Below are 144179 nucleotides of genomic sequence, written 5' to 3' on the forward strand. Positions count from 1 at the left end.
TGGGAGGGGCAGGGTGGGGTGGATGGGCCAACTGGTCAGTTAAAATACTGGTTCAGCGAACCAGATGTAACTTTAACATCTGGTTTGCCCAAACTGGTCTGAACCGGTAGAATCTCACCCCTGCTGGAGGTCTGCTGTATTATTTACTGCTCTATACTTATCTATTTTATGGTGACCAGATGATCAATCTTGAAAGCCTGGAGGATAATTAATGGACTTTTGTATAATGGAACTAACTAGCAAATTAAACAGTGGATCTAAGAATTATTGGGAAAATACCCTGGCTTGTATAAATGGAATGCATTGACTATGTGATATAAAGAACTATTGTATTCCCTGATGGACAGTACTAAGATTAAGTAATCTGCTGGTTTTGGGAAGTCAAAAAGAATAGACTGGAGCAGTGACAGATTACTGACAGAACATTGAATACTACTTGGACTTTTTAAAAAAGGGCAAGATGGCCTATCAGGAAGAATTGGAGACACAAAGAAAAATTATGATGTTATGACATGATGATGAGGAATTCCAGGGAGATAAAGGACTTATTGCATGATATAACTGGAAAGACTGAAAATGAGCAACATTTTGTAAGTGCTTAGGGAATTGCTCTGCTTCTTTTTAAGTACTGTACTATACTTTGCAAACTACAGTATTGAGTTTGTAAGTACAGTTCTTTGCAAAGATAAAGATTGTTTCAGTGGTGGGATTCAAATAATTTAACAATCAGTTGTCTGCCCTAATGACCAGCTGAGTAGGCATGGCTGGGTGGGCATGGCCAATTCGACATCACTCATGTTGAGGGGTGCTTCACCTTGCCACAGCCATCATGGAAACCGGTCTGTCTGAATACCTTCCTTTTCATCAGCAATACCTGCAACCTGGAATTACAAATCAGGCAGGGTGCCAGAGTACCTTGAGGAATTAAAATAGTTAAAATGCAATGATAACTATCAGCAGCCAACTCTTGCTCATAAAGTGAAACCCTTTAGTAGAGAGGTCATTTAAGCTCTCTGGAAAGTGGGTGGGCATATTTGGGCTACAAAATGCTGAGTTAAAGAGACAAATTAGCAAATAATATAGGGGATGCAGATTCAAGCTTCCCAAGCTTGTCAGGATCACAATAAAATTAGTACATGCCACATGCCAACTTCAAGCCTGGTGCCATGTTACTAAACCTTATTATCATGAGAGAAAACTAAAATGAACTGAAGGATCCACACCCCTACCTCCTTTTTTTAAAAAAAATCTTACTATCAGTGAGCAATCATGTGCTTTGACCATTCCGAAGCTATGCAAGAGGCTCCTGTCCTAAGGGTGCTTTTTCAGGAGGCAACTGGACTTTCCAGAAACCAAGAAAGTCCAGTTGCTTTTTGTAGAAAGTTAGCAGCCCCCCAAGAACAAAATATTTTGAGAAACATTAAAAAGGTAGAAAATTATATTTCCCTAAATGAGAAATAGAGAAACATGCTTTTAAAAAGCAGGAAACAGATTACAACAAGCAGAACTAAGAAGTGACTGGATAACGCATTTATCAGAAATACTCTTGTGAGAGCAGTGGGTTGGACTAGATGACCTCAAGGTCCATTCCATCTCTGTTACTATTGCAAGCCAAGAGTTTTATAAAATCCCTCTCCGTGTCCTACTGGTTGGCTGGCTGGAGACTGTTAAGCTAAGTGGCAAGTGGTTTTTTTAAAAAGCAACTGCAATCAGAATTCTGTAAATTACCACCCCATCTCCCTTCTGGACAGCTGTCTGAAGACACTTGAGCTGATCAACAGCAAATTGTTTTAAAAAAAACTTGAAATGGAGCTACTTGGAAGCAATTTAGTTCCTCCTTCAGCTGTACTGGAAACAGCTGATCAGTGGAGGTGGAAGCAGCTGATTGGCTGTGGGGTGAAAGTAAGTCAGATCTTCATTCATTTAAGGAGCCGTTTGATTCAATTAATGAATTTGATTTTAAGAATTTGTAAAGTTGAGTTTGATTCATTTGATGAACTTTTTGACTTACGGACCTAAGAGGCAGGCTCCATTAGGTTTGTACCTTCAGGACTACCTCTATTCTGCCTTTTTAAATATTTCTCAAAATATTTCATTCTTCTGGTGAGGGGGGGTTTCCCACATTGTAATACCTACACATCTAAAGAAGTCTTTCTACTCTCAATTCTCTATTTTCTTGTATAATTTTAATTTGGATGGTACTGCTCATTTTTTTTTTAAACAAATTTTATTAATTTTTAAAGACAAACAAAACATAAACCTTGTACACATTAAACCTCTTTCCCTTGTAAATTTTTACAAGGCAGATAATACAATATTTTATACAGTGTGATTTTAATATATCCCATTTCTACTTAAGTATCTTTTAACACTCTCATTTCTTCTCATTAAATTTAATCATCATATTCATATTTCCCTCTGTCTTGTTTGCAATTATTCTCCTCCCGCTTTCCTCCAAGGTTTTACTAAATCTCACATAGACATAGACACACAAAACACATAAAGTAAAACTTCTTTTTCAAAAAGTAGCTTGGCCCCGGATTACCACTCTTTGTATGGACTTCAATTAAATTCATATTCATCTTATATGCCATTACCTATCTTAATTACCATTCTGTAATTTCTTTATAACTTCTCCCGCTTTCCTCTCTTCTTAATTCTATTTTGTTTATTAACTTAATTTAAATCATTATATTTCTATCCTTTGTCCATTGTTTTCCAATTGTCTATATATTTCATTCCCCATAGTAAAATAAAAGAATTTCTCCTGAAATCACAAATCAAAGTATGATGCCTTTCCATCGCACCTCTAAATTAACATTTAAGGTAACTCCAAATTCCCCATCTGATTCTGCTTAGTACATACTACTTACAAAAGAAAATAGTGAATCCATAACATGATTAAATATATCATTAAACATTAAATCTCATAACATTCCAATTATCTATTTCAAAAGCAAGTATTACAATAATATATTCATACTAACATCCACACAATAATCAATTAAAATCTATATTTAGTCTAAATATTTTAGACCTTCCTTTTAATATTTTATTAAATCTTAAATTCTACCATTATTAAACCTTTAATATTTTAGTCTTTACTCAAATCTTATAAAATTATAATTTTCTATTTCTAATACAGATACTACAATACTATCATATGTACCTTGCAGAATCCTTTTAAAACCAAATTATATTACCCTTTATCCCTAAAAAACCATTTCTTTTTCACATCTTGTTTGATACCCTCGTGGCCTTTTCCCCCTTCTTCCTCCCTGTCTTATCCCATTTGGTCTTTTTACCCCCTTAACTTCCCCTCTCTGTTGTATTTCTCTTTCCTTTTGCTTTCTAGCCTTATATTGATTTTGCATCTTATTTTTCTCTTTCTTAGATATTTTTTTAAGTCTTATATCCTTTTTTCCCCCTTTCTTTCTTCTTCCTTTCTTAAGCACCTCTATGGGTTCATTAAAGATGGCTTCTTCTTCTTCTTCTTCTTCTTCTTCCATCAATTGTTGTATTTGCTGATAAGTAGCAAGCGCCATTTCTAAAAAGCAAAAATTTCTCTCACATCGTCTTTCTTTATTTTGCCATATTCCTCTCTCAGTTCATCAGCAGATAAAGTCATTGTAAATCCTCTTCTTCTTCTTCTTAAAACAGCCAAAGATATTTCCAAGCTTAAAGCAAATCCCAAAGTCCCAAAGTCACCAAACAATCCAAACAAAGCACAAAGTTCTTCCCTTCTTCCTGGGTTAAAATCAGTTGCAAAGGGAGAAAAGAAAACCAGTCTGTATTTTAAGTTCTTATTACAGTAACTTCCAATCTCTAAAATCTTCCAGGCATCTCCTTCAACAAAATCTTAGTATAAATTTTCCTTTTGTCCTCTCCCTTCCCATTTATAACAAGAAGCTTTAAATTTTTACCTTTTATAGAATAGTAGTATTTTCAGCATTCATTTGTTAATTCCATGTGGAAGGAGAGTAAACTTTCACTTGAAAACACTTTCACTGCCGCTTGCCAATCTCTTCTGGAAACAAAGTATCTTTCAAACAAAAAACCAAATCTTAGATTTCAGGGTATTAAATATATCTTCTAATCCCAGTTCAGCCAAAAAACTTTCGCTTCAAAAATTTCTCCTTCTTCCTCCAGCACGATCTTGTCCGGTTGCTGGCTTCTTCGTGGCGGCCATTGCTGACCACCGCTGGACCGACTTGAGAAAGGAGGTTATGCCGGGTGGGGAAGGGTCTGCGAACACCCCAACCCCTTGTCCGGATCCTCCTGTCTTCGGTTGCCTCTACGGGGCAACCTTATCCTCGGACCTGTCTGGGTCGGAGGAACCAAGCGCGGCTAGCGCGGCGGATCGCAGAGATCGCGAAACCCCGCCGCCTCCGAGCCCGACAAACCGGAAGTCCGGTACTGCTCATTTTTGTACAGAGTGTTTGGGAAGGACTTGCTTTTATTGATCTTTCCTAGTGTCTCCCTCCCATGCCTCCCCCCCTTTAAGAGATGCATTTGGAAGTATTTTGTTCTGAAATTGAGTCAATTTGATGGAAAGGTTTAATCTGTCTTCTGTGAAAGCACAATAAATAAGATAGTTGCCATTTTCTTGCCCAAGAAAGAGAAAAATGGCTTTATTACAATTCCCAGTTCGAGAATTAGAGAGATAAGAATTAAAGCTAGAAGAACTCTATTCTTCAATATGTCTGGTCCAGAATGGAGCCTCAGAAGTTGCTTCAACTGGAGCAAGATAGTTTTTTTTAATGAACATCTCTGAAAGGTTAAAGAGGTTGCTACCTACCTCATTTCTCATGTTGACATGTATCTATAAGAAAGACAAGATGCATGACTCAGTGAAAGAGAGTTGCAGTTATAGATCTAGCTGAAACAGACTTGTTGAAAATCCCAATATACAGTTAAAAAGTGGTTTGCTCTTTTAAAATGTGTTTATTGTACTCAAGCAAATTTGTTCTTAAACCCAAAAGATACATTTAGGTAGAATCAGAAATATAGAGTAGCCCAAGATGGAGTAACTAAAATGAAAGCAGCTTTTTAAAAAATAAAATCACACATTCTACATTCTACTTCCTCTAAAATAAATTGCTGGAGATTTATATTTTTTAAAAAGTGGAGAGATTTCCTTCTCTAAGTCTTTACTTTGGCCCATTGTGCCTAATGGTGTGTATGTTCTTATTTAAAATGCTTCCTGTTGTCTGATTAATTTAATTATTGTTCAGAATGTCAACATTTAAAGCATACTCCATAAAAAAGCTGAAAATTCAAAATAGTTACCCAAAGCAGAGCTGTGCTTTTTCACAGTCTTCCATTGAATCCTGGAAAGCAGAGTGAAGTCATCCTTGCTAGGCTCATGCCCAGAATTGTATGCCAGACATCATTTGAAATGTACACCCCAAGTGTGAAAACCAGTAATCTCTTTGTACAAATATTCCTAATCATAAGGAAGATAAATAAGAGGCAAGTGGGTGTGTGACGCTGGGATGGGAGAGTAGATAACTATTGGCAAATTTCTTTGATCAGTGACATGAGGCCCCTCCCAGGAAAGATCTTTTTTATTCTTCACTTTTACAGTTTAAGGCATTGGAATTACTTGATGCAATTTTCTGGATACATAGTAGAACAGACATGTCAAATACAATGCCTGTGGACCAAATCCAGCCTGTGATGTGGTGGCAACCCCATGGGGCTGCCCTAGAAGCAGTGAAGGATCTGGCCCATGTTGACTGGGCGCTGATCGTCAATGTAGAGGTGGCCATCTGGGCCAAAACAGGGCCAGCCTTAGGTCTGACTTGTGGGGCCACCCTGGAGCCAGCGAGGGGCTGCCCCTGCCCCGTCTCCTGGGCATGAGCAAAGGAGGCAGCAAGTGCATGGGGCCTGGTGTCCCTAGTGTCCCTGTCTTGCCACACAGGCTGACTGTTCTGAGCACTTCCCTTTCACCCAGGATGCCAGTGCTCACCGCCTCTTGTGCGTGAATCCAGGGGTGGGGCATCCCCTTGCTGGCTCCAGGGCGGCTGTGCAAGTCAGATCTAAGACTGACCATGTTCTGGCCCAGATGGCCATCATCATAATGTAAATCAACACCACACCTGCCATCAGGGCATCCATGCCCCCTTGCTGGCCTGGCCTTGCAGCATACGAGGCTTCCCTTTCACTGGGACCACCCCTGCCCCAAAAGGGAAAAGTCATGGCTGCCAGCGGCACAGCCACTGGCAGCACTGCCAATCTCTCCCCCTCCCCTTGTCCTTTCCTGAGTGTGGAGGAAAGGAGATGGGAATGAGAAGCAGGGAGGGAGAAAGGGATGGAGGGATGAAGGGAGTGTTGAATATTCTAATGAGGAGGAAACCAAGGAATCAAGGTTTCCCTCCAGTCTGCCTTTCCGGTGGGAAAATACTAGTTTAAAGCTATTGGTCTGCCTGTTCAGTGGGAAGATGGGTTTAATGTCATTGATTGAGCTGTCCGACAGCTCCCTTTAACAGGGAGAGCTGTCGGACAAGTAAGACACTTCGTTATACCGATCTACTAATAAAGAGTGGTTGTCACTATCTTGTGAATCCTGCCTCTTCAATCAGCCCTAAAATAACATTGGCGATGAAGGTGGGATACTGAAGAGAACAAAAGACGAACTGAGACTGGGCATCCACATGGCATCATCAGCCATCATTGCAGCAAGTACAGGTCGACACCCCCACACACCTTCCAGCTGGCGAGCCCCAGCAGCTGCCAGAGAATCTGGGCAGGGGATGAGATGCAGGCTGGCAGGGAGCCAGGCTGGCTTGCCTTTCCCTCTCCACCAGCCATGGGAGGAAGGTAAGGCTTCAGGCAGTCAGGAAAGCCAAACCCAAACTGCCTAGCCTAGAGCTGCCACTGGAGGGGCAAGGCTGCAGCACACGCCTTGCTTGAATTTCCCAGCTCTCTCCTTTCCCCAAAAGCAGGAGAGGAGGTAGTCCCACCCGTGGCCCCTTTGTTGGACCTGGAAGCCTTGACTACCGGCTTTTCTGGGCAACGCAGGACGGGAGACTGGCCAGGAAGAACCCTTGTAATGAGCGATGCTGCTGGGCACTTAGAAGCATGTGCGTGTGTGTTTGTTTCAGGTGGGCACTTGGAAGTGTGTGTGTGTGTGTTTGTTTGTTTCAGATGAGTCTCCTAGCTTTAGAAGAAGAGGGGGAAGGAGGAAGGGAAGTGATAGAAAGAGAGAGGGAAAGAGAGAAAAACAGAGAGAGAGAGAGGAAGAGAGGGAAAGAGAGAGGGAAAGAGAGAGGGAAAGAGAGAGGGGAAAAAAGAGAGCGACAGAGAGAGAGAGGGAAAGAGAAGGAGAGGGAGGCAGGAGAAAGTGAATGAGATATATGGATGAATGGATGGATAGATAGATACATGGAGGGAGGGAGGGAGAGAGAAAAAAAGGAGAGGAAGGAAGGACACAAACCCTGGCTTCAGAAGACTCTTTGAGACAGCATAGCAATCTAGGGCTGGAAGGGATCTTGGAGGTCATCTTCTAGTCCAAGGGTCTTCAAACTTGGCAAGTTTAAGACTTGTGGACTTCAACTCCCAGAATTCCTGAGCTAACATGACTGGAGGAGGAATTCTGGGATTTGAAGTCCACAAGTCTTAAAGCTGTCAAGTTTGAAGACCCTTGTTCTAGTCCAACCCCCTGCTCCAACAGGAGACCTTATATCATCTGGAATCTGGATTATTTTGGTGCCTCTAACAGAGAGGAAAATTGGCAGAGGAGTTTACTAGGACAAGGCTGCCATGCAGAGTAAGGCAGAGATAGTCCTTTACTTAAGACCACAATTGAGCCCAAAATTTTGGTTGCTAAACAAGTGCGTTGTTAAGTGAGTTTCACCACATTTTACTCAATCCATGACGTCTCCTGGGTCTAACGGTCATGTGCAGGCTAGGAAAGTAAATATGAAGGTGTGTGCAACATTCTAATGTACCGAAGTTATAGTTAAATGTGTGGCAGATAATGGACTATGGGTGTGCTTTTCCAAATGCACTGAGGTTGAATGTGTATAGTTTTAGAAGAGCTGTGTGTGTGTGTATGTGTGTGTCTACACACACATACAGTATATATAGTAGATAATGTATCTTTTTGTGTGCCTATACACACACTATACTATGTAATATGTATGTACACATATGGCATATATGTACATAGGATTAAATAGTGTATTTTGGATGTTCAGTAGTAGTAAATGAATAGAGAGGGAAATTGTATCTCTTTGAGGCAAAGAAAGGCCAGGCAAGGCACCCCTTGACATGCGTGAGGTCAAGTTGACCGTGCCCACCCAATCACATGACCACCCAGCATACCCAACCAGTCACATGACCACCAAGCCACGCCTACCCAGTCACATGACTACTCACTAAGCACGCCCACCCAGTCACACGACCAACAAGCACACCCACCCAGTCACATGACCACCAATCCATTCCCACCAAATAAGCCACGCCCACAGAACTGGTGTAATTTTTTTTGAATCCCAGCACTGGAAGGGGGTACAGTTTCCATACTCTCTGTGTTAAGATTTCTATAGTCTACACAAAGACGTAGAGTGCCATCTTTTTTCTCACAAAACAGTACTGGGGCAGCAATTTTTGATTGGGTTGGTTCGATGAAACCCCTTGCTAGGTTCTTATTGATGAAAGCCCTCAGCTCCTTTAGTTCCTTGGGGGACATACTATACATTTTTGGCTTCAGGAGTTTAGCCCCAGGTAGGATTTTGATGGTGTGGTGGAGAGGTGTGTGTGGGGATCTCGGAGCCTTCTTCACTGAAAACTTCAGCCAAGTCTCTGTACTTTCTAGATATGCCCTGGGTTGGCACAGTCCAGCCAGGCATTGCTGTTTCTTTGATTGTACCCCCTTGGTTTTCTCCTTTGGTTGTCTGCGAAGGTTATGCACCATTGAAATCTCCCTTGCTTCCAATTTACTTTGGGGTTCCACTTTCTCAACCATGTAAGTCCCAGGATTAACAGCCACTCCATCTTGGGTGCCACTATAAACCTGAGTGTTTCATCATGGTTCGCCATGTTTATTTGTAGGGGTTCTGTGGCAAAGATGGCTGGTTCCCCACCACCACTGAACCACCTAACTGATCAAATGTGATGAAGTTTTTTTAGCTTCCTTAGGTGAATCCCCAGTTTTCCCACCAGGGTTGGGCTAATTAAACATAGGGTGCACCCTGAGTCCAGTAATGCTGAGATGTTTATTTTTTTCCCCTGGCTGGGGATGAACAGTCTTAAGGGAAGGGTAAGTGGTTCAATTGGGTCACTTACCAGTGGGTCATCCTGAGGGTTGCTTTTGGACAGGCTTGGTTCTTCATGTTGGGGCACTGGAGTTCCTCTGGGGTTGTGAGGTGTGTGAAACTCCACAGCTTCTCTTCATTAATTTCATGGGCTTCCCACCCGACAGGCACTTGGGCTTTCTGGTGGGAGATTTTGAATGACACTCCGCTGCATGGTGCCCCTCCTTTCCACATTTAAGGAGGCAGATGGTCTCGCCATGAGAGCAGTTTGTGGCTTGAATGGGTCTCACTTCCCCTGGGGTGGGGATCTTCTCCAAAATCGCCCTGCTCAGTACTGGTTCCTGGTCATGTCAATCTCTGCCTCTTCTGCTATAAGGTACCACTTGTGTAAATGGTTTGGGGCACCTCAGGCCAGGCAGGTGGTGTAGAGGTCATCGTTCAGCCCGTCTTTAAACCAGCTCACCAGGATGTCCTCTGGCCAATCTACACAGCAGGTAAGGTCTTGGAATTCCTTGGTGTATTCTGCCACTGGCTGGCATCCTTGCTTCATGACCCTGATGCAATTGCAAGCTTTGCAGTTGGTGAGTGGGTCTTCAAAACAACGTCATAGGGCCATCATGAAACGGTCAAAATTCCGCAGCTCAGGGCATTGGTGTTATGAAGGGTCACCATCCACTGGGCAACTGCCCCTTCCAAGGCTAGGGTAACAATTTGGACCCGTGCCCCCTGGGACTGGAAATCCCACCCATATTCCTGCATGTAGGTGAGTATGTATGCCAGGAAAAACCCCAACTGTTGTGGATCTTAGTTGTACTTTACTCCAAGGAGGGGGTTCCTCTCCAAATGTGGGGCTCTGGGCTGACTGGGGATGTTCACCAGTGTCTGCGCTGCAGGTGGGTTCACTGCTCCTGCAGCAGCATTGGCTTGATCGGCTGCTCCCGGGCCCAGAATGGTGGCTCTAGCTTCGTGAGTGGCTGCTGCCGGTTTGGCTCCCCTCTAGCGATGGTCTGGTTCTCCTCAGATGCTCAGGATCTTTAGAGCAGGGTCCCCAACCACCGGTCCACGGACGTGCACCGGTCCGTGGAACAAATCCTACCGGGCAGCTGGTTTTACTGGCGCCGCCATCTTGTTTTGATGAAAAAGTGCTTCCGGTGAGCTTTTCGGGTGCTCACCGGAAGCACTTCATCAAAACAGATAAGCGGCAGCGCCAGTGAGCTTTTCCGGGTAGAAAGCCATTTCTATCCGGAAAAGCTCACCGAGCTAGCGCCCATCTTGTTTTGATGAAAAGTGCTTCTGGTGAGCTCACCGGAAGCACTTTTCATCAAAACAAGATGTGACATACCAGTTGATGCCGGTACCAGGCCGCGGCATAAAAGGTTGGGGATCACTGCTTTAGAGTTTCCATCACAAATCATGTGATGTGCCTTTTTAGTTGGTCTTCCCTCAGTGGTTCCTTGACCAGTTCTTCCTGATTGGATAGGGCTTCCAACTCCAGTTTTCACCCCAATTTCCAGCTGCCACGGGTGAGGGTAACTCTAGCTTTTAATTGCTGTAAATCATCCTAAGTCCATAAATTCTCAATCAAGTGGCTAAATTGATAGGGATGTTAGCCATTGTTAGCCCATGTGTAAAAGGACCTGAAAATATTTGCCTGATTGTGTTACACAACAGACTTCTTTAACAGTCCACAATTACTTCTCATGGGCCATACACTTGCTAAAAAGATGAATGGGAAGGCTGTGTTTGACATCGGGGTTCAAATCCTCTATTAATGTTGCCCAAGTGTATTTGGGGACAGAGCTGCCATCTTCCCTCTTTGAGGGAGATGGACAGTTCAAAAATGTAAAGACATAATTAAATAACATTATTGTTGAAGTGGGTCCAAATCTGTAAATTTCAAAAGTTGTTTGTATCATTGAAAGCTCTGTTATTTTGTTTTTCTTTTAAGACAAAAGATGTTAATGTGCGAGTTGTCTTTTCTAAAACTTCAGTAATCAGGTTAAATTGCTGTCTGTGTTGGTACTTTGTGATAAATAAGTGCATTTGGGGTTGCAGTTTGGGCAATCGGTCTCTAAAAGGTTCACCATCACTGGTTTAGGAAGCCAAAATTTTGTTGACAACACCATTTTTTAAGCCAGTGGTTTGCTTCTAAAATCCTTTGCTCCTTTGTTGGATGTTGGTCTTTTGTTGGAAGTATAGATGAAAACACCTCTTGTGTTCCCAATTCTTTAATTTTCTTCTCTAGCTGTTCATCTCTTTCATTATTTTCAGATTCATTGTTGTGTCATTGGTCCCCACATGTAGTAAAAGAAAGAGGTACTAACTTGTGGGGTTGATTATTTTAGTGGCATTGTATAACTCCTCTTCTGTTGAAAGATGGCTGCTCTATCTAAATGCAGATGGCCTCTTTGAGGTCATTGTCTTCAAGTAAAACAAAGAAAGTCCTGTTGCCTTTTGAAAAAGTACCTTTGGGACAACCATGACCTGGATGACTGAGAATCTACATAGACCATGGGTCTGCAACCTTAAACACTCAAAGAGCCATTTGGACCTGTTTCCCACAGAAAACACCGGGAGCCACAAAACCTGGGTGGGAATGACTTGATGTCATTCCCTCCCACCCAATCACATGACACACACCCCCCAGCCATGCCTACCCAGATTTTGTGGATTCCAGTATTTTCTTTTCTCTGGGAAACTGGTATCTCTCTGTGTGTGTCTCTTTCTCTTTCTTTCTCTCTCATCTTTCTTTCTCTTTGTCTGTCTCTTTCATCTCTCTCTTTCTCCCTCTCATCTCTCTTTCTCTCTCTTTCTCCTTCTCTCTCTCTCTCTCTCATATCTCTCTTTCTCCCTCTCTCTCATCTCTCCCTCTCTCTCTCAGGGTGGAGAAAAGTCACGCATCTCCCCCAGCTGCTGAGGTGCACACAGCACCAACAAGGGCTGGAGAAAGAGGCAAGTAGAGGGGCCTTGCTCTCATCCTGGAATACAGAATGAGTCTCCATCTGCTGCCATTGCCCTTCTCTTCTCAGGGCAGGCAAGGAGTGAATGGGAGGGGAGGGCAAGGGGTGGGGCCAGCCAAAGGTGGGATCATCCAACAGGGAGCTGCAGGAGAGGGCCCAAAGAGCCGCATGTGGCTCTAGAGCCGCACATTGCCGACCCCCACCATAGACAATGATTATAAGACATTAACTATGCTTTTAGCTGAAAGGATGAAACATGCCTTGTAAGATTTTATACATAAAGATCAATGTAGCTTTTGCCTAAAAGACAATTGAGACAACATTAAAAATATTCTTAACATATTAATATATTTGGAACATCATAATGAAAAACAAGCTGTATTGATAATTCCTAATATGGAGAAAACATTTCATAACTTAAACTGGAATTTCCTGTTTAAAATTTGGGAAAATATGAAATTTGGAGAAAAAATATTAAATGGGTGAAAACAATGTATACTTTACAAACAGCAAAAAAATATAGTTAAGGGTAAATTGACAGAACCCTGTGAAATACAGAAAGGGACATGACAAGGATACCTGCTTTCACCATTGCTGATCATTCTGGCTTTTGAACTTTTTAATATGAGACAAATTGAGAAAATAGCTGGGGTGAAGATAAAAAAAGAATTATTTAAATTAAAGGCATTTATATATGATTTGGTTTTAATTTTGGAAAGTCCTATGGAAGGAGCATATATATTAATGGAAAACAAAAGTAACAGAAAGCAAATTGACTCCTTTCTATATCATACCTGTTTTTAATTTTGATTTTTTCCTTTCAGCTAAGAGAAGTCTTTCCTATGTAATGGCTGATTTCTTTGAGCTCTGATTGCATTCCTCATCAGTCACATAAGCTTGCAATCTCTGATCTCTTCTCACCCTTATAACAGCCATGAGAATATAGACTAACAGAATAACAGAGTTGGAAGGGACCTTGGAGGTTTTCTAGTCCAAGGGTCCCCAACCCCCGGGCTGCGGCCTACTACTGGGCAGTTATCCATTTGGAACCAGGCCACAGAAGCAGCGAGTGAGCGTGTGCATCCCCATTTGTGTAAGGAGTGGGAGAGTACATACTCTTCATTTGTGTAAGCTGCAGGCGTGCTTGCCTAGCACTCATGCAAATGAAGGGCTGTCTTAACGCATAGGCCTGATGGTCACTTGCCCCTGGGCCCACAAGTATAGGGGCCCCATAGTAATCTGTGTATGTTAACTCTTCAATGCACCTTGTATCATATAAATATAGCAACTGTATGGCTTATTGAGTATTATTGTGTTTTTCAAGCCTCTTGTATTGTTCAAATGTTTATCATATTAATTAGTTGTTGCTGCATAGCATGTTTTTAATGTTTCAACACCGATTTTGTTGGAAGTGCCAATAAAATAAATATGTGTTTAATTTTATTGATCATTTACATTTTTATTCCTGCGAGTTGTCATAGGGGCCCCAATACACTGCCTTGCCTGGGGTCCATAATGCTGTTAAGATAGCCCTGTGCAAATAGAACTGTGCACGCACATGCGCTTGCCTGCCACTCCCTTCCCCCTCCCCCTGTTGGTCCATAAAGCCAGACAGGTTGGGGAACTCTGTTCTAATCCAACCCTCTGCCTAAGCTGGAAACCCTATACCATTTCACACAAATAATTGTCCAATCTCTTTCTGAAGGCAAGTTATTCCTTTGACCAATTGTTCTAATTGCCAGGAAATTTCTCCTTAATTCAAGGTTGCTTCTCTCCATTGATTTTTGTCCTACCTTCAGGTGCTTTTGGAGAATAGGTGGACCTCCTTTTCTGTGTGGCAGCCCCTTACATATTGGAACACTGCTGTCATGTCACCTTAGTTCTTCTTTTCATTAAACTGGACATATCCAATTCCATCAACCATTCTTCGTATGTTTTAGCCTTCAATCCCCTAATCATCTTTGTTGCTCTTCTCTGCACTCTTTCTAGAGTTTCATCATCTTTTTTATATTATGGTGACAAAAATTGGATGCAATATTCCAAGTGTGGTTTTAGCCAAGGCGTCATAAAGTGGTATTAACACTTTACATGATCTTGATTTTATCCCTCTGTTAATGCAGCCTAGGACTGTGTTGCCTTTTTTGGAAGCTGCAGCACACTGCTGGCTCATATTTAAATGATTGTCCCCTAGGACTCCAAGATCCCTCTCACAGGTACTACACTGGCTGATTGAAGATACCACTATTGTTGCATCAGTCTGCTAAATAAGAAGAAAGAAAATGAATAGTGAATGATTTTATAATTCAGAATTGCACCTGGTAGAACACTCTGACTGTATTTATATCTACTAAATCCCATTTGAAATCCAAAATAATTACTTTTTAGAGTATAATGATACTGTCTTTTTTTTTTTTTTTTGGCCTTACCTTTTGCTTTTGCTTCTTCCAAAATCCTTGTCTGTCAGACTTGAAAACTGAGATTGTCCCAAAATATATAATTTGTGCTTTAGTTCGTCAGAAACATAGCGGAGGTTAACATATGCTAGTAATTTTTATGGTTATGCTGTTTGTTATAAAATGCATGACATACTTTATAAAATGAAGCCATTGGTATCCTAGAGTTGCTCCAGCAAATGAATTTGAAAGAAACAATATTTTTGTACCTTAAGTTGACCATTGACTATGGCAGTCTGTTCTGCTACTCAATTTGCTGTGCAGTTCTCAAATATCCTTCATTCCAGAGACCGTTTTAATAAAACACAGCATGTTTATCAGAAACACGATTATCATTTGATTTTTGACAGTGCAGAAATCATAGGTAGGAGGTTAAGCAGCTGCAAAATGCATTAACCTCATGCAGATCTCATCCTACCAATCAAGAAAGGATGGAAGAGATGACTGTGCTACAGGAAGGTTTCTGAGCAAATCTTAATATTCTCCCTCAAACCATTTTCTACCTGCAGAGTATTTTTTATAAACTCACAAGGAAATAATTTACTTGAAATAAACAAGTTGCCCTTTGTTTTTTGTTTGATTCAAGAAGCTAGATCATATATTGATATAAAAAATAGATTTAATATCGAACAGATGGATTGAAGTAAAATGAAAAGACTGAAAGAAAAATTCATTCCACAACGCATATGGTCAAATAATACCTTTGCCCCAAGCCTCTTTGCTCAAATACATTTTTCAATTCTGTATCTGAACTCTGTGGCAGTGCTTTCTCAGAGTTGTCAAATGCTGTTGTTTATTAGCAAAAAACAATAACCTCCCAAATCTTGTAAACAAATGCTAGAAAACAGAGGCCATGTGAGTGAAACTGAGTGGTTTTTTGATTGTTTTAGTCCACTTTTATTATTTTTATAAATAATTCAAGGTGGCAAACATGTCTAATATCCCTTCTATTTTCCCCACAAAAAAGAAATCCTGCAAGATGAATTGGGCTGCGAGAGAATGATTGTCCCAGTCACTCAGCTGGCCTTCATGCGTAAAGTTAGACTAGAATTAACAATCTCCTGGTTTCTAGCCTGTGCTTTAATCACTAGACCAAGCTGACTCTAAAACTACAGTTTAATCTGCTGGATTTGAGAACTACCTGTTTTCAATTTATACTCTTCTTCTGACTTTATAACAAAAGTTGTTTGGGGTTGCTGAACAGGATTATTGGTTTAGCTTAATGTATTTCTCTTCTTCCTAATCTTATAATTCAAATTATGGTGTTATAAAGCAGATAATTTGACTGGATCTAGATTAATTAGTAGCTATTTTTTTGAAATGCTTGTGTGTAGGGCCAGGCCAGTTAATAACCATTCTATTTACTTCTAGGAACAACTGGAGCTGATTGAGCAGAATGCTGGTTGGTTGGTTGGAAAAAGTAAGCCTCCTGTCTCCTACCTGCAGGGGTGGGATTCTACTGGTTTGGACCGGATCTATAGAACTGGTTGTTATGAGTCTGTGCTGTTTGGAGAACTAGCAAATCGCACCACTGGCTGGCCCCGTGCCTTCCTGCCCGTCCACTCACCCTGCCCAGTCATTCCTCATTTCGCCTGCCATTGCTAACCTGCCTTTGCCTGACATTGCTGCCTGCCTTCCACCGTGGCACTGATCTCCCTGGGTAAGTGAGCCTACAAGCTAGCCCTGGTCAAGTCAACTCCTGGGCCAGCCTAGGCCACTGTGCTGCCTCCCCCCCTCCCCCAGCGTACCTGGCTTCCTTCACTGCGACCTAGCTAGATGGCTGCCCCCCCCCACTGCATGGCCATGTCTGTGCTGGCTGGGGGAGAAGGGAACGGTCTCCTCCTCCCCCTGGCCAGGAAGAAGCTGCCACGGGGCTGTGGCCATGCTGGCTGGGGAGGAGAGAATGGTCTCCTCCTCTCCCTGGCCAGGAAGAAGTTGCCACAGGGCCGTGTCTGTGCTGGCTGGGGGAGGAGGGAACAGTCTCCTCCTCCCCTGACCAGGAAGAAGCTGCTGCGGGGACATGTCTCTGCTGGCTGGGGGAGGAGGGAACGGCCTCCTCCTCCCCCTGGCCAAGAAAAAGCCACCACGGGGCTGTGTCCATGCTGGCTGGGGGAGGAGGAAACGGTCTCCTCCCCTTGGTCAGGAAGAAGCCACCACGGGGCTGTGTCTGTGCTGGCTGGGGGAGAAGGGAACGTTCTCCTTCTCCTTTTGGTGCTGCCATGGCTGGATTCGGCCGGGAGAACACCCCCCCGGGGGAACACCCCACCATTGTCGCCCTGGTGTGCTCTTGTGCTGCTGAAGCGGCCCAATGAGATTCTCCACCACCGGTGCAGTTCCAGGACACACTGCCACCCCTGCTGCTCGCCTTCCCCCCAGCTCACCTTTTGCCTTTTGCCACTGCAGCTGCTGCTACCAAAACCACCCAAGAAAACTCCCCACTGCCAGGAAGTTCTGGGACTCGCCACCTCCACTTGCCTTCTCAGCAAGGGCCTTCCCATCAGTGAGAGAGGCTCTGTAGCCCCTCTTGCTGATGAAAACAACTGGAGCATGCCACCGCCACCCCCCCAGGTATGGAGAGCTCCAGATCGGAACTCGGCACACAAGGCATTGCTGGAACTGTGGGGGCTGGCCTTCCCCTCTGCCACTAGCTGCAGAAGGAGGAAGGTTGGGCAAGGTAAAGCCAAACCCCTGCCCAGGCAAGAGCTGCCAGCGGGGATGGGTGAGCCTGCAGGGTGAACCTGGCTGGAAGTTGTTTGTAAATCTTCCCAAAAGAGGGAGGGAGGAAGTTCCACAGCTGTCCAGGATGATTTTATAATAAGAGAAGACCTGGTATGTTTTTATTAGACAGCCTTTCCTAACAAGTCTGATTTTTGGTCTGTTGGTCTCAATGAGCAACTCATCTGCCTTTTGGTGCTATGCAGTTAATCATGCATTGCTTAAATAGTTAAGTCCTGATCTTTTCTGAGAGCAAGATAATTATGTTTATGAATTGCTAATATCACCCTCTTGAGTAATTCCCTTTGGAGCACTTTCCATTTTGACAACTTAGGAAAGAAGTATTGTCTTTTGGATTTACCTGAATTAAATGTAGGTATAGGCATCAGGGGAGGGTTAATTTGAAAAGAGCAGTAAAAGAGAAGCACATTTCTGTACATAACAAAAAGGAAAGGAAAACATTGAGAAGTGTTGAGGAACTGAGGGGTGTGAGTGTGAGTCAAGGAATTCCAGACCAGAAAGATTGTTTTGTATTCCAGTTATATTAGAAATGGTTCTTTGTGAACGATCTGTGAAAATTTTGGAATATTGCAATAAGGCCAAAGAAAAAAAATATATAAAGCAGAAAGATTTAATTAAAGGAGAAGAGGAAGAATGGTAAGACATCCACTAACTGACTGCTTTGAAAATACCTTTCAAATGTGTTTTCAATTGTAGGATTGGAAATATTTGCTTGATTATATGCTCTAATGTTCAAAAAGAATAATCTTTATCAGTATAAGCAGAGATGTATTCTTCAAGCTTTAATTCATTTTGCAAAAATAATTGTAGTAAACGTTGTATACCACTATAGAACAATTTAAATATTTAATGGAGAGTAAAGTAAGATTTTACATAGGCAAGAAAAAATGTATAGAATAGGTGGTGCCTGGTTCAACTGGAAGTAACTATGAGATGGAAACTGATCAAACAGATCCAACCTAGAGATAAGAAGAAATTTCCTGACAGTGAGAACAATTAATCAGAGACATGGGATGCCTTCAGAAATTGTGGGTATACCATCACTGAAGGTTTTTAAGAAGAAATTTGTCCATAATAGTATAGGGTCTCATGCTTCAGCAGGTTTGGACTAGAAAACCACCAAGATCTCTTCCAACTCTGTTATTCTTTATAAATCTCTCCACTCAGTCTTTCCAAGAGAATGGTGATAAACAATATTTGAAAATTTCCATCAGGTCTTCTGATAGCAAAATCTCATCTTATTGGCTAGTATCAAGGGGAAGATAACTTTGAAAAAGCTTCCTCTCTCACCATAACATGACAGATGAAGTGAGGACTGGGTGGGAGGGGAGGAATGAGAAGCTAGGCGAGGTGCCCCTCCATGTGAGTGACTTCGAGTTGGTCATGCCCACCCAGTCACATGTCCACCAAGCTACGCCCAACCGGTCATGTGGCCACCAAACCACACCCAGCCAGTCACATGACCACCAAGCCATGCCCATAAATTAGGCCACGCCCACAGAACAGGTTAAGAAATTTGAATCCCACCCCTGCCTACCTGGCTGTGGTTAAAAGTGATTGGCTGGCTATTCTGCAGTGTCTTGGCCTCTCCTCTTAATACTTTCTCCAAAGTTAAAATCAAAATAAGCACGTGCGCACATATATCCCCACCCAAAACAATTAAATATCTTGGGAGAATAGCCCAACTCTATATGGAAAAAATAATAAAAATAAAAATTTCAGTCTGGACTCAGAAAAGTACATGTATTTAAATGAGAATTTAGAGTAAGGAAGGTTCTACTTTTAAATGAAAATAAATTTATTTGGATTCTACACTTATTTGTAACATAAGAATAGTCCTTGTACAAGAAGTCTAGGCGCATCTAGCCACCAGTGATCTACCAGATGCATCCAAGAGACTACAAATAGGGGATCAAGGTAGTCCTCCTCTTTTACTGTTTTTCCTGTGTACCTAGTGTGCGGAGGTAGACTGCCTCTATGCCAGGAAAGAGTGCCTAATCTTCAAGGCTAATAACCATGAATAGAGTTGCCCTCTAGGAATATGTCTTCTGAAGCCATCTCAACTAGCAACCATCTTTTGGAATTATATACCACAGGTTGATTACATACCGAATGAAAAAAAATCCTATCAATTTTAAATGTACTAGTCAATATCATTGGGGAGAAGGGCTTCTACTTCTAGTATTAACACTGTTCATATATTGCAACTCTTGCAACTCTACAGTTCTACTCTAAAACCAAAACTTCTTTCATATGTAAATACAACAAGCAGTCATCCATGTTTTAAAAGTAATGTCAATCTTGAAATTGAGTAGTTGATTTAAAGGCTTAACAGTAGAAATATATCAATATATGGATATATAAATATACTTTAAATGTGTGCTTTATTTTTTAAACCTGTATAAATAAATACAAAATGACAAAGAAGTTTATGTTTACTAAACATTGCATTTGATTGTATGACATTACACAGTGTCTGTCACAATAGGTTGACTGAAAATTGTGTCCTTTCTGCTGTTGGTGCATAATTATAGAAGTTTGTTGAATTCAATTAGTCCTGAAGCTGCATCCAGCCACCCTTTTCAGTGACCCCTGAGTACTTACAATTGCAAAAGAGTGTTGGGGAGCCATTAAACCACAGTGGCTGAATTCTTGAAATTTTGCAAGAAAAATGAAATAAGATAAGTTCTCTGTCAATATATAAAACAAATGGCAGACTTGCAAACATTCTGGTTTCTTAGAATAGTATTTTTCCCCCAGTGGCTGAAAAGAACCTACAAAATGGTCTGAAATAATAATAATAATAATAATAATAATAATAATAATAATAATAATAATAATAATAATAATAATAATAATAATAATAATAATAATAATAATAATAATAATTCATTTCATTACATTACTTAATCACCTGAGATTCCTTTACTCTCATGTTCACTGAAAGCTTGACAATGTTAATAACCATACATTACACATGATTTTTTTCATTGCTTAAATCTTCATCCATGGATCTACCTAACATAATAGAGTCCTAGCCAGTTTTATGGTGGATCTGAGTTCAGCAATTGTGCAGGATGGGAGTAGTTAGATTTCATTCTGGACTTTGTAGAGAAAAAGTAACTTTGCCAATAACAACCATCTTCATTACTGTATCCAAAACTGGCTATTGTACTCCATGTTAGGAAAATCCATATCTGAAGATGAATTGCATATGGTGATCCACTAGGGTTATGCTTTTCACAGAGCATGAGGAGGAGATCGATGATCAGCCTCTAAAAGGAGCCTTTGGATTTCCAAACACCTCAACATTCTTACCCATGGAAGGTCAACTGCCATAGTTTGAATAGTGTACTTTTGTTAATAGTTATAATTAAAACGCATTGCCTAGTTTAGACATTTTAGAAATAGTTTGTTTTCTAGGAAAGATTCTTTGCATGGTAGATAATTTCATGGAGATAATTTGCTGAAATTGATTTGAGAAAAGCCCACCACTTTTCAGTTCTCTTTCTGAACCTCATGAAGCAATGACAGTTGCAAACAGTAAATAAAGCAAACCTAGATGTCACTGAATATCTAAAATAGCCAATAGCCAATCTGTTTGTGTCTGTTGTAATTGGGTATGAATTTAATGTTGATGGTATAAGTTTTGTAAATCAAAGATTTCTTCAACTCTGTTAAAGTGAAGACCATTATTCTATTTCTCCTCTTCTTTCCACATATTCTTCTATTGCAATTGATTATATGGAAGTTGAAGGGGAGATTAACGAAAAGGATATGATATTAAAACCAGCTTTCTCCACCCCAGTATATTTACATTGTATATCACAATCAATTAATATACAGTATTATTGGGATGAAGGAAAGAAGCAGCATTGCTAGATTAGAAATTAAGCATTGCTACAATGCTTGCACACTCCAGTCTTTAAAATAGTAGTAAAAATAGATTCATCATGGTTCTATTCACAATTGCTCTTTAGTATAGCTAGTTCATGAGTGGACTGGAGAGAGGCATCTCACATAAAATGTCGTAAGTGCACAGACCAAGGGAAAAAGACCTGAAATGAAAAGCAGTGCAACTTCCCACAATTTGAATGTACATTAAGCCTATCATTTAAAAATCACTCATGTAGCTTGTAAAAGTGCCTGAAGTAAATTCTAAAGCAAACTTCCCCAATCTGAGGAACTCCAGATGTGTTGATAACATAATTCTCATCTGTATGGCAAAATAATGCCCCAGACTGGAGAAAACAGTCCAACAATCCAAGGCAGGATTTAATTAATGAGAAGTTCTTAAATAAATGAAAAGTAAGACTCCAAGCAAGAGTCATGGTCTGTCTGTATAATGATTACAGTATGTCTGAGACATACATTGGCATTTATAAATGTTAATACAAATTAGGTATCTTCCTTGCTAAGTGACTATTGTTTTCGGTATGAACAAATACTAGGGCAGTGATAGCGAACCTTTTTGGCACCAAGTGCCCAAATTGGAATGCGTGTGCATGTGCGTGCATGTGTGTGTGCCAGAGCACCAGAAACTCAAAGACCAGCTGGCCAGTGTGCGCATGCCTGTTTTTTGGCCATTTTCAGGCTGTTTTTAGGCCATTTTTGGGCTGTTTTCAGGACATGTTTGGCCTGAAAATGGTCCCCAAAAGGCTGGAAAACAGCCTAAAATGGCCCCAAAATGGCCTGGAAAATGGTCCAGGAAACAGCCAGATGGCTGGAAAACAGTCCAAAAATGGTGAGAAAACAACCTGAAAAATGGCCTGAAAATGGGCCTAAAAAGGCCGAAAAGCAGTCTGAAAAATGGTCTGTTTTTTTGGCCGTTTTTCGTGCCATTTTCAGCGCTCTGGTGCCCACAAAGACCAGCTGGCTGGCTAACCCTAACCCTAATTAGAAGAGGAGCTGGTGATGGCATGCCCACCCACAGAGAGGGCTCTGTGTGCCACCTTTGGCACACGTGCCATAGGTTTGTCATCATGGTACTAGGATAATTGAAGTGAAAATAGAGGAAAATACAGAATATGTATGTTAATAATGATATCCATTACAACTGAGCAACAAAGATGACTTTTGTGTTTGGGGTTTTATTTCTGTAAGCAGCTCAGAGTTATTGGGAGACCATATAAAATTTTATAAATAAATAAATAGTGAGGAAGCAGAATTCCTGCTCAGTTGATTTTTGTCAATCCAGTTCTTACATATTGGAAAATTGATAAATACAAAGCACATTGGGATGGTACAAAAAAGTTGACAAGGTTTGTAACAATAAAGACAGTAATTTTGGCAAAATATGGAGCAGCCAAAGTTTAGAAATAAAAAGCAGCTTCCTTTGTTTTGAAGAAGGCAACACATTTGATCCATTGGCTCAACAAATGTTATATTCAACCTTCTTGTCATGTTTGCATTTTATTACCGTTATTCTAATTCTACTCCTCCCAAATAGATATAATTGGTTCCTACAAAAATATTTTTCCTTTGCATGTTGAAATAAAATATGCAGAAATGTTACCCAGTAGAAAAATACAATACTCATCTTATTTAGATCTTGGCTACAAAAATCTTGATGACAACATAGTGTGGCAAAGAGCATTCTGCATCTCTTTAAGGATACTTTTTTGCTAATTTACAGACACAGGAAAAGCAAAAGTAGCTGCTAGTACTAACAAAGCAAATTCCCCAAACTAACAGAAGGCAAGCAGTGAATTCCTGATGTTAGCTGCTAAGAGCAGCAGTAGGGAGCTGTGAAGAGATGGTGCAAGCAATGAGCGACTTCTCATGTTATATTTCCTAATGGACATTACTGCTTGCTCACTTGGACAGGTAAATTAGTTGCAAACTGATTTTCTCTGGATAGCAATTGCTGCTGCTATCATCCATAGGATCTACTGCTGCTAACCAACTTTATAAGCAATTACCACTGTTTTAAATGAGGTGAAGTAGACGGAATATTAATTGCATGGAAAATGAAAGTAGGGTTGGGAAGTGGAAGGCATCTTCTCCTACATCCCTAGCACAATGAAGTGAAAGGTAAGGAACAAATAGCCAGACTCAAAAATGGGGCTAATTACTGACCATCTAAGGCAGGGGTGTCAAACTCATGGTCCGTGGGCTGGATGCGTCACATACTGGCTATGCCCACCTGGTTTAGTGAAGGGGGGGAAAGTAGCAATACGTCATGTGACATGTCGTCGCGAGTTTGACACCCCTGATTTAAGGCAAGTAACAGTTTCTTGATTGTTGACTTTGTTCTCAGAGTACAATAATTGGAGATAGCTACACTTTTATCCAAATTCATTATATCAAAGTAAACTATCAGTCAAGCAGTTTGTGTAGATCACTTAGATCACGACTGGACAATGTGCAATCTACCAGAAGTTTTCGTCTCTACTTCCAACCATCTCATCTCAATGGCAAATGATGAGAATTACAATTCATTGACATCTGGAGGACTATGTTTTGTCCTCTATCTAGATTAAAAAATATATTTTAGAGGTGATAAAGACAAGTCCTAGGAGCAAGCATAGTTACAATTATCCTTTAATGCCCATCTTTAAAGAAAGTACATCATTTTTATACTTTCATTTATCTGACAGGTGCATTGATATTTTATACAAACTTTTCCTAGTTTAGTGCCCTCTTGTGTGCCCTATCAAGAGAGCTTTAGAAATGGAAATTTTAGTTCTTCATATCTGAAAATGTATCCTTTTTTATAATTTTGCTCCTCCTCCTTGCTTGCTTTAAGGATTATGTTTTTTAATTTTATTTTATTGTTCTTATAATTTATTGACTTCATTGGTTCAAATTAAGTTGCATGAAATGTTATTCATATAACTTTTGTAGTTCAGTCAATATTGTAATTCACTACTTTAACCTTTAGTTTCAGCTATATCTATCTAAATCTTTCCATCATATTGTCTTCCTTGTTTTGGGGCACTTTTCCCTTATCTTTTGTTATGATGCCACCACTAACTCTCTTTTCTGGCTTAAAAATTGTTTAAGTCTCTAAAATTATGGAATTGAGCAGAACACAGGGGAGACAGATGATAACACATACACTTGGTTAACATAAAAACAAAAAAAAATAGCTTTTATGTAACAACTAAAATGGATTTCAAATATATTCACTTATTTCTATAAGGTATCTATAACACCAGTTCTAATCTACCCTGGCATCAAAAGTAGAAGTAACTGAGTCCATGAGACAGAGTATCCACAATGGAGTTCAGAAATTAAGATGGCAGCCAATCAAAACAAAACAATATTTTCCCAGGCTATGACAGTGGTCTTCTACCAGACCTATTCTCCCACCTATATATCCCAAACCCTTCTTCTCCTCTCAAGTTCCTGCCTCCTGTTGGAATAAAAACATCCTTTGTGTTGCCATGTTTTGATTGGGAGTTCTCCCCCTGCCCCCACATTATCACCTTTCCCAACTATATTCATCCTTTAATATTGCCAGTGAATCAGCTCATGAAGATTTGCTTCATGCAAGAAACAGTTAACTTCATGTTGTAACTAAAATTGTAAAAACATACAGTTTCCTCCATAATATTGTTAGACACAGCTTGAAAGTTCTTGGGGACTCTCAATTATCTGGGCTGGAGCTCTGTGAGACTCAGTAGCTGAGACTATATATTGAGCTAAACCATGTTTTGCCTACAGTTTATTGAATAAACCACATATTGCAGGGTTTGCACAATACATTAAGCTTTACATTTGATTTAATAAATTACAACAGTTGGAAATTGGTAAGATGCTAAGTGAAAAATCATTACAGTTAATGCAACATTTGAACCCTATTTGAGTCTGCACCCTCAAGACTTATGTCTAGAATTATGGTAATGATGGTAGAGGAAATTATTGAAAAAAATTCAAGATCTTTGCCTCAACTTTTTTGTTCCTAAACAACCAGACCAATGGGAGGATGAGTGAGTCCAGTAGGAGTCATACTCTTAGTAACTGTGAGGATGATGTACCACGCACACTTGGAAATGACACCTCGCCACTGCCAACTCACAATGGCCAACTTGCTGTGGGACAATTTGCCATGGGACAATTTGCCATGGGACAATTCAACAATTCAATTTAATTATTTAAAATAATTTTAAAAATATTTCAATTTTTGTCATTCACATTTCATTTTGCTCTTCCTTTTCCATCATTTAATGATTCTATTCCACAATTTCTTTGATATTAGTGTAACTTTTGTCCTGTGGTGAGTTGTCCCATAGTGAGTTAGCCATAGTGAATTGTCCCATGGTGAGTTGGCCATGGCGAGTTGGCTGTGGCAACTTGTCCTAGACCCAATTCCAGACAGCAAAACATCAGCATTTCTATTTAACAGCTGTAGACTAGACTCTCTATTTTATCTTACTTTGCTACTGGGAACAGGAACACATCTTCCCTTTCACCCATAGACATAGCTAGCTAGAAGGATCAGGGCAGTTTGTGAAGCATGTTTTGTTCTTTCTTCCATCTCCATCATTTTAGGGTTTGTTGCATTAAGTTGCTTCCTTACTTTGATCAATGACAGGGCTGGTTTTGACTACCCTTTTTACAGTATTTAGAAAGATATTCGATTTTTTAAAAAAGTGTTTAAGGAATATGTTATTGATATCTATTGCAGAGGCTCAAAAGGTACCCTGACATCAAAGAATATTTGTGGTTTCAATCCTTTGATTGTGTGAAGAAATCAGATAGTTAATTATCGAATGAAAAATCAGTTTAGCCAGATTGTAAGCTGCATCACATTGATGCGACCAAAACCTAAGTAACACAGCTATACTCTAACATTCTCATATGGTATTTTTGGCAGTTACTTTTCCATATCAAAGCAACAATCTGCATGACCTTTAAACACTCATTAATAGATGCATGGAGCATTTCCACAGTAGCAGATCCTTATGATAAACATCTAGCTACAGAAAGCGGTTTTTAAAAATGAAAGTGAATATCTTATGACTTTTAAGATATAGCCTACAAAATAGCTCTTGGTTTTCTCTTTTGTTATTTGGAGATGTGTGTTCACAGCAAATGGTAACATTTTCAAATATTCCAGATAAAGTAATATAGTTTTGCTAGTGTTTTCTGATGTACCATTACTTGATTGACTGGAGCATGGAGTCATCCTTAGCAAGTGAATAAATATAGACCTTGCAGAAGAATAATCCAGTGGCACTAAAAATAGTTTTGCCTTGTGGAGCTTCCCAGGATACAAATAGTATTTGGCACATTTCACTGTAACATTAGCCTCTTTGCAATATAGTTAACCTTTTATAGGTCTTATTTCATTTAGTAAAATAGTTGGGATTTGGGGGAAAAAACATCCATTTGTTTTTGCCAGAGAGCTTTTCTTCTAGCTTTGGTGTTTTTCTAATTTCTACTGCTTAAAAAATGCTGGGCATGTATTGTAGATATGGCTCATTTATAGCGAAATTGTTCTAGTTACTTCAGTTATTTTTCCTCCATTTCATTCTAAGGAATATCCAAGACAGACTTGTATGAATTAACTCGCTGGACAGAGAAAAATAGGTTTCTTTTTTCTCTTCCAGAGTAAAAACATATTGTTCTGATCAGTGAGTTATTTAGATAAATGAATTAAAGATAAAAGTACTGTAAATACCTTGACTTTGGCTTCAGTGAGTGTAATGAAAAATGTAATATTCCACATGTATATAGTCCTTGACTTACAAACACACCCAAAATTTCCATTGCTAAGCAAGGCAGTTGTTAATTTGAGTTGCACCTCATTTTATGACCTTTATTGTCACTGTTGTTAAGCAAATCACTGCAATTTTTAAGTGAATCATATGGTCATTAAGAGAATCTAAGTTCCCACATTGTCTTTGCTTGCTGGAAGCCGCCTGGGAAGGTTACAAGTAATCACATGACCCCAGGATAGTGCAACAGTCATAATTGGCAAATGCTCGAATGTTGATTATGTGTCCATGGGAAATGCTGCAATGCTTATGTGAAAACCAGTCATAAGTCACTTTTTAAAGTTCCGTTGTAACTTGGAATGGACACTAAATGAATGGTTGTAAGTCATATTACCTTTTTATCCTGTGTTCACCTAAACTCTTTGGACATACTACAGCAGCGTTATAAGAGTCTCATTCAATAAGGAGTTCAATTATGCATTTTTATACATATGACAGTCAAATTTAAAGTACTTTTATCATCCAGTTTAGGAATAATATATAACCAAGAACATGTCTGAAAAATATAACTGGACATTTTTTAAAAAAAATAATTCATATAAGCTTACAAATTTGTGGGCATATAGTAAAATTTTACCAGAGCCTGATATGTGGTAAGATAAGAAAAAAAAACATTATACACAGGGGTGGGATTCAAATTTGTTAACAACTGGTTCTGTGGGCATGGCTTAGTCAGTGGGTGTGGTTTGGTGGTCATGTGACTGGGTGGACGTGGCTTGGTGGTCATGCTATTGGCTGGGCGTGGCCAACTCAATTTCACTCACATTGAGGCATGCATCTCCTCACCTGGCCTCTCATGACTGTGGAGATGCTGCAACAGTCGTAAGCGTGAAAAATGGTCATAAGTCACTTTTTTCAGTGCCATTGTAACTTTGAATGGTCACTCCACAAAAGCAAAGTACCAGCAAAGGAGGGGAAAAAAAATCTCCAGAGAAGTTCCTGAGACAGGAAGTTAGTCCTGCCAAAAATGTAATAAGGGTTAACGGAGAGGCAGTTTCTGTAAGCAACACCAGAATGTTTCCTTCCTGCCTTCCTTACAGGATTAGGCCAGTAATTTCTTCTAACAACAGTTTCTCTGAACTGCTTTAGAATGTTAACAGGTTCTAGTGAATAAGTGCGAACTGGTAGAATCCCACCCCTGATTATACATGAAGCTGTTATGCATTAATTTAAATTTTTTATAAAAGAAGACAAAGTCATGGATATCATTGGGCCTTCATTTAACAATTGGGAGCAAAGAACTAAATTCCTTCAGCTAGTTTGTACACTCAAAAGCACATTTAGTTTTGGCAATTGTGAATTTCAAGAATTTTCCCAAAACAATTTATATGGCAGTAGCTACTGCATATTTTACAGATATTTTATGCATGTAGCAGCTTGCCAACCTGAATGCTGGGAGAGGAAGAATGCTGTGGTGTTTTTCATATTGGAAAGAAAAAGGGTTTGGCAGGAATAAAATTGTCCCCTTTTGAAGAAAATTATTTGATAATGAAACAAAACATTTTAACTTACTACATAGCAGATATTTCAGAGGCTAATAACAATAGAAGAAGCTGTTTATTATAACAATGCTAGAATATCTATCTGAAAATGAACAAAACAAATTCACTGTGCACTATTTTTTTCCGGCAAATGATTCGGTGTATGTATCCTCGCTATTTGTCCAATCACTTGCTGGAAAAGTCTGTGATATAGAAAAGTTCAAATATGTTTGAATTACAAGCTTGTCATGTTCTTGATATACCTTTTGTAAGTTATTTGAATAGAGTACTTATAGTAGTGGAGCACAAAAGCTCACTCCAGTTTTTTTCTTCTACTGCCCCCATCCCATTGGTATCCGAGGCACCTTTGAAGGCACTTCCAGGTTGAAAGAATTAGCCACAGTTGCCCAGGGGATGCCCTTGGCTCTGTTTATGTTCCCATCAAGGAGCTTGAGTGAATGCTGGGAACTCACCCTGCCATGCAGCAGCAATGACAATACTACTGGAAAGTAATCTCTAGGGACTGACCAGTTTAGGTCCTCATCTGCTACATCAACATGCCAATCTTATTATCTGCAATGGTATGGAGGATTTGGCATAAAAGGACAATATAAAGTTAAAAATCATGTAATTTGGTGATTACTGCTGCACAATTCTAATTCAACTTTGCCAGTTTGTTCAGGGCAAATAATAAGAGAAAGGAGAACTCTGGGAGGCCAAAGGTACCAGATCTAGAGAACTGACTAGTATCACCAGGGTTATGTTACTTAAGAAGGAACTTTGAGAAATAGAAATAGTCTGTTCTGTTCCATCTGCTCAGTACAGATTTTACCTACTATGACTCTAATAGCATGCCCAGCACTAAAGCTACAAGTAGGTAGTGTCAACTGCAATTTTCCAGAATTTGTGAGTTGTCAGTATGATAAGCAAATTTGATATTTTTCTGTATCATAGAGGGCAACATTATTTTTAGCAAATATCAGGGATATACCAAGTAGATACACCAAAGATGATGTGAATGTGTTTTGTGGATTCCTCTGGCCTAGTTCATTGCAGAACTGTAAATTGTTTGATTCCTTTTTCTCTTCTGGCACCACATCTTATATATTTCAAGAGGGCAGGGATAACTATTTACTATGTTTTATTATATTAGAACAGTTCCTTTAAACATTACCTCATGAAAGACTGCAGCATTAAGAATTCAAAACCACTTTTCTGGAGAGTTCAACTGATTTCTTTGATTTATAGTTTATAGTAGAGACTTCAGAGACAGAAATTCTAGTTGAAAATTGTGACTTATGTTACATAGTATGTATGTATGTATGTATTGAGCCTCTTTTTGTGTACTAATAGTGTACAGCTTGGAACAATGGCTGATAGTTTAAGACATTCTACAACATACACATTTGTGAGACAAAATTTAGGCATCTGAGGCTTGTTTCATGGATTTTGGTAGGATTTGCTAAACATATTCCTTTCCCAACTTGCCATTAGATCTCCTAACATATCAGAGAATGCTATCAAATCTAGCATAGGGTTTCCTATAATAATAATAATAATAAAAAACAACTCTATTGAATAACAATAAACCCTACTGAAAAAGTGATGCTGTAACAGATAACTTGAATGTGTTTTTATGTATTATTAATTTTGTTTTTTTCTTTAAAAATGCTAGAAAATTATGTGATATTAAATATATATAGGGGATTAATTCCACTTTAAAATATTTATTAATTCAGAAAAGAAGGCAACTGCGAAATGACCCTAGATTAACAGTGATAGCTCTATTTAGCCTTATGTTAATTTGAATTTCTTGGCCATTGTTGGTTTGCTTTGTTTAACAGCTTGCATATATGTTTCTATTCAGAAAAAGAAAAAAAAAGAAGCAATAGAAATAAAAGTTAGATGTAATGGCTAAGATCCATAATAGCTGACTCATGGAACTGAGTTATTGCTGTACTGAAAGTTTTATATAGCCTCTGTGTCCAAAATGTACACTTACTGCTTCTTCAGCCTTGACAGTTGACCTTTCAATGTGTGGGCACACACTGCCCCAGGGGCAGCAGCATTGGCAGGGCAGACACGGCAGTATACTATTTAGTAACCCATCTATATTGTCTTTATCTCAGGTAGCAACCCAAGTTGACACTCTCATTGTATTGGGTGAATGTAAATGTCACTATACTTTATATGTGAAGGCCAACCCACAAACAGTCACATTTCCCCCTTCACATGGTGCTCTGGATGCTCCTGGTTTTAATTTGAAAACAGACATCCAAATCCCATTGTTATAATCAATATGATTTTTTCTCTTGTCAATATTTAGGGGCGGTGGTTATTTTTTTTAAAAAAAAACCAAGACAAACCAACTAGTCAGACTGTTGTAATTTGGTCAACCACACGGGTACTATCCATATCCACCATTTCAACACATTCTATTTCCTCCCGATTCTCAGGAGTTTTCTTCTCTTTCCTTTTTTTCTTTGATGGTGGCAGAAAAGTTAGTATCACAGGTAAAATGGCAAAGCAATGAAAGAAGGTGACTAATGCTATCAAAAACAAGCACCTGAACAGTGTACGGGTCAGATTTGAAGGCACAGTTGCGAGAGGAATCAGACCAACAATGTAGCAGAGGTAGCTCTGTAAAATCGCTACCCCGTGCACTTCCAGGGCATTCTTTACCCATTTAGTTCTTGTGAAATCTTTGCCCAGGACAAATGTTGACAAGAGAGGTGCACAGTTGTCAACTGTATAATTAATTCCATAAATTAAACACAACACAGAAATACAGTCCAGCTCAACTTTCCACAGAGTCATAAAACCTATAACTCCAAATTCAACTGAGGCAACGGTGAGTGTGAGCCATACATTGATGAGAGAATCTGCCACTAGGAATGCAGAGAAGAAGAGCAGGAATAAAGCACTAATACAGGAGTTCTGCAAAGGGCCACCCACATAGGAGGCATAACGATCCATGTAGACAAAGGATGGGTTGAAAACAATGAACTTCACTTTAGATTTGAGAGAGAGCTTTCGTAAGGTTTCCAGGAGGTGATAGAGCTCTTTTCGTTTGGTATCCATGGTCTTAGCTACCAAGAACATTCGAGAGGCCACCACTTCAACTTCATTATTGTATTTTTTGGAAAAAATGATATCCTCTGAAAAATGGGCAAATTGGGGAGCTTTCAGAAAGGAGTTCCTCAGCATATTGGTAAAATTCTTTTTAGATAATCCAGTAGATATGTTGAGTTTTCTCAGATAATTCAAATAGCTCTCAAACCAAGATATCCGTACAAACCCCTTAGTATACTCTAGCATGTCATCTTGAACGGTCACGTTCCAATATTCTATTGATTCATAAATATAAAACCCAATGACAGGGCTGTAATTGCTGAAGTACTTCTGCTGAGCAGCAGTGTACTCCATGGTTTGTGTCGCAGTTGCTACAATGTTACTGAGATCTGATTCTTCGCTGACCTGCAAGTAGCCCATTAAGGCAAAGGAAATATAAATAAGGTAAAAGAGAACTACAAAAGGCTTGACATACGTGTTTGTTATCCAGTCACAGTAATAACGCTTGAGGAAATACACCAAAAGGTGGCTTTCGTAACTGTTTGTTTCCTCTGGTTCTGCTGTATCCTCACTAAATTTGGCTGTCAGAAGAAACCTATACCAAGCAGGCTTCTCTTGCAATGCCTCTGGTTTTGGTACCTTTCGGCAGAAGATACTATGCTGGTAGTTGTTTTCTATGTAGCCAGTAAACACAAGGCTGGAACCATAAAAGGAGAGTATATAGAGGTAGTTGAAGAAAATTGCAATACAAGAATTGCAGCAGAAGATCCTGGCTGCTTCAATGTTGGTGAAAGGGCTTGCACCAATTCCAAAAGTCACCAGATACATGGCAGTGGTGAGAGAAAAGGAGAGCATGGAGTCTGCGAACACAGCTGCAGTTCTCTCTTTTACATGTTGGTCTTCTCTAGTTTTCCTCCAAGAGGATAACATTTCAAAAGTTCCATATAATCCGTGCCCTGGAATGAAGAAAAGAGCAACTGTAATGTTATACAATTAGAAAGTCAGGTGACTCCTCCAAATGAGGATATAGCTAATTGTGCATTGCATGACCTGGGTAATTTAGGAAGAAATTGTCTGGTATAAGCAAATGTTCATATACACTGACATGAAAGTTGTTTTTAAAAATGGAACTACAATAATTATTGCTGGTAATAATCTGTGCAAGGAAATTTTTAGCCAAGAAAAATTATGCTAACAAATTATCCAATTAAATTAAATTATGCATTTTTCATGCCATGGCTTTACTTTGTGATGATTTAAGAGTAACCAAAGGTAAAGAAACTTCAGTAATATATTATTGATACTGCAGTTAAACAAAAAACTTAAACATGAAGTCTATGTTATGTAGGATGCAATGAAGATTAATTTAAGCCATGGCACAAATAATTTTTTCTCATTTGTTTTCCTTAATACATATGCTCAGAAAAAGCTTTGTGGATGCTGTCAAAATGTACAGATGGGTGTTTTCACACAATGAAAATGCTTGTTTTTAAAAAGAGCATATTTTGGGATTAATGTTTGAAAATGGATACACCTTCATATGATTTGGATAACTATGATATCTCAATATTTATTTTCAAAAATGGATCAAGGTGCTACATTCTGCATCAGTCACAATGCTGTGTGAAACACAAAGGCAAGAGTTATTTCTAAGTCAGAAAGGTAAGTTAGATTGATTATTCATAGAATTCATAATTCTGTGCAAAATTCTATATGCATGGAACCAAGAGGCTGCCTGGCCTAGACAATAATTGATAGACATGAATGAACTGAAATATTATTATACTTTTTGCCATGAATAAAGCTATGGAAGAAATATACTGTATATTGATCACTATATTTAAACTTTTAAGATATAAAACACTTTAGGTATCTGTTTCACTAGACTATTACATGTATATTATTTTGATTCTATAAGTAACTAATCAATACTAAATCCAATTGATTTTTCTAGGTAAATTCAGTGGGATTAGTGGTGTCATGGCTGACTCGCCACATACCCCTGCTCTCAACCAGAAAAAAGGGAGGGTGGAGGGAAAGGATTGGAATGCAAAGGAGGGCTTGGGAGGGAGTTGAGGAATTCAAGTGAGCCAATGCAGACCGGGAGTCAGAATGGTCCTAACACCCCCCAAAATGGGGAAATTCAAGAGTTGTTCCAAATGTTTCCTAAATAAAATGAATACAATTGATTGGTGGACAATGAAAACTTTAGAACTGGCTTTGCTACCTCTGTGCCTATGTGGAATTATCAGTAAAGTTATACTCTTGGTAAAATAATGTCCAGGAGTTTCTTTTGCTGCATTTACCAACAAGGTGGTTGACAGGTGGTTATGGGAGTCCAGTCTAAATGACTGATTTAACATCATAGCAAAAATTAGAGTTTTACTTCTCTATAAAATTTTGTCTATTAAGGATACCCAATATACAGTTATTTTAACAATGGAAGATATACACATATGTACCACATGTACAGCGCTGGCTCAATGGCTTTGAAATGGAGCTGAGCACCATCCCTTATAGTTGGTTATGTCTGGTGGAGTGAAAAACTAGACAAGGGACTCCTTTACCTACCATATGTACATAACGTCAAATGCTGGGATAATTAAGAAATCCAGGTAGTTCAAATGAGTATAAATATTTATTGCAAGCTTAAGTTCTCTACAAGAATCTGAACTACCAATGGTCAAAGCAAATTGGTGGTAGATAAGAATCAAAGATATTCATGATGGGCTGGACTTAGATCTTTTGTGGGCATGAAGGGACATCATGACTGATGTGTTTGATGTCTCCCTCAGTTTCAGCCTGGTCATTTCCTATACATTACCCTTTTTATGAATTTTTGCAACATATTATGTCATCTTTGTAAATCAGCTTTCAGTGTCCCAATGTCCTCCAAAACTACCACTGTTCTATTTACATAGCAAATTATACAGCACTTTGAAAAAAAAGATACTAAAAGAGGATTGGATAAGCCCCTACTTGTTCTCAGCCATAAAATGATTTTTGCCTCAGAAAAAGTTGGACAGACTTTAATCACCTGACAATTGCTGAGAAATCTGGGTGTTAATGTCAACAGAACTCAAATCTCAGACAAGCAAAGTTAATGGGGAAGCCATATCCACTTAACAACCATGTTACTGATTAAGAACAACTTAACAAGTGATTCATTTAAGAACTGTGGCAAGAAACATCGTAAAATGGGTCAAAATTCATTTGAAAACTGTCTTAGCAATGGAAATTTTGGACTCAATTGTGGTTGTAAGTTGAGGACTACTTGTACTTCTAGATTGTCTTCATTGATACATATCTGTGCATTAGGGGAATTCTGCTGATTATACTGTGACCTACAGATTGTCACAGGGCAAGTGTTTGATCTCCAGTGTTCTCCTCTTTAATATTCACCATCTCTTCACCCACTTTTTTGTACTGAGTCTTGGACCATGTTTATTTAGTTTGAGGGAAAATTTATGATGGATTATGTTAAATGCTTTTTGTTTATATAATTGTATGTAATTGCACTGCTTTCTATTTTGATATTTGATATGCTTTGTTTTCATGCAGTGCAATCCTATAAGTATTTATTTAAATTACTGTTACATTATAATACCATCAAAACCAATCTTTGAAAGCTGAACTTATTCAGAAAATCAGAACATTTCTTTTGGGCTGTTGCACATTTAAACACACATTTCTGCATTTTCTTTGCTTAACCTTCAGAATGTTATCTCTGCAACCAGGATAGCTAAAATTTCCCTCTAAAATGATCAAGAGAGGTTATTGCAGGGATTCTGATCAATACTTCCTGCAAGCCATTTCTCTTGTCCTATCATTGTTATACTTACCATTTTTGCCAAGTTTTTAGTGCTGAACTGATTAATCACAGCCTCCTAATTGGTACAGATAGCCCATTTTAGATGCTTGGGTACATTCCTGTGGTAAACAAGAATCAGTACAGAGGTCCTGCTTTGGTGACATTTATTGCAGTTAAAAGGATAACATTATTCATGCATTCTTTGAAAGGGCAACTGAAAATAAGATTGAGCAGTTACCACAAGTGTTGGGGTTTGTGTGCTACTGTAACAAATTCAACATTAATGCCTGAAGAAAGTGGGATTTGTCGGGTAGGTCTGTTTTCATAGAATTAATCTGGAACCATGGCAAAAGATTACAAATATCTTTCTGGGTTCATGCTGAATGCCCAAGCCTTCCTAGACTGCCATCTGGTGTACACATTGATAAATTAGTTGGCCTCTGATTAATATGTTCAGTTTATTTCTAGAGGGCTTGATTGAGCTAATGAGAATGCAAGTACCGAGCCTGCCAATATTATAAGCCTTTAGGTAAAAATACTTCTAATCAGAATAGCAATGCCATTTTAAAAGATAAGATACTTTAATTCTATCTGCCTTCATGTGCTATTTTAAAAATAAATTAAAAAGCCAATTATGTAAAGATCACCACAAATGTCAAGTTAATTCTTAAATATTGTATCTACAAAGTTTTATAAGTTTACCTGTATTCCTCAACTTACAAACATTTGTTTAGTGACTGTTCTAAACAAATGGTTTTTTTATTATAAATTTTTATTGAATAAAACATTAAAAGGAATGAAGGTAGTATGATTGTCCTGACAAGCCTGTTTGTCATGAATATCTATCATATGTAACATATAATACATATTTACATAACATATACATTTGCACATTTCAACAAATTTCCATATTTCTAGTCTTCTATCCAACCTTGTCTTATTTTATTTCTGAGAATTTCCTTTCCCCCCATTGGTAGAATTTATCCCATACTTTGTAATATTCAGTCTCATCCTTATTTTTTATTTCTAAAGTTAATTTGTCCATTTCAGTGCATATCCATATCTTTTTAATTACTTTGCTTTCATCGGGAATTTCTTTATCTTTCCACTTTTGAGCATAAGCTAAGCTTGCTGCCGTAATCACATGTATTATTAGATATGTCAGTTCCTTATTGGATCTCTCTGTAATGATTCCCAGCAGGAAAAATTCTGGTTTATACTTGACTTTAAGCTCACCGATCTCTTCTAACCATTTTACGCCAAAATTCCTGGGCTTTCTTACATGACCACCATGTGTAGTAATATGATCCATATTCCTGGATGCATTTCCAACAAACAGGTGAAACATTTTGATTCATCTTAGCTAATTTTGTTGGTGGGAGATGCCACCTATAAAATATTTTGTATAAATTTTCTTTATATGATGTAGCTAATGTTATTTTTTTATTTCTCTCCCATAGGGTTTGCTACTTGTCCAAATTGATACCATATGCAATATTTTTCGCCCAAGCCAACATCGTTTTTTACTTGTTCCTTGTCTAATTTATAATTCAATAAAAGTCTATACATTTTCCTTATCAACTTGTCATCGGCTCCCAGTAATATTTCATCTAATTTTGTTTTCTGTCTGCTAATTCCCCTTTCTTTCATAACTTTCTGTATTGTGATTGAACTTCCAAGTAAGCCCACCATTCCAGGTCCACCCCTTGTTCTTTTAATTCCTGCCTTGATTTCAAATGTCCTGCCTCATTTAAAATGTTTTTGTATGTAATAATTTTCCCTCGGCCAAGCAGGTTTGGATATACTAAAGCTTCAAGAGTAGATAACAATATTGGTGCTCCTATATATATTTGTTGTTTTGTTTTATTCCATGTCGATGTCTGCCTGATCAGGGCATAAGCCTTTGAAAATATTGGTTGGCCTCTTGTCTACCTTGCCATAAAAAGGCATGCCATTCTGCCTGTAAATTGTGGCCTTCTAGTGCTAACATCTTTCTATTGTTGAGAGTTATCCAGTCCTTCACCCAAGTAAGCATAGCAGCTTGATGATAAATTTCCCAATCGGGCAAGCCAAACCCCCCTCTTCCTTTAGCATCCTGCAACAATTTTAATTTAATCCTGGGTTTTTTCCCTTGCCATATAAATTTCAATGATAATTTGTTCAAATCACTGAAGAATTTTTTATCTAATTTTATGGGAATATTTTGAAAGAGAAAAAGTAATTTTGGAATTACATTCATCTTTATAACCGCTATTCTGCCCATAAAAGATAATCTTAAATTTCCCCACTGTTCCAAATCTTCTGTTACACATTTCAGTAATACAGAATATCTTCCTTGATTGTTGTACATCTTGCCGATATCGTAATCCCCAAATATTTTATCTTATTAACTATCTGGATGCCCATTGTCTTAGTGTTTCTTTTTGTTTGTTCATCATATTCTTAGTGATTATTTTAATTTTTTCCTTATTAATTTCAACCCCACAACCTCTCCATATTCTTCTACTGTTTCTATACGTTTTAGTCCTGATTTTTGTGGTTCTTCTAGGATGAAAACTAGGTCATCCACAAATGCTTGTAACTTAAAAACTTCTTTATTTCTAAGCCCTTTATTTTGTTTCTTTTCTAATTATCCTAGTTAATACTTCTAGTGTTAGAATAAACAGAAGTGGCGATAATGGACATCCCTGCCTCGTTCCCTTTTGGATTTTAATTTTTTTTGTCATTTCCTCATTGATTAATATTTTGCTTCCTGGTTGCTATGTATAGCCAACATTGTATTTAAAAATTTCTGCCCAAAGTCCATGTATCTAAGTTATTGTAAGATAAAATTCCGTTTAACGTTGTCAAATGCCTTTTGGGCATCCAGAAATAGTAGTGCCACTTGGTCTCCACTATGTTCTTCATAATATTCTAGAGCATCTAGGATTATCCTTAGGTTGTTTTTAAGTGGAAGAAAACCATTTTGATCAGCATGTATAAATTCATTCAAATTTTTTAAAAATCTGTCAGCTATTATTGATACAAAGATCTTATAATCCACATTTAACAGAGATATTGGTCTATAGTTTTTAATGTCTGTCTGGTCTGTGTTTCCTTTAGGGATTATTGTAATGGTCACTTCTCTCCATGTTTGTGGTATTTTCGCCTCTTCCAAGACCGCATTAAATATTTTAAGTAGCCTATTGCCTAAAATTTCTTCTTATTTTACATAACTCTGCTGGAAGTCCATCTGGTCCTGGTGCCTTATTGTTTTTTTGTTTGTTTATCGCCACAATAACTTCTTCTAGTCTGATCTCTTCATTTAGCATGCTAAACAAATGTTTGTAAGCTGAGGATTACCTGTTACAGGTAAACTGTTGTGAAACTTTATAGATACAATATTACAGTACTGAAAAAAGTGACTTATGGCCATTTTTCACACTCATGATTGCTGCAACATCACCTTGATCATGTGATCAAAATCTGGATGCTTGGCAACTGGTTCATATTTATGACAGTTGCAGTGTCCAAGGTCATGTGATCACCTTTTGTAATCTTCTGACAAACAAATCTTCTCACTTAACAACTGTGTTACCAATTTTCACAACTACAGTGGTTCACTTAACTAAGGCAAGAAAGGTCATAAAATAGGGCAAAACTCACTTAGCAACTCTCTTGTTTAGCAACAGAAAATTTTGTTCAACTCTGTAAATCGAGGACTACCTATATACCCTTTCCTTTCTAAACTATTTTCCCCCGATAGCTGCTTTTTAAAGTGTTAGGCTAAGCTGTTTTAGGTTTCTGGAAGCTGCAACCAAACACCTCTGGAGAGAAGGTTGGAAAGCTGGCTTTAAGCCATACCATTTCACATTTAAATTTGATTTCACAATCTGTGGTAAGATCTTTAGGGGAGCAAGCAAATTTGGTTGCTTATGCTTAAATTCTTAGTTTTTAACTTGCTTCCAGTTATTGCATACATTTCTGTAAATTAAACAAACAACAACTTCAAAAACTCAAACCTTCACATGAGGTTATTCACAAATCATATTTACCCATAAGGCAAATAGGATTAATATTTTTTTAAAATGTCAAAGGACCTTGTAGTTTTTCACAAGAGATCCATAAATGTCTCTTCTGCAGCAATAAAATATAATAAGTAGTATCATATTAATCCATGAGCAACTGGATTGGTAGAAGCAGAATTCCCTTGCTATGTATACTACGAAAGCCTTTTGACTATAGGTCTTGGTGTTGGATATGGGTGGAGGGAGAAAGAATCTCCAAATAATTAAGAACAATCAACCAATGGAACAGCTTGCCTTCAGAAGTTGTGGGAGCTTCACCACTGGGGGCTTTCAAAAAGAGATTGGACTGCCATTTGTCAGAAATGGTGTAGGATCTCATGCTTGGGCAGGGGGTTGGACCTACAAGATCCCTTCCAACTCTGTTAATTTGTAAATCTGATTGGGGACACCTTATTTACATTTAAATTTTTGACATTAAATGTTGATAACTCTTATAGATTTTAGTTTAATCATTAATACATAGCTTTGCGAAATTAGTCATGGCATATTAGAACTTAAGCAGAATATTAAGAGTGTACATATATGGGAGACAGCCAATTTTAAAACAACCAATGTTAAAAGGGAATAGATCTCAAAACCATCTCCTTTTTATGAGATTATTTTATAGTTACAACAATTTCCTCTACTCAAAGGTCATCAGGCAGGGCAAAGAAACAAGAAGAACGTGAAGATCATTTCAGCAACCTTCCGTATAATCACCTGATAAGTATGAGAACAAGACCTCTAACTTTATTTTTGAGCATTTTGAATGCAATGGGACATCATTCATAATCCTATCATACAAAACTAGAATACACGCATACAGAATATTTGGCATCTATTTGTGGTGAGATGTCTGCTGTTTATTTTTGTTCTCCAAATAGTTTTATGGTTGCTTCCGGTCATGATTGTCAATTTGATTAGTACAGTGCCCCCATTAAAACTAATTGGGAACAGTGAAACTCTCCAGGCATAAAAACCAGCAAAAAAGTACAACCACTAACTGACATCCTATTGTTAATTATGTCTTAAATAGTTGTGGTCTATTCTCAACGGAGAAAACAATTAAGCCTACTTTCACTGCCTCCATAAAGGCAAAATGACCTTTTTTAAAAAAAGAAAAGAATGAAAAAAAAGAAAAGAAAAACAGATTGCTTGCCAATATAGAAACCTACAAATTTTATAGTTCCTCTAAATACTGTAGACAAAGTTGCCTTAAACTTTTTATTCAGCTAACTGTTCTAAAATAAAATCCTAGCAATTTTATACAATGACAACCCAGCAATAAGAACCAATCCTAAAGGATTTAGGATTCTTTTACTATTTGATAGATCTTAGTATATGTGGTACAGTAGCATTCAGTGTCCACCAATTTTTTTAAAAAAACTGGGTTTTACCAGTATAAACAATTGGATTTTCATTTTGCTCTGAGCCTTCCCTCTACTATGTCTTTGTCTTTGACAATCAGATTATACCACTTCTCTGGGGTAATAATCCTGCCATATGATCAAGTGGGCCATAATCCAGAGAAAAATATGTCATAGCTTTTCATTTTCTCACCTGCAAGAAATCATGTTGGAATCAAGCTTAGAAGAGATTTCTCACATTGAACATGAAAAGAATTGAAGTTTTTCTCAGCACCTCAAAAAGAGGCTGATCTACCTTTGCTTCTGTAGTAGCTATCGGGAGAGAATGGATTTGGGATCAGAGCAACGCAACTAATGTTAACTTTGATTCCCTGGTCTAAAGCAGAATTCTTAGATTGCTTCCTTAGCTAAAGATTATGGGATACAGTTGGGCTCAGATACAATATTACATGCTTATATGTGTGTTACATTATTCATGTCTAGCTGGTGTACCTCATATAGCATTTTTCATATATCACTGGAGACTTCTGGTCAGTATGTTGTAAATATTTCCTTCATAAACCCTTATGCAGTGCCTCAGTTCTTATAAGAATATATATACAATGACCTGTCTGAAAAAGATGGCATCAGAGAAGTAGAAATATGATGTTAATGGGATGGACATTTTGTGATGAGCATGTGCTAATAAAAAACAAGAGAAGAGGAATCAGCAGCTTTTGGATAAAATTTTTGGAAATCTGACACACTTGGTTTCCTTGTGGGTCTTGTCTTCAATTGTGTCTTTTTTCCCCTCAAACATAAATAATTTAGGTATAACCGAACAACAGTTGAACAGTAACCAGTACAACAGAGAACAGGACAGCATTATTGAGACGTTTAGGGATTTTTAAAAGAATGACTTTCATACAAGTAGGGGTGGGGGAGAGAAGGAAAAATATCTGAAGGGTACGGTACCCGTGCTTCAGTATGAAACTATGTGATCGGGCAAGTTTTTGGGGTGGAAAATAAGGGGAAAAAATTGTGCCTCTGCCTACCAGCATACATCGGTATTCATTTGGCTAGCGTCCTGTCAGTGTGAGAGAGAGTTGAGGGCTGTTTGGAAACTGAAACAGTATTTGCTGTGTGAGCAAGAAGGGGACAGCAAGGAGCCTGGGTGTGGCTTAGCTCAACTGCAGTTGGCACAAATTTCTTTTCAGGTGGGGAGTGAGAGAGTTGGGGGCTGTTTGGAAACTGAAACAGTATTTTCTGTGTGGGCAAGAAGTTGGCACAAGAACTTCACTAACAAAGGATTTTTCAAAATGACCACCAGAGCATTAGTATTTTCTATATTATTATTAACATGCTCTGATGCTAAGGAGTTCTACTTCCCCTCCCCACCTGAAAAGACATTTGTTCCAACTGCAGTTGAGCTAAGTCATGCCCAGGCTCTTTGCTGTCTCCTTCTTGCTCACACAGTAAATACTGTTTCAGTTTCCAAACAGCCCTGAACTTTCTCACACACTGACAGGACAGTAGCCAGATGAATACCAATGTATGCTGGTAGGCAGAGGCACAATTTCCCCCCTTATTTTCCTCCCCAAAAACTTGCCCAATCACAGTTTCATAGCGAAGCACAGGTACCCTGCTAGTATGTGTATATATACAGGAAAGAAAAGAAAAAGATTCAAATATAAACGTTCAAATAGCTGTCTTATATTTTACTCCTTATCTAGTCACAAACCAGTGTTCAACATACATTTACTACTATTACTGGCTTCTGACAATTCTCTTGAATAAACTGTTGTACACAAAGGTCACTCTGGCATGAAGTCTGTGCTAGCTCAAGGGCCAGATGCCTATAGGTAGAAACATAGTCATGGAGCAACTTGCCAATGTAATACAATGACATAGGTTTTAATGATCCAAGGTGAACAGGGTGTTCTGCAGCAGCTACTCATTGTAGGATCGTTGTCTTTTGTTGTATGCTATATTTTTGCATATGTTTAGATAGCTACTTTGTTCCCTGAGGTTTGGGAAGAAGAAAGATTAGACATGTAAATATATTTTAGTTAGCAAACATACTCATCCTGTATGATTCCTGATAGTCTTACTTGTATTGAATTAATTTATACCAGAAATAATAGACTGAGGGCTCAGACAGACTCTTCAAATGTAGCCCGTTCCAAGCATCTTTAATGTATTTATTTGCCTAAAGTTTCTCTGAAAGTCTTTCCTAGAGTTATAATTGTGGGCATTTGTGGGAAGGGCAAAGGAGACAATGTTGATTTGCAAATGTGACATAGTTGTTTCAGGAAACAAGTATAGAATGGTGGCATTAGCTTGATGATGTCACTACATATGAAACATTATTTTGATATTTGCAGTTTGCTGCGGCCACTTGCTTGAATATCTAATCCCTGGAGTATAATTTCCTAGTGTATCTGAGAATTATTATCTAGTTTTGAAAGATGCCTCTAATTTTGTCCTTTTCATAACATTGTAAAATCTGATTGATATTATTGTTTCTTTAAACTGTCAGTAAATCAGAGACAGAACTAGTTAAGGGAATATACTAAGTGAGGAATTAATAGCAGTGTTACCATAAGTAAGATTCCTGGCATTTTTAGATCCCATTGTGGTAAACCTGAAAAAAATACTATTTTTCATACAGATTATTCATAATAATCAGATCAATTATTTCTATTCATACAGAAATACTTGATCTTAGTTAAATGGCTTAGAAGCAGAGTAAGAGTGAGATGAGGATTATAATCCCCAGAAAAAAGTAGGTGGAAATATCTGTGCATCTTATATAGTGAATATGGGCCCATTTTTAGCCTTCCAAAGCCTCTGTGCATCCCGTTTTTGCCCTCCCCGGTGTCCAGAGGCATTTTGCAGGCCAAAAATGGGTGTGTTTTTGGCCTCCGGAGCAGAGGTAGTATTCAGCAGGTTCTGACTGGTTCTGGAGAATCAGAAATTTTGAAACGGAAATTTTGAATAGTTTGGAGAACCAGGACATATCACCTTTGACTGGCCCTGCCCCCATCTAGTCTCTGCCTCCCGAGTCCCAGCTGATCGGCTAGGTCTTCTTTTGTTGCCCTGCACAGGAGAATGGAGCTGGAAAGCAGGTTAGTGGGGTGGGGATGGAATGGGATTTTGCAGTAATCTTCCCCCAGGAGTGGGATGGGAATGGAGATTTTGCAATATCCTTCCCCTGCCATACCCACCAAGCCATGCCACGCCCACCAAGCCACCGAACCGGTAGTAAAAATTTTTGAATCCCACCACTGCTCTGGAGGCCTCCGTGTGTCCCATTTTTGCCTTCCCCGGCACCCAGAGCACTCTGCAGGCCCAAAACAGGCGCATTTTGGGCCTACGGAGGCTCCATGGATCCTGTTTTTGCCTTCCCTGGCATCCAGAGGCACTCTGCAGGCCAAAAATGAGTGGGTTTTGGCCTCCAGGGGTCCTCTTTTTGCCCTCCCCAGCGAGGAGGACTCCAGAGGCCAAAAATGGGCATGTTTTTGGCCTGCAGAGTACCTCTGGATGCTAGGGAGGGCAAAAATAGGACACACAGAGGCCTCTGGAGTCCAAAAATGGGTGTGTTTTTGGCCTGCAGTGTGCCACTGGACGTCAAGGAGGGCAAAAACGGGATGCACGGAGGCAAAATATTTTTTTCTTATTTTCCTCCTCTAAACCAAGGTGAATCTTATAGTCTGGTGCATCTTATACTCTGAAAAATACAGTGCGTCTTATGGTACATAATGAAATAGAGAGTGATGGAAAGGATGGAAATCTCAGTTACAAAGTAGGAGATATAAAAAACATACACAAGACCAATAATAAAGAACTCAAATGCCTGTACACTGACACTGGCTCCGGTGGCTGTGGAAGAAAGAGGGGAAGGGCACAGTATGGCTTGGCATTCAGAGGAAGACCCAGGGCCACCTAGGGCTTCATCCTAGGGCACGCAGGGAGGAACGGAGAAGGGAGCAACATGGCTTACAGGAGAGAAAAGGGCCCTGATCCCTTTCATTAGTTGCAGCTGGGAGAACAGAATATAAGAAGGGGTTTGCACACAGCACTTTGCTGGAAGCAAAGCGTGCATTATCTTTGTTGAGGCTTATCTGGGTTTTGGCATCCTCCCAACTTTGTGTGCTTCATTATCTTTTGGAAGTCTGCAATTTATTATCTGTTAATTTAATGTTAATTTACTTCAGCGCGGTTTGTATTGGTTTTTTTATTTCTAATTTATCTGTACTTTGAGTTCGGACTGCATTTCTTCCCTTTGTAGACTGTTTTTGGAAGAGTCTGATATTCAGCCGAGGATAACTGGACATTGGAGGCACTACTTTTATAGAAACAACTATTTTAGTAAGAAAATCTGTACAAAATTTTGTATGTGAGCCAACCACAATTTCTGTAGTGAAATATCTATTTTTCTCTATCATATCTTTCTTGGGTATTGTTTACATTGTTCATAGTTGTGGAGAAAAATTATGCTATGGACCAGCTTAGTTTCTATTCCTTATAACTTACTAAATAAAGACTCCCTTGAAGCCTCACGGTGACCATATAGAATCATAAAAGTGGAAGCCAACCCTCTTCAACAGAAACAACATGTCATAAATGATAATAGAGTGTACACTGAATTAAACTATCTATCCTGAGCAAAATGTGGCAATTTGGAATGAATTTCAATTTTCTTGGCAAAAGACAAGGGTCTGAATATAATTGCCATTGTTAATTCTGGGTTTCCACAAAACTCCAATCACACTCTGTGGTCAGAGTGACATTTAAACAATACAAACTGCTGTGGAGGAACAGTCCTAAAATGAAGCAAAGGACAAAATCAATTTTCCTGCTATTTATATAAATCAGAAGTGGGCAAAATTTTCACCACAGTGCTCTGGAAAATACAAGAATAAGAAGTATAAAGCACCTTTAAAATGTTAAAGCAGTTGTTTCTTTTTGCTAAGAGACTAGACAACAGAACTAAGGTTTTAAATTATTTCAAAGTATCGATATATCAGGGGAGAAGGCAGATCAGCATAGTACTAGCAATTTGGGCCTCAAAAACCAGGTTCTGCTACTAACAATAGAGGCAACAAGTCCAGAAGAGATAACATAATGGGAGAGGAGAGACAACAGCCCCTTCTTCTCATCATTTTCTTTTCCCCATCTTGAATAAGCTGAACCTTGAACAGGGAAATGTCTGCATCCCATTTAGCTTGCTTATAAAAAATAAAACAAACTACAGCATTTGTGTTCTTTTCATATTATACTTTCAATCTCTGGTTTTTCAAACTTAATTCTGGGTTTTAAAGTGAGCTGGAGAATTTTTAGAGTGGCATGGATTAGACCAGTGGTGGCTAACCTTTTTGGGCTCCTGTGCCAAAATCGTGCATGCGCTTGCACGCTCGCACTCGTGTGCCAGCACCCAGAAGGCAATGCATGCCCCTCCACATGCGTGCATAATCCCCACCCCCCCACCGCCTCCTTACCTGCACTGCGCCTCACAGCTGATTTTCGGCCTCCCAAAGGCTTCTGCAGGCTTCCGCAGGCCGAAAACTAGCCCCATTTTGTCACTTCCGGTATTTTTGGAAGAACAGGAAATGATGAATTGAGGCTAGTTTTCGGCCTGCAGAAGCCTTCCTCAAACCTTTGGGAGGCCAAAAAAGGCCTCAAACCAGCTGAAAATCAGCTATGAGGCGCGTGCATGCGTAGTGAGGTAAGTTTGCCTGCAGCTTGTGTGCCAGCACAAATGGCTCTGCATGCCACCTGTGACATGCGTGCCATAGGTTCGCCATCACGGGATTAGACATATCTCTTGCTTGAACTTAATTAGACTGGATGGTGATATATCTATTCCCCCCCCTTTAAACTCCTTGTATTTTGACTAATGTTGAATATGCCATAGCAAAGTAAACAAAGATACTGATAGACAACAATTTCTGAAGATTTATTGACTACAAAATAAGCATAAATAAGGCATCCTTATTCTGAATGATTGCTAATGATTAAACAAAATGAGAGGGCTAGCAAATTGTTAGAGTACTTCATAATGCCCTCTTTTGTTTTCATCATAATAGAGTAGATCAAAAAATATTGCAGATAAATCCACAGTAATAACAGAATGAGATATAGTTACCTAACACGATGAAGGGAATTCCCAGGAAGGTAGAATTATATTTCCCACCAGTCAGATTAATGATTCCAGCTGCAGTGAGAGTGGCCAGAGTCACAGTTAACAAGCCAAGGAGGCCAAGCCAAGGTTTGCTGCGGACACAGTCTTGCATTGAACAACAGAGCATTGCCAAGGTCACCACAAGGACCAGGCTTGTGGTTAGGTAATGTTCTGATATCCTACTTGTCTTCTGGAAGTCTTTTTGAAGGGATGATGAAGTGAAAGGATACATTGTGACATTCCGGTTGGATTTCTGGAAAAGTTCTACTGTGTCACAGAAGTTGGATTCCCACTTTTCTGCTACAATGTCATTTAAGGAATTGATTGCCTGCAAGTAATAGGTAAGCTGAATAGCTTCAGCAGACTTTACCCGATCTTTGCTGTGCACAGTGACTCCACCAAGCTGATGCCCATTGTATACTTCCCTGCCATCCTTTAAGTGTGTGATTGGATATGTGATAGCAAAATTAGTTTGATTAGACAAGCGAGCAGCCTTCAGTTCCTTCAGGATATGTACAATATCATCCACTATGCAGGACTTGTCATTATTTAGGATGCAGATATGAGCAAATGTGTAATTGAAACCAGGTCTTTGTACTTGGATCCTGGTCACAGCAGAATGCAACTACAAGGGAGAGAGGAGAAAAAAACACACATATTATTTATCATTGATAATCTTGCATTATAGCAACAGAACAGCAGTGGCAACTAGAACAACTTAATGTTTTTTCTTATCTGCCCAAGCAAGCAGGATTTGATAACCAAAACAGTAATAAGTACCCTCTGAAAATTAAAAAAAAAATGCATTAAAGTATTGTTAACATTCCCCAACACTATTTTGCACAACTTAATTTAACTTCTGGCAAAAGAAACATCCTGGGTTCGTTGCTTCTGTCTTTTCATACATCCAAATAGACTCTCCCCACCTTTAAGAAAGCAAACAAGTTTCAGTTCAGAAGTTCTCTCTCTATTAGGAGCAAAAAAGAACTTTGCTGCAATCAGATCAAAACTCCTTCCTTATCTAAAAAAAATGAAACAAATCAATAATGGTCCCATACCATTAACTACAATTGTGTTCAGAGGTGGTATTCAGCAGGTTCTGACCAGTTCTGGAGAACCGATAGTAGAAATTTTGAGTAGTTCAGAGAACCGGCAAATATCACCTCTGACTGTAGATTTTAAAATATCCTTTCCCTGCCACGCCCACCAAGCCATGCCCACAGAACCGGTAGTAAAAAAAATTGAATTCCACCACTGATTGTGTTTGAATTGAGTAGATCCCTGCATGGTCATATCCATGTACTTTTTTTGGCAACAGCATACCAATTTGTCCAAGATGTTTTCTAACTCTCCAGCCTAGTCTATAGTCCTGATACTCTCTGGTAAGTTTTTTTTTTTTTTAAATTTCCCAACTGGAGTTCTTGTTTTCCTGTCTCAAGCTAAGTGAATAGCCAGCACATGTTTATATGGTCTACATTCTTCCTCCAAATCTCTATTGATTTCCCTTTAATTAATTTGAACAGATTGAACAGAGCTTTCACATTTTCTGATGGAATGGTTATATTACTATGTGAATTCAAATGTGAATACAAAGAACTGGAAGCATTTTGAAAATGAATCATTGCATCTGGTGTGTTTAACACATTTTATAGACTTCTTAATTATTATTTTATTTCTGGATTATGCAGATAACAAACAGAGGATATTGTTGAAATAGATAACCCAGACTTATTTACTGCGGCAGCAATTATTTCTATTTTGTTTTACATCATAGTTGTGGAAAACTAATGTACAAAAATCAGAAATGGTAAATATTCACTTCCGGGAAGATGGCTAACTGAACACATGTCTGGGGAGAGATATCCAAAGGATTTTTCCCTGGGGTATAGCTCTTCTGCCTTCTAACTGAAGGGACTGGCATCCCATCAGGTTTTTTTTATTTTTTATTTTTTCTTGTTTTTTTACAAACATATCATTGTGTGACCAGTGCGGCACTAGAGTGTCTTACATTTCAGAACAAATATGACAATATTCTTCATATTTTATACAGTTGACAATCTTAATATTGATATACATATTTTGTTAAATTGTAATCTTTCATTCTTTGATTATTCAAAATTTCAATATCAAATTTTTGTGTCTATCTCCATATTCTGAATATCTCTCTTTTAACTACAAATAAAATATTATTTATCATATTTGTGGTGTTTAACAGGCATATAATTCTAATAAAAATTCACATTGGGTTATAATCTTCCATTATTTATCCCCTTTCTGATTTTTAACTATACCACTATTATATTTAAAAATATCCCCTTTCTAATTCACATTGTACAATTTATTTGTTGCAAATAAAATAGTATTCATCATATTTACATTTGACAAGTTATATAATTCTAATAATGGTACAATTGTTTTATTAAGTTATAATCTTTCATTATTATCTTATTTCAATATATTATTTTTATTATTTTTATATCAACCAAATTCTAGATGTCATTCCTTTTCCTTCAAATAAAATGTTAATATTCATATTTATTACAACAATCTTATATACATTGATTAATTATACACATATTTGTTAGATTGTATCCTTTAATTATTTAATTATTCGATATAACATGTTCAAAATTACTCTCATTGAAATTCTAAATTCCCTTGTTATTAATTCATCTTATAATGTAAAAATTCTATTCCCTTAATCCCCCTTTCTCTAATTTCTAGCCATTTTTTATTATCCATCATCTCATTTGTAATAAGGCTTGGATTATTTGTTTCTTAGCTTGTCTCCCGTATTCCTCTCTTGGATCTTTACCTCTAAATTGGGTGTCGGCAACCTGTGGCTCCGGAGCCGCATGCAACTCCTTGGGCCCTGTGCTGTGGTTCCCTGTCCCATCACTGGCTGGCCCCGCCCCTCATCCTCCCTTGTCTGGCCTGAGAAGGTAAGGACGATGGCGGGGGATGGTGAAGTGGCTGGGGCTGATTCTCTGGCACCTCACTCTTGCTGCTTGTTGGTGCTGGGCATGCCTTCCGGCCCTTGTTGGTGCTGGGCATGCCTTGCAACTGACGCCGGCCTCACTAACATGAGAGCTGTCAGGGTGGGAATGGGATCTGGGAGGAGGGGATGACGGAAAGGGTGATGGACCCGCAGCACCCAGCCATGGATTTAAGAAACTCAGGGCAGCAGGAAAAGGGTGTTGTGGTTCGCTGGCAGCCAGTGCAGACGGCAGAGGTATTGGACAGGGAGGATGAAAGGGAACCAGTCAGGGAGTCTGAGAGGACTTGGACGAGGGTCCTGCGTCCGATGCAGGGATGGGGCCAGGACCATCTGAGAGTGGGGTTCTGCGTTCGGAGCCTTCGGAGTCTGGCAGCAGTGAAGCAGAGGACCTAGGGGAGCCTGTTCCCAGTGCACGTGTGCGCAGAGGTGCTAGAAGGCAAGAGCAGCTGAAGCAGAAGGGGCGACTTGGGACTAAGGCTGGGAGGTGATTGCCCCTCCTATAAGGGATAAAAGATGAATGATGAAAAGCTTTGCAGAAAGCAAAGCAGTTCAGTAATTTCCAAGTCTTTTGTGAAGCTCTATACTCTGGTTGGTTTTTTTCTGGGTTTTGGGGTTGGTTTATGTTAGCCTTAATTGGACTTCTGGTTTTTTGGCAGCATTCTACAGCACTGAAAAGTGTGCTCTTATCCGGAGGAACTGTGTATAATTAGTTTTGGCTGGGAATTCAAGTAATTCCCAGCGTCGCATTAAAATAGATTTTACTTTTAAATTCAGTTTATGTTTTATTAAGTTTGATGAAGCCTGGGTCAGAGCAAAGGGGGCTGGCCCTGCCTAACCTAACACCCCACCCCAAGGTTCAGGCTTGAAGAAAGATGGAGCGCCCTCGCCAAAAATGCTCGCCTGTGAGTCGGTTTCCCCTCTCTCTCTTTGTCCCTCTCTCTGTATGTGTGTATCTTTCTCCCGGTCTCAGTCTCTGCATCTCTTCTCTCTAGGAAAGCCATGGCTGGGACAAGCCAGCAAGCTCTCTTTGGGGCTCTTGGCTATTCCTTTTATTTCTTCTTTCTGGAAATCTGGGCTGGCTTAGGAATGATAGCCAGCTGCAGCAGAGGCTTCCCTTCGGGCGACCCTCCCCCCCTCCTTCTCCTCTTGTGACTGGGGGCTGTGGTGGCGCTGGGAGGGTGCACACACATAGGGAGACCCTCCTTAAGTGAGCACCAAAGCGTAGCAAAGGTGTTAGGGATATACACCCTAGCAGAACGTGCAACGGCAGTCTAGCAGACAGGCAGATATGTGAGATAAAAACGTTGTAGTAGCTTACACTCAGTAAGACAGATACACTGTGCAAGTTAGTTTTTATTCCAGCAAGAGTTATAGCATAGTCAAACGGTCCATATGTCATACACTAAGTTCAGTCAGTCCGGGGGTTATTCAGTTTGCAAAGTCCAGTGTAGAAAAAGAGTTCATTAAACTTACAATCAATCAGTCCAGTGATATATCTCTTTTGCAATCAGAGATATGAAGAAAAATCAAACCCCTTTTCTTCTCTCAGCAAACACGCAGTTATCACCATCAATCCATCATTGTCAACATTCCAGTAAAAGCCGGCAAACAGTGAGCTCTCTTGCTCCTTCTTATGGTGATTTTACAACCGCACCCAAAATACTTGGTTTACAGTTTAAAGTGATACATACACTTAAACACACTAACATAGTTTATATATATTATTTTACCCAAACCAAGTTAGGTAACCAATGTTATCCCTAACATTCTCCCCCTTTGGTAATATAATAATATATATATCTATTTACAATTTCAACCCATAGTTTTCACAATTTTCCTTGTGCTTTACTGCACCTTGGGCTTTTGTAAATCCATCTGCAAAATTTTCTTCAGTCATGCAATAGACCAATCTTATCAGACCATTTTTCACAGATTGTCTAACATTCAAATATCTAAGGTCAGTGTGCTTAGATCTAGTCTTTACAGCAATATTTGTAGCCAACTGTATGGCTGCTTGATTGTCTTCATACACTACAATGGCATCATTAACAGTTACTCCCATATCTAACAACAACTGTTTATACAGAATTAAATCAGTACATAATAATGATAAACATGAAAATTCTGCTTCCATTGTAGACATACTTATATGCTGCTGTCTAATTGACTTCCAACCAATCAGTGTTTTACCTAGTAGTATAGCCATGCCTGAAGTTGATTTCCTAGTTTTTATATCTGTTGTAAAACTTGCATCAGCATATGCACTTAAAATCAAATCATCTTTTGGCTCTAAATACAATGCATAATGCATTGTCCTTTTAAGATACCTTAATATACGCTTTAGCGCTTGCCAGTGACGTTCATTTGGTTCAGCATTAAATCTCGCCAATTGATTAATGCCATAAGCAATATCTGGCCTTGACCAATTACTTATATATGATAAAACTACCTATTAATGATTGATAAATAGTCTTATCAAATTTTGAACTTTGAGCATCAGTACGACAAAATTCCTGACTCATTGGAGTTTTTGCCGGTTTACAAAGTTCCATTTTATACATTTTTAGCAATTGGTATATTTTATCTTCTTGTGATATCTTAAAGCCACTATTTGGTTTTGTTTATTGTTAATCCTAAATACTGTCTTATTTCTCCTAAATGCTTTAATTTTATCCTCTTACTTAATAATGATATTATCTCAGTAGCTTCATTATTAGTCTTCGTTATTAAATCAATATCATCTGTAAACAACAATAATAATGATACTATTCCATTTGTCTCTCTCTTGAATAAACATGGATCAGCTAAACCTGCTTTAAACCCAATATTGTTTAACTCTTTTATAATATATTGGTTCCATTCATAACCAGATTGTTTCAATCCATAGAGACTCTTTTTCAGTTTCCAACAGTCATTATTATTTTTATTATCCTTAATACCTACTGGTTTTCTTAAATATATAGTGTGCTGCAATGGTGCATGCAGATAGGCAGTTTCTACATCTAAATGATTTATGATATAATTCTTTTTAGCTGCCCACACTAAAGCTGCTCTCAAGGTTATTGCCTTTAAATTTGGTGCAAATACTTCATCATAATCACATGCAGTTTGATTAAATCCTTGAGCTACCAACCTAGCCTTATGGGTAACAGTCCCATTTTTACCAGTTTTTAACTTAAATATCAATTTGCAGCCAATGGACTTTTCACCTGGAGGTAATTTGGCATTTTCATAAACTTTCATTTCCTTTAATGAATTTAATTCTTTTTCCATTGCCCTTTGCCAATTCTCTTGATCCTTTGCAGGATACATCCTAAGTTCTTCAACAGTAGTTGGAACTTTACTAACTTGGCAAACTACACTTGCTTGATACCTATCAGGTGGTCTGGTTACACGTGTAGAACGTCTAGGTATTACAGGGCTTACAGGTGGACTTACATATTCTACCTGTTCCTGATTATCTATTTCTTCCTGTTCTGGTATTTCTTCCTGTTCTGGTCCTATATGCTCTTCCTGAACTTCCTCTTTAATTGTACTCTTCTTATTACTGATTTGTTCTGGTCTTTTGTAGGGTTCTATAATTATTTCCTTACTTGAATCTTGCTCCAGTTTTTCCCATCCTACATGTTCTAGGAATTGTGCACTAGCACTACAGTAAACTCTAGATGTACCCCCTTTCCCAGAATCTGTATGATTTGTGATTAGATTCATAACCTACAAAAAAATAACCTTTTAGCCCTATGTTGCCCTTTCTTTCTCAGTTGTGTAGGGATATGCACCCATGCTGGTGCTCCAAATGTGTGCATGTAGCTTAGGTCAGGTTTTCTGCCATGCCACCGTGTGAATGGTAATTCACCAGTTGTTGAGTTAACAACATTATTCAATATATGATTACCACACATTATTGCTTCTCCCCACAAAGTTTCAGGCAATCCTGAATCTGACAGCATAGTACGAGCCATTGCTTGTAATGTTTGGCCTCGTCTTTCAATAAAGGCATTATGTTGTGGCCTATATGGTGCAGACTTTTTATGTTCAACACCTTCCATCTTCAGTTTATTTTGGAATTTATTGTTTATAAATTCCGTACCATTATCAGTGATAAGAATTACTAATTTCCTTTTAGTTTTTCTTTCTGCGAATTTAAGCCAATTAAAGAAATTTTGATATGTTTCCGTTTTGCTTTTCATTAGATAACAGAAACCATATCTGGAATAATGGTCCATTATACTTAGTATATAACGAGCACCTCCTACGCTTGGTTTTTTAGGACCTATAATATCAGCAAATACTACCTCTAGAGTCTCCTTTGTTTTAAATCCATTAACTCTATTTGCTGGTATCACCTTGCTTTTCTCTTGACTACAAGAATTGCAGTGCAAATACTTACTGCAAGGTTTCAGTTTTATACCCTTAGATAGTTCTACCATTTGTTTAAGCATTTTAAAATTTATATGCCCTAAACATCTGTGTAACAAATGTATGCACTCATTATGAGGTTTAACATTATTATAAACTGTGTTAGCTACCTCTAAATTATCATTTAACACATACAATTCACCTTTTAAAGTTGCAGTGCACTTTTTTACCTTCTTTTTCAATTATGCAATTGTCTCCCCTAAAGGTAATTACATAACCTAGTTTAACCAAAACTCTAACCGAAAGCAAATTAAACTTAAGTTGTGGTACATATAACATTTTTACATTTTCTCTTATGCAAGAACAATATGCTATACCTTCACTTTTAGCCTTAAGTTTCCAGCCATTAGCTAACGATATCTGCTGTGAACTCGTGGACATCTTAACAAATCTTTTCTTATCTTTCGTTATGCAGTGCGATGCTCCACTATCTACCACCCATAAATTATTATTCACAGTTTCGTTGCTATACATGGCTAACTCTATGCATTCTTTATCCTTTTGATGCATTTTAGCATTCTGGCTGGCTTTTTGGCTTTTTGCTTTCTTGCAGAATCTAGCCAAATGTCCTTTTCCTCCACAATTAAAACATTTTCTAATTGTATACGCTGACAAAGATATTTTCTCTTCTTCACATTGTGGTTGTTCCCTTCTGAGTTGATCCCTTTCAAGCCTTCTCCTGGCTTCTTCAATTAATCTGCCAGTAATGTCAGTTAATGTAAGGTTATCTTTTGGCAGAACTTCAAGTGAAGTTACGTAGTCATCGTAGCTCTCATCCAAAGAAGACAAAATTATATAAACCTGGTGTAATTCAGTGAAGATAAGTTCTTTTTCATGCAGTTCTTGAAAAATTCTCTTCATTGAGTTTATATGATTCAGCATGTCTCCATTCTTTTGAAGATGTGTTCTAAACAGCTTCCGTGTAAGATTTATATGTGCTCCTACGCTGTCTCGAACATAAATCTTCTTTAAATTCTCCCAACATTTTGCAGCTGTTTCTTCTCCATGAATATGGACAAGCTGTTGGTCAGAGAGTGTCAGTCCTATTATACAGAGAGCTTGCTCATTCTTCAATTGATATTCTTGTATTTTTCTGGGCATCATCCTCATCCTCCGGATCCCATGCATCTACTTCTGGTGGGTTTTGTATTATACTCCACAAACCTCTTCGTAGAAGTAGGCTGCATTTCATAGACCATGAAACATAGTTTGTTCCATCCAGTTTGGATATTAGAGACAAACTTTGTAAATTGACTTGTGCCATCTTTCTGGATATTAAACTATAATTAATAAAACACAGCTGTCTGTTTACAGTATTGTGTTGCTACACAAACTCTCACTTTAATATAAGCCTGTTATATCCTGGTTAGTCTGACTGTGCACCTGGGCCCATAACCAGTGTTAGGGATATACACCCTAGCAGAACGTGCAACGGCAGTCTAGCAGACAGGCAGATATGTGAGATAAAAATGTTGTAGTAGCTTACACTCAGTAAGACAGATACACTGTGCAAGTTAAATAGTTTTTATTCCAGCAAGAGTTATAGCATAGTCAAACGGTCCATATGTCATACACTAAGTTCAGTCAGTCCAGGGGTTATTCAGTTTGCAAAGTCCAGTGTAGAAAAAGAGTTCATTAAACTTACAATCAATCAGTCCAGTGATATATCTCTTTTGCAGTCAGAGATATGAAGAAAAATCAAACCCCTTTTCTTCTCTCAGCAAACACGCAGTTATCACCATCAATCCATCATTGTCAACATTCCAGTAAAAGCCGGCAAACAGTGAGCTCTCTTGCTCCCTCTTATGGTGATTTTACAACCGCACCCAAAATACTTGGTTTACAGTTTAAAGTGATACATACACTTAAACTCACTAATATAGTTTATATATATTATTTTACCCAAACCAAGTTAGGTAACCAATGTTATCCCTAACAAAAGGCGCGCACGGAGAGGGTAGCTGCTTGCTTAAGGAGAGTCTTAACAGGATGCAGCTTCTCTCCTGCACTAAGGCTCCGGCCATCACTGTGCCATGTCGTCATTTCCCCCGGTGAGAAAGGGAGAGACAGATACAGAGAGGAGAGACAGATATGGGGGGAGAGAGAGATATACAGAAAGAGGGGGAAGAGAGGAGGAGAGAGATAGAGGAGGGAAGATAGGGAGTGGGGGAGAAAGAAAGGGGAGAGAGAGATACAGAGAGAGGGGGAGAGAAGGAGAGGGGCAGAGAGATATAGAGAGACATAGAGCGAGAGAGAAGGATTTTGTGGCTGAGTAGGCATAGCTATGGGGGGGTCATGTGACTGTGTGGGAGTGAGTGAGATCAAGTTGGCCACGCCCACCCAGGTTTTGTAGCACCCAGTGGTTAAATTTTGGGTCCAAACAGTCCAAATGGCTTTTTGAGTGTTTAAGGTTGCAGACCCCTGCTCTAAATGCTACCACTTTTTGGCCCATCCTCTTGGACATTTCTCCCTTCTCTACCAAGTTCAATTGTCTCATTTTCAAGTTATCTACTTTTAACCCTGTCTCTCTCCCAAAGGAAGCTCCCTGCAATTCCAATTCCTGTTTAACTTCACTTAAAATATACTTCCCTTGGTTATATCCTCAATCATTATTGTTTTTATTTTTATCTCCATCTTATCATTTGGGTTTTTTATTTGTTGTTTTGTTTGTTGTAGTTTTCCAACTGCTCTTTCGGTTAACTTCTCCTCTTCCTGGACAGCCTGTTTTCTCTTTGTCATTTGTGTCCTAATTTCCAGTTCTACAACCATGCTTTGTATTTTATTCAAGATCTCCTCACATCTTCTAGTCAAAGTATCCTTCATATCCTGAATTTCTAATGTGATTTCTTCCCAAATTCCACTTATCTTTGTTTGTTTCTTTTATTTCTTTTTGTCCAATAATCCAACAATATTTTATTCAAGCCAAAGTCACTTCTCAAACAAAGAGTTCAATGTCCAATGCCCAGGAGTCTTTGTATCCCCAAGTTGGTCAATCTGTTCTTCTCGATAATCCAAAAGTAAAATCAGTCAATATTGAAGCCTTCAGGGGTCTTTTTAATGGTAAACTTTTCCTTATTCTCCCCTTTGAGTCTTCCAATGCCAGGCCTTTATCAGAATTTTGGGAATATATTGTGCCTTCCTGTCAGATCCGTGTATCTGCCATTCTTCAATGGAAGAAGAAGGGGGAGGGGAGTTGGTACAAGTAATCCTTTTTGATGTAACCTGAATATATTAAATCTTGTATTGAATCTCTATAACCTACACATGATATACAACTGGAGGATTGGAGCCAGATGTCCAGAAATTTGTCACCTCTTGAAGAGATAGCAAGCGGAGAAGGGACCATACGTATTCCAGCTCCGGAAGATACTCCCTGGGAACTCTTCAAAAGATACGTTCTCAGAGAAGGGGAGGGGGGAATTAACATGTTGGTTCTTTGTTTGACAAAATACACATCTAAATAAGGGGAGAGGTCCTAACTATTACTGCATGCCTGGGAGTATTTAGACTCTGCTTTTACTAGTGCTGGGATCACTCCCTTTCAATAAAGAATTCCTTTTGAAATGCTTATTTCCAGAAGTTGATTCTTTTCGGTTGAAGGGAAAAAGTCCAGTGATTACACTTCCTTTGACAGCAGGTGGTGCTCTTGTATCAGTTTTCACTTTATCTTTCTCATTTCTTATTCAATTTTACTCATTTTCTCCAAAATGAAAATATAATATCAACTTTTTATATAGGTGGTTCCAGCAATTTACAATGCCTATCCACAGTCAACATTTGTCCAATTAAAAAGTCCAATTTTCTGTATTTTTACAAATTTTCTTTTTTCCTCCTTTTCCTTCCGTTTTAAAAATCTAGAAATTTTACTCACTTCTTTGGCTTCACTGCCCCTGCAGGGCAGTTTTGGCTCCTTCTGGAGCCCACAATCACGAAGAAGCCAGCACAGGGATGGAGAGCTCAGTTCCCTTGTGACTGATATCACCGCGACGTCACTTCCAGTCCCATCTCATCAGTTTTTATTACCCACCTGGCCAGGGTGTGTTGAACAACTTCCCCTCTGAACCCTCCAATACAGTTGTAAGCCAGCAAATGGCTTCTGGAATTGAACTGCAAAGCTATCTGCATGCCAAAAGCTGGGAGGGGAGGGGCTGCAATCTGTTTGGAGTTCAAGAAGCTGCCATTTTGAAATTCACCTTTCAAATGGACAGTAACTTATGCCTTTCTCTTCATAATCACCTTCAATCACTTTTAATCTTGTTAAAGTCAACTTAAAAAGAGGCTCTTTCTAGCTACAGCCAGCTATATCTTCTTGAAGACTTGCACCATTTTAGGGATTTCTTTTTGTCTCAAAGAACAAGGAAGATGGCTGCTAAGGCAAGCCAAATATGGAAGTGTGATGAGAAAAAACCGCTGACAGAGAAAGATAAAGATTGAAAGCTGTGATTTTAGTTTACTATTTCAGTAACTGGTAGCTTTATCTTCTTAGCTGTGGGTAGCTAAAATCTTATTCTGATTAAAAGAGGAAGCCAAGATGGTGGAACAAAGTATTAGAGATATATTATGTGGTGGTCTCTCATGAATGAAGACACTGAGGCAGTCGTCTTGAAGCCAAATCGGGATGAGAGCACAGGGCAGGCTCTGACACCCTCTTTTATTAGAAGCAATCTTTGTTAACGTTTGCAATTTTTTGTTAGTGTGTTGTTACAAACTCATTACATCACACAAAATACCATATGAGAATACAAAGCTGTAAAGTTTAAGTTTGCTACAATTCTGGGTAAGAAGTGGCAACATTTCGACCTTGTCCCTCGCCTCGTGTTACAAACAACTACCAGAAGGCCCGTTGTCCTTGCACGCGCGTGAGGAAACAGATAGCAATTCCCACATCTCCTCTGTTTTTCTTTTTTTAAAAGACAGGGAGTGTTTTAGTTCCAACAGCAGCCTTTGTTAGGCGCGTAGGCAAGAGTGCTGTGTATGCTGATGTTATCCATGGCGTTCGTGACTTCTTCGACCATCACAAACATCTTGTCCTCGTCTGGGTCATCACAGGTTGGCTCTCCCATTTCTTCTTTGGATGGTAGTGGTTCATATGTGTTAGTTATTTGTTGATTCCAGAGAGCCATTACCTGTGCAGTGGCTTTTTTCTCAGCCAAGAGGGATAAACTGTTAGAAATAGTGCATACAAAGATAGGTAATACACAAGGCAATATAATACATCCTGCAGCAATCATACCAATAAGCGCCACAATAGCTTGCAAACCAGGTAATTTTGGGAACCAGGATCCAAACATGTCTCTAAAATCAGGACCATTCCATGTTTGTACAGGTACATGCGCAATCTTGATCATTCTATCAGTAATTTGTTGAATAACTTTTCCACTATCATCTATTTCAATACAACAATTACTAAGATTAAATTTTCCACACACTCTTCCTTCTTTGGCAAGAAGATAATCTAACGCCAAACGATTTTGCATGATATATGTTCTAGACAATGCACTTTCTTTAGCTAGTGTTTTCAAAGCAAGAGCAGTTTCATTGGTTATAATTTCTAATACAGCTTGCAACCTTATAATTCTATTGAGCATATATATGTGGGGGTATGGTACCCCTTGTTTCAGGTAAGTGAGTGTACAAGCAAATAGGATTACATTTGTTAGTGGTACATGAAGTAGAGCTTGATTTAACAGTGATATTAATATTTTGAGGGCCTCTTACTTGAGCAGAGTCAATAGGTGGGGTGTATCAGTAGTTGTAAACAGTGGTGGCCCCACGTTAGTCCCGGACACCTTTTGGAAGAGATATTTCTTTTCCTGTAGATAAGATCTTTGCCAGCTGTGTGAGCCGCAGGTGACTCCTGCAGTGTCGTTAGGACCTTGGCCTTTGTTGATGGCAAAGCAAGCATCAAAACACACAGAAGTGTTGGTATCCCCGAGTGACATTATGGGTAATGTACCCATTTTTTGCTTGACTGGTTGAGAACATTGAGGCAAGGTCAGAGCTGGATCCTCCTTTGTAGGCATAGACATACAGTGAGGCGGTGATGGGCCCCACAGCCTTTGGTTCGTAGCATTGGATACCTTGTTTGGTGTAGCATCGTGCATATTGGGTGTTGTTATGCAAACAAGGGGAGACTGTCGTGGAGTTGCATTCAGGCTTCAAAGTATGATAGATCAGGGTGGACTGGGTCTTTGTTCTGCTGCGTAGTAGTTTTGATGCAGGCATCGCAGGAGGATGGGATGGCTGTTGTATTGGCAGGAACGATGTGGAAACCCAGAAGCAAATGATGAATGCAGCGGGCAGCTTCATGATGCTGATGTAGGCAAGGCTGGTTTGGGTAGAAAAGGCCTTACTTGTCAGCCCAGGAACCCAGATGGTGTTGTTGTTGTCAGCGCACCCTCGTCCCCAGGTTATAAGTTCAGCAGGACCTTTCCACTGAGGATCTGGAAGCTCATACCGTTGGTCTGGGTTCAGGATGAGGTGAAGAAGCGAAATGACATGATGCTGCTGTGCATGGGGGGATCCGGACTCATTGAGGAAGTTAAGAGTAAACAAGCAAACATTCAATGCATTCTGGAGTCCTGGCAACCCTGTGACATTTTTAAATTTGAATTTTTCCAAATTATTTTTAAGGGTTTGATGAGCTTGTTCAACAATGGCTTGTCCCTGGGAATTGAATGGAATGAGTAATTTGCCATTGGGAGCAAAATTGTGCAAAAGCAGTACTGGTGTATGCAGGGCCGTTGTCTGTTTTTATTTCTCCTTGGGTTTTCCCATGGAGGCGAATGTTTTAATGCAATGGTTGATAACATGTTTTGTGGCTTCACCCTTTGAGGTGTGGCCATGATAAATCCTGAATGAGTGTCTACTGTGACATGAAGATATTTCCATGGATTAAAGGGTGGATATTGAGTAACATCCATTTGCCAAAGTTCTAAGGCGTTTATGCCTCGAGGGTTTACCCCATGGGTAAAGAAACACCTTGGCGAGAGCAAGCGGGGCATTGCTGGATTATTGCTGCTGCTTCACTCTGAGTTATTTTTAAACTGTCTGGCCAAGGCTTTTTTATTTTGATGAAAATAACTATGACTGTCCCAGGGTGTTTGTTGTGAAAGAATCATGCAAGAGGTGGCGCTGTCTGCGGTTGCAGCTGCGGCTGCCGCATCAGCCATATCATTGCCTTCCTGGAGAATTTCTGGGAAGGGTTGGTGGCTGCGAATGTGTGCTACAAAGAGCGGGTGTTGGTACTGTGCAACAAGGTGTTGCAATGTAACAAAAAGAGAGAGAAGATTTTTAGAGACAGAGACTGAAGTGAAGGATAGGCAGTAGTTGAAAGCATTTTATGCGTATGGAGTTAGTACTTCGATGAAATCAATCTGTGTTCTCTGGAAAGGCCAGCCCATCAGGGGTCGCCCTCCCATTTCTTTTTTCCTTGCTACTTTCTTGTTTACTTTCAAACATACTTTGCATTCACAGAAACCACCTTCACCCCTTCTCAGTTTCCCAACTCATCTTTCTCTTTTTCCTCAGGTTTCCAATCCTAACAACTCACATTTCTGCGCAGACCATGAAGGAAGGGAGGGAGCCCTTTTATGACCTCCCCTGCTCCTATCATGACTGCAAATCCTGATTTCCTCTTTCCTTCCTCAACCCTGCTTGACCCATCCACCTACTTGCAACAAACAATCATGGTCCTCAGTTCCCACGATTCTGCAAGCCTTTAGATAGTCCGAGAGGGAAGCCCCCTCGGGCAGATAGAGGCTGCAGAATCCTCTTTCAATCCTCATTTGCATTTTCAACAACCAGTTTTAACAGACTAAGAGATTTTTTAGGAGTGTTGAGGAAGATGTATCCATTCTAAGATAAGGAGGTTGCTAGTGTGCTGAGACTTTGGGGTTAATACAGCAGTAGGTAAGGAGGGGGTGTATTGAGCAAGATTAAGGAAATAGGAGCATTGTTGTGACATCGGTTGACCCACCTTTTCTGCATAATGTGCTATATGTCCTGGGTGATTTTTAATTGATGATCTGTAATGGTAATTTTATCCCCTGGAGTGGTTCCTCCCTTTAACACCTCAAACAGGGGTTGAGCATGTGTGTAGTAATGCCAAAATAGGGACGGGTCCAATTAATAGCCCCTAAATATTGTTGTAATTGTACGAGGGATGTCTACACAATGGCATCACGTGTGGATGGACTGAAACTTGTATATCAAAATTTAAAAAAGAAAAGCAAGAAGGGAAAGGTGTCCTAGGCACTCTTTTCCAATATTTTACAAGGAGAAGAAGAAGCAAGGGAGAAAGGAAGAGATGAGAGGCCTTAAGCAAAAGTTCTCCAGAGACAATAGACAAATTCCACTGAAAAAGGGATTTCAGAAAGGCACACAAGACCGCACTTCTACACCTGCATCCAGAAATAACCATAGAAAACTGGAAACAACATGCAATTCAAAATGTGACAAAATACTCAGTATAATCTAGTGAAACCTTTGCCAAGAAAAGGAGTACTGTAATGAAACAATGATTTAAGACATGGGATGTGGGGGAAACAATCCCGAAAGCATAAGTGTTCCCACAAAGGCATGATATCTAACCGAAAGGGGTAAAATGTTCAAGACATAAATGATTGTCAACATCAATGATTAGACTATGTTATCCCAGCGAAACCTTTTGTGAAATGAGAGATCTGAAGTAGGAGAAGGGGGAACACTGCAATGAAATAATGATCTATAATATGTGATGTGGTTTAACTGAAAAGCAATGCACCAAATGTTCAAGACACAAATGAACATCAACACTAATGAATAACAATACTGCACAATTTCAGAATGCACCAGATAGAATCCCAGTGCAAATTATGTGTTCTATATTAAGTATTATAAATATAGGGGAAAGAGTTAAAGGCATCACACTCCATTCAGTGCACAGGAGAAGTTTTTCTTCAAAGAAGAAAGACAAATGGATCGAATTGAGAGGAGATTAACAAAATAAAACCGAGAAAATTCAAAAGAGAGGAGAAGCTATGTAGAAAATTGAAAATGCCAATAAGATGCCAATGGTATGCAAAATGTCAATGGTATGCAAAATGCCAATGGTATGCAAAATGCCAATGGTATGCAAAATGAACACGAATCTGAATCTGTGTCTGTACCAAGAGTTTTGACCCAGGACTAAGCAACTTTCAGAAAAGAGATTTTTTATGCTTTTATGTTTTGTGTTTCTGTGTATCCATGTTCTGCATGTCTTTAAAAATTAACAAAGTTTGTTAAAAAAAAGAGAGAGAGGCTGAGAGTTTTGAGGAAGGATAGAGCAGATCAGGAACCACAGAGATTCCTTTGAGAAGGGCATGAGGGTGAGATTGTAAGAGCAGTTTTATCGGAGAAGAAGGAGGCAGAAGGAGGAAGCTGTGTGCTGACAGAGATGGGGAAAGGATATGAACACATCTTCTGCCATTGATAATTCATACACAGTGGATGGTATATGGGCAGCCTTGGGAGAGGGGCTAGCTGCCGGCCCTCTACTGTCGAGAGCATCCCTGCTGGCGGAGGGCTTTGCTGCCCCCGCTGGGGCTCGACATTGTGATTTAAAATGACCAGGCTTCCCACAATTGTAACAATTACCAGATGGTTTATTACCTCTGGTGATAGCTGCAGCCATCATTTCGGAAGTGTCTAAAGAGGCTTTACTGAGGGGTTTTTCAAGAGAGCCCCTCTTTAAAAAGGAAAAAATTTCGTTTGGTTGATTCTCTTAGTTCCTCAATGTGCAATTTCTGGTCCCGAGAGAATCCTCCACCCATACTCACGAGGATCCACGGCGATCTGCGATCGAATCAGGGATGAGGTATACCAAGGCTATGCCAGCCGATGAGTATGGATGGTCCAAAGACGTACCACCTCGCAGATGATCACGCGGGGTCACCAGTTGTGGTGGTCTCTCATGAATGAAGACACTGAGGCAGTCGTCTTGAAGCCAAATCGGGATGAGAGCACAGGGCAGGCTCTGACACCCTCTTTATTAGAAGCAATCTTTGTTAACATTTGCAATTTTTTGTTAGTGTGTTGTTACAAACTCATTACATCACACAAAATACCATATGAGAATACAAAGCTGTAAAGTTTAAGTTTGCTACAATTCTGGGTAAGAAGTGGCAACATTTCGACCTTGTCCCTCGCCTCGTGTTACAAACAACTACCAGAAGGCCCGTTGTCCTTGCACGCGCGCGAGGAAACAGATAGCAATTCCCACATATTTGAAAGGTCTCTAAATAAAATACGCCATTTTGTTGACCAGCTGTTCTCTGATGATAAAAAAATCCTCTCAAATTACTTCTGAGATGCAAACATGTAGAGAATTTACCACACTGCCGTGGCAATTTCACAAGTAGCTGAAATGCAGAGGAGTTTATCACAGTTTTGGAAGAACTTGATATTAACTTTCACTACTATGGTTCAAATATAAACCTCTCAAGACAACTGAAAGAAAGAAGACAAATTTGCGACTTCTTCTTTAAGGACATTAACAAGGTTGAGGTTATGTAGACAGGAAACACAGTGTCAGACAGTGTCAGACATAAAGATCTCAAGTGCCTATATACAAATGCACAAAGTCTGGGGAACAAACAGGGTGAACTCGAACTACGAATACATGAAGGTAAATATGATATAGTTGGAATAACAGAAACTTGGTGGGATGAAACCCATGACTGGAACATACTGGTAGAAGGATACAAACTATTCAAAAAAACCAAACCCCATAAAAGAGGAGCTCACAGAGAATGGGCGTATCAGGTAAGTACCAATGCCCTTTCTCCCATGAGCTGTTCAGAGCATCCAGAAGTGGGACATACCAAAGCTTGGCCTGGCCTTAGGGAGGGACTCCGTGTGGATCAAAATCCACTCCTAAACTCTGTGGACCCTCTGCAGGACTCTTCTGCCAAATGAAGCGTCCGCTGAGGCATAGACATCAATTTTATAATTTCTGACAAAGGGAGATGGTGAAGCCCAAGTGGCCGCTCTGCAAATTTTGTCTATGGAAGCCCGTGTGGCTCATGCTGCTGATGTTGCCGCACTCCTTGTTGAGTGGGCTGTAATGCCCTTAGGAACTGAGATGGACTGGCATTCGTAACTTTTAGCTATGGTGGCTCTCAACCATCTACCGATGGTCGTCGATGACACCTTTTGCCCTAAAGTGGATGGGTTGAAGGATAGGAATAGAGCCTCAGATTTTCAAAATGCCACCGTGCAGTCTAGATAGATGCTTAAGGCCCTTCGAACGTCAAGTCGATGCCATTGATGCTCCAGTCTATGAGATGGTTTCGGACAAAAATATGGAAGCACCAACTCCTGCGCTCTGTGGAAGGCTGAATTTACTTTAGGAGTGAACGATGGATCCAATCGGAGAATCACTCTGTCCGCATGAAATACGCACAGGTCCTTTCTCATTGACAATGCCACCAATTCGGAAATCCTCCTTGCTGATGTGATTGCAATTAGGAAGGCCACCTTATATGTCAGGAATTTAAGACTAGCAGTTCTTAAAGACTCGAACAGGCCAGTTGTAAGTGCGGTTAACACCTTGTTGAGGTCCCAGGTGGGATAAAGGTGAATTACAGGAGGTCGTAAGTTTGCAGCACCCTTAAGAAAGCTGCGGACATGTGGATGGTGCGCTATGGAACAGAGGTCACCCCAGGCTATCACCAAGGCCAAAGCCACCACCTGTCTGCATAAAGTATTTGGAGATAGGCCCTTGGTCAACCCCTCCTGTAAAAAGTCCAATAATTGTCCTATTGATGGGGCAGTTGGGTCAGTCTTAGACCCCTGGCACCAGCGACAGAAGGCGGACCACGTGGCCTCGTATATATGATTTGTTGAAGACCGTCTGGATGCTTGAATGGTGGCAATAGCATCCTCTGAAATCTGTTGGGCCCTTAAATGGCTCCGCTCAACCTCCATATGGCTAGACTGAGCCATTGTGGGTTCGGGTGAAGTATTGGCCCTTGGGAGAGGGAAACCTTCGACGGTGGAATTTTCCAAGGTTGTTCTCTCGACAGGTCCTGTAAGTCTGCGAACCATGTTCGCCTGGGCCAGTAAGGGGCGACCAATATCAATTCCACTCGTTCCTCCAATAACTTCTGGATCGACCTGGGTATTACCGGGAGTGGAGGAAATGTATATAGAAGTCCGGGAGGCCACTGACATCGCAGGGCATTGACGGCCTCCGCCCCCTGGGTCGGGTACCTTGAAATATACTGGAGCAATTGGGCGTTGAGAGGACAGGCAAATAGATTGATCACCGGTTGCCCCAACCGCTGCACTGCTTCCTGGAAGACAGATGGGTGTAGGCGCCACTCTGCCTGATCTATTGTGGCCCTACTGAGCCAGTCCGCTTGTGTGTTTAAGGCCCCTGCTATGTGTTCTGCCTTGAGCAAAAACAGATTGGGCTCGGCCCACTTGAACAACTTGGCCGTCTCCAGCATCAGAAGTTTGGAATGGGTACCCCCCTGTCTGTTTACATGGGCCTTGGTTGTGATATTGTCTGTCAAGACCAGAACGTGGCGTGATTGGAAAAGGGGTAGAAAACTGCATAATGCCAGGCGAACTGCTCACAACTCCAACGGGTTGATGCTTTGTGATTGTTCGGAAATAGTCCAAATTCCCTGCGCAGTGTGGGATTGGATTCCCGTGTCAATAATGGCTTCCAAATGAAGAAGACGCTTTGTGGGAGAGAAATGACTTTTTTTCTGGTTAATGGAAAACCCCAGGTTCTGCAGCACTGATATAGTAGCCTGCAAGGAAAAGTGGCATTCAGGTAAACTGCTGAGCCTTCTGAAAAGAAGAAGACATTATTAATATGTCATCCAGATAACATTGAAGACACACCGGAAAGGTATGGAGGTGCACTGCCAAAGGGGCAAGAATTTTGGTAAACTCCCTAGGGGCAGAAGATAACCCAAAGGGAAGGGCACTGTATTGGAAATGTTTATCCTGATAACAGAACCGAAGAAACCTCCTGTGGGAGGAACAAATAGGAACATGTAAATAGGCTTTCATCAAGTCTATTGATGCGAGGAAGTCCCCCTGCCAAATGCTCTCTAGAATGGAAAAAAGAGTGCATTTTGAAACGCTTGTAAACAACATATTTCTTTAGTCGTTTCAAACCGAGAATAGTCCTCCACCCCCCACCCCCCGAGGCTTTAGGGATCACAAAAATTCTGGAGTAGAATCCCCACCCCTGTTGATTGAGGGGAACCTCCTGGATGGCATCTAGGTCCAGCAAATGCTGGATAGCCAACTCCATCAAACTCCACCTCCCAGCATCCCTGGATACTGGGCAGGAGATAAAAAACCTCAGAGGAGTGGAGTAGAACTCGAGTGAAAGACCAGATCTAATGGTTGATAGAACCCAGGCATCAGAAGAAATACCCTCCCATTGGTCCGCAAACCCTGCTAAATGACCACCAATGGGAATGGAGAAAGCACTAGCGCTGGCAACGGTACAGGCGACTTCCTCCTCCTCAAAAGGGCTGTTTAGAAGCAAACTGCCGCCTGCCCTTGCCTGAGCGGTCAGGAGGTGGATTTTGACACTGATAACCAGATCTTGATGGCCACTGGAACCCTGAAGAAGACTTGCCTCTGGCTTGAGGGTGCTTGAAATAGGGCGGGGTCCGATGCTCTGCTCTCTTCATGAGCGAAGGCAGGATTTTCCTTTTGTCCTTGGTTTCAATCAAGAGGGGATCAAGGATCTCACTGAAGAGCTTTTCCTCTTGGATGGGGGCAGACGCTAACTTCCACTTGTGCCTGCCATCAGCCTGCCACTTGCGAAGCCAGCACATGTGCCTGGCTGCTACAGAGGCAGCAATGGCTTTTGAAGCAAAACTGGTGCTGTGTAAAGTGGCATCTGCCGTAAACTCAGCTGCCGTCAAGATTTTGTTGATGTCCTGATGGGCTCAGACATCTGATGGGGGAATCCTCTGCCACAGCTGCTTCAGCCATTTCACCAAGGTCCTTGTGAAGAAAGAAGCCGCTGAAGAAATCTTGACAGCTGAAGCAGTGGCCAAATGGGACCGCTGCAGCGACTGTTCCACTCATTTTTCCTCTGCCTTGAGGACTTCCTCCAGATCCGAAGGGGAGGATGAGGCCAAAGCTGTGACTGGAGTAACAACTGTAGGGACCTGAAGGGTCTTGGTAAGCTCCGGTCCCACATTGAAGAACCTGTAATCAGTAGCCAAAGGATTGGGCCCCGTGGCAGGGGCTTCAAGATGTTTCTTAATTACCTTGAGGAACAGCTTAGGTGAGGGAACCACCTCCTTCCTGGCTTCTGGTTGATCGAACAGCGCACCTGACTCCTCAGGGAGAAGAGTGGGAGCTCCACATTCTCATCATCCACATTCTTCAAATTGGCAGTGTTTCTAGCCTTGAATAACAAGGGACTAAACAAAGTGTGTTTAAAGCAACCAGAAAACACAGGAACTTCCTGTGAAGGGCCCTCATCCGCAGACATATTGGATTCTGGCTGATCAGTTTCCCCCACCAACGAAAAAGCCACAGAGGCAGCAGGAGCGAGGTCCTCCGCCAATCCAGAAACCAGTCCAGAAACCAGGAAAAGGGAACCATGTTCTGACAGAAGAGCATCTCGAATATCAGGTCGCTCTCTGTAAACCCTCTGATATGACCTTCCTGATCGCTCTGTCAATCAGGAGTTGTAGATTCAGTGGGACATCTGGATCAGAAGGGTCCATAGGTCGGGTTGCTGAAGCAGTAGAAGTGAAAGGGAGTTCCACCCCCTGGCCACTACGTCCATGCTCCCACCAAGGTGCCTCATCTCCCTGAAGATCCTCAGCATGACTGTCGCCTTCAGAAGGGATTGGAGATGCGCCTCGCCTGGATATATTAGGGGACCAAGTTTGGAAATCAGGTATGGAAGAAGGTCCAGGTTCTCTAAATCCACTTCACTGAGTGCAGCAGGAGAAGAGGGGTGTGCAGACGCTGCACGAGAAGAGGCCTGATGCACCTTAGCAATGTGCTTCTTGATGGCTTGATGGCGCCTGGAAGCATCTTTCTCCTCTGCCCTTGAGGCCTTCTTTACAGGTTGCTTCCCTTTGGTGGAAGCAGCAGAAGCTACTTTTTGAGGCTTGGTCGCTTTAGAAGCTCTGGTTTCCCTTGGGACTTCAGACATGGTGTATCAGCAAGGCCAAATCTGTGGCAGGAGGAGAGCACACGAAGGGATTTATGATGCCCGGAAATCTATCACTTCTGGAAGACACAACCAGGGGATGAAGAGACCATAAAAATTCGACAGTGAGATGTGCCCTGGGAATCTCTGAAAAAGATCGTTCTAAGAAGGGGGTGGGGGAATTAACATGTTGGCTCTTTGTTTTACTCAATACACATCAAGATAAGGGGAGGGGTTTTAAACTCCCTTATCTATCTCTGCATGCCGGAGAGACCTTAGATGCTGCTTTTAATCCCTACATGAATTGTCTCATCTCAATAAAGAATTTCTTTTGATACGTTTAGTTTTCAGAAGTTTATTCTAGTTGATTGAATGGGAAAAGTTCTGTAGCCTGACCTAAAGCAGAATCTGCAATAGAGGTCATCCTGGAGAGGATTTTTTTTAATAAAAACCTTCACTCTACCAAGGGGACCCTGCAAAAAAAAAAAAAAAAGGAAAGTGTCTGAATACAGCAAGGACCAAAGGGAAGCCGAATGCTGGGGAGAAACGTCGACAGTTACCCAGCCAGACACTGACTCGGTGCACCCCATCGAAGATAGCAAAGCTGCCTACGAAACCTCCACAAAGCCCCAGTGGTCTATAGGCATAGGAAAGAGAGACAGCTGGGACAGAAGAACCAGGGGAGTAACCCTCACCCGAGGCAATCGTAAACCTGGATGGAAATTGGAGCTGGAGGCCCTATCGGATCAGGAAGAATGGGGCAAGGAGCCACTGGCCGACGACCAACTGAGATGGTACATAAATCACCTCGTGAGGGAAGCCCTGGAGAACCTCGAGGTGAGGGATGCACCAGGACGCCAATGCAGGAGAGCGAGGGAACCAGAAAATGAGAGAATCCAAGCCGCCACCCCGGATCCAGCTGAGAATGATTGGGCAGTGGGATAAGCTGAAGAACCAGCAGCCATACCAGGTACCCCACCATTAAATGCCCCAGTACAGGGGATTAACCCTGGCCAACCCAGAGACATACAACTGCAGAGGAAGGTCCCACCCCTGGGAGTAAAATTCGATGGGGACTCCAAGAAACTGGGATTTTACCTGGTGCAAGTACATGCAAGAACACGGGTGAAATTTCCCAACACAGGGCTCTCAAGTACCAGCTGTCACCCTGGCCCTTGAAGGGGCAGCAGCCAGATGGATGGTGATGCTCCACAACGTCAACGCCCCAGAATTAAGGAACTTCAACCACTTCATGATGGCCCTACAATGCTTCGAAGACCCCCTCGCTGATAGAAAAGCCCACGACCGCATCAGAGTCGTAAAGCAAGGCCATTGCCCAGTAGCTGAATACACTGAGGAATTTCGTGACCTGGCCAGCCAAGTCGACTGGCCAGAGGATATCCTAGTCTATTGGTTCAAAGATGGACTCAATGATGACCCATATGCTGCCTGCCTGGCCCGTGGGGCCCCAAACCTTCTGCATGAATGGTACATGATGGCAGAGGAGGCAGAGATAGACATGACTCGTAACCGGTACCGCAGTGGCAAGTTTTGGAAAAGATCCCCACCCCAGGGGAACGGGAAATTTTCAAACCCCCAACCACCATGACTCCAAGAACGTCTGGTTGCTTTAAGTGTGGAAAGGAGGGACACCATGCAGCAGAATGCTGTTCGAAAACCCCTGTCAGAAAGCCAGATCACCCATTGGGGGGAAACCTGGAACATCCAGCCCTCGAGGAAAGGAAACTGGCCTGAGAAGCCGAGTAGCTGGGGGATTCTGATCTCCCCCTAACCCAGAGGAAGAATCCCCAATGCTCCGAAGGGACCTGAGCCAGTCCAAAAGCGATCCGGAAGATGACCCACTGGTAAGCAACCCAATTGAACCAATCACTTTACCCCGAGACTGTTTATCCCCAGCCGAGGGAAGGGGGAGGAAGTTGCAGCATTGCTGGATTCGGGATGCACCCGATGCCTAATCAACCCCTCCCTTGCTGAGAAATTGGGAATCCAACTGGAAGAAATGGAAAATCCCATCGCTTTCTGCCAATTAGATGGAACTATAGTGGGGGGAGCCAGCTAGGTTTACCACAGAACCATTGAAAATAAGACTAGGGAACCATAGTGAGATGCTCACATTCATTGTAGCCCCAGGAATGGAAGAGCTGCAAGTCCTAGGTCTCATATGGCTGTGGAAATGGAATCCCAAAATAAATTGGAGCAGAGGAACCGTACAATTCCAGAGAGACGTATTATTTGCAAATAGTTTAGAGGAAAGGATAAAGAAAGGAACAGAGAACAGAGAGTCAGCCATGACTGGACAGTCAGCTGAACCCATTAACATCCCCAATGTGCACCAGGATCTAGACCAACCATTTAGCGAGGAAGCTTGTGATGAACTCCCACCCCATCGATCCACAGACTGCACTATCGAAATCCTACCAGGGGCTAAACTCCCAAAACCACAAATGTACTGCATGTCTCCCAGAGAACTAAAAGAACTCAGAGCATTTATCGATAAAAATCAAGAAAGGGGTTTCATCAAACCCACCTGACCAAAAATAGCTGTCCCAGTATTATTCTGTGAAAAGAAAGACGGCTCCGTGCATCTGTGTGTGAATTACAAAACATTAAACGCAATTAGCATAGAGAATATGTATCCACTCCCCCTCATGAAGGACATGTTAGCCCACCTCTCGAAAGGATTTTTTTTTTCAAAGTTAGACCTACGACAGGCTTCAGAATAAAAGGAAATACCGCATCAGAATAAAGGAAGGGGATGAGTGGAAGACAGCTTTTAACACCCCATTGGGATGCTACCAATTTAAAGTGCTCCCTTTTGGACTCAAGGAGCGCCTGCCGTGTTTATGCAATTGATCAATAAGACCCTTCATGAATTTTTATATGAAGGGGTTCTGGTTTATCTTGATGATATTTTAATCTACAGGGAAACGATGGAAGAACACATCAAACTACTCCATGCAGTCCTCACAAAACTCTTAGATGCTAACTAAACTATATGCAAAACTCTCTAAATGCGAATTCCACCAAGAAAAAAAAATGACTACTTGGGGTATAGAATATCCCACAAGGGAATACAGATTGATCCACAGAAAGTAAAAGCTGTTATCGATTGGGAACCACCTCATACCCGCAAGCAACTGCAAAGCTTCCTGGGGTTTGCGAACTTTTATCGCTAGTTCATTCCAGCTTTTGCAAACATTGCCCTCCCCATCGCAAACTTGCTAAAAATGAAGGGGGGGGGAGAAACCCAAACCAAGGCAACCCCTTATCTGGACAATGGAATGCCAAGAGGCATTCGAGAAACTCAAATGTCTATTCTCAGCAGAACCGGTCCTTAAGCACCCAGATCCCAAAGAACCTTTTGTCATCCAAGCAGATGCTAGTGATGTTGCAGTTGGAGCAGTTCTCTCCAAAAGAATGGAAATGGACAATTACAACCATGCGCTTATACATCCAAGAAACTGACGGAAACCGAGCAAAGATGGGCCATATGGGAGAAAGAGGCATATGCTGTGCGATGGGCACTCCTCACATGGAGACATTTCCTGGAAGGAAACCAAATCCCCTTTGAAGTATGGACTGATCATAAAAACCTGGAAGCCCTGAGAAATCCACGGAAACTCTCTGAAAAACAAGCAAGGTAGGCTCAATATTTTAAACAGTTTAATTTCACTCTCAAATATTCTCCTGGGAGAAAGAACTTCTTAGCAGATGCACTGTCCAGAGAACCCCAATACAACAGCAAAAAGATTGAGGTTATAAAACCAATGATCCAACCGACCCAACTAGCAGCCAAAGTAATCACCCGGGCACAAGAGAAAAAAAAATCATCCCTGACTGAAGACACAACGACGTCAATATTTAAGGAGGCACTACTTTAGGACGACTGGCTCCAAGCTAACAAAAACACTTGTTTACTCAAAGATGGACTGGCTTGGGACAAACTTTATGTCCCTGCAAGTCAGAGAATGGACCTCATGAAACGCTGCCACGACTCCAAAATAGCGGGACACTTTGGGTTTGTAAAAACCCTGCACCTCATCAAAAGACAATTTTAGTGGCCGTCTCTCAAAAAGGACATTGAAAACTATGTTGCGAGCTGCCCCACCTGTGCTGCTGCAAAGAGAAGTCAAGGAAAATCACCTGGTCTTTTACAGACAGGAGCAGACCCTTCTGCACTCTGGAAAGAGATTTCTATGGACTTTATAGTGGAACTCCCTGAAAGTGCTGGAAATACTGTCATTTGGGTTGTAACTGATCTTTTTTCCAAACAGGTTCACTTTATTCCATGCCAAAAGATCCCAACTGCCAAGGCCTTGGCAAAGATGTTTCTAATACACATTTATCACCTTCATGGAGCTCCCCAATGTATTATCTCAGATAGGGGTGTCCAGTTCACATCCACATTTTGGCAGGCATTTTTAAATCTATTAGGCTCCACCCAAGGGTTGTCATCATCAAATCACCCCCAGACGGACAGATGGACAGAGAGAGTTAACAGCGTATTAGAAAAATATTTAAGATGCTTTATTAATTACCAACAGGACAATTGGACTGACCTTCTTCCTTTTGCAGAGGTAGCATACAATAACTCGGTCCACAGCAACACAGGTTTCAACCCATTCCAGGTAGCCACAGGCCAAGAATTCAAACCCATGCCGGAACTACCCATCAAAGAACCTGAAATCCCCTCCCTTAAGGAGTGGATTAATAACTTGCAAGCCATGTGGCCAGTGGTAAGATTATCTTTACAGGAAGCTAGAGCAGTTTTTAAAGCTCAAGTGGACAAAAAACGCTGCGATCCTAAACCTTTCAAGATTGGGGACTGTGTATATTTGTCCACAAAATTCTTAAAGTCATTACAACCCTCAAAGAAACTGGGCCAAAATTCACTGGACCATTCCCCATCTCCAGAATTATTAACCCTGTGACAGTAGAGCTTCCACTTCCCCAAACACTTAGGCAGATTCATCCAGTATTTCACTGTAGCTTGCTCAAACCAGAGATCACTTCAAACCTCAGACCCCTCCCCCACTTCCCACACCTCCAACTCCCATCATGGTACATGGGGAACAACATTTTGAAATTAAAGATATTCTTGATTTGTGGATCCACACAATATTTAGTAGCTTGGAAATACCTTCTTTCCTCGGAAAATGAGTGGGTAGCCAAACGTCACGTTAAAGCACCCACATTACTTCAAAAGTTCCATCTAAAATATCCTAATAAACCATCCTGAATTGCAAATGTAATGCATGATTTTTGTTTTTTCCAGGTAGATCTATCTGCTTTTTAAGGAGGGCAGGATGTCAGATCCATGTATCTGTCATTTCTTCAATGGAAGAAGAAAGGGGGGGGACTGATAAAGAAATCCTTTTTGATGTAACCTGAATATATTTAATCTTATATCGAATTTGTATAACCTATACATGATACAATGGAGGGACAAAAACCAGATGCCTGGAAATCTATCACTTCTGGAAGAGACAGCCAGGGGATGAAGAGATCATAAAAAACCGACAGTGAGATGTGCCCTGGGAACCTCTGAAAAAGATCGTTCTAAGAAGTGGGTGGGGGAATTAACATGTTGGCTTTTTGTTTTACTCAATACACATCAAGATAAGGGGAGGAGTTTTAAACTCCCTTATCTATCTCTGCATGCCTGAGAGACCTTAGATGCTGCTTTTAATCCCTACATGAATTGTCTCATCTCAATAAAGGATTTCTTTTGATACGTTTAGTTTTCAGAAGTTCATTCTAGTTGATTGAATGGGAAAAGTTCTGTAGCCTGACACTGACATCTCTACAACGCTGTGCAAGAATGCTGAATAGGGCATCTTGTGTTCCAAGATTTTTTCTGAAACCAAATTGTGTGTTATTTAGACACTCCTCAATTTTGAGAGATGGATAAAAATGCTAAATCCAGTTTAAACATCTGACTGACTATGCAACTAACCATAATAATAGTAATTGTAATCATCACTACTAATAGTAATTGTAATCATCACTACTAGAGCCATGGTGGTGCAATGGTTAGAATGCAGTACTGCAGGCTAACTCACTGCTCACACCAGAAGTTCGATTCTGTACGGGTCCATCTTTACTCAGCCTTCCAAGGTTGGTAAAATGAGGACCCAGATTGTTGGGGGAAATATGCTGATTCTGTGAACCACTTAGAGAGAGCTGTAAAGCACTGTGAAACAGTATATAAGTCTAAATACTATTGCTATTTGTTAATCTGTCAACAATACTGAACAAGTCAGACCATGGGTGTTAAACATCAAAAACATTTCCTAGGCTGGGTTAAATATATCACCTGATCAGTCCTTCAGGATCTTTGTTCTTGATTAAATCAGATGATTTAAGGAAGAAAACTTGGGACAATTTTCACTTCTGCTGTACCTTCTTCACTATTAGTAGTCTTACTGAGGCCTTTTGCTCCCTACCACTGGCTTGGTTGACTTTTCTTTCTGTGGCTAAATAGTATTCTCCCAGAAGAATCATGTCACAAATGATGAAGAAAGAAAGGAAACCAAACAGCTAAGCAGAGAAACAATATAATGCTCAAATTTATCTTTTCTTTTCCAAAGATCTCCTCTGAGCGGCTAGATTTGACCTGGACACATTCTCAAACTATCCCATTAAAATAAACTCCCCAGACTTTATTCTGCAATATATCAAACACCCCAAAATAAATAAGGAAGAAATTATGGTTTCTTCGATGTCACTGCTCTCTTCACCTCAATTGACAATGACCTGGCTAAGCACACAATACATGACCTACTCACTAAACACCATACCCACAAAACACAATCCATGTCCACAGAAACCATCATGAAACTCCTGAATCTATGCCTCAGCACATACACCAAGTTCAATGGGAAAATCTATAAGCAAATACAAGGTACCCTTGTGGGATCACCCATATCAGGCCTAATAGCAGAAGCAGTCATGCAACGACTCAAATCCATAGCTGTACCCACCATCCAACCAAAATTCTGGACATGCTACATCAATGATACCTTGGTCATCATCAAACTCTCCCAAATTGAAGAAACATACCACCTACTCAATAACATATTCCCTGGGATCAAATTCACACACAAAGAGGAAACAGAATGTCAGGGTTCCAAGTAACATTCCCAACAGAATCAAAGGCAGGCATCTTCCTCAGATTTATTAGAGATGTCATATTGGCACATCTGGGGAAAACCTGAATCTGAAAGCCCCACATTTTCCCCACCTAAAGTAAAGTTAAAATTCCTCCCCCTCCATTCACATGTGCATCACATAGTCCAATCCAGTCACTATCCCAACTCTGGTTATCTTCCAGTCATGCCTCCCCAGGTGCTGGTGAGACATCCTTGATTCTCAGGGGAATGAATTACACACCCTACACTATCTCTGCCTTCCCCCTCCCATTCCCACATCTTGCCCAGCCACTGCTGTGGCAGCCCTGAAGACTCCCATTAAAGATGGCTCCAGGGCTGACACAGATAACAGATTCCCAACATGTGTTCCACAATGTTGACATAAGGAGACTAGTCAATGGAGAACTAGAAACTCATGTCTACTGCAAACCCATGTGTATGGATCAGATCCTCAGCTTCACAAGCAACCACCCCACCATACACAAAAAAAGCTGTGTCCAGACCCTGTTCAAAAGGGCCAGGACACTGCAGCACCACAAGACTAAGAAAAGCAGAACATAAATGACTGCTCGATGTCTTTCTCCATAATGGCTATCCAAAAAACTTTATATTCTAACACACACCCAAACCACACCACACCGCCAATCACCATGCAAAAACTAATCCTACCGTACACAAAAGGGGTGTCAGAAACAACAGCCAGAATCCTCCAACCCCTAGGAATAACAAACCCACAGCCACACTCCGCCAGGAATTATCCAGAAGCAAGGACAAAATGCAGAAGGATAAAAGAAACAATGTAATCTACAAAATCAACCGTAACCATTGCAACCAATTCTATGTGGGATAAACATCTTGTCAATTAAAAACCAGGATCCACAAACATTGGCTTGGAGTCAAATGCCATTAATCTTAATCTCCTTAATCTCAACCCACACTGACACCATACAGCACCAATTCAATTGGAGCAACAGAAAAATCATTGGCCACATGACTACCCGCCAAGCTCATGAGTTCATTGAAGCCTGGCACTCCACAAGCAATTCCATCAACAGACACACTGACCTACAACTACCCTACAAACCCCTCAGAATCCAAACCAGTTGTACAACCAACCAGACACAGTACCGATCCTCAACCAAACCACACAACCCCGCTACCAGCAGTTCACCTCCCAATGATCCTGACCAGATGTAATCTCCTTATCACAAGACCCATCACAAGACTCACAGCTGACCCATCACAAGACCAGCACTGGGCACACCCATACCTGAAGCCCTTATAAACAGTAGAACACTGACACTGACATCCCCTAAACTCCACTGAAGATGTTACCTAGCCTGGTACTGAAATATTCGGAAACCAACCCACAAGCTCAGAGAATGAACCTTCACCCTTATCTCATTGAAAAATAGGTATGTTAAAACTCTACCCATGCCAATAAATTGCAGTCTTTCTCTGTATATGATTTGCAGTTGTATGAAAGACTGTTTCATAAGAAATCTGAAGAATCCCGATAAGTAGCAGTGGTCAGATCTCGCTATCACTATGAAGGTCCCCAAAAGTTTTGAAACTCACAGGGCTAATTTCTTGGCATTGTTCACATCTGCAATACTTACTTAATTTTCATTATTTTGGTTTCGGTAATTAATTTTTCAAGGAATTCATTGTAATACCTTTATCTTTTAAAATATAAAACATGAAAATATTATAAATGTGAATAAGTATATTAAATGTGAATTCATCTGAACACAGTACATTAAAATAATTCCCTAGGAAACTTTTTAATTTGATAACAGTAAAAGATGCTTCATTAGAACAATGTTAAGGAAAGCTTATTGAGAATTGTTAAATGTGAATGTAAGGTTTGGAAAAAGGATGCAGAAAAGTAGGTCAATTTGAAAAAGCAGGTTAGTTTGATTAAGATGTTTTATTAAATTGAATAACCATGATGAACAAAAAGTTATATTTTAAAAAATCTGGAGAGAATAATTAAATAATGGATAATCTAATCTGCTTGAGAAACTTGTAACTATAAAAGTACAGGGGAAAAAAGCAGCTATTCCTCCTTAGTCATTGTTCATAATTTGACAGCTTGCACAATATAAGTAACTTCAGAGTCAAGAACACTGCATTTTCACTAAATGCACTGCAGCAGCGAAGACTCTTTATTACTAGTTACCAGGATGTCCAGAACTTTTCCACATTGTTCCCAATTAAACCAAGATTGTTTTTCTTATTTAAAATCATGGCCAATTTTGTCTTAATTATTTTGGAGACAAAACAACAGAAAGTCTGTTTACAGTGAAAATACTGTCTAGGAATGAGGTAATTGCTACAACTGGTAGGGCAATCCTTTCCTATTTTTAACAAATATTTTCTCTTGTTGAAGAGTAAACATTGCATTGTCCAGTAGTGGGCAATTGAAAACCTAGAGATTATATTCAGTTATCTATACCAGATCTATCATTCACACACCATTATTGACTCAAAGGAAAATTTAGGCAAGGTAGAAAACAATGGGTAAATAAGATACAGAGATGTAATGCTTGCAATTCTGTTTTAATCACCCAAGCAAAGAGAGTTGGTTAAAGGCTTTAGTTTTAAACTCAGACTACTATACAATTGCAAAGCATTGGGTTTTTAAGGCAAGGGATGAAAAAAAGATCCAGTCTTCAGTTGTTAGAAGGGAGGTGAAGAGGGAAGTCACATCATAGGAAACCATGGTCTCATCTGGGTCCAGTTTTAGTTTGCAAACCTTGCTGACGAAGTCTTGTGAATCATTGATGTGATGGGTGGGGTGGTCAACTAGAGGAGCAAATAAGTGGTTAGGTGTTTTGCAATGTTGTAGGTGACAGAGTTGATGCTGCTGACAATTGGTATGAGTGGAGTTCCCTCTTTATGGATTTGGGGGCATCCATGTATGCAAGGATAGTGTCACTAGAGTAAAGACAGTAATATTGTGACTTGTCCATGGCATTGTCCTTCAGTAGATATTGCAAGAAATCAATGACCTTATTAGCTCCTCTAATTGGCAACATCACCCATCACTTCAACAATTCACAGGACTTTGCTAGCTTGATTTGGAAACTAAAACTGGACCAAGATGAGATTATGGTTTCCTATCATGTGACTTCCCTCTTCACCTGCATTTCAACAACTGAAACTGCCATGGTAGTGAAGAAATGACTGCTACAAGTCAGCACCTTCGATGACAGAACCAACCTCAGCCCAGACCACATATGTGCCATGCTGGAACTCTGCCTGACCACTAACTATTTTAAATATAATGAAGGATTCTACAGGCAAAAAGACGACTACCCCATGGGTTCACCTGTGTCCCTCATTGTGGCCAATCTCTACATGGAAGAGGTAGACACCAAAGCCCCACATTTCCTCACAGGAATTCCACCCACACACTGGTATAGGTAAATGAACAATACTTGGATCAAGATCAAAACACAGGAATTGGAAATGTTCATCAAACGTATCAACTCTGTGAACATACATTAAATTCACATGGAAAGATGTTAAGCAAAATAATCTAGCCTTCCTGGACTGTGCAGTACACCTTAAGGAAGACAGAAGTTTTAACACTGAAGTTTACAGAAAATCCACATACACACCTCAATATTTACATTTTGGTTTTTACCACCCACTGGAGCGCAAAATAGGAAGCCTATACCACCGAGCTAAAGGCCTGCCTACCAGCAAAGATGGGAAAGGGGATAAAAACTATAACACACCAAGGAAGCCCTCAGAACATGTTGCTATTCCAAATGGCCTTCATCAAATCTCAAAAAAGACTCTACAGGAACTCCTCCATAACAGACAATGAAGAGAGCCATAAATGAAGCAATATTGTCATTCCAAGCTCAGGAGGATCTTCAGCCAACACACTTCAAACCCAAGAATACACTAAGGCAGAAACTTGCCCATCCCAAGGATAAAACACCCAGACACCAATTGAGCAATGTGGTATATTCAGTACCATGCAGTGAGCCATATACAGATCTGTACATTGGGGAAAATTAAAATAGGATACAAAAATATATAGTAGTGCTTCTCATATTGCAGATTATTTCAATCACAAGTTGAAATAGATTCAAGATTTCAGTTTGGTTTACAGGTAGTCCTCAACTTATAACCATTTGTTTGATTACCATTCAAAGTTAAGATGATGCTGAAAAAAACTGATTTACAATCAATTCTTATAATTATAACTGTCACCCCCATGGCCCTATGATCAAAATTTGGGAACTTAGCATGTATTTATGATACATTAGCATCTTGGGATCATCTGATCACCATTTACAAATCTTCCCAAGGGGCTTCTGACAAGCAAAATCAATGGGGGAAACCAGATCAGCTTAATGACTGCAGCAAAAAAAGGTTGCAAAATCAGGTGCAGTTCACTTAATAATTGTATCACTTAGCAACAGAATTTCCAGTACCAATTGTGGTTGGAAGTTCAGGATTATCTGTACAGGTAACAAAATAGTCAATGCATTTGTGTGTCTGATTCATTTTGCAAATGCTAATGAAAAACCTATCTAGATCAGGGGTGTCAAACTCACATCATCACAGCGGCATCATGTGACATATCGGGACTTTTTTCCCCTTCGCTAAACCGGGTGTGGATGTGGCCAGCGCATGACATAGCCGGCTCACAGACTGGGAGTTTGACAGCCCTGATCTAGATTCTAGTTGTGTAGGCAGAAATCTAATGCTAGATAATGCTATCCTGGGTCAAATGGCAAATTTTTGAGCATATATTAAAATAAAGTTTTTTTTTTTTTAAAAAAAATCATCTTTCATTTACAACATTGTTGACTCTAATGACTAGTAACAATGTCAGGTACACTCTAGGATAATTTACTGAGACAGATTATATTTATTATATAATACATATGTGAGCAAAAAAATTGTTATGTTTTACAAGCTGCATTGTGTTGACGAGTTCATTTTAACAGTAATATAGAATTGGAGGGAGGGACTGCAATTCTCAAGCCCAACATTGCCAAGTACAATCCATCTGCACTAATAGCCATAGTGTGGGACTTTTTCCCTTAACATCATTCCCTTCATACTCTCATTTTAGACTACTGTCAAGACTGTATTGATCCAAAGGCTGAGCCCAGTCTTATAAGATTTATAAGGCTCCCTTTCTATTGGTTTCTGGCAGATTTATCTGCCTGCAGTTATAATACCAAAAGAAGTTCCATCATCCACTTTTTTTCATGGTATCTCTGAAAGTGGATAGGCTGGGAGCATTACAAAATGTTATAAAGAGAAGAAATCTGTGAATTCAGGGGTGGGATTCAAAAATCCCAGAAACCGGTTTGTTGCCTGGTTGCTGGGTGGGCATGGCCTACTGGGACTTCCAGGAGGGCCGTTTTTTTTGCCTTCCCCAGGGTCTGGAGGTTTCCCTTGGGCCTCTGGGAGGGTGAAAATGGCCTCCCCCAGGCTCCAGAAGCCAAAAAACAGGCCTGTTTTCTGGACTTCTGAAAGGCTTGTTTTTCGCCCTCCCAGAGCCTCCATGTGAACTCTGCACTTATCTGCATCCAAAATGGGCCGCATGGAGACTCCTGGGAGGGCTGGGGCCAGCTACTCAGTTCAACTACTGGTTCAGTGAACCAGATGTAAATTTAACATCCGGTTTGCCCGAACCAGTCCGAACTGGTAGAATCCCACCCCTGTGTGTATTGGGTGTTACTCAGTGTGGTAAGCCAGGCAAGAAAAGAAAGCAATAGTGGGTGGTGCCAAAGCAGGCCAAGTACAGTGTAGGAAGTCCCCCTGCTCCACAGATTAAAATATTTTTTATTTTGGAATATTAAAAAGAGGCAGGATAGAATATTTTCTCCAAAGGAGAAAAACCTTAACAAAGGCAGAAAGCAGCCCCAGTCTTCCTGCCATAGAAAAACAGCCTCAAGCACAGGCTTGAAGGGGCTGGTCTTTAGGAAAGGAGATTTTGCATCCAATCAGAAAGACTGGGCCAATCTATTCATAAGCAAAGAGACTCCAAATAAGCAATACAATAGGCAAGGCAAACCTGAAAAGATTAGTTCAGACAAACACTAGGATTTGCATTTCCCCTTTTCCTTGTAGAGTAGGTCTATCAAACTCATGGCCCTTTGGGCCGGATGCATCATGCACTGGGCACCCCTACGCCCGGGGGAAAAAGTTGTGATATGTCACGTGACGACACTGTGACGATGCAAGTTTGACACCCCTGCTGTAGAGCCAGCCATGACGCCTACATGATCCCATAGGAATCTGACAACAGTCATTAAAATATTAAAGGACATATTATTTCATAGGAATAGGCATCTCAATTACAAAGCCCCAAAGAATGTATTAAAACCCACCTACTCTCAACCCCATTTTGTCAGCCACCCCAGAAACTTTCTGCTGTCACTAGTTTCTGGCTACCAAATAAACAGAGATTTCTTTTTCTTCAGCCCATCTCCATTTTTATTTCCAGCATCTTTCTCCCATCTTGGATTTTTCTTTCAACAACACGTAGTCTTGACTTATGGCTACAGTTGAGCCCAAAATTTATGTTGCTGTGTGATAAATTTATTAAGTGAATCATTGCAGTTGTTAAGTTAGTAACATGGTTGTTAAATGAATTTGGCTTCCCCATTGACTTTACTTGTCAGAAAGTCGCAAAAGGTAATCACATGATCCTGGGACAGTGCAAACATAAATACGAGTCAGTTGCCAAGTATTTAAATTTTGATTATATGACCAAGGGGATACTGCAATGGTTGTAAGTGTGAAAAATGGGCATGTCACTTTTTTCAGTGCCATTGTAAGTTTGGACAGTCACAAAGTGAACTGTTGTAAATTGAGAACCACTGGTACAGATGTTAGTCCTGAAACTAAATAATAAAATTTGCTTGTTACTTAAAAAAAAATGCTGCCAACTTGCTGAAGCATGCCTCCATTGCTATGAAAATCAGGTAGGGCAATTTTATCCACATACACACCATATCTATGTAAGTTTGTATGAGATTATTTACTATAAAGAATAGTCAATGGGTTTATAGGTCCAATTACTGAATACTGTATACTTCCTTATTTCATCTTTTTTCTTTTATTACATGTGCTTTATGGCAGGTTAATTAAGTCTGGTGCATGAATATGACCTGCCAAGGTGTTGCACAAGCTTGCTCACAACAGATACTTCTTAGTTCTTTTTATCCTGATCTAAAAAAGAATGGAGGTGGATTGGCTGAAATGCCAGCTTGTCTTTGTAATACCAAGTATTGGTAATTAATGGAGGGAGTGGGGAGACTTGCAAAGAAGATTCCTCCCATGAAATCACTGAGTTGTGTTAATAATAACTTGATAGAAATCTATAAAAGCTTCATTTTCTTTCACAAGGGAGCTCTTATGTCAATGCTTCAGATTTCTCATTTTCCCACTGTCACAGGTACTTTTTTTCCTTTCTATCCTTCAGTTCATGCTTCTCCAGTCTTTTCAAACATCTGTTTTTCGAAGAGATCCTGGAGAACAGTAGTTCACTCCGCTCATATCAGTGGCCATGCCAGGCTTATCTGAATGGGTTTTTATTTGACGAAATAAATGATAGCGGTTGTGCCATGAACATTATGGATGAAGGCTAGACAGATTAAATACTTTAGAATAGAATGTGCTCGAAGGGAGCTTGGGGGTCTTCTAGTCCACCCCCCTGCTCAAGCAGGAGAACCTATACTATTTCAGATAAGTGACTATCTAGTCTCTTCTTATAAACCTCCAGTGATGGAGTACCCACAATTTCTGAAGGCAAGCCATTCCACTAGTTAATTGTTCTCACTGTTAGAAAGTTTTTCCTCAATTCCGCATTACTTGTCTCTTTGATTAGTTTCCAACCATTGTTTCTTCTCCTGCCCTCTGGTGCTTCCGAGAATAATTTGACCTCCTCTTCTTTATGGCAGCCTCTCAAATACTGAAATACTGTTATCATGTCACCCTTAATTTGTCTTTTCTTCAGATTAGCCAAACCCAAATCTTGCAGCAGTTCTTCATATGTTTAGCTTTTGATCATTTTAGTTGCTTGTCTCTGAATTTTTTTTCCAAAGTCTCAACATCTTTTTTGTAGTATGGTGACCAAAATTAGTTGCAGTATTCCAGATGTAGTCTTACTAGGATTTTATAAAGTGGTACTAATACTTCACATGATCTTGATTTTATGCCTCTGTTGGGGTGTGATGCTAGTTTGCCACTTCATGATGCACCTTGGATAGCACGGAAGTGTGCACCAAACAACTTGCAACAATTGGCAGCAAGACTGTGTTGAAGAATTGGCAGTTAACAACAGTTGGCAGCAGTGGTGGTATACCTCCGAGGAGCATCTGTGAGCGAACTGGTTCACTCTGACAACCAGCTGCTGGCCTGCCCGCCTGCCCTGGCTCTATTCTTACCTTTATTTCTTGCTTTTCAACCTCAGCTTGCTTGGCACAGCACAGCCAATTGCCGCACATCAGAAGTTTTACACACAGCAGAAGGTGAGCTGAAATGCTGTGCGCGCGCAAGGCATGCTCACACCATACCAGTAAGAAATTTTTTTGAAACCCACCACTGGTTGGCAGTCAGAATCTTTGTAGAAATCCTGGCTCTCTAAATACATGGAAATGGATAAACAAAATGGCTCCCCATCCTGAGACACATTGTGAAGGAATACAACAAAATTACAATTCACGCAACAGCTGTCTAACAACTTTAACATCAACACACAGTGGAAAGCCAAATGGGCTGCTGAATGCCCAGATACAGGCAGTTACGTAGATGACCCTACACAAAAGGTGCCAGGTTTGAGCTTCCTCGCCAGCATTGGTCAACTCTGAACAGGATCCGTACCCAACATGTTTTTAAGTGGGGTCTTGTCTCTACCCCTCAGTGTGACTGTGGTGCTCCTCAACAAAATATCCAATTGTGTCCGAATGTCCGTCAAGAGTTTAACATTCGAACTACTGTAAGTCCATGTATTTACCATATGCTAAATAAATAAATAAATAAGCATCTGTTTATACAATCGGGATTGTATTACCTTTTTTAGCTGTTGCCGCATACTGCTGGCTTATATTCCATCCACTAAAACTCCAAGGTCCCTCTCAGTTATTGTTTTTGAGCCAGTTCATGCCTAATCTGTACTTATACTTTTGATTTTTCCTGCCTAAGTGTAAAACTTTGCTTTTTTCAACATTAAAATTCATTTTGTTAGATAGAGCCCATTGTTCAAGATTGTCAAGATCATTTTGGATCCTGAGCTTGTCTTCTGGGGTGTTGGCTATTTCTACCAGTTTAGTGTCACCTGCAAATATGATGATTTCTCCTTCTATTCCCTCAACTAAGTCATTTATGAAGATATTGAAGAGTACTGGGCCTAACATGGAGCCTTGTGGTACTCTATTGCCTACTTTTCTCTGCATGTGGATATAGTACCATTAAGTGCTACTCATTGAGTACAGTTTGTCAGCCAGCTACAAATCCACCTGATGGTGATGTCCTCTATTCCACATTTTTCTAGCTTACCAAGAAGTAGGTTGTGGTCTACTTTGTCAAATGCGTTTCTGAAGTCTAAATATACTATGTCCACAGCATTTCGCTGGTCTACTAATGTAGTGACTTTATTAAAGAATGAAATAAGATAGATACAGATAGATACAGATAAATACAGATAATCAGAGTTGGAAGGGACCTTGTAGGTCATCTAGTCCAACCCCCCGCCCAAGTGGGAGACCCTACACCATCTCTGACAAATGGCAGTCCAATCTCTTCTTGAAAGTCTCAAGTGATGGCGCTCCCACAACTTCCGAGGGCAAGCTGTTCCATTGGTTGATTGTTCTCACTGTCAGAAAGTTTCTCCTTGTTTCCAGGTTAAATCTCTCCTTGTTCAGTTTCCATCCATTATTCCTTGTCTGGCCTACAGGAGCTTTAGAAAATAGCTTGACCCCTTCCTCCCTGTGGCAGCCCCTCAAATATTGGAAGACTGCTTTCATGTCTCCCCTGGTCCTTCTCTTTACTAGACTAGCCAAGCCCAGTTCCTACAACTGTTTGTTGTATGTTTTAGCCTCCAGTCCCCTAATCATCCTGGTTGCTCTTCTCTGTACTTTTTCTAGAGTCTCAACATCTTTTTTATAATGTGGTGACCAAAACTGGATGCAGTACTCTAGGTGTAGGCTTACTAAGGCTTTATAGAGTGGTATTAGTACTTCCCTTGATCTTGATTGTATCCCTCTGTTAATACAACTTAGGATTGCATTAACTTTTTTGGCGGCTGCTGCACACTGCTGGCTCATATTTAGCTGGTTGTCCACTAAGACTCCAAGATCCCTCTCACAGTTACTGCTATTGAGCCTGGTTTCACCCAGTCTATATGTGTACTTTTGGTTTTTCTTGCCTAAGTATAGGACTTTACTTTTCTCTATATTGAATTTCATTTTATTAGATATGGCCCAGTGTTCTAGTCTGTCAAGATCTATCTGGATCTTGAGCCTATCTTCTTGGGTGTTAGCTATTCTTGCCAGCTTGGTTTGGCATGATCTGTTTTTAACAAACCCGTGCTGGCTACTAGTTATAACTTTATTTGCTTCTTTTTATTTTTTCCAGGATCTTCCCAGATATTCCTGGGTCTGGTTCCCCCCACCTTTTTTAAAATTGGAATCACATCAGCCTTTTTCCAATCCTCAGATACTTCCCTGGTGCTTCAAGATTTTTGAAAGACATGGTACAATGGTTCTGAGATAATATCTGCCAGCTCCTTCAGATCTCTGGGATGTAATCTGTCAGGTCCTAGTGATTTATATTCATCAAGGTCAGGTAGGTGTTCTCTATTTTTTTTCTTATTTTAATTTTTATTTCTAGATTGTCTTTTACAGGGGTTTTTGGGTACGTTGGGCTATAATTTCTTTTTGTGTGAAAACTGATGCAAAGAATGAATTAAGCAGGACTGCTTTCTCCCTACTGCCTGTTACTTCCTTGCCATCTTTCTTTAGTGGGCCTACTGTTTTCTTGTTATTAATATGTTGAAAGAAACTTTTTATTATCTTTAACTATTTGTTCCAAATAGCCTCCATGTTTCAAGTGTAAAGTGTCCTCAAGAGGAGCTGGAGTTTGTATTCATTTAAAGACAAATCTTCAATACTCAAGGACTGGCTGAGAGCTGCTTTTACATGTTGAAATTTCTGCAGCTGAGCCTGCCTGATGGGTTTCAACATGTTCCTTGATTGCCTGAGTCTTTTGTCTTTCCTATCCTGGTGGCTAATTCTGCCAGGAAAGAGGAAAAGGGGACTTCCAGGTGAGTTATCTTAATAATGGCTGTACTTAAATATTCCTTTCAATGGTGCTTTTTTTGCCTGGGATTTTTTTTAAAGGTGGAAGGGCTGGCTTGAGTTTTCTGAGATTTCTGGTGCTGTGAGTTTTTAGGTCCTTTGGGGGGAACAATCATGCCTTGATGGTTTTTATTACAGTGGTTTTGTCTTCCCTGTCCTTATGGTTAAGTAAAAAACTGGTTTTATCTGCAGTGGTTTTTTTTGGGGGGGGGGGGGGGGGGGGACTGTTGTCATTCTTTTGGTGTTTTCCTGGCACTTTCCTAGGTTTATTTTGGAGGGTGGTGGTGTATGCTCCTGAAGTTATCTACACATTAACAATGATCAAACACTAATAATATTTGCTTATCCTTTTTAGTGAACTTTCCTTATATAATTGGTGTCTTCTTTTATACTTTTAGATTTCTAACTCTGTTTCTGTTAGTTAGTCATTGATAAAACAAATCCTACATTAAAAAAGTATTCGAAGCCTTCTCCTTGATTGTAAATTTGCAATTGTTAATTTATTCATTTCTGCACATTCTAGTATTTTTATTCATTTTCATATCTTTGTTTTTCCACTGTTCTGCAAATACAATTCTAGCAGCTACATGTGTAAAATTAAATATGTATTCTACCCAACAAAATATTTCTGGTTTTAAATCCATATGTTGTTTTACCGTTGTTTCTAACCATTGTTGGAAGAAATATCCTTCTAGGTTCAGTTCCAAGTGGGGAAAAAGCACTGGCACTCCTAATTTCAACTTCCCAATTACACAATTACCTAAAATCCTGGGGTTTGCTTTTGGGATACACTGGACAAAAAAACAACAAAAATTTCTTCCCTCCCTTCAATCATAACCCATTCGGCTTTTCCTCTTATATACAGAAGGTCCCACACTCTGATGGCTCACCCTTGCTTTTCCTGTCCTGATGATCATGGCTCTGTAGAGCTAGCAACAGGCAAGAGGGCGGCTAGAGGCCAAACAAAGAAATGAGATCCAGCTGCTGTCCAAGGATGAAGCCACTCACACACACGCTCTTCCTCCTTCCCTAACAAAAAGTCCTGTGCTCTGGCAAAACCCCCATGCTCTCCAGACTTTTGGTCTTTCTGCAGTTAGGAAATGCAGAGGAAGCAAGATCCAATTGTGTTTGGGAGAAGGGCCCTCTCACACACATGCAAGCATACACATATTTCCCATGGTTTCAATTTAGAATTTAGAGGTACTCACTTTCCTTCCAAGCAGCCTTGGAGCTCAACACTCAAAACTCCTTTAAAACCTTTGTTCCAAATGGCCAAGGTCCAGGAAAATTCATCCACAGACTCAATGGGTCTGTTTGCTGGCAAGGGAATCTTACCTGGGCCTGGTCCATTGGTTAGATTAGCTTGGAGTCCCTTCATGGTTGCCAAATTTTGGAAGAATTATCCTTCTGGGCTCAGCTCCAAGTGGGAAAAAGACACCAGAAACATGAAGGCTGTCTGGAAGGTTCAATGGTGGACAGGACCACATGGCCTGGAGCTCTAGAGTGAAAAGGAAGGATGATCACATGCTTCAAGGTGAAGGAAGAGATCAAGAAAAGGGGCTGAGGTGCTGAGAGTGCTTGGGTTTTATAACCTTCGTTGGGATTTGAATTGGAGCTTGTATTCTGATTGGTTGTCAGACTCCCATGGGGCCATGCAGGGGCAACTTGGTAGGATGTCCTGATTTCCAGGCTTGGTTGAGCCTTGCTGGATGATGATGCACTGAAAGGGCTTTTGAGCAATTGCTATAGTTTTACCTGGAGATCATTGTTATGTAAAGTATTCCGGCCCAGGCCTTAATGGCCCACAAACAAAAGTGGGTGTAAGCTTCTGCTTCTGAGGTGAGTTTCTGCTTCTGAGTTTCTACTCTTTTTAGAGGAAATAATCTGCCTTTTTAATATTTGCCAGGATATTTCATTTTTCTAGGAGAGGGATGGGTGCTAACTTCCTACACCATGACACCACTAACTCTTGAACAGCTACTTGCCTTGTACTGACCTAAATACTGAGCCTAATTCATATATTTAGTGAACTGAGGAATAAATTTCAGAAAAAGAATTCAATATTGCTCTGTGAATGTACCTATGAAATTCATTCTTCTTGATCTAACTTCTTAGATGAAAAACTATATCTTTCTTGTTTGTTGAACCCCAAACACATCCTGATAAGACTGTACATTGTTGGGTGAAAACAGAGGTCCCTTCTGTTATCTTTAGTCCTCAGCTTTCAGCCACAATCGAGTCTAATCAAAACACAATATTGTTTTATGTCTTTTGTAGTAGTAATTTTTGTTGAGCTTGTTGAATTGGAAAAACAAGATGCAGAGACAATATGTTTTGGAAAGTTTACATAATGTTGGGTTTACTACAGAATATCTATAAAAAAAAAATTAATAGCATTTTGCTCTGATAGTGCCAGCGTTATGCTTGGGAAAAAATCTGAAGTGAGCACTAGTATTGCAAACATCATCATATGGTGCTGCTTAAAATTGCCTCCAACTTGTTTTAGATGATTCCATAAAGAAAGCAACTGAATCATTTCAAAATATTTCTTGACAAGATGCATAGTATTCTCCATAAATTCTGTAAGAGCCAAAATGAACTATTTGAAATATCTGAACTTGGAATTGAAATTGTAAAGATTGGTAGAGCTTTGGGACCAAGATGGGCTGCCTGTAGTTTAAGGTCAACCTTAGCTGTGTGGCATGCTTATCCAGTACTACATCAGTACTTTCATGCAAATGAAAAATACTCCAATATGGCTGCCCATCTTGAAAATATATATATATCAAATAATTTGGCATTGATGATTGATATTCTAAATGAAATTTCTGTCAAATGCACTGCAAGGGAGAAATACAGACATTGTAAAGGCCAAAAAACTTGTGCTGAGATCAATTAAAGCATTTTAAATGTTTAGACAGGGAAAGGGTCCTTATAGAAAAAAAAGGTTGATGGATTAATTACTTCAGAAACCTTTAAAAATATAAAATTTGTACCAAATCATTGATTTGTTGGACTTCGTCAGGAAACTTTTGGAAAGCATCATAACAAATTTGAAGAAAAGACTAATGGATTGTGAACATTTAAAAACAGCCAGTTGCAAGACACCATGAATAAGTTATGATTTCTCCATTTTTTGGAGCCAGATTACTGGAATATTGAAGAAGTAGTAGTTCCATGGCCAGAAGCTGAAGAACAATTGCTTGCCTTTAGTGACATTTTTAATTATGAAATTCATATCAATGATTAGAGAAATTTCATAGAAAATGTTTTAAAAGATTCCAAGAACTATGCAATTCCTAACAGTATTAAAAAGCTAAAGATATTGTCAGAACAGTTGCTGTAAGTTCAGCAGAAGCAGAAAGAGTTTTTTCAAAAATGAACCTCATATGTTGAGAACACAGAAGTTGCCTAACTGTTTCCAACATAACCAACCTGATGACCATTAGTGTGGTTGGCCTACCTCTAAAAGAATAGGACCCTATTCCTACCGTCAAAAAAATGGTTAAGAGCACACCATCACACAGCCGATGATCCAAGACTCAAGATTAAGAAAAGTGCAAGCGAGGAGGGCGCCAATGAAAGAACGTTGTGGAAATATCTCAAAGTTAAAGACAAATAACACTTTTATGTAAGTACTTGTGTACCTCTTTTATTGTTTTGTGTACTTAATTTATTCTTATTTAAGTAGTAAGTGCATGAAATTAAAAACTACCTTTTGTATATCTTCTTTTTGTAGATCATTAATTAGAGCAAAGAAGTCAGTGACTTCGACTTGGCCATGCCCATCCAGTCTCATGACTGCCAAGCTATGTCCACCCAGTCACATGACCCCTAAGCCATGCCCACTAAACAAGCCATGCCCACAGAACAGGTAGTAAAAAAAAAAAAATTGAATTCCACCATTGATACATAACCTCAGGTACTATTACTTCTAGTTCACCATGTTTGCTCCCCAAGCTTTGTGCATTTGTATATAAGCATTTAATACTTTTATGCCTGTCCATAGGTATGTTTCCTGCATCTCCTAATTGCTGTTTGAGTTGGGTCAGTCTTTTTCTGAATACATTTCCCACTGCTTTTGTGAGGAGCTGCCCATCCCTTGTCAAGAGCATGTAAGTAATGCAATCATGGTCCAGGAAATGAAAGTTTTCTTGGCAACACCAACCCTTTAGCCAATGATTTATTTCTAGAATTCTTTTTCTTCTCCAATGACCTTTCATTGGGAATACTGATGAGAACACTACTTGTGCTCCTACCGCCTTTACTGCCTAGTTGTTTATAATCTCTCAGTATTATACTTAGTTTCTTTGTTGTGTCCTTCATCCCAATGTGAAGGAGGAGGAAAGGGTAATAATTTGTGGACCTAATTATTTGGTTAGGTTCTCAGCCACATCTTTGCTTTTTGTTCCAGAGAGGCAACATACCTCCCTAGATCGTATGTCTGGTCTGCAGATGGCTGGTTCTGTTCCTTTGAGAATAGAATCTCCTATCACCAACAATCACCTTCCTTTTTGTGGGGTTGCAGTCTGGGGTGCTTTTCTGTTTATCTCAGGTCTGCTTGTTGATGTGACTTTTTAGGGATATTTGATGCTGTCTCTTTTCTAGGTGTCTGCATGTTTTCATGGAGAGGGAGGTTGTGGGTCTGTGTATTTTCATCTAGGGTGAAAATTGATTGCTCAGTTTTGATCACTCCTTATCCCCTCCCACTTGTGACTGTATGACTGTAATTTTGTTACTTATATCCTTACGTGACTGTTTCCTAGTATAATTTGATTGCTTATTGTATCCTATGACTATTATTAAGTGTTGTACCTGATGATTCTTGACTCTTGATGAATGTATCTTTTCTTTTATGTACACTGAGAGCATTTGCACCAAGACAATTTCCTTGTGTGTCCAATCACACTTGGCCAATAAAGAATTCTATTCTTTTCTATTGAAGGGGCTGCTTCTGGTTGGGTTAGATTGGGCAGTAGGGGTTTGTTAAATATATACTTCTTCTTTCTTGGATTATTCTGTTTCCTTCTATGTGTGACATACCTCCATTTGTCTTCCTCCAAGGGTTTATCAGCAGGGTCAAATCCTCTGGGACTTATTTGTTCATTATTTGGTTCTGGGTAGAGATTTGGTTCTACTGTAGGTTGGAGTTTGGCTAGAGTTGCCTCTAGGTCCCTTGCTTTTTCTTCTAGTAGTTCATGTAGTTTACATTTAATACATGTATAATTTGGATGTTTTGGGGGCATAAGCACATACATGGAACATATCACAATCAGTCACCTGTTCTGTGAGTTTGTTTCTTTTTGCTGGTTCTTTTAAGAGTAAAAAAAATATGTTTCTTTTTTTTCTATCCTTTTTTCTGCCTTTTTGTGCTCATTTTTCTACCTTGTTATTTAACTTGTTTACTGTTAAGTTAGCTTTATTTTCTTCTCTATATTTTTTAACGTTTTTAAGCTCCAATTCATCCCTTATTAAGATTTGCCTTATTTATTTGATTGATCTTTATTAATCCTGTTTTTCCTTGATTTCTAATGTTCCACTCTTGTCCTTATTATTTGCCTATTTATTTATCTTTTATTTTCTGTCCTGTATTTATTTTTATTCTGTATGGGGTCTTCCCTCCCTGCCTATTGGGACCTCAAGCTATTTTGCCTTCTCTTCCATTATTTACTACTCTGGCCTCTTGTCATTATCTCTTCCAGCTCCACTCTGTCTTTCGATGCTTCTGTCTTTTCGGCCTCGTCTCTACTCTGGTCAGCTCTCTCGGCCTGCATTCAGCTTCCCAGTCAGCCCAACTTCACTATCTAGTCTGCTCTGCTCAGCGCGCAATTCAACAAGATCAGAGCTCTGTACCTCGATGCACCTCTTCTGCTATGCTGCCCATCTCTGCTATATGATCTCCCTGCCTCCTGATTCTGATGTTGTGTTTCTTCCCACCCTCAACTGATTCTGTCACCACCAATTTCTCACAGCCACTGGTTCCCTTTGTTGGATGGGTTGCTCCAGGCCCTTTGTCCTCCATTAGATGGGCCACTGCTGTTCGTAATCTCAGGACAGAATTCCTAAAAATATAGGGCCTAGCAATAAGTGCTGAGGTTCTGCTATGGAAAATGATACTATAAGAACATTAATAAGTTTGCAATCTGCTCCATTCACAAACTTCGTTGATTTCTCAGACCTCCTGATATTGATGAGGTTCTTTTTGTGAGGATCCCTTAATTCTTATATAAATGCTGGTATTCACTTCACTGTTAAAAAGAACTAATCTGTACATGGTACAATCATTCTCATTTGAATTAGTGCAGTGTGCTGTTCATGGGGCTATAACTGAAAAACATTTGGAAGCCACAGCTGGTCTACAATGACTGAAGTAGTTATGACTGTAGACAATCATGATTTTCAGTTCAAGAACTGCCAATTGGCTGTTGGGTGCAATGCAAGATGTTGGTTGCCATGTTTAAAGCTCATCATGGCTCAGTATGTACAGATTACCTTCACTATGGACTATCAAGTATTTATAGAACATCTTCTTGCCCAATAAGGTTAATAAGCACACTATGAGCCCCTTGATTAGAGACTACCATCTTCAGGGGCCATGCCAACATGCTACTTTCCCTTCATCTAGAATAGCATTCCTCTGACATGGTCTTAAGGAAATTGTTGAAAGCCTGGTGGTTGGGGAAGAAGGCTGCATTGCGATGACTATTTTTCTGGATGATGGGTTGGTTTTTATTGTTTTGACTCCAGTTTTATATTATAGCATATAGTGCTGCTTTTGTTTCTCTTTTAATCTTAATTATATACTGGGGATTTTTGTATTGTTCAGACTCAATTGTTTAGATGCTCCACAAATAATTACATTTTAAAAGGTATTTGCTATGTGTTATCATCTTTGAACCAAATGCAGAGGACATTTACCTTTTAAATGAGCAACCTGGATAAATCCAGCAATGACTTTTTAAAATGAACAGTTCATCAAGAAATGGTTCATTGCAAATTGTGAGGTAAATAGGTGATGGACCAGAGCGAGCAGAGGTGGTATTCAGCAGGTTCTGACCAGTTCTGGAGAACCGGTAGCGGAAATTTTGAGTAGTTCGGAGAACTGGCAAATACCACCTCTGACTGGAGATTTTACAGTATCCTTCCCCTGCCACGCCCACCAAACCACACCCACATAATCAGTAATAAAAAATTTTTGAATCCCACCATTGAGTGCAAGGCAAACAGGGCCTTGACCAATGAAACTAGAATTTCCTGTATTCTATGTAGCAATAGAAAACATTATAATATTTTAGCCTTTTGGTGTTTGTAAGAAAATGGTACTAAGGAATTCCTTAAATAGAAAAACAATTTAAACACAACAGTGAATACAAATAACTGAGTTTAAAAGAAATTACTAAGAATATTGTAAATTAATACTTATGTAACTGATAGGTATGGTATAATAATTAAAACATAACTGGTTTTAAAATGTGCTATTTGTCCTTCAAAGGACAAATTTTCCTAGTCTATGGATTTCTGACTGCCAGTTCATTCCCCTATCCCATGACTACTGAGGAATCAATAGGCCTAGACCTGAAATGATAATCCTTTTTAGTTAGAATGATAGGCCCAATTCTGGAATTATGGTCCTTAGGGAGCACCTGGGTAGGTTAAACTTTGGATGATACTCCCGAGACTGAATGATAGACTTGAGAATGAAACAATGACCCCTGAGAAATGAATGGCAAGAGTAGAACTACAATAATAGACCCAGGCTAGAAGGGACTTTTACTGCACTGCATGTTGTATTGTTTCCATTCTCTATTACATAAATTTCCCTTGTGTAAACTAAGTTTATATAATAGCTGTCTATATTGGGAAAATTACAAAATATTGAATGGATGTATCAGGCCAGAATGCTCCCTGATAAAGACTGTAAAGACTGTAGAGATTTATAGTGTTCTATACATTCCTAATTTATAATATGGAAAAGGGTTAAATCTTGTTTAGGAAGGATGAAAGGAAAGAGGGAGACATACCATAGACCTCTTTCAGGAACAGAGCCAATGCAAAAGAACAGGTCAGTGGTAAAGCCAAACCATCAGTTACAATCAGTTGGGAAAACGAAGTCTTAGCAGGGAGAAGATAGATGAAATACAAAGCACTGAGAGGAAGAAAACTGTTTGCTGATTTGTCTGTGAGGAGTTTTAGGATAGAATGAAAAGCAACCAGGAACCTGAATATGCTGTGGTCTAAATACTTTATCTCTATTTCCTTTTGCTCACAATTTTTTCCCATTTCTCACAAACCTTTTTTTACCTGAATGCTCTCAAATGCAAAATCATATCCATCTTATGTATGAAATACTTCTTCATGAAAAAGCATTGTATCTGTTTATGTAGTACACTATGGAACTAAATAAAGATAATACTCAATTTGTAATAATCTATCATGCAGCTGGCCACAGCAAAAAAACGGGAGAAGGATCTGAACAAAAGAAATAGGCAAATCTGCATGTGTCCCAGGATAATTTTCAGGATCCAATCTGGGTTGGTCGCTGGTGATAAATTATAGTACAGAATATGCTTAAGGATATTACATAGAAACTTACTTTCTACTGTGTTTCTCATATAATAAGGCCGGGTCTTATTTTATTTTTTTGAGCCCCCCAAAAATGGCTAGGCCATCTTTTCAGGGGTGGTTTAATTCCCCCCACTTGCATCTTCGGGCGGGCGGGCGGCAACGGCTTGGATGTTGACCTCGGCGTTGGTGAGGCACTTTGTATCGGGGTCAACGCAGGCAGCACCATATCCGGGTGTGCAACAAAAGTACTTCCTAATGGCAAGCCCCCCCACCATTTCCCCACCATTTCGTATGTTTTAATATAGGCCTTAATTTGGGGGGAGGGGCTTAATTTCATTTCATGCCTATAAAACATGCTGGGACTTCCTATTGGGGGAGGCCATATTGTTGGAGAAACAGGGTAGATCTGTAACCATATTGTAAGAGTTTTTTGAGACCCTATGAAACCACAGTAGAATCGAGCAGTGGAATTCAACAAATAACATGGAGAAGGCAGAAAGGCTGTTGTTAATGACCCTGTCGTTCATTATGGATGGCGATCACACTGGTGGTAAATTGCTTGGGCTGGCACAGGCACCACTCTGCTTAGTAGTGAGGTAGAGTCTGAGAGATATATCTACAAATAATTAGTGCTGCGATTCAACCGGTGTAACAACCTATTTGCTAAGCACATACTTCGCATGCTCATGCACAGCATTTAAAAAAGGTCATTTTCAGCTCTAATACTTACCTTCTCCTGCAGCCCTTGTGAATAAAACAGCTGAGGTGCGGCAAATCAGCTGTGCTCTAAAAAAACGAAATAAAGCACAGGAAAGAGCAGGGGTGGGTTGGCGGGGCCAAATGCTCACCGGAACTACTGGTTCACCCGAACCGGTCCAAACTGGTAGAATCCCACCCCTGCAAATAATCAACATTGCTAACAGAAGAGTTTCTTTTGGTATTCTTAATGCAAAGGCTGGCAATTGAAGAAGATAAACTCTAGTATAGTCCCAGGCTAAAGCATACACGCATATTTATTTGTGCATAATAGGGCTCTATAGCACTTCAAATTAAAAGAAGGACACTGCTACTTCTTAAAACACCATGTCACTTCTCGGGATCAAATGACTGGCTTCTGCCCTCTGCACTTGCAGCAGAATCCCGAGAAAAAACAGATATTATGAACACACATAACCAGGTTAGAAGTTTAGAGTTGATACTGTACTATTCATGAGATAATAACCTTATCTTGTTTTCATCGATAATGGAAACTTAAAAATTTACTAGAGAGAGTAAGTAGCTTTTGGATTGATCAAACATCAGTACATTTGAACTGGGAATTAGAAGCCAATAAAGAACATATCGGGCCAGAAATTTAAATGAGAAATGGTCACTTTGACATTAATTAGTTAATGTTGGCAACACTGGGAATGAATCTGTGCCTGAAAAGATGCTGAATTAAGAGAGAACCTGATTGGAAAAAAACTGATGAGCTAAAATCATCAACAGCAGCAAACAGAACAAAGATGTCCTGAGGGGTGATGGAGATTGAAGCAGCAGTCTTGCTCAGAAGGCTTCAGGATGAGATCTTGCTTTGCTTTGAAGGTTGAAGCTACAGAACAGACCTGAATACAGAGGCTGAATACAGATGACAAGAGCTATCTGGACCAGTTCTTCTTGGTTGGGCAAGGGAACAGTATGCATTATCTGCATGTAGTTACACCTGTTTAAAATAGGGAAGGTAGTGCCTTTGGGATAAATACTTCCCCTATTAAATATGCTAATTTGTTCCTCTAGAAAGTTTATTTCCAATGGTAATGTCAAGCTGTATCTTTGTCCCCAAAGCAAATTACTATGGTTCTTCTGCTTCATTAACATTAACAAAGTTGGAAGGGACCTTGTAAGTCATCTAGTCCAACCCCTGCCCAAGCAGGAGACCATACACCATTTCTGACAAATGGCAGTCCAATCTCTTCTTGAAAGCCTCCAGTGATGAAGCTCCCACTACTTCCGAGGGCAAGCTGTTCCACTGGTTGATTGTTCCCACTGTCAGAAAATTTCTCCTTATTTCCAGGTTAAATCTCTCCTAGTTCAGTTTCCATCCATTATTCCTTGTCTCGCCTTTCGGGTGCTTTGGAAAATAGCTTGACCCCCTCCTCTCTGTGCCAGCCTCTCAAATATTGGAAGACTGCTATCATGTCCCCCCTGGGTCCTTCTCTTCACTAGACTAGCCATGCCCTATTCCTGTAACTGTTCTTCATATGTTTTAGTCTCCAGCCCCCTAATCATCCTGGTTGCTCTTCTCTGCACTTTTTCTAGAGTCTCAACGTCTTTTTTATAGCGTGGTGACCAAGATTGGATGCAGTATTCTAGGTGTGGTCTTACTAAGGCTTTATAGAGTGGTATTAGTACCTCACTTGATATTGATTGTATCCCTCTGTTCAGTGGTAGGATTGAAATTTTTTTACTAGCGGTTCTGTGGGTGTGGCTTGTTGGGTGTGGCACGGCGTGGCTTGCTGGGCATGGCTTGCTGGTTGTGGCAGGAGGATACTGTTAAACCCCATTCCCTCTCCACCCCATTAATCTACTTTCCAGCTCTTCTCCTATGCAGGGCAACAAAAGATGACCCAATTGATCAGTTGGGACTCAGGAGTCTGAGAAGAGATGGGGATGGGGCCAGTCAGAGGCGGCATTTGCCACTTCTCTGAACTACTCAAAATCCGCTACCGGTTCTCCAGGACTCATCAGAACACGCTGAATACCACCTCTGCCTCTGTTAATGCAACTTGGGATTGCATTGGCATTTTTGGCTGCTGGCTCATATTTAACTGGTTGTCCACTAAGACTCCAAGATTTCTCTCACAGTTACTGCTATTAGGCCTAGTTCCACCCAGTCTATATGTGTACTTTTGGTTTTTCTTGCCTAAGTGTAAGACTTTGCTTTTCTCTACATTGAATTTCATTTTTTAAAAAATAAAGTTTTATTTGGGTTTTCACACATACAAAATACACGTAAAACATCTTTTTTGAAAATAGCATGGTCCCGGGTTGAACTTCTTTATACAAAACTCAATTTCATGCTCCTTTTTGTATTCTATTCCATATCTTATACTATTCTACATTTTCTATATAGTTTTCCCCCTCTTTTAATTTTATCAATTTTATTTTGATTATCGCATCTCAATTCAAATCATTATATTTATACTTTTGTCTGTTCTGTTTCAATTTCATATTATTTTTTCTCATTAAACAAATTTTCTCCTGTAGTTACTAATTGGAGAACGATACCTTTATATCTTTTAATTATATCCATTCAACTCTTATTTAAACTTCAATATATACCTTAAGGTTATGACCTTTAATATAATACATAATACATAACTTCCAATCGAATTCTGCTGGTACATTCTTATAATACGCCCTATATTCTTAAAAAAAAATAGATTATAAATATATGTAATTATAAACCCTCATTCCATTCCAATTCAGTTCTATCATTAATAATCATTAAAATCTTAACATCTTAAACACTTCTTTTCGATTAAATATCATACTTCCTTAAAGACACATATAATCTCCATAATTAATTTTTCCCTTATTTCTCTTTACATGTTTTGTAGATCATTAAATATTCATTTTGTTACATTTATTTATTGACAAACATTCCACTGAATTACGATAGCTATTTTATCAAACATTTTAATCATACATTGTTTCATATTTTCTAAAATTATTTCTGTTTCTAATATAACAATACTATCTTATGTACCTTTGCAGAATCCCTTTTTCCATTAAATTTTCACCAATTATCTCTAAATAGGTCCTGTTTCTCTATATTTTGGTTCTGTCCTTTATAACTTCTTTTCCTTTCTTTCTTCCCTCTCTTCTTCTCCCTCCCCTTTTTACCCCCTTGTCTCTCTACTTCTAATTCTCTCTTCTGAATTTCCCTCTTCTGTTGCTTTGCCTTATACTTATTTTTCACTCTATTTTTGGGGGGAGTTGTTTTTCCCAATCTTAAATTTTTCATTCTCTTTCCCCCCTTTCCTTTTCCCCCCCACCTAAGATTACTTGTTCATTAAAGATGGCTTCTTCTTTATCGCAATCTTCTTGTTCTGCAGGAAGTTCTTGTTGTTTCTCATAATTCCAAATCTCCATTTCTAAAAACTGAAATACGAAGCCAAAAGAATCTCTCCCTTCTTGTGCATCTTCTTTGTACTTTTTAAGTTCCATTTTCAGTTCTTCTAAAAGTGGAGCCATTTTAAACAGTTTTAAACAACCACCCGATTGATTTTAGTCATTCAAATACAATAACCAAAAATCCAGAAATCATCAAGTAATCCAAATAGTCCCAAATTATTTCTTCTTATTTCCTTTTCCACTTTCTCTTCCTGGGGTTTTTGTTGCGATATTTCAGTTAAAATGTATCTTTTGGAAATCTTGTTGAGATTTTGCTGTAAGTTCTTTTTAATTCCAGGCAGTCTCCTCCCTTCCAGATCCTGCCCTTTTATTCTTTTTCTCTCCTTTCCTGTTTTCAAAAGCTTTTGATTATCCAGAAATCTTTATTATCCCTTTGACTTTTTATTTTCAGCATTAAATGCCTATTAATGTCAAAATGGATTTTTTTTCCTATTTCTTGCTTAAGTCTCTTAGCTGTCAGTATAAGAAAAGGAGAAAAAAAAACCAAATCTTTTCCTTTTCTCTCTCCTTCGCAGCTTAAAAATCTTCTTAGGGAACAATGTTTTTTTTTAATAGTTTCAATTCCAGGGTACCTTATTTGTTGCTTTTGCTGTTTGACCCGGTCAACCAAAACTTTCTCTTCTTATCTTCCTCCTGCACTTTCTTTTCCGGTCGAGTTCTTCTTTGTGGTGGCCATTTCTGACCACCGCTACAACCGCCTTCGGGAAAGGAGTAATGGCCAGCTGGGGAGGAGAGATGCGGCTCTCCTCAACCCTGCAGGCAGTCTCCCCCCTCTCACTACCTCTACGGGGTGGCTTAGCCCCGAAACCAGCCAGCTCGGGGCACTCCAGCGGCGAGCACGGATCGAAGCCTCGCAGAAACGAGGTTTCGGTCTGTCACCGAAGAAGCTCAAACCAGAAGAGTCTGTCAAGATCCATCTGGATCATGAGCCTATCTTCTTGGGTGTTAGCTATTCCTGCCAGCTTAGTATCATCTGCAAATTTGGTAAGTTCCCCTTCCATTGCCTCATCTCAGTTGTTTATGAAGATATTGAAGAGTATTGGGCCTAAGAGGGAACCTTGTGGTACCCCACTGCTTACTTCCCTCCATGTAGCCATAGACCCGTTAAGGACTACTCATTGAGTATGGTTTGTCAGCCAGTTACGAATCCATCTGGTGGTGATGCTATCTACCCCACTTTTGTCTAGCTTCCCAAGAAGTAGGCTGTGGTCTACTTTGTTGAGTGCCTTGCTGAGGTCAAAGTATATTATGTCCAAAGTATATTATTATTTCACTGGTCTACTAATTTAGTCACTATGTTGAAGAACAAACTCATACTGACTGCAAGTTATTATTTTAGTCATTTCTAGATGTTGGCAGATTTTTTAAAATTATCTTTTCCAGTATCTATGATGCTAGGCCCGTGTTGGCGAACCTATGCCATGCGTGCTAGAAGTGGCATGCAGAGCCATTTCCCCCGGCATGCGAGAGGTCACCCAGAACAGCCCAACTGCACATGCATGTGCGCCGCCGCCTGACAGCTGATTGTTGGGTATCTGGCGCGCATGCACAGGGGGCAGATGGGGTGCACAGGAGACACACACGCATGCGCAGGGATGCGCCACACTGAGGGTATTGTGCGTGCAAGCACCGACATGGCATGCAAGGGGGAATTGTGCACGCATGTGCAGAGGGCGTGGGGGGAGCCCCAGCATGCATTGCCTTCTGGGTGCTGGTATGCGAGCACATGCAAGCGAGCGTGTGTGCAATTATTGGCACAGGAGCCGAAAAAAGTTAGCCACCACTGTACTAGGCTGATTGGTCTGTAGTTTTCTGAGTCTGTATTATTCTGGATTAAATCCAGGATTTATTTTGGAATACAAGGCTGTCAGAATTTTAAAAAAATCTTAAGTGTTGTTTGAGAGCTTAATTAAAACCGTGCCATGGAATTTCAGAGTACTAAACTGTATGTTTTAATAAAAGGCAAAACAAGAACACTTTATAAGTGGCAAAGTGCATGTGTATCTGCCAGAGTTGTGGGAAGCTGTAAATTAGCTCATGATGTCATCTGCTTTACAAACATTAAAGCATCAGCTTATCAAAGGTATTGTTCATCTTACTATTATCTAACTGGCTATAAAGAAACAAGAGTGAAAAAGCAAAGAAAAAGTTTCTTTTTATGCTTTCTCTCTGAAAATACCAAGACAGTGACTGAGTAGCTCCAAAGGTTCAGTGAGTAGAGAAGAATGAGAAACAAAGTCCACTGAAGTATTTCCAAAAATCTGAAAACTAACTGAGGGCAAGAAGCCCAAATCTTGTAGCTCTAGACTAATTCCACAGTTAAATCTATATACTAATTCCCATGTTTAAAGTACAGAATTAAGAACTCTGGGATTAAGACCTAGTTATGGCTAAAGCTATTAATGATGAATATATAACTATTCTATGGTAATTTCAGTAATAGTGTAGAATGGGAAATGTTTTCTGTTTTTCAAAAACAGCTTGCCAATCCTCATTCTTTTAGTCTACCTGTACTTGAGATTTAAATATGTTCATTTTTGCTTTTACTTTGAGATCCTTTGTGTAAAACATTTTGCAGGGAAATATAGTACATTGTTATTCTAAATTATGGTGTGTCATTAGACATGCGGCAATAAATAGATCACCATATAAAATTAGGGGTATTGGATTTATTTTGCTCCAGCAGACTGAGTAATCTGACAAGAATAGAAAAACATTGCCGATATGACAGTCTGACACTTGTGACAGCCCTGTGGAACTATAAATTTTGTCCTCTAGTTGTTTACAAACTGACTTTGAGGCCAAGGACAAAGAGCAACCTGTACTTAGAAGAACTAAAGAGGATGCTCAATGTGGGCAGGGTTAAAAACTCTCATGATGGAACATATTTTTCTTCACAAAGCCTCAGCCCCCTGGAGCCATGTCATTATATGAGAATTGTTACCAGAAGACTGTAGGTTCTCTCATTAAACAGAAAAATATATATCTCCTCAGAGCTTTGAAGGGGAAAATGTTGCAAATGTCAATGGCAAAAGTTCCAGATGCAAAATTTAAGAGGTTGTTTCAAAGCAAATTTATTTTTTGGCTTCTGCCCTGGTGATTTATGAACACCTGAATGCAAAAAATGACCAATTAGAAGATGAGAATATTTCATAGATAGATTGCTTTGATTTTAGAGGGAGTGTGTTACAGTTCAACAAATCCACTGATTATTGTAATAGTGGCATTGCACAAATCTGATTCTGTATGGATATCTAGTACCTGCAATAAAAAAAATCCACTCCACTGCCACAACCAAAGAATTCACTACAAGATTACAGACAATCTAGAAATGAAGCATAGTATTTTATTCAGTTATGTACTTACATGTTGTAAGTAAAAAGTAAAACAAGATGAAAAGGAATTCTTGTTTCTCACTGCTACTTCCTGAGGCTTTTTCTTTCTATTGTCGAAAATCAGCACCCACCCCTCTCCTAGAAGAATGAAATACTCTAGAAAATATTAAAAAGGCAGAATATTATATTTTCCTGGAGAAAAGGAGAAACATGTTTTTAAAGAAAAAGCAGCTCCCTGCCCCACCTTCAGCTCCAGAGTGATGGGATATGGCCCTCAGGACATGATAGGATTAGCCCTCTACCCATCTCACTACATGGCACCTGGGAAGATTACATCATCCAGCAAGATTCAACCAAGCTCTCTCTCTCCCCCTCTCCCCCCCCCCCCCTGCTCCATTTTGCCCGGGACATCAAACCCCATGTGGTCCTGTCCACTATTAAACCATCCTTCCAAGCAGTCTCCATGTTTCCAGTGTTTGTCTTCCCACGTGGAACTAAACCCAGATGGATATTTCTTCCAACACTATGATATGCAGAGTAAAATGGTTAATGACTGGTAATCCATAATCTGAACATTTTCAGCTTTAGTGGAGGGAATGTATATTTGGAAAGTGGACAATTAAAGGTGCATTTTCCTTCCTTTTCATCTGCTAAGTTTACCTCTACATCCCTGTATCTTAGATTCTTACAGGTTTACAATTTTTTAAAATCCTCTCCTTCGAAACTAAACCTAGAAAGGTATACACAGCTGGATTGTTCTGAATATGTAGATATTATTGCCCAATTTTTGGATGGCCACATTTGCTCCTGTTAGGTGCTTCACCACCTAAATAGTTACTTTAAATGTTTAAAAGTGTGAACAAGCACAGAGTATATTGTGAATATTTAAAAATCCATAGCTATTAGTAAGCAATGATGATGATATTACCTAAACGGTGACAGCCTAGACTTGTGCTGATGCACTACAAAATTAAATTTAGGTTCTAGTCATTAAAACATACTTTATATATGCCTATGCAGGCGAGTTTTTTGGTTTAATAGCACAGTGTAAAAAATGGTTCTAGTCATTTATAATCCTATAATTTCAGAGTGTTTTGCTATATTGGTTAGTATTCTTCAATCTGTTACTTTCCAATTGTTTAGTTACTAAATTAGACATCCATTATCCTTATCGATCATGGCCATTAATCACATTCCCTGGAGCTTTACATTATGTCATATTATTGGTCACTAAGCACATTGTAGTTGCCACTGACCGAAAGACTCTTGAGTTTCAATCACTTTTCTAAATTCAAAGATAGTGAAGATTGGACCTGGGACCGTCTGCATTCAATTACTTTCAGTGGGAGAAATAAATAAAATAAGCTGACTTTGAGACCAAGGACAAAGAGCAACCTATACTTAGAAGAACTAAAGAGGATGCTCAATGTGGGCAGGGTTAAAAGACAAGGAGAAAAGCCAAAAAAGTCAATCTTATATTGGCATGACAATATTGTCATATTTGCTGACATCCTAATAGCCATAATAGCTACTAAATATATAAGAAAAAGTACATTCCTGGTCACAAAACCTTTGTTTTATACCTTAGCAGGATGAGGCATTTGTCACTGAGATGTTGATAAAACTACAACTCCCAAAGTCCTTCATGATTAGAGCTGCTGAGAATAGTTCAGTAATATCTGCTAGTCACCAATTTCTATTCTTATTTGAATTACTTTATTTATGTATCATATTTATATGGCCACCTAACTCACAAAAATGTAATACCAGATTATTTGAGGATTATCACTTCCAGTAGACATTTACCAAATGCTAAGGTCCAAATTTATCCAAATTTTTATCCAAATCTTAAGATCCACAAATTATTCTATGGATGTTTCCATTAATTCAGTAAAGGTGAATGGCTACTAAACAGAGACATTTTAGTTTTTTGAATACAATTGTGGAGTGCCCGCAATACAATTTAGAAGATTTTTCATATCTGATGAAGATTTTAACATTTTCTTTACATGATTTAAAATTTTAAGATGAAGTTAGTATTTTAAAGTATCTATTGTACCATTTTATTCTCTTCCATATTGGCCATTTTAAAAAGTTCCTATGAACAATCACAAAACTATTTTTGTTAATCAGTTGTATAAATGATGTCCGGGATGCGGATTCAGGAACAGCAGGACTGAAATTTTAAGACTAATGCTAATAAAAATGAAAAGAAAGAGGATGTACAATTTCCAAGAATTTTTTTTAGCAATTTTTCTCTCAGCAAAGGTTCATTGGCTACATAATATTTCAAGAAATCTATTGTATATTGTGAAGTCTCCATGGGTGAAATGCAATTTATTCATGTCAATTAAGTGTGAAAAAAGATTTGCATCACATGCAAATTATATGTCAGCAAAGGCTGTTACTCAGAGCCACTTGAGTGCATGAAAAATGGGTCTTTTTTGCTAAAAGTGTTCAAATTCTGGTGGTTAATAATTCTGTATGTCTATATTTTTGAAAATGAAACACGTATATGTTGCCGAAAACACAGGAAGTAGAGTACAGTAAGTATTGCCAAGCTGTTTCTTTAAAATTTCTGGGCTTTACAAGTAGATTGGGATCCAGTTTTAGTAAATATGTGATAAATATGAATATGAACAAATCCTTGGATTAAAGATGAATTCTAGATATAAAAAGCTTACTCTGAGGAAGAAAAGATGAACTGTAATTGTTGTTTAAGGGAATAAATCATCTTAGATGAATATCTTGAAATGACAAAAAACAATTGATTTACTTTTACTGCCAGAGGTGCTTGTGGAATTGTCTGTTCATGTGCCAAAATAACTGACTTGATCCCTATCCACATTGATTTGAGTGGAATGCAGCTCTCGTCTCCTGGGCAGCAAAATATCTAGGATCATTCATGAATACCAGAACCAGCATCCTGTAGATCTCAGGATAGTATTCTGAGGATTATAGGTTGAGAATTTAGATTGAATATCTTGGTAGTAATACACAAGTGTGTAAATAAGCAAAGGAAAACAGAACACTGCTTTAAAAAGTGAATTTACTGTCATAGATTATAAAGAATCCACCCTGTATTTGATACTAAACTGCTCAGTCTTGCCTTAATAATTGGGCTCTTGTTCCAATTTTGGTTTTAACTTTTGACAAAATATCCAAAATCAGCATAATCAATTGAACAGATTGAATAAACCGCCCACAGACAATATGCTTACTTTCATCCTTTGATAAAGATTTCTAATCAGAGTGATCCTAACGGCAGGTGACTCTTGTTAATGCTAGAAGGCCTATTATGAGAATTGAAGTTCTACATATCTGAAGACCAGCTGGTAGAACAAGTCCTATCTAGGTTTCTTTAAAGGAAATGGGAGAAAATATTTATTTGCTTTTAGATGCATAGGAAAAAAACTATCTAAGTTCATTGCTCCTCTTCAAACCTCTTATATTTTAGTCAGATATAGCTGATCAAAAATGCAAATTGTTTTTCAGAAAAATAAAAAGAATTCCAAGCAGGGTACTATGAAGCAAATCTAAAGTAAACATTATAAAACTGATAGATACAGACAGGCAGGCAGATAGACAGACAGACAGACAGACGGACGGATATTACACAAGGTAATTACTTTCAAAGTACTGTTGTCAAATGATATCTCTTATTTGTTTGGGGCAATTACGCTCCCTTTGTTGTCCAGGCTAGATTATAGGAAAGAATATGGTAATTCTTCAGCTAGTTAATACCCTAAAATGAATTTAAAACAAGAAACAAACAAAATTGCCACCTCACTCTTAGTGATGATACAATAATTGCTTCTGACAACAACAGCAGCAAAAAGTTTTTTGGTCATACAATAGTAAATTCTAACAGTTTGATTCTATTGGAAAGCTACTGCTCAGAAATTCTGTTGAGATTCTATTTTTTAAATAAATATATTATTGTACTAAGCACACACTAATAAGTAAGAAGTAGATTTTATTTAACACAATGAGACCTCTGAGTAAGTATGCATAAGATAGTCCCCAATAGTTCACAATTGGGAAAGAAATTTATATGACTGGAATTGATTTTATGACCATTTTTACTGTGGTTATTAAGTGAATCATGCAAGCAGTCATTAAGTGATTCTGATTTCCCCAATCAACTTTGCTTGTCAGACAGTTGTAAATCACAATCATATGACTGCAAGATGCTGCAACCACTGTAAATGTGAATTGGTTGCCTAATGCCCAAATTATGATCACGTGACTGTGAGGGGGGGGGTTTAACTTAGAGGAAGGTCATAAGTCACTTTTTCTGAAACTTTGAAAAACTGTTAAACAGTCATAAGTCAAGGACCATTTGTAATAAGAAATATGGTTGTTCATTAAAAAAGCCAATTGTTTTACTGTTAGAACAACCCTCTGTCAGGAGAAATTTGCCCTAAAATTAGTGTCTTTTTTAGCATTTTGCCTAACAAAAAATGGAATCAGCTGCCAAGGAGTTACTCCCATACACCTGCAAGCGAAGGTATAAAATGTTTCTCAATATTATATTGCTGTATGAAGATTTAAAAAATTAATTACAGTAACTTAGGCCCAAAACCAAAATAAATGCAAAAGAATTTCTTCATTCCTGTATCTTCAAACAATTAGCAATATATACTTAGAAATATTTAAAATGAAGTCAAAAATTAGCAGCCAACGTTCCAGAACAGCTCGATAGTCCTACACATGATTTCATGGTCTTTTATTTAACACTGGAGAATAAGCAGCAGATGGAACATTACTATCTGAGATCCACCTTGATCTGGAAGACCTTTCAAAGGCTGATAAAGTTTAGATGCTGTTTCCATGCATTTTTGCTTCTCTGCCAAGTCTGATTCATTACTTCAAAAATAGTTCTTTCTTACGTCCCAAGATCAACATCCATCAACAGTAAACAGATCTGAATCAAAACTATTGGACCAATAGCACAATTTGTTAATCAGATAAAAAACACAATGGCTTTAGGCTTTTAAATTAAAATTAAAATTTAAAATACTGGGTGGGGGATGGAAGCAAGACATTAGTAACTTCAGATTTTGGTAAACTAAATCATTTTCATCTCTTACAATTGAGATATTTCAGATACATTCAAATATTTGGTTACACCATTGGTGCCAATGTCAGCTTTTTTGACATGAGAATTGATGAAAAAGGGGGAAATGGTTGCTGACTATTGGAATATGTACTAAATATAAATATACTAAATATAAATATATTAAATATAGTATTGAGAGCTATATTTAATCTTAATAATATTATAGTCAATAAATTTCTATTTGGACCATCTTTTCTAAAGGAATCTTTTTTACAAGTGTAACACAATCCTATGTGTGTAATTTGGAAGTAAATTCTATTTTGTTCCATGTGGGTTACTCTCCAATTAACAGCATTAGTTATTATAACTTTAGTTCATATCTTTTTTCGCTATGTTCTTTTACTGCACATTTCAGTATCATTTTGCTGCAAGCTATCAAGAACTGTATTTTTTTCCTGTCTCTACTTGCTTAAGTCCAACCTAGAGCATCTTTCAAAGACTTAGGCCCTACGTTTGACAGAACATGGCACTAATTTACCAAAGGAGCAATTAAACCAAGCTTTTGACAATTAAGACTAAAGAACAAAAGGTAACATTTAATGTACCTGATGGCTTCAACAATTTCAAGAGCTGATGGTATTGAAATAATAATGGTGCATAGTTGACCATTATCTTATAAGTTAACAATAACTATTTTAGATTATGTTGAAAATGATGCAATTTTCAATTAATCTCTTTTCTTTTCAATAATTACTGGTTTTATTACAATTTTATTTATTTGAAAAAAGATAGTTATTTATCACTATAATTGTGGTTGGGTTTCTAGAGATAGCACACCAGAAAAAAATCTTTACTGACATCTGCTTGCAATGTATTTCAGAGTAAATATAAGCAGCGATATTTCTGAGGGTTTTCTTAGTTGACATTTTTTTTCCATATGAAGACTGGTTATAATTACTACGAGTGTGTCTCTGGGTGAGAGAAAGTGTGTGTGTTGTCTCTGTACGTGTGTGAGAGAGAGGGGGGAGGGAGAGAGAGAGAAAAAAAAAGAAAAAGAGAGAGAGAGAGAGAGAGAATGATCTGTAAAGGCTGATATCATGGATTCAATTGCAATTTTTTTTAGTGGAACTGGAAGGATTCTCTATAAGTATGTATTTTCTCATTGCAAGAGATACTAAAGGTCCAATGATTGTGATTATTTTGTAGTATGTCATAAAAGCTTATAAAAATGTTGTTTAATGCTAAAAAGTAAATGTGGATGGTCAAAGCCCTCTCTGTACTTTTCATCAACTTATCTTGATTCCATCCATGCATTTTTCATATTTTTATCTCAAACCTGTACTGAGAAGTATGCCACCATTGTAAAATAAGACAATATTGACAAAAATATTGCAATAAACAGGACCTTTTATACAGCTCAGGAACAATTCAGTAAAAATTTCTGCATTACATTACCCAGTACACAAAGAAACTATATAAACAATGACTTCTTCTGATTTCAAATCTTGTGCATGTAAAAGTAGCATGTAGCAATTTTCAAAATTATGTGATTAGAATGCTATGAAACATTTTAGAAACAAAACAGCCCCATATTTAATTTTAAATTAATTTGTATAGCCATTGTAATCAAAGGATCCTCTTGACTAAGCTAAGAGTAACCTACAAGTGTTACCCATCAATGTTGAAGTTTCGGTTGAACTCCAAATTAGTAAATGTGGTTGTCACTAACTCAGCTTATACAGGAGGAACAAGAAAAAAGTGCCATTCTTTCATTCACAACCCTCCCCTCCCTTATCACCTTTGAAAAGGAGAGGGAATCTGCACAGGTATTCTCCTCTGCATCCCCTAGTTAACCCAACTGTTGCAGAACTATGAATTGCAGATCAGAGCAGAGAACAGCTACAGCTACTCAAACAGACAATGACTGAAATTCCATTGGCCAGTTACCTCTACACATTTTTAAGGATTCATGTAGGAAGGCGAAGAAGGATTTCAGCAACGGGGTGGAGAAGAAAGAGGTGACTCATCAGGAACTGCTGGTCCTTACCTTTAAGATCAGATCCGTGTGATGTTGGTCCAGCATGTTCGCCTTGATAAAGGATGTGATGATGACTCTGCCGTATCTCCCTGGGGTTTGCAGGTCGGAATACAGCCGGTGCTTGGACCGGTTCACCGGGAAGAGGCTATTGACCAGGTTCCTCTCGATCTTGGCCAGGCTGTGTTTGGGGGCCAGCAGGTGTTCCACGCTCTCCTCGATCTGGTACTTGCTGAAACTGGCCCCCAGCAAGATGGAGATGAGCACGGGCGCAGAGGCGAAGAAGACCGGGTGGCTGGCAACGAAGTGGCCGAGTCTGGCGAAAGACGTTCTCAGCCCCCTGTGCAAGACCTGCCGCAACATTCTAGTGCAGAAGCAGCTCAGGAGGGCGAGGTGCGCACGACGGAATCTGAAGCTCTCCCAGAGCCCAGGCAAAACCATCGGGGAGCCCAGGCAGACGGGAGCTTCCCCTGCGGGCTGAAATTGACCGAGCAGGAAACCCGCACCCCCCCCTCTTTCTGCGCGGTGGGTGCTAAAGCTCTTCGCCTCCCTCCAGGCTGCTGAAGGGAGTTTCCCGCCGCCTCATTGTCTGACTTTAAACAACAACAGATATTCCGAAAGGGAGGAGGGCGGGAGCAAAAAATAAAATAAAAATAAAAAAAAGAAAATCAAACATCGGGGTGGGGGGGTTTGCTGGTCAGTGAGGAAGCCAAGATCTCATTGGTGGCAACACCTATTTCTTTTCTTCACTTCTTATGGTGGCAGCTCTTTCTGCCAAACCAAGTGGGTGGGTGAGGATTGTTTACCCGGGAAAGATATGGGGGAATACAGAAGGTGGCGGGGGGGCGGGCGGCGGTTTGTCGGTAGACACACTTGCTGACTAACTCAGTAAAGCACAGAAGAGAAGCTCCCGAGAAAACCCTGAGGCTACGGCTGATTACAAACCTGCAGAACTGAATGGGTGGTTTTCCTCCCCCACCCGCGCCTCGAATCGAGGCCAGAAAAGAGACTCGCCCCTGCCTCAGCCACAAACCCCGAAAGTGGGAGAGGTGGGCCGTTTCAAAGCCCTCGCCGCCACTAAGACTGCGCCGGAGTTCAGGGGCAGTTTCTTTGCCGGCTTTTTCATGACAGTTATTGAGCTGTACGAGAGGCTGGTGGCTCAGAACGGGCGACTAAGCGGAGCAGCGCCTTCTCGCCCCATCTTCCCAGACTCATTTCCGGCACTGGGCTCTGGAGGGTCGCACCGGATTAATATTAAACAAGAGAAGACAATCCTACCCCCTCCCACAGTGGGGGCAATTTAGCTGGAAGCCCCGGTTGCTGACTGTCAATTACCAGTGGCCAATCCCTTAAAAGGAGCTTCCTTGATCCTCGTTCGGGGTTGCAGTTTCAAGGAACCTATCCCGCAACTGGGATGGCTGTAAATTGTTATTACTTAAAAAAAAACAAAAAAACACGACCGGATCCTCCTTCAGGTGAGGTCCAGGTCAGCGCCGCCGGCATGTCCCATCCAAGCGAAATAGCTGCTGCCCACCAGTGTCGGAAGATCACCCAGGGAAAGCGGGCAGCGACCATCCAACGGATTCCTGATGCATGGCAAAGTTTTCGAGTCTCACCTTTGAAGCAGTCCCCGAAGAAGCCCGTTTGGGAGAGGTGGGCTTATCCGCACACAAGTCAACGTGACTCCCATTGTTTCCCGACCGGAGCAGCGCAGAGATAGAGTTTGGTGTATTTCATTGGTTTCAAGCGATTGCTCTTCTTTGTCAACGCATGGTGAGGATTCGGCGGTTTAAATGCCGGGGATCAGAAACGTCTGGGCAATTCCACGAATTCCCCTCTCTGACTTCCCTCCCACTTGCTTCTCTCGCTTGCTCCATCTGTTTGTCTTCTGCTCCCCACCCCCTCTTCTTTTCGCACTGATTCTGTCTGCCTCGCTCTTTCGGTGCGACGCGGGCTCAGTGGTCTTGCTGGTGCGAAACTGCCCAATCTCTTGCCTCAATGGGCATGTGCGAATGCTTTGCACATGCCCATTAACAAGGTGACGCCGCACAGAAGCCGGTGCCCTTAACCTTTTGCCCGGAGCTTGCCTAAAATCCCCCCTTTTCCCTCCAAGGAGGGAGAATGGAAGTTAGTACTTGTGCAGATGAGCGCTTCTGTACCCGGTCCAAAAGCAATGCAGTAGAAATGGGGGCTTGACAATTACCAAACAAGTAATACTGTTACTATTACTACTATATTATAGAAAGTCAGTCTCTACCCCTCCTAGATGAATGAAATATTTTGGGAAATATTAAAAGAGGCAGAATATTGTATTTTCCCAAAGGGAAAAATGGAGAAACATGTTTTTATAGACAGAAAGCAACCCCCCACTTTCCTTAATAGCCCACAGCAGATGTCAGCACTTAAGAGATAAAGAGCTTATTGAAAGAGGAAGACAAGTATCTAGATAGCTCTATTCATAGGCAAAGCAAATATTGCAAGCAGAAACCCATTCAAGACAGGATATTGTGATGACCCAGGGTGGGATAGAAAACAAACAGTCACAGAAAACAGGTGAAGCTCCTTTTATTCCTTCACTTTGCTTCCAAGCTCCGAATATCTTTGACAGAAGACAAAAAACTCCCACACAAACAGTTACACGAAGAAGGAAAAAAGCAACAAAAACCAGGCAAGATAAGGGCTGGAGGATGTCCACAGATAACACCCTGGGAAGGATGCCAAACTCAGAGAGGAACTATAAACTAGAGATATTTCCACGCTTTATTTCCAGTGTTCGCCCATACGCAGGTCCATACTCTTATTCAGTTGTCACAGCTGCAGCCCATGAAGAGGATCAAGGCCCTCTCCTCCTGAATAGACCACGTCTCTCCCTTATCCTCTCCTCCCTGTGTTCCCTAGGATGAACGGGATGACTGCTCAGCTGGCCTCTGCCCTTCCCCTCCTCCACAACCTCTGGAGCCACACTTCCACTCCAGTGATGGGATTCAAATTTTTTTTACTACTGGTTCTGTGGGCGTGGCTTGGTGGCTGGGCAGGGGAAGGATACTGTAAAATCTCCAGTCAGAGGTGGTATTTGCCAATTCTCTGAACTACTCAAAATTTCTGCTACCGGCTCTCCAGAACTGGTCAGAACCTGCTGAATACCACCTCTGTTCCACTCCCTGTCGGCTGTTCCTCCTCTCCCTCAGTCTCCACCAGGGGCATGACAGATATTTTGAAACTCCCTTCAGCAAAGCCTGAACAAAGGCAGAATGGTAGGATTAGAAGCAGCCTCCTCACTCAAGATCCAAAACAGAAGGAAAGCCATTAAGCCACAGTAGGAATTCCCCAACACCCTTTCAGAACACAAGCCTCTTCATTGCATCATCATTGCAGTAGTCCAAACTCCACCTGAGAGCTCAGATAAACAATAAACCAGCGGTTGACCAGATTAGCTCAGACAAACACCCAGGATTTGAATTTCTTCTTTTTCCTATAGAGCCAGCTATGCCCTACATCAGGGGTCCCCAACGCACAGTCCGCGGACCGATACCGTCCGCGGAACAACTCTACCGGGCGCTGGTTGCTGGGCGCCGCCATCTTTTTTGGTAAAAAGTGCTTCGGTGAGCTTTTCGGGTAGAAAGCTCACCGGAAGCACTTTTCATCAAAAAGATGGCGGCGCTCTTCCGATGAGCTTTTCTGGGTGAAAGCCCTACATGACCCCATAGAAATCTGACAACAGCGAATAGAATACATGTTCTTGCACAGGAACAGGAAGCTCAAGTGCAATGCCCAAAGACGGTATAACCTCCTTCCTCACTCTCAACTCCATTTTGTCAGCTGTTAGAACCACAAACTCTGGTGGTTCTGCTTCATCAATAAATGGGCCCTCTTTCCAATCAGCCTCCAGCCTCTATTTTATTTCCAGTGTCTTCCTCCTGGCTTAAAACTGAACCAGATGGATACTTCTTCCCACAATTTGCCACCCCAAGATGGGACTCCAAGCTAATGTGATCAACGGACCTGGCCGGGTAAGCCTCCCTTGCTGGCAACAGACCCATTGTGGGTGGGTTCCCCCGGACCGTGGCTGTTTGGAACAAGGGTAGTAAAGGGAGTTTTGAGTGTTGAGCTCAAAGTCTGCTTGGAAAGAAGGTGAGTACCTCTAAATTTTAACATTAAAGCCCAGAAAAGTGAGGGAGATGTATGTATGCGTGAGTGAGATGACCCTTCTCCCAATCACAGCTGGATCCTGCTCCCTCTGTGTCTTTCCTAACCGCAGAAAGATCTGTTCTACCAATGGAGCCTGGAGAGCATGGGGGATTTACCAGAGCACAGGACCTTCTGTTAGGGAGAAAGAAGAGGCTGTGTGAAAATGTTATGGAAAAATGAATGAGAGAGCTGAATTTGGGCAGCCAGCTGGGAAGTCACTGAGCAAAGCCCTGTGTTAGGAGGTGCCTGTACTCATCTGCTTAGGAAAAGCAGCAGGTCCTCCCAGACCTCCGAGGGTCTGAAAACTGATGGCTATTTTAGGAGGTGCAGCAGGTCCTCCCACTTTCCCCCCTTGAAAACTGACAGGCTGTATTCCCTATAAAGGAGGTGACCATACTCTCTGAGGGAACCAGAGTCCTCCTGGATGCTTTTTCTTTTTGTCCAAAAACTGACAGGCTGGAGGATAAAAACAATAATGGAAATCATGGAGGAACTAAAACAGCGTGTAATAGCAACAGCAAAAAAATTGAAAGATACAAAGGATGAATAAAACAATGTCGTGAAAATGCCCAGTTCAGAAGAAACCAACATCTCTTCTACTGGTCACTTGATGAAAGTTGAGCCCAAACTAATGTTCACCCAGGTAAAGAAAAAACTTCAAACTTTTGGAAACAACTGTGGGAAAACCCAGTGGAACATGACAAAACTGGCTCCTGGATCAAATATATTCAAAAACAAGCAACAAGAAACAAAATGGAGAATATAACAACCGATATGGCTTCAAAACAAGAATGTCAAGAACTAGAGTGCACCTTGCCTGGATGAATTGCATGGATACTGGCTAAAACATTTGACCAGTCCCCATCACCTGATGGCCACCCAATTGTTGAAATGCTTTAAAATGCAACAGGTTAGCAGATGGTTGAACATACTTGATAATGAAAGATCCAGAAAAGAGTACAGAACCAAGCAACTACCACCCAATCACTTGTCTGCCAACAACTTTCAAACTTTTTACAAGAATACTGGCAAATTTAGTATTCAATCATTTGATGGAAAACAGTTTGTATCCGGTACAACAAAAAGAAAATTATAAAAAATCAAGAGGAACAAAAGATCAGCTGCTCATTGACAAAATGGTACTAAAAATGCAAAACAAAGAACAAATTTAAGTATGGTGTGGATAGATTACAAGAAGACATTTAACTCATTACCCTACAGCTGAATTAACACCTGTCTAGAAAACTTTGGAATCAGCAAAAATATTTGTACATTTTGAAAGCAAATATGAAAAAATGGAAAACAGTTCTAACAGCAAATAGGGAGAACATTGGTGAAGTCAACATCAGATGACAACATGGCAAGTTAAACCATGTATGGATGACTTAAAGCTGTATGTGAAAAGCCCCACTGAACTTGAATCAATAATCAACACAGTTCAACTGTTCAGTAGTGACATCAGAATGAACTTTGGACTTGAAAAATGTGCTATACTATCCGTGCAATGAGGAAAAATGGAAAAAATAGAAGGAATAGAACTGAGAAATGGAAGAATCATGAAAGCATTAGCAAAGGATTACAAATACCTAGGCATATTGGAAGGAGATAACATCTTGAATGGAAAAGTCAAAAAGTCAACGCAAAAGGAATACATCGGGAGGGTGCTCAAAATATTAAAATCAAAACTGAATGCTGGAAACATAATTAAAGCCATTAATACATGGGCAGTTTCAGTGATAGGCTACCTAGCTAGAATCATCAGTTGGACTGTGGCTGAACTGGAAAACTTGAAATGCGTAAACTTTTGAATATGTACCATGCTTTACATCCATGAAGTGACATCAACAGGTTGTACCTGCCAAGAAGAATAGGGGGCAGCGGGCTACTGCAAATCCATCAAACCGTAGAAGAAGAAAAATGAAGTTTGACTATGTGAACCAAAGTACAGAAAAATTGCTGCAGACTGTGAAAACTGAGAACATTATAAAAACAACAGAAACAAAGGCAGAATATAAGGGAAAACAGTTGGTTGACAGATTAAATGGATGGAAAAACAAAGCTTTGCATGGACAGCACTTAAAAAATATTGAAGGAAAATGTGATAACAACTTGACATGGGCATGGCTTCATATGGGACCCATAAAGAAAGAAACGGAAGGTTTAATACTTGCTGCTCAAAAACAAACACTACAAACTAATGCCATGAAAGCGAAGATACAAAAATCCACTGACAATCCAAACTGCTGACTTTGCAGTGACAAAGTTGAAACTGTTTCACATTTAATATGTGAATGGAGCAAAATCGCACAAACTGATTACAAAGCTAAATGTGACCGAGTTGCTAAATTAATCCATTGGTCATTATGTAAAAAATATAACTTACCTGTTTCCGAAAAGTCATGGGAACATAAAATGGAAAAAGTTGTTGAAAATGAGAAGGTGAAGATCTTGTTGGACTTTCAAATACAGATGGATCATCATTTGGAACACAACACGTCAGATATCACAGTTGTCGAAAACCGAAGCATATAATTTATTGATATCATTGTACCAGGAGATGCCAGAGTTGAAGAAAAAGAACTGGAAAAATTCACGAAATATGACCTACCCATCAAAACTATGCAATTATGGATGAAACATGTAACAGTGATACCCATTGTCATTGGGGCACTTGTACCATGTCCAAGAATTTTACAAAATACTTCAAGAAATTGCAGCTTCCTGCAATAACACCAGTGGAAGTGCAAAAAACTGTGCTACTCGGAACATTGTACATTTTAAGAAGATACTGGTTGATACCTAGGATCTTGGCAGTAACCCATATCAACCATTAGCGCCAGTCAATGATATTTGTGGTACATTTTTAAATGTTCAGTTGACTGAGTTTCATGTTTAATGAATAAAAGTATAATAATCCTCCAGTGAGGAACTACCTTGATGTGGGTCTTGTGTGCTCTGAGGAAGATGAGAGCTATGCCAGAGGTTCAACCATACTGGACAGGTCTCATCAGAGGAGTCAAACAAAGAGTGTCTCTCTCATTAAAAATATGGTGAGATGTAAATTTCAGAAAGCCATACCAGGAGTTGCCCAGGTTAACAAGGTCCATGCTGGATGTTGGAGTTCCTGGATATCTGGTAAAAAATGGGCTACAGGGTCCCAACTCAGGACTGGGCTGAGCAACCAGGACCCGGGAAGCGCCCCGAAGCCGCTCACGGGACTGGAAGCCCCCCCCCCCCCCCCCCCCCCCCCCCCCCCCCCCCCCCCCCCCCGAAAAGGTTGCCCCCCCCCGGCGATCCCTGGGCTACAGGACTCAGGACTGTTGGCTGAGCAACCAGGACCGGCAGCTACAGAATTACTGGAAGAAAAGGCGTTTACTTCTCTAAAATACACAGTGATTGAAAACAAAGAAATAATGATCTGTTATTGCAGGTCAAGTCCAACCAGAATAGGATATTTGAAACAAGTGCACCAGTTCTTGAAAGAACATACAGAATCAGAAATAACAGAACAGAGGCTAACAGATCAAGGTCAATTTATAATAGGAAATAAAGTATTCATAGAAGCAGAATTGGAAGAACTGCAAACGTTTACCTAAGGCAGGGGTCTGCAAAAAAGCCCTCTAACTTAACACTCAAAGAGCCATTTGGACCCATTTCCCACAGAAAAGAAAACACCGGGAGCCACAAAACCTGGATGGGTGTGGCCAACTCAATGTCACTCCCACCCAGTCACATGACCACTCCCCCCCCCCAGCCAGGCCTACCCAGGTTTTGTGACTCCCAGTGTTTTCTGTGGGAACTGGAATGGAGCTTAGTAGCTTAGAGCTGAACTGGGGGCTGAAATGTTAAAGAGAGAATCTGGGCGTGATTTATCTCTGTTTTGTGCTCAGCAGTAAAGTGAAAGAGAAACTGTCTTGCTTGCCTGCTGAGCAAAAAACAAACAAACTAAGTTCTTCTCTGAGCTGCTGCTGCTTGTGTTTTTGCTTATGTTATGTTGAAAGAATCTACTAATGGTATTGTAAACTTTACTTCAATATGTTAATATGTTTATAAAGAAGTAAATGATCCTGCTGAATCAGTCATCTATATGTTTTCTGGACTTGATTTTCTGCTGCAAACTCTAACAGGTTATGGGCTCAGACAGAACCAGAACACCTGTAAAGACTGCATTGGAATTTAAGCTGAGAGAGACTGTCTGTATTTAAAAGGAGAAAAGACAGAGAGAAAAGCTTTGCAGGGTGGCTGAGAAAATTGAGACCTCTCTGCCTCATTTGGGTCGGAAGAATTATATAATTTGGGCTGCAAAGATGGAATGTTTCCTGAAAGCTAAGGAACTGTGGGATATTGTGGAAAATCCACCCCAAGTGCCATTAACTGCTGCAGATCAGAGGCAACATGATAAAGCAACGGCTTATATCATCTTAAGTTTACAAGATGATCAATTTATCAATGTAGCTGATTTAAAGACTACAAATGAGGTCTGGCAGAAATTAAGGATTGTACACGTGAGTGTGTCAGCATGCAATATTGTGCAATTATCAAGAAGTTATACAGAGCCAGTTTGCAACCTGGAGAATCTGTTGAGCAGCATCAAGTGAACATGCAAACTTTTTGGAGTTAGAACAGAGTGGAAAGCAAATTCCTGAATCTCAGAAAGTGCTTTTGGTTTTGAACATTCTGGTTGATATCTTCTACTGCTTAGCTTTACTCTGGAGACAACCACTCTGTAGAATTTGCAATTGTGCTCCTTGGGCCCCCTCCTCAGAGATTTCCCCTCATGGCTTTTTCTAAAATGGCATTTCGGCTCTTCAGCTATCAGACGCGCTTTCAACACTTCCAAACCCAATTCCTGCTCTGGTTTGCATTCAAACACTGCAGAAACAATGTCCCATGTGTCAAGCTTTGTAGAAAGAAGGTATAAAAACAGTTATGTGAGCTGCAAACCGACAGAGGTTTAGAATTCATGTCACCCCAAACTGCTTTCCATTTGCCCCGTTCCTTTCTGCATTCTTTCCCCACCCCAAACTGCTTTCCATTTGCCCCGTTCCTTTGCAGCGCTCCTTTCAGCAGCACCCCCATTGCTCACCTTTCTCTCCCGTTGCCCTCCCCCCACTGCTCCCCTTTTGCCTTTTGCTGCCGTCTCCGAAGCCACCTAAACAAACTCCCTGCCACCGGTGCAGTTCCAGGACGTGCTGCCTCCGCTGCTTGCCTTCCCTGCAAGAGCCTCAATGTTAGCCCCTCTCTGTGATATCTTTCGAGTTTATTTTGCAAAATCCATAGGCAAAAATAGCAGGATAAATCATGCCTTATGCCCCTGGAGTTCTTTAATGAAATACAAGGTATCAAAAAAGTAACAATTACCTACAGTTGCTTTTCAGTCCTGCTATGGACATAAATGCACCAAAGAGGTTTTAGAAAAATAACCAACACAGTACTGCAGAAATCAAAGATAACTATTTTGGTCATTAAAAATTATCATTTTGATAATTTTGACTTGTTTTAAGGACATTACATCAAAGTTGGATCAGCCTGTAGTATTTTTTTCCACTTTAATTTTGACTGTAACTCCACATCCAGACCTCCATGGGTTGCTAAATTTGATTTCCATTGATAATTTTTGTGTGATTTTGTTGTCAGCACATTCAACTATGTAATGAACAAAGTATTTAATAAGAAGATTTCATTCATTCAGATCTAGAATGTCTTATTTTTGTTTTCCCTTTATTTTTTTGAGCAGTGTATGTATAAAAAATATTCTCTAATTTTATGGGAATTGTTTGAAATAAATATAAAAATTTAGGTAAGATGTTCATTTTGATCACCACAATTCTCCCTAATAATGATATTTGTAGTTTGCCCCATAATTCCAAATCTATCTTTCTTTGTTGTAGAAGTTTCATATAATTATTTTCCTTTATTGTTATACATTTTGCAGTTAACCACATTCCTGTTAGGGATAACATTGTTTACCCTAACTGATTTGGGTAAAAATAATAAACATGGTATCATGGTTTGTTAGTTAAAGTGTGTGTGTAACTTTAACAGCAAGAATGTAATTAAGGGTGTGGTTGTAAAAGCACTATATAAGAAGCGAGGCAGTTCCAACTCTCTCTCTCTGGCTTACTGATCCCTAATTACTGGATGGATTCATGACTGCGTTCTTGTAGGAGTGTTGAATTTTCTCAACGGAGAGAAGATAAGATTGGACAGATTTATTGTAAGTGAACTGACATTGGCTATTCAACACGGACTTTGCAAATAGAGTATCCCCGACAAGAATTGACTGAAATTGATATATGACTAATGGACCGTTTATATGACTATGCTATAATTCTTAAATGGAATAAACTATATTTTTGATAGCACAAGCGTATCTGTATTTTTACTGCGTGTTAACTAGAAAACTTATCTCACACATTTACTTGTCTTCCTATCTGACTTCGCTGCACGTTCTGTTTAGTTTGTTTTCCTTAACACCCGTTGGGGAATCCAGGCTTAACACTGGTTATGGGCCCAGAGAGAATGCAAAGTCAGTTTAACTAGGATAAAAACAGGTTTATGTAAAAAGTGAGATTTTGTGTTGTTACACGTTACAGTAAACAGACAGCTGTGTTTTATCAATTATAGTTTTATATCCATATAGTGAAATATGGCACAAGACAGTCTACAAAGTTTGTCCCTTATATCCAAGCTGGATGGAACAAACTATGTTTCATGGTCTATAAAATGTAGTCTACTTCTACGAAGAGAAGGTCTGTGGAACATAATTGAAAACCCACCAAACGTAGAAGAATGGGATCCTGAAGATGAGGAAGATAGTAAAAAGATAGAAGAATTTAAACAGAAAAATGAACAAGCTCTTTGCATCATAGGACTAACATTAACTGATCAGCAACTTGTTCATATACGCGGAGAGCAAACAGCTGTTGGGTGTTGGCAAAAACTGAGGAGGATTTATGTTCGAGATAACGTTGGTGCTCACATAAATCTAACACGGAAGCTTTTCCGCACGTATCTCCAAAGGAATGGTGATATGCTGAGTCATTTGAATACTATGAAAAGCATTTTCCAAGAACTTCATGAGAAGGAGTTAATTTTCTCTGAACTACACCAGGTCTACATAATTCTATCTTCATTAGACGAAAGTTTTGATGACTACGTAACTTCTCTTGAAATATTGCCTAAAGAAAGTCTAACTTTAACTGATATCACTGGCAGATTGATTGAAGAGGCCAGAAGAAGGCTTGATAGAGATCAGTTAAGGAGGGAGCAACCTCAAAAGGAAAATAATGAATCTCCTACTGCATTCACAATTAAAAAGTGTTTTAATTGTGGAGGGAGAGGACATTTTGCAAGATTTTGTAAGAAACCAAAGCGCCAGAATGCAAGCCAGAATACTGTAAGCCATCAAAGAAGAAATAAGAATTATGAGTTAGCCATGTATAGTAATGGAGTTGTAAAAAATAATTTATGGGTGGTTGACAGTGGTGCGTCCCACTGTATTACAAATGATAACAAAAAATTTGTAAAAATGTCCATGAGTACACAACATATCTCATTGGCATATGGATGGAATATGAAGGCAAAAGGTGAAGGTATAGCTCATTGTTCTAGTATAAAGGAGAACATAAAAATGTTATATGTACCTCAACTTAAATTTAATTTGCTTTCAGTTAGAATGTTGGTTAGATTAGGATACATAGTTACCTTTAAGGGAGATACTTGTTTAATTGAAAAAGAAGGTAAGAAAATTACTGCATCTTTAAGAGGTGAATTATATGTGTTAAATGATAATGGTTTAGAAGTGGCTAACACGGTTTATGAAAATAAGAAACCTCATGATGAATGTATTCACTTGTTACACCGAAGGTTAGGTCATTTAAATTTTAAAATGATTAAGAGAACTGTTCAACTATCTGAAGGAATAAGTTTAAAACCTTGTAATAAGTATTTGCAATGTTCTGCTTGTAATCAAAACAAAAGCAAAGTTATACCGGCAAATAGAGTTGATGGATTTACTACCAAAGAGCCTTTAGAGGTAGTATTTGCCGATATAATAGGTCCTAAAAAACCAAGTGTAGGTGGTGCTAGATACATATTAAGCATAATGGACCACTATTCTAGGTATGGTTTCTGTTTTCTAATGAAGAGAAAAACTGAAACGTATACAAATTTCTTTAATTGGTTAAAATTTGCAGAGAGGAAAACTAAAAGGAAATTAGTAACTCTTATAACAGATAATGGTGCGGAATTTACAAATAATAAATTCCAGAATAGACTTAGAATGGCAGGTATTCAACATAAAAAGTCTGCACCATATAGGCCTCAGCATAATGCATTTATAGAGAGACGAGGCCAAACACTGCAATCAATGGGAAGGACAATGTTATCTGATTCTGGATTACCTGACAATTTGTGGGGAGAAGCTATAATGTGTGGGAATCACATATTAAACAATGTTGTTAATTCAACAACAGGTGAATTACCATTCACTCTGTGGCATGGTAGAAAACCTGATTTGAGTTATATTCACACATTTGGTGCACCAGCATGGGTGCATATCCCTACACAACTCAGGCACAAAGGACAACATAGAGCTAAAAGATTAATTTTTGTTGGATATCAAGCAAACCATAGATCTTATAGATTCTGGGAACCAGGTACATCTAGAGTATACTGCAGTGCTAGTGCACAATTCCTAGAACATATAGGATGGAATAGATTAGAACAAGATTCAGATAATGATGTTATTATAGAACCCTATAAGAGGCAGAAAGAAAAGACTAGTTATAAGAAAAGTCCAATTAAAGAAGAAGTCCACGAAGAGCAAATAGAATCAGATCAAGAGGAAATAATTGATCAAGAAGAGATAGATAGTAAAGAACAGGAAATAAAGGAAAGTCCACCTGTAAGTCCTGTTATACCTAGACGCACAACGCGTATAACCAGACCACCTGATAGGTATCAGGCAAGTATTATTTGCCAAGTAAATAAAGTTCCTACTAGCATAGATGAACTTAGGATGTATCCTGTAAAGGATCAGGAGAATTGGCAAAAGGCAATGGAAAAAGAGTTAAATTCTTTAAAGGAAATGAAGGTTTATGAAGAAACCAAATTACCTCCAGGAGAAAAATCCATTGGGTGCAAATGGATATTTAAAGTAAAAACTGGAAATAATGGGAAAGTAACTTATAAAGCTAGATTAGTAGCACAAGGATTTAACCAAAATGTATATGATTATGATGAGATATTTGCACCAAATCTTAAGGCTACAACTTTAAGAGCAGCTTTAGTATGGGCAGCTAAGAATAATTATATTGTTAACCATTTAGACGTAGAAACTGCATATCTGCATGCACCATTGCAGCATACAATATATTTGAAAAAACCAATTGGCATAAATGATAATAAAGTAAATAGCAATGATTGTTGGAAACTCAAGAAGAGTTTATATGGATTGAAACAATCTGGCTATGAATGGAACCAATATATTGTGAAAGAATTAAACAATATAGGGTTTAAATCTGGTTTAGCAGATCCATGTATGTTTAAAAGAGAAAATAATGGAATGGTGTCATTATTGTTATTATTTACAGATGATATTGCTTTGATTACTAAGACCAATAATGAAGCTACTGAGATTATTTCATTATTAGACAAAAAGATAAAATTAAAGCATTTAGGTGAAATTAAAAAGTATCTAAGATTGACAATTAACAAAACCACAAAAGGATTTAAGATATCACAAGAAGATAAAATTTGCCAATTAATTAAATTGTATAAAATGGAACTTTGTAAGCCTGCAAAGACTCCAATGAGTCAGGAAATTTGCAAAATTGATGCTCAAAGTCCCAAATTTGATAAGACCATATATCAATCTTTGATTGGTAGCTTATCATATATAAGCAATTGGTCAAGGCCAGATATAGCTTATAGTATTAATCAGCTGGCACGATATAATAATGATCCACATCAATGTCATTGGCAAGCATTAAAGAGAATTTTAAGGTATCTTAAAGGAACAATGCACCATGCATTGTATCTAGAGCCAAAAGGTGATTTGAATCTTAGTGCCTATGCAGATGCAAGTTTTGCAACTGACATAAACACTAGAAAATCAACATCTGGGATGGCTATATTATTTGGTAAGACTCTAATAGGGTGGAGGTCAATCAGACAACAGCATATTAGCTTGTCAACGATGGAAGCAGAATTTTCATGTTTGTCATTACTATGCACTGACTTAATTCTGTACAAACAGTTATTATTAGACATGTTAAAGATTCTATTATTGTATACGAGGACAACCAGGCATACCATACAGTTAGCTACTAATATTGCTGTAAAGACTAGATCAAAGCATACTGATTTAAGATACTTAAATGTTAGAGAATCTGTGAAAAATGGTCTAATTAAACTAGAGTACTGCATGACGGAAGAAAATATTGCAGACCAGTTTACAAAAGCTCAAGGTGTTGTAAAATTTAAAGAGAGTTGTGACAATTATGATTTAAAGGTGTAAATGGTTATATTATTGTAATATTATTATTATTACCCAAAAGGGGAGAATGTTAGGGATAACATTGTTTACCCTAACTGATTTGGGTAAAAATAATAAACATGGTATCATGGTTTGTTAGTTAAAGTGTGTGTAACTTTAACAGCAAGAATGTAATTAAGGGTGTGGTTGTAAAAGCACTATATAAGAAGCGAGGCAGTTCCAACTCTCTCTCTCTGGCTTACTGATCCCTAATTACTGGATGGATTCATGACTGCGTTCTTGTAGGAGTGTTGAATTTTCTCAACGGAGAGAAGATAAGATTGGACAGATTTATTGTAAGTGAACTGACATTGGCTATTCAACACGGACTTTGCAAATAGAGTATCCCCGACAAGAATTGACTGAAATTGATATATGACTAATGGACCGTTTATATGACTATGCTATAATTCTTAAATGGAATAAACTATATTTTTGATAGCACAAACGTATCTGTATTTTTACTGCGTGTTAACTAGAAAACTTATCTCACACATTTACCTGTCTTCCTATCTGACTTCGCTGCACGTTCTGTTTAGTTTGTTTTCCTTAACACCCGTTGGGGAATCCAGGCTTAACAATTCCTACATATTTAATTTTCTTTGTTGTTTGAAGTCCCATTACTTTTTCTAATTCTTTTTTCTGTTCTTCTGTCAAATTCTTAGTTAACATTTTAGTCTTTTGTCTGTTAATTTTAAGGCCTGATACTTTTCCATATTTTTCTAGTTCTTGAATTAAAGTATTTCCTGTCTCTATGGGATCTTCAATCAAGAATACCAGGTCATCTGCAAAAGCCTGAAATTTATATTCTTCCTTTTTGACTCTAGCTCCTTTTATGTCCACATTCTGTCTAATTCGAATTAATAAAATTTCTAGTGTCAGGATGAAAAGCAGAGGCGACAGTGGAGAAGTCCACAAGTCTTAAAGTTGCCAAGTTTGGAGACCTCTGCCCTAGGGGTTTGACACCTGTTAGAGTTTGCAAGCAATCCAACCAGCACATAAGTAAATAATTCAGCAGGATTGATTTATAGAAGAAACTTCTTTATATACAATAATATACAGTATGATGCATGTATACAATACCATGCAGCAGAAGTCAAAACCAGAAGAATCCAGAAGTCATAATCACAGAAGCTAAATATTACAGAGGCTATATAAGCACAGAAGCAACTCGTATATATATACAGATCAGTCAAGCTAAGCCACGTCCAGGCTCTGAGCCATCTGAGTTACCAAACAGTCCCCATTGGCTGACCTGTTGCCATGTCTATTCCAATTCATTAACTCTGATATACTGACAGAAGCCTGTCAGTGTGAAACAGGTGGCTGATGGGTTATAGCTGCTACCTGTAGTATGTACATGCTCTTGTCCTTTACATCTGAATTAGTTCCCCAATTGAAAATATTAGAGTATGAAGCTGTGAGAGGGAACTCCCTGAGTCTGTGTCATTTGTAATGGCTTGTGGTCCTATTGCTACCCCCCGTTAGGCATGTTGTTAAAATATCTTTCACTGACTTGCCTCTGGCAAGGGAAAAATCTGTAATATTCAATACCTGGTGTGTTAAGTATTCCCATACATTTCCTTTGTCTGGAAACAGTTTCAGTTCTATGAATCCTGAGGTACTGCTTACATATAAAAATATATACAACACATCTTATACAACAATTTAACAAGCTCAAACTTACTCCTCTTTCCCATCTCTTCCCCCATTTGCTTCAATTTCAAAAAGGAGTTTTAATGTCCATTCTTCAGTTTCTGGATCTTTCCTGAGTCGCAGGGGTGGCAACTTCGGTGTTGCTTCGGGTGTGGTGCTGTGGTCTACTACTGCTGGTTTTATGTGAGTTCAGTGGATCCAGGGTTCTTTTCTGCAACCTAAATTACTGTCTGAGTGGATAGCAAAACTCAGAAGGGTCCAGTCCACTTTGGTTGCAGTGGTGATTTGCGGGTGTAAGACTTTATCCAAATCCAATCTCCTGGTTCAAAAGAATGTAGATTTTCTTCTAGTGGTAGGGTCTATTTTAAGGCACTTTGCTTCCACAATTTTTGGAACTGCTGTTGTAGAGCTGTAAGATTAGGATGGCAACACCACCTCCCCTCTTTCTAGGCAAAGGGACTGGGGGTCCAGGCCTTTGAGTGTATCAGGTGAGTGGCCAAATGGTGATTCAAAGGGGGAGATGCCCAGGTCTCACCTTGGTTAGGTTCTAAGGTAGAACAAGGCTATAGGTAATACTTGGGCCAGGGTAGGTGTGTCTCTTGGCAAAGCTTTCCAAGAGGGTCTTTAACTCCCTATTTTGTCATTCTACCCCTAAGAGAGCTGGGGTAAGCCAGCGTGTGGAGGTCCTGCTTAATACCAAGTGCCTGGAGAACATGAGTGATAACTTGTGACACAAAGTGTGTCCCCTTGTCCATATCTAAAACACTTGGGATTCCAATCCTGGGCACAAGGTATTTTAATAGGTGCCATGCCATCTCTAAAGTGGTGGCATGACAGCATGGAAATGCCTCCACCAAGGGGGTGAGCTGGTCCCTACACATTAATACATATTGGTAACCATTGGCTTTGAGCAGCTGGATGTATCCTAGTTTTTGGAAGGAGTGTTGGGCCCATGGCCTTCCCCCTGTGTGAGTTGCTTTTCTTGAGGAGGCATTATTTGCTTGACATGTTTGACACATTGTGGCTATGCGAGTAGCTTCACTGTAGACTCCTGGGGCATACCACACTCTCTTTATGGCCTCTACCATTGCTTGAGTTCTGCAATGCCCTTTGGAGTGTAGCTGCTGACAGATTAATCACAGCAGGCATCTAGGGGCTCGGGGCCTTCCATCTGGGACCCCCCCCAAAATCCTACCTCATAAAGTGCTTCACATTTTTCCTCCCATGTGTTTGCTTCCCCTGGTTCTAGCAGATCCTGATATTGTAATATTGGTCCCAATCAAAATATTTGCAGGGTTGAGTGGCAGCTCATTTGGCTGTGGCATCAGCAAATTGGTTCCCCTTTGTGACCCTTGAGTCATCTGTCTGGTGGGGTCTCCAGTGAATGGCTGCTAGGATTGAAGGTAACTGAATACCTTTTAATAGGTCAGAAATTAGGTCATCATGGGCATTTGGTTGTCCGTTAAATGTTAAGAAGCCTCGCTGCTTCCATAGGGCACTAGTCACATGACAGACTCCAAACATGTATCTGGAATCAGTGTATGCATTAGTAGACCGGACCCTAGGTATTTTGCATGCTTTCCACAATGCGATGAGCTCAGACTCTTGAGTGCTGTAGTGCGGTGGTAAAGGAGAAGCCCAAGCTGTTTTGTTCAGAGGAACAACACAGTTCCTGTTTCCCGGGCTCCCTCAAGCAGGTTGGAGGAGCCATTGGTGAATAATTCTAGGTCTGGGTTTGGTAGGGGAGCATCTGTTAGGTCGGGATGTGGCAGCTCAGTATCCTGGACTAAATGCAAATAGTTATGTAATACTTCACCTGATTGATTGGTAGGCAGCAGGGTCGCTGAGTTGAGATATTACAATGCTCAAAGGTGATGTTTTCTGAAGTAAATGATTCTGCTTCATACTGGACTAGGTGCTGTTGTATGAATGCCTGAATCTGTGACTTTAAGAGTATGGCAAACACATTGTGGGGGACCTTAAAGTGAGGGGGGTATCCTAAGACCAAGTCTTTTGATCATTTGATTAATTCTACTGTAACAGCTACTGGTCTTAAGCATGGAACAGCTCCCCAGGCTACTGGATCCAGCTGAATAAGCCACAAGTCTGAGCATTGGACCAAATCTCTGTGCCAGCACCCTGAGCCTAATACCTTTATTTTCATAAACAAAGAGGGAGAAGGGTTTCTGATAGTCAGGGAGACCTAAGGCTGGGGCAGAGGTTAGAGTTTTATCCTTTGAAAAATGGTCTGTCAGAGTCCATTCAGTGGGGTCTGGCTGATCCTTGGTAGTTAACTGTATAAGCGGCTTTGCCATTTCCCCAAATGTGAGGATCCAAGACCAGCAAAAACCTAGGACCCCCAGTAAGGCTTGAACTTGGTGTCTTGTTTGTGGATGCTTGATTCCCAATATAGTTTTAACCCTTTCCGGTGCTAATGGTCCCAGGGTCAATAATGTATCCTAAGTATGTTACTTCCATTTTGAGGTACTGTATCTTTAAGGGTGAGGCTTTGTGTCCCCTCTTGCTCAGGCATCCAAGCAAGTGATAAGTGTCAGCCCTGCAGCTTTCCTCTGACTCTGAGGCTAGCAATAAGTCATCTACATACTGAATTAAAATGGAATTTTGAGGTAGTGAGATAGTAGTAAGGTCTGCCTTTAAGATTTAGGAGAAAAAGGTGAGTGACTCAGTATAGCCTTGAGGCAACTGGGTCCAGGTATACTACTGTTTCTCCCATGTAAAAGCAAACAAATACTGTGATGCAGGCTCAGCCAGGATGCTAAAGAAGGCTGCACTGAGATACATTATGTAAAGTGGATGGCTGATGCTGGCACCTCCGTAATTATTGTGGCTGGGTTAGGCACCACAGGCACTCTGGGTATCACGTGGTTGTTGATGGCCCTCAAGTCATGTACGAAACGGTAAATGGGTTTCCCTTCCTTGTCAAGTCAGGGCTTTCGAACTGGGAAGATTGGAGTGTTGCAAGGGGAGGTGCATTTGTGCAAGACCCTCTGCTCCAGGTATGATTTAATCAGCTTCTAAAATTGTTCAATCACTTCTGACTGTATTTTGCATTGGGGAATGAATGGGCTGGTCCTGCTTTAACAGGAATTTTCACTGGGGCTCCCTTTAATAATCCCACTTCTGTTGAATCCCATTCCCATAGAGAGGCTGGTAGGCTTCTGAGGTCTATGGGCAACTGGGTTTCTTTTTCAAATTATAGTAACGTGGCTGTGTTTGACTGGGATATCTAAGACAAGCCCTTCTGCATTACACTTAATGGTTGCCACTAACTAGCAAAGCAAGTCCCTACCCATAAGGGACAGCAGAGATTGGGGACAGACAGTGAACAAGTTTTCCAGGTAAAGGGACCAACCTCTATCTTTATGTCACTGGTGAATTCAACGGAGATGATTTTCTTTCCCACCCCCATTATGTTGTCTCTGATTCCTGGCACTATGGACCACACTATGGATGAAAGGGGCCTTGGTGATGTGAGGAGGTGGTGCCGATGTCAATCAGACATTCATATGGCTTTTCCCCTATACTTATTGAAAGAAGAGTTTCGCCATCGGGACCATTCCTTACAGGAATAGCCAGCCCATGGAATGTGGCTTTGAACTCTTTATGGTCTTCTCCTAGTTAAGGACATTTCAAATTCCTGCTGTCTCCACTGGGATCCAGGCTGGTTTTCTCCCCTCAGCCGTGGGAAAGAAAATTTCTAGGGAAAGGAGACCTCGGTGGGTTATAATGGCTCCAATTGACCCTGAAATCCTGTTTATAATTCCACCTGAGATGCCCCTCTCTCCCACAGAGGCAATGTTTGCAAAAGGCTCTGGATTCCCCTTTTAACTTGCACTGTCACCATTTAATCCGTCTGTCAGGGAGTCGATGCTGCCTTTGCCTATTTTTCTCATTTAAAACTGCAAATGCCTGTAAATTGTCCCTCTTCCTGCCCTTCTTTCTTCTCCTTTTCTGTTTCTTTCCTTTCTTCTTCCTCCTCCCTTAGTCTTTCCTTCTGGTCGAACACAACGTTTGCGATTCTGCGCAATTCTGAGATCTCTAAATTTGACAAATTGGAACAATTTTATGGAAATGTCCCCGGATGTCATCTGCTGATTGATCTACAAAGGCAGCAGCAAGGATTCTTTGTTCCTTTTGGCAGTTTATTTATTTATTTATTTATTTATTTATTTATTTGATTTGCCAATTGTTTACAAGATAATAAGTATAAATGTATACATAGTTGTGAATACATGAAATGGGTACATATAAGAAAAATAAAAGAATAAGAGAAACAATAGGACAGGGACGGTAGGCACGTTGGTGCGCTTATGCACGCCCCCTACAGACCTCTTAGGAAAGGGGTGAGGTCAATAGTAGACAGTCTAAGGTTAAAGTTTTTGGGGTTTGGGGAAGAAACTACAGAGTCGGGTAGAGTATTCCAGACATTGACCACTCTATTGCTGAAGTAGTATTTCCTGCAATCAAGTTTGGTGCGGTTTACTTTGAGTTTGTATCTATTGTGTGCTCTTGTGTTGTTATGGTTGAAGCTGAAGTATTCATTGACAAGGTAGGACATTGCAATGTATGATTTTATATACCATGCTTAAGTCAGACCGAAGGCAGCGTAATTCAAGGTTTTCAAGTTCTAGAATTTCAAGTCTGGTGGCATAAGGTATTCTACAACGAGTAGAGGAGTGGAGAACTCTTCTTGTGAAATATTTCTGGACTTTCTCAATTGTGCTAATATCAGATACGTAGTGTGGGTTCCAGACTGATGAACTGTATTCGAGTATTGGTCTAGCAAATGTTTTGTATGCTCTGGTTAGTAGTGTGAAATTACCAGAGAAAAAGCTACGTGGGATTAGGTTAACAACTCTTAATGCCTTTTTGGCTATGTAGTTGCAGTGGGCTCTAGCACTTAGATCATTAGAGGTGAGTATTCCAAGGTCCTTTACAGAGCTTGAGTTTAAGTCCAGGTGAGCATGTTACCCCAGCCTCTAAGAGCCAAACCCAAGGGCATTGGGTGTTTCCTTTTCCATATGATTGGTCCGTTGGAATTCTGACCAGTTCAGGAGCTTTCTTCCTATTTCCTGTAAGACCTCTAATAGATTGTCTTTAGCTCTAGTATATTCGTCCCAGTGGTTAGCATTGTTACAGTTACAGTCTGGGCAATTTAGGGGCCAGACAACTCTAACAGGAGCTACTTGCCCCAGTGTAATCATTATAGCTCACCTGGCTATTTCCTCAGTTTTTTCAAAGAGTTTCAGTAATTCATCTTTAGTTAGAAAAATGTGTAATAATTGGGTCACGACAGATTATGGCTTTCCACAATTGACTTTATAATCATTACTGCCTGTGGGACTGATTGGAAGGAGAGGGTATCTTTCTTCCGGATAACCAGATCAGATGGTGAAAAAGGAGTGTGAGGTAGAATGTAATTGAGCTGGCCTCTTTGTCGTCCTTGCTCAGCAAAGGGGGCATAAATTTTGGTTCTGAACTGTCTGGGAATGACTGGGTTTTGGAATCCTCCTATATTTTACTCAGGTTTGGGCCCTTGGACCTGGAAAGTTCAGCCCAACAGTACCAGTAAGGTAACTGGTCTGAATTTAAACTGGGTCTAAGTGCTAAGTGGTTGTGTATTCAAATGTACTGCTTTCTGGCCAGATCTGTTTCCCACCCTCATTTCTAAGCAAAGCCCACTTTTACATAATCTTTTGGTTTGTTTCTTAGCCATACCCACCTGGACAGTAGTAATTTTAGGTGGTACTTACCCTCTTTCCAGGCAATTGATGAGCGCAAATCTCGAAGACTTCCCTTAATACCCATTGCCAGCCAGGCAGGGTCCATGGAGTTTTTCCCACAGATAAAGGTGTCTGTTGCCGGCAGGGTAGTGGCTCTTTTGATGGGTTTGCTAGGAGTCCCTTGTGGTCGCCAGAGTTGTTGGGAAGAAATGTTCCCCTGTTGGCATCTTCCAGCCAGGATGCAACGATCAGCGCTCGAAGAATAAATTGAATAAAGAAGCAAGCTGCTGGAAAAAAGACCTTTAATGATGGGGGACCAAGATGAGTGACATTCAGCATGGTTTCCCCTGGCTGGCTAGAAGGATTACCCTCCAAACATGAGTGTATATATCTTTTCAGACTTTATCTATTTTTGTGACTTTGTTGCTTTTGTGCCACGCCCCGGATCATTACATATTTCAGATTTAAATTGAATCTGTATAGGTTTCTGGATTGCTTAGGTTACATAGGTGAAAAATATGATTCCAGGTGCCATACTCTAGCAAAATGCACCGTGTTATCAAATATACTGAATCACTAAGTAAGCTGTACAGTGACTGTTCAGTTATTTGAATATGTATATTATGAATCAGAAAAGGCAAAAAAAGAAAAAAAAGGATATGAAGTTCATTTTATAGAAAAAAAAATTATTTTGGAATGGATATTTCATTTCCGATACTACTTGCTTAACACAAAAGGACTGTGGTAGCTTTAAAACAAATACTATTTATTACAGTATTTATTTATGTTAACAATAACATTTTATGCATCTTTCTGATGTGAATATCCAAAGCTCCTAATTTTATTTAGAAGGTGAATATATAAATGGTGAATATTGAAAAAAAAGCCCTATTAAAATAGAAAATTAATTTCAGCAGGAAAAAAGCATCAATTTGATAATCACCAGAAAGTCAAACAATTTAAAACATTGCAAACAAGCCAAAAGAGATACTATTAAAAGTTCACTGCAACAGAAAAGTTTTCAAGAATTAGCAAACCAAATATGAAGAGAGATATAAGCTTACTTCATGGCTCAACATTCCATTTTCTAAAATCCCTCATATTTTCAACTTTTCTCAAAGTGTTAAACAATAGCATGTAAAAGCTAGCTTAAAATAAATTATAAAACAGTTCAACTAGAAGGTGTCAGTGTTCCAGAAAAAACCAACTCCAATTAAAAACTCCAAGACAGGCATTTTCTCAAAGTTTCCTTTTATTAGAGTAGGTATACTGGCACATCTGGGAAAACCCAAATCTGAAAGTTCCAGATTTTCCTCCAATAAGTAAAAAATTACAAATCCACCCCCTGCACCCATCATTCCATCACATGTCCCAATCACCATCTGTTCCAACTTGAGTCACCCCCTCTACTCCTCCTCAGCCAGGTGCAGGGATAATATGACCTTGACATTAAAGAAGAATGCTATTTTGTCTAACCACATACATTCCATGTAATCTCCCCTCCCAACTTCCCACGCTCAAGAATGTGGCAGTGTGGAAGCTTCTGGTGCTAATATGGCTTCCAAAGCTGACAAGAGGATGTGGGCTTTTGACCATTTAGGGCACGGGTGTCAAACTCAATTGCAATATGTGATGTATCATGACATATTGTGACTTTTTTGCCTTTGCGGAGCAGGGGTGGGTGTGGCCTATACATGATTCATCCAGCCCATGGGTTGCCAGTTTCATAGGGTATCAAGATTTAGGGTATCAAGATAACAATCTACGTCTTGTAGTGAATTGAAGCAAACAGTTAATGCATGTCAAAACAAGAAAGTTAGGCAATCCTCCAAATGATGATGCAAATAATCCAGAATCCTGTGGTGTCAATGTTTTTTTGCTGATACAATGGAATAGATAGCTCTTAAAATTATTAGTTGGGAAATGGCTACTTCCTTGTTTGTGGAATTTAACTGGTAGCATGCTTTTCAAAAGGCATTTATCAGAGAAATGAAACCTTTTGATCTATCCTATCAAGCAAAATATTTTTTCTATGTCTATGGAGATTCTCAATCATCCAGAACTGAAGAAGGTTCTTGGATGAGAAGTGAAATGTCTTCAAGGAAAGCAAAGAAAGTTCAGTTGCCTCTTGAAAAAGTACCTTTGGGATGTTTTTTTCTGTTTTATAATTATTTTTCACCAAAAGTCATATATTACATTCAGTGGTGGGATTCGACATTTTTTACTACCAGTTCTGTGGGTGTGTCATGGCGTGGCGTGGTGGGTGAGGTGGGCATGGCTTAGTAGGCGTGGCGGGGGAAGGATACTGTAAAATCTCCATTCCCTCCCCACTACTGGGTGAAGGTAACTGCAAAATCTCATTCCCTCCCCACCCCACTAACCTGCTTTCCAGCTCTGTTCTCCTGTGCAGGGCAACAAAAGAAGATCAGTTGGGTCTTGGGAGGCAGAGAATAGATGGGGGCGAGACCAGTCAGAGGTGGTATTTGCCGGTTCTCTGAACTACTCAAAATTTCCACTACCGGTTCTTCAGAACTGGTCAGAACCTACTGAATACCATGCCCACAGAACTGGTAGCAATTTTTTTTGAATCCCACCACTGTTGGACACTATGCGACACAGATCTGAATAATGAAAATTACCAGCTTTTCTAATGTCACTAGACTTCTATGTGAGTTAGTCATGTGCTTGCCATGCAACATGGAGGTTGGTCCTCCAAATGCCAATTGGACTTGCTGTGAGAACATCTCAAAGGCAGATCTGATAATTAGATTGGGGTACATTTCCACAAAACCTAGTGGTTTCAAATAACTACCTTTCCCCTATTCTTGTCAAGTACCATGTGACCCCAGGGAAGATTTTCCATCTGATATGCTAGAATATATGGTATGCTGGATTTTTTCAGCATGCTTTTTACCTTGTTTATCAGGTAATTATATTTTCTGTCTGCCACTCCATTTTGCTCTGGGTCCTGTAATCTGGTGCTTGATTATGCTTTATTTCTTTAGTTATGGTTTAAAATATTCTCTGTTTTGTTACTTCAGAAGATCACTGCTTTGCATCATAATCTGCCATTCACTGCTGCCATATACTCTTAGTTTCTCCTCCCTTTATCTTGTGCTTCACAAGGAAGTTTTTAGTATTGTTAAGTTTGAAGAATAAGGAGACCAGACATCTGACCAGTGACTTCAACTCTTTAATAATAACAGTAATAGGAATAGAACAGAGCAAACTCTATGGGCAGCAGTAACCCTTTTATAGGGTTGGCTGCTACCCTATTAACCAATAACCTTTGTGATAAGTTCAAATAATAACCAATAAGGAGTGGCCTCATCCTGACCAATCCCTGTTCGTTGTTTGAGGACCAATCAGGTGTGCAGGCCTTCAAACCCTACTTTGCATTTTATGCTAGTTACTTTATTGATTCATAACACCCCTCCCCTTGGGCTCCGTTTGAGGGAGCTGTAACAAAATCCTCAAGGTAGACAGGCCGTTTGGTCTGTCTAGATGATTTCGTGGCTCCACCGGTTTTGCCCAAAGTCCGGTTCGGTGGAGCGTTTGGATAGTCTCTATTTTGTTCCATTTCGCTGCACGGTGCTTCCGTGCTGCTTTCGTTGAGGTTGTTTCTACTAACCAATGGTTCTTCGGGTTTTGCAGTTCGGATTCCCCCAAGTTCAAGTCCCCAGGAGAAATCAACTCCCTCCCTGTTTCATTTGCCGGTCCTTCCCTGGGCGAAAGGTATCCGTTGGTCTGCAATCCGTCATATCGAAGTCAATTTCCTCGATATTTCCTCCCCCTCAGTTTGGGAACCCGGGGATCCATGGCCGCTGGGTGGCAATCTCGAACGGAGCTGGTCTATGTGGCGTTTCCACACCCTCCCATCTTCTGTTAGTAGGCGGTAAGATCTGGGCCCTGTGAGGTGGGTGACGGTTGCGGGTATCCACAAAGGGTCGCCGGAAAAGTTTTTGCAAAGATTAAATCGCCTACCTTAAATTCCCGGCATTTGCTGCTGGAGCCGAAAGGTTTTTCGGGTGCGTATGCGGGTGGAGCCGGTCAAGGTGCGATCGTAGTTTCCGCCCCATGAGAAGTTCGGCGGGCGTTTTGTTGGTGACGCTGTGGGGCGTAATATGCTGCAACAATAAAATTCGATTGATTTTTCATCGATATCGCCGAATTCCATTTTGTGGAGGGTTTTTACAAACTGTACCATGCGTTCTGCACGTCCGTTTGCCGCAGGGTGCGCAGGCGAGGTCAGCGCATGGCGGATGCCTCGATCAGCAAGATACTGTTCAAAGTGTAACGCAGTGAACTGTGGGCCGTTGTCCGAGACCAAAACATCCGGGAACCCATGTGTGGCAAATAGTCTATTTAATCTGCTGATAACTGAGTCCGTTGTAGTTGTATTCATCCGATGGATCTCGAGCCAATTCGAGTAGGCGTCGACAGTAATAAGGAAGGTGTGTCCCTTTGTAGGCCCCGCAAAGTCAATGTGAATACGGGACCACGGTCCCCTTGGGGTTTCCCATTCGGTTGGGCTTGCTTTAGGTGGGGCATTACTGACGTCTTGGCAACGTTGACAAGTAGCGACCCAGGCCTCGATTTTCTTGTCGATTCCGGCCACCAGGCATAGCTTCGTGCGAGTGCTTTCATCCGCACTATGCCCGGATGTCCGTCGTGTAATACCGCTAACACAGTTCGCTGTAGTTTGTTCGAATTATAACTCTATCTCCCCACAAGATGCAGCCCTTTTGGGAAAATAGTTCAGTTTGGCGGGGCTTTAAAGGGCGCCCATTCTGGTGATAGTTGTTCTGTTGGCCACCCACGCTCAACCCAGCGTAGGATGTGTTGCAGGACCGGATCTCGTTTTGTTTCGAGGGCAATGTCCCTCACAGTCAATGGCGGCGCGTGCAGGGCCTCAATTTGTAGCGTTGTAATGGTCGGTGCTGGATCTTCAACCGATTCTGGGAGTGGTGCTCTGCTCAGTGCATCAGCGTGGAGAATTGCTTTTCCTGGGCGGTGTTGCAAGGTGTAGTTGTACGCCGCTAAGAATTCAGACCAACGAGTCATTCTGGGGGACAATATATACGGGGTTGGTTTATTTCCGCAATAATCCCCAATAGTGGTTTATGATCAGTAATTATGGTAAATGCACGCCCGTACACATATTCATGGAATCTTTTAACTGCAGCCACAATAGCTAAAGCTTCTTTATCCAGCTGACTATAATTCCTTTCAGCTTTAGCTAGAGTTCGTGAGAAAAATGCGATGGGAGCCTCTGCTCCGTTTGTAATACGTGGGCCAGGATTGCTCCAACGCCAAACAGCGAGGCGTCAATGGCAGAGTTTCGTTGTACTGCATAAGTACAGAATCAGAAGTTAGCAGTTTTTAACTTGCTGGAAGGCGTTTTGTTCCCGTTGCCCCCAAACCCACGTTGCTTTTTGTCTAAAAGTCTATGCAGTGGTTCAGCTACCGTTGCTTTATTTGGTAGAAATACGTTATAGAAATTGATAAGTCCAAGGAACGCCTGAAGGTCTGCCTTGTTCCTTGGAGTGGGGGCCCTCTTAATTGCCTTCAATTTGTCCTCAGTGGGATGGATCCCTTGGTTATCCAGGAGGTATCCCAGAAACTCTACCCTTTCCGTGCATAAGTGGCATTTATTTCTTTTGACTTTGAGGCCGGCGTCTTGGAACCTTTGTAAGACCATTCGGAGTCGTTTTTCTAGAATGTCTCTGTTAGGGCGGCGATGAGTACATCGTCGAAATACGGTCGACCCCTCTTATTCCTTGCAACAGTCTCTCCATTAAGCTCTGAAAGATCCGGGAGTGACGCTCACCCCGAACTGGAGTCGGTTGCATTTAAACGCACCCCTATGGGTGATGATAGTTTGCGCTTCGGCGGTGGCAGGGTCTACAGGCAATTGCTGATATGCCTGTGCTAGATCTAATTTAGCGAAAATTTTTCCGCCCCCAAGGAATGGAGCAGGTGCTGCACTACTGGCACTGGATATGCACTTTGCTGAAGTGCGTGGTTAAGGGTGGCCCGGTAGTCTCTGCAAATTCTCAGTGACCCATCAGGCTTGATAGGAGTAACTATTGGAGTTTCCCACCGGGCGTGGTCGGTGGGTTCCAGCACGCCCTGTGCTATTAGTTTATCGAGTTGTTCGTCGATTTTAGGTTTCAGGGCGAACGGAACCCGACGCGGCTTAAGGCGGATGGGTGCTACCTCAGGGTTCAAATTAAATGATATTGGGGTCCCCTTGTACTTGCCTCGCGAGACGTCTCGGAATTCTTGCACGAGGGCCTCCTCCCAATCGTTGCTCTCGGCCCGGTGAACTCCGGCTACGGTGATCCCGGCGGCTCGAACCATTGTAGGCCTAAAAGGCTAGGCCAGTCACGGTCGACAACAGTCAGTGGCAGTGCGACGGTGCGGTCCTTGAAAGAGACCTGGAATTGGCGGGACCCGGCGGCGGGAATCGATTACCCTGGTAATCTTTGAGTATAACCCTTTGAGGGTTGAGGTCTTGGCGGCGAATTGTTGAAATAAGCTGCTGGAGCGTCTTCCAAGAGATACCATCGAGAGGATGATCCTGAATCTACCTCCATCACACAAGGTTTGTTTTCGATCGCGACCTTCACCCGGATTTTTCCGGCGTCTAAGATGTAGCGTGGCCTATGGTGATTGTTTGGTGGGTCTCTTCCCGCCTGGTTTCTTCCCGCCTGGTGGAAGTGGTGGACGGGTTGTTTCTGTAGGAGTGGTTTCCCCATTGGTGGTTCAGTTTGTCTCGGTGTGTACCGAGGAATCCTAAAGATTGGCATTCGGCCTGTCGGGGTTTGGAGTTGGAGGCTTTTTGCTTCTGCAAACCTTTGCGATGTGACCTCTTTTCCCACAAACGCGGCAGAGTGCGTCGAGGAATTTGCAGCTGGATCGTGGGTGACTCGCTCCACATCCTGCGCAAGGTCGATTTGAGCGTTGTGTGAACTGGTCTCGTTCAGTTCGGAGTCGGTTGACCTCTTCCTCGTCACTTTCTGATGGGGATTCTAGGTCTTCGTGGTGAGTCGATACCGGGTGTCTCTCTGGGCGGGCGAGTATCATCGGTGAGTTGGCGTAGCGGTGCGCTGGTACGGCGCATTCGTGCTGCCGACTTCTTAGTTGCTTCCACTGCCGAGGCTTCTTTAAGGGCATCGGTAAGGCTGATGTCCCCCTTAGCCATGATTTTGCTCTGGATTGTGCAATCCTCTAAACCCAGAACTAGGCGGTCCCGGAGGGCTTCTTCTAAGTTGGAGAATTCGCAGAGGCCTCCAAGGTTTCGAAGGTCTGCGACGTAGTTGGCCAGGCTTTCGCCCTTCCGCTGGCCTCTCTGGTAAAATTCGTGCCTTCTGACTAATGTTGGCACGGTGGGCGCGTAGTGGGCCCGTAGCAAAGGCTCGAGGACATCCCAGTCCATTGCTTTTACTTCGGCTGGCTTGGCAAGTGACTTTGCCATTTTAAACACAGTAGGCTCGCAGTGGGTTAGAAAAACAGCTCTTTTTGCTGGCCGTTGCATCTTTCAAGTTGTTGGTCTCCAAAAACATTTGGAACCTATCCACGTATGACTCCCAGTCTTCGGTTTCTGGGTTGAATGGGCGGGTGGTACGGCACCGCTGGCCATGATTGCCGTTGATAGTGCGTGTTCGACCACGTGCTCTGTTGGTTGCTCTGTAGATCAGTCAGCTCTTCGGTCTCCGCATCCCACCCTCGTTGCCAGTGTTAAGTTTGAAGAATAAGGAAACCAGACATCTGACCAGTGACTTCAACTCTTTAATAATAACAGTAATAGGAATAGAACAGAGCAAACTCTATGGGCAGCAGTAACCCTTTTATAGGGTTGGCTGCTACCCTATTAACCAATAACCTTTGTGATAAGTTCAAATAATAACCAATAAGGAGTGGCCTCATCCTGACCAATCCCTGTTCGTTGTTTGAGGACCAATCAGGTGTGCAGGCCTTCAAACCCTACTTTGCATTTTATGCTAGTTACTTTATTGATTCATAACAAGTATAGTTGCTAATTCTTGGGTATCATCTCTTTTTGCTACATTAGTTGCGGCTGTTATTGTGTAATTTCTTCCAGTATATTGTAATACTCAGCCTTCCAGATTTAGCAGTCTTTCTTTGGGAGTCCTTTATTGCAGCAGAAACTTATTGAGCTCTGTCTTTTTCCCTCTAGTGTCTCACTTAAGAGAACTATCATCTCTGCTTTTGTCTGTTTTCTGTATACTCACTCTTCCTTTGACATTTGTCAATCAGCTTGCCTCTTGTCTAATGTAAGTTTGCATTCTGGTCTCATCTCTAGAGTGTTTATCAAGGGGCTATATATTTCCCTAAGGAAACCAACAACAAAGCAGCTATGCAGTTATCTTTCATTTCCTCTCTCCCATTTTTATGTATTCTTGTCTGGTTTCCAGCATCAAATCCAACTGTTCTTGCATATCCTGGGACTTTTGCAACCTCATTCACAATGTTTTTGGAGCAGATAAACTTCCCTGATTAAAGTTTAAATATCGCTAAATAGTTCCACTGTCAGGGCTCCAGTAGTTACCCCCATTTAAATCATGAGTCTCTATAGCCAGATTTTCAAACTATAAGAAGGCTTATTAGGAGTAAACATGCCGGCGCTGCCTGGGTGTAGCCGACTCTGAGACACATAATTCATTGTCACCCTTGACCCTGGTTTTCCCCCACCCCCCTGGGTGTATCATAATTCATGTTCTTCAATGAGACACATCCATAGCCAAGAGCCATCAATCATACTCTCCAGTTAGAATTTTGCACGGCAGAAACCTTAGTCGCCTCGGTCCTAGAAACTATCTTTGAAAACATTTATGGAATGCAAGCTGCCCACTGCTCCCCCCTCCCTTTCTGTTGGCAACTCTAAAAGACCACAGAAATATTAGCTATTCACTTCCAGCAGACAAGCAATTTAATGTTCTTCCCTATCTTCTTTCTTGTCTGAATTTTCTGCAGGATCTGTCTGTATAATTATTTCCTGAGATGGGCTACTGCCAGTTTGGACTGGTTCAGGTGAACTGGTTGTTACAATTCTGTGCAGTTCGACAAACTGGCAAATCCCACCATTGGCTGGCCCTACCCGCACCCAGCTACACTCTGGCTCCTTCACTTGCTCGCTTGCCCAGACCATGCGGCCCAGCTAATTTCTGCACCTTGCTCACTTACCTGCCTTCACTGTGGCCTGCCACGCCAGCCATGCAGCCCAGCTGAACTCCGCACCTCACCTGCTCTGCTCACCATGGCTGCTTGCAAAGGTAAGGCTTACGGGAGGATGCTGCCCACTTGCAGGGGATGTACCATTTCCTGCCTTTCTAAAGGGACACACTTCCCCCACCACCGCCCCATCAAATTGGCTTGCTAAACTCCACCCCAGCTGTTTCTCCTCCTTTAGAGGTGGTGTGATCTCTCCGCCTCTTTCTTTGTCCTGCGACCTTATCTTCCACCCGCAGCTGGTGGCAGAGGGGAAAGCGAGCCAGGGCTGAGCCGTCGCCACTCGGCTCCCCCCCCAGCCAATATCTCACCCTCCGCCTGGATTCTCTGTAGCTGCTGGGCCTCACCTGCTTGCGGGCAGGGGGAGGGGCGACCAGGGAGCCTGAAGTTATGTGGCCCGCACCACTCCTCTGCCAGATGCCTTTGCCCCTCCTTCACCTTTCAGCCCATACACTTCGGATGAGCATGGGGTGCTGCTGTGAGAACATTGTGAACCCCATGGGCTGCTGAAAGGTAAGGCTGACAGTGGGGAAGGAAGATCCGCACTGGGCTTGCTGCGCTCAGCCAAAGGGCCACCCATGGGTGAGGGGACATGGTGAGGCTTGGCAGCCTTTCGGGCTCAGCTTCGGCTTCCACGAGGCCCAGGTGGGAAGCCTGAGAGAAAATGCCTCCCCCAAGAGCTGCCCACTCACCTATCCGGTTGACTCAGCCTTCCATCCTCTTGAGATCAAAGACCCAGATTGTTGGGGGACAATATGCTGACTTTGTAAACCATTTAGATAGGGTTGTAAAGCGCTGTGAAGTGATATATAAGTCTAAAAGCTAGGCTATTGCTATTTTCATTCTAAATTTCCATAGCTAGTAACTGTTACTGTTTAGTTTTGCTAACTGTGAGTTGTAACTTCTACAAACCATAGTATCTTTGAGTCAATCACTTTTACGTTCAGTATTTCACTGGGGGAACCTTTCAATATTTAAAGGTAAAAGTTTCCCTGCACACACGTGCTAGAGTGCTCATCTCCATTTCAAAGCCGAAGAGCCAGCGCTATCTAAAAATATCTCCGTGGTCATGTGGCTGGCATGACTAAACAGTGAAGGTGGTCCCTACTTTTCTATTTGCATTTTTATATGCTTTCGAACTGCTAGGTTGGCAGAAGCTGAGACAAATAACGGGAGCTCACTCTGTTACGCAGCGCTAAGGATTTGAACTGCCGAACTGCTGACCTTTCTGATTGACAAGCTCAGCGTCTTAGCCACTGAGCCATTGCCTCCCTTTTTTCCTTCACCCAACATCTTGAAGCATGTGATCGCTCTTTTCACCCAGGAGCTCCCAGGCATGTGATCCTGTCCACCATTAAATCATCTTTCCAAGCAACTTCCATGAATCCAGTGTCTTTTTCCCCACTTGGAACTGAACTCAGGAGGATATTTCTCCCAACAATTTCACAAAAC

General features: G+C 40.3%; 1 protein-coding gene and 1 long non-coding RNA gene across 2 annotated transcripts; both read right to left on the minus strand.

The window, feature by feature from the left end:
• Positions 1 to 25050: 25050 nt before the first annotated feature.
• On the minus strand, positions 25051 to 28046 carry LOC148130523 (uncharacterized). The gene is made up of 2 exons (XR_015749845.1): positions 25965 to 28046; positions 25051 to 25932 (listed from the first exon to the last, which is right to left on the minus strand). It is a non-coding gene; the product is annotated as an uncharacterized LOC148130523 (long non-coding RNA).
• A 1695-nt stretch (positions 28047 to 29741) lies between these two features.
• On the minus strand, positions 29742 to 112798 carry PTCHD1 (patched domain containing 1). The gene is made up of 3 exons (XM_026674884.2): positions 111357 to 112798; positions 47039 to 47699; positions 29742 to 32643 (listed from the first exon to the last, which is right to left on the minus strand). Exons 1-3 carry the CDS (start codon positions 111783 to 111785, stop codon positions 30989 to 30991), a joined length of 2745 nt encoding a protein of 914 aa, XP_026530669.2. The 5' UTR covers positions 111786 to 112798; the 3' UTR covers positions 29742 to 30988.
• Between the last annotated feature and the right edge of the window lie 31381 nt (positions 112799 to 144179).

The sequence above is a fragment of the Notechis scutatus genome, chromosome 5, assembly GCF_049901735.1.
Source record: "Notechis scutatus isolate UNSWTSFEM ecotype Mainland chromosome 5, rNotScu1.2, whole genome shotgun sequence".
In the NCBI taxonomy this organism is placed as follows: Eukaryota; Metazoa; Chordata; class Lepidosauria; order Squamata; family Elapidae; genus Notechis; species Notechis scutatus.

What these genes read in the sequence shown, in the direction of transcription:
- PTCHD1 (XM_026674884.2), bottom strand. Translation starts at nt 111,785, where the DNA reads ATGGTTTTGCCTGGGCTCTGGGAGAGCTTCAGATTCCGTCGTGCGCAC. An exon ending in ACACGGATCTGATCTTAAAG is followed by an intron (nt 47,700 to 111,356) that starts GTAAGGACCAGC and finishes TCTCCCTTGTAG; the next exon opens with TTGCATTCTGCTGTGACCAG. An exon ending in AATTCCCTTCATCGTGTTAG is followed by an intron (nt 32,644 to 47,038) that starts GTAACTATATCT and finishes TCTTCATTCCAG; the next exon opens with GGCACGGATTATATGGAACT.